General features: G+C 45.8%; 1 protein-coding gene across 1 annotated transcript; it reads right to left on the bottom strand.

Annotated features, from left to right (window-relative positions):
- Nucleotides 1–41,707: 41,707 nt before the first annotated feature.
- LOC144164102 (uncharacterized) lies at nucleotides 41,708–128,167 on the bottom strand. Its single transcript, XM_077694658.1, has 9 exons — nucleotides 127,640–128,167; nucleotides 117,162–117,224; nucleotides 78,818–78,892; nucleotides 73,514–73,562; nucleotides 70,984–71,165; nucleotides 55,873–56,196; nucleotides 54,801–55,020; nucleotides 47,537–47,692; nucleotides 41,708–44,898 (listed from the first exon to the last, which is right to left on the bottom strand). The coding sequence occupies exons 1-9, from the start codon at nucleotides 127,862–127,864 to the stop codon at nucleotides 44,717–44,719; spliced, it is 1,476 nt and encodes a 491-aa protein (XP_077550784.1). The 5' UTR covers nucleotides 127,865–128,167; the 3' UTR covers nucleotides 41,708–44,716.
- Nucleotides 128,168–144,179: the final 16,012 nt, after the last annotated feature.

Raw genomic sequence — 144,179 nt, 5'->3', positions numbered from 1 at the left:
CCTCCCGGGAGAATTCTTCTCCGACCAGACACCTTCCGCCCCAACAGCCTCCGATCACATCGAGAAGCTGCGCGCATGGCTTGCGCAACTCAGGCCTACAGCACCTCGCATCGCCCGCAACAGGAAAGTTTTCACTTTTCCTGACATGGACTCCGCTACCCATGTGTTCGTGCGACACGACGCAACGAAGCCGCCCCTTACTCCGCCGTACGATGGCCCATTCAAAGTTTTGGGACGTACTAACAAAACCATCACAATCGACGTGCGGGGGAAACGAGAAGTCGTCGCCGTTGACCGCGCCAAGCCTGCTCATATTGAGGTTTCCATTCAAGCAGCCTCTCACGTACGATTTCACTGCTAACCATTGGACTCTGACCTTTCGCTATTCAGCCCGTAACTGCTGTCCTTCTTTAAAAGCTCCGCAATCTAGGGGGGGAGCCTTTGTAGCGGAAGCTGCTCAGCACCACCGCATTCTTTTCTATCCCGTCAGCAGCCGGCCGTAGACAGCGCGCCTACTCGTGGCGCCAGCGCCTCGCCCTCCGTGTAGGGGGAACAACTTGTTGTCGGGGCCGGCTCCCGGGATTAGCCCTGGCGGCATGCTACGTCTGCTCGCTCGGGGGCCCCCCTTTTCTCTTTCTCTTTTAGAAGAACGCGGGGGTGCCTCCTTCTCTCCCTCGTCGGGGGGAACTCTCTGCACTCGGACGTAAGGAAAATAAACAGTTTGGTCTTGCAACTCCAAACCACCTCCACGTCTCCTTTCTCGCTTCATCCGGCAGCCGACATTCCCGGCTGCTACAGGGTTGTCAAGAAGAGCTGCGTTTGTAACACGCGCAAAACCATTGTTTTTTGTGCTGACGCGTTATTTTTTCTCCACAATAATACAATACAATGTAGTTGACTGGAGGAATCAATCTCACGACAATTTTACCTTAACGCCACCAGAGACTGGCTGCACTAAAATGGTGGCGTGTGCTTATATTTTTGTTTACTTACGAGGCCAGAATATAACTGCGGCTCTTTTGCTTTAAAGGGCTTAATGGCGGGATTGTAGAGGTTACTAAGGCTGGTTGGTTTTACTCGTGCAGAGATATACCCATGATGCTGGAACCGGGACAAAAAGACAGACATCAGCCGTGATCATTGCAGTTGTCACTTCTATTTTATATACGCCCTGGCGAGGAAACCCTGCTCTACTGGATTTGTATGTGAATATGAAAAAGTGCTACTCTACCATACGTTGCAGTCGCATACGAGTGAATGCACGTTTGGAAACTTTTCATGAACGCAAATATCTCCTTGCCTAATAACATTTCCTACAGCGTGGATTATTTCGAACGTGTCGCTTTCTCTGCTCATTAGTGCATTGAAAATGCTGTACTTTAATTCATGTCTTTGTTAAACTCCGGCGATCAGGGCAGTGATATGGAAGACACGTGTACCAACTCCAAGGATAACTTCAGCCTCGTTGTTTTTCAAGCTCCTATGATGCTATTTCGGTATTTTTATGCCCGTGACATTCGTACTCGCGAGAATCGCCCACAACAGGTGCCATCGCAGCAGTCGCTTAGCTGAAATGTGGCAGGGAAGGCATTCGAACAGAGGGAAGCATGGTGACAGGAAGGTTATTTATCCAGTACTCTAAGCCGACACCGCAGGCTACACGGCGCTGTAGGTTGTGGTATGAATACAAAAATATGCCCCCGAGGACATGGTTGCGCAGGGCGTGCGTCGGAAATAAAGCCGAAAAGAAAAGTGCCGCCTTTGTTTCAAACTGAGGTATAAAAACATGTTGCCCTGGCGGTGGCGTGAGAGGTGGCTGAGGTTTGTTCAAGGCTGCTATTTTGAACCTAAGTGGTACGTAGGTTTGGAATGATAGGGCGGATGGTGCGGCTTTAGGCAATATAAAGTGTTCTTCAATAGTAGGTGAATCTGCTGTAAGATTCGGAATTCTCATTACTCAGGAATATGTTTAGACTTCACCTCTATTGTATAACAAATGCACGATGGGGTAGCCCTGTGCCGGGTGACACCAAACACCATTCCTAGCAACTTAATAACAAATACGAGGAGACTTATAATTTCGTCATAGGCGGAACTGCGATTTCTGTGATGGAACTCGACGCACAGAAAAGCGGACTAGGTTACAGGGTAACTTCCTGGAGCACATATATTATCCGTCGATCATTTGTATTATTGTGGCGGGGATGAACACATGCATTTTATTTAGGATGCACCATGGATATGTTTGAAAACATACAGACGTTTAGATAAATTTCGCTCGATTCACACGCTTCACGTGTAATGTCAACTCGTGAAAAAATATAGCTAGCATAGTTTTGATGTGACGAACACTCTGCTTTTTCACGGCCGATTAATTAGAGCAATCTGGGGTGTGTAAACAGAACTAATGCATGTTTCGGCCTTAAGGGAAAGATACAAAGAAAATTGCGCGAACTTTCTAGAGAACTTTAGAGCCAAGCTTTACTACTGTAGGGCGCTCAATAAATCTGATCAGACAACACCGGTATTCTGCATTCAGCAGTACTTATAAGCGCTTTTGTGTCTAAAGTAATTACCGGATTCACTACTCACTCTCCCTCCGGAATGAGCTGAGAATAATAGTTGCTCGTTGGGCCCTGTAAATAGTTGCGATCGCACGTAAACATGACCAACGTTTTCGGGGGCGATGCATTGAAAAAGCGATCATTTAGGCAAGGAAGACATAATCCATTCAAAAGATTCCATTACTGTGGTAGTGTTATCAATTAGGCAGCTTCTTTCCGGTGTTACAAAACATTGTGCTCTTTACAGGTAGGGGCCCTATTTGCAAACGACCAGCTTATCGCAAACTTCTACGGTGGCGACCAGACGACAGCGAACACCTTTCACGCAGCCTTCTGCTTCAGTCGTGCCCTCGCTGTCTCCGGCCGCTACCTCTTCACGCTATACAACCAGCGTCACCGCACTGCGTCAGCGCTTGAAGATGCCCGCGGCGTCACCATCTCCGTGCGGAGATCGTTCCAAAAGCGCCTGCTGCGGTGGAGTGGTTACCAGGACAACGTCACTCTCATCGCTGACTGGAGGTCCCTAGACGCACCCTTCGGCCTCCTCGACACCATCAACCGAACGGTGAACGGGAAGACCGTACGAGAGGACAAAGCGTGGAGCGGCGGCGGAAGCGGAGAGTTTGATAAGATGTTCCCAGACTTGGACGAAAATGCCCTTCTTTTGAATCTGCGCAACACCACTTCGGCCGTAGCAGTAGCGAGCGGAGAATACAACACACAAAGCGACGTGGAAATTACCGCAGTTGCTGCATCCCTATCAACACTTCAGTTCGGCGCGACTTTCTACGGCCTGCCCGACTTCCAGCTCCTGCCGTACGTCCTCGCATTCCCGCTTTACGACTTCGAGCAAGTGCCTGGGGTGAACTTCGGGGGCTTCGGAGCGGAAGTCTCCAAGGCCCTGTCTGTGCTTACGCTAAAGGCATACCGCAGGTCCGGACCCTTGAAATCCAATGGAACAGTTAGGAACTGCTTTCGGTCCAGTCCGCTTGCCGGAGACACGAACGTCTCTCCTGCCCTTGTCGAGGCTCTCGCCATGGGCGCCCTGGTTGATGCTTATGACGGAAGCGCACGCAGTGACAAACGCTGCAAACTGCGGTTGCGAGATTTCAAGAACTACACCGGTACTCAGATGCTGTTTATACCGATGTGCCTGCTGAAATGCCGCGGAAGTGACGCTGGTGGTACTCTGGACTCGGCCTGCGATCTGCCTTTCTCGCAGGTTCCGGAGTTTGCACAAACTTTTCACTGCTTGCCCGGTACGCGGATGAACCCCAAAGAGAAATGCGAGTTGAGTTGAATTACCTTTAGACAATACAGTCAGTGCCTTAAAAGGGATTAGTTTTGGATTAACCATGAGTAGCCCGATGGTAGCTGGATAACGGTACTTCAGCGTTTGAGAGTTGTATTTACAGCGATGCGTTTTCACTGGCGAACTGATGAAGGAAACTGACTTTCACATTTTATTCCCTGTTATTTCCACATTGAACCCGAAGTGTTGTACTTTTCCAGTGTTACCTTAATTAGCTATGTCTGTATGAAAAGTTATATGTTTTGATATTTTATTGTAAATTTGCTGCCTAATTCAAATGTAGTGAGCAACTTTTTAAGAACATTTTAAATACAGTTCCTGTGGTGAATCGGTAGCCATTCTGCTCATTACTGGTCTAACTTCCATAAATATTGAAATCCCTTCTGATATTACCGAACGAAAATCTGTGAAAGAACATTTGATACAGGCTATCAGGGCAAGCTTGGGCCCAAATAATGAGTTGGGAGAATTGATGCGTAGCTACTGAGCGTTTTAGTGAGGCACATACAGCGTCCGAGTTTTAGGAGCTTGCCAAATGGGTACAAGCCGGCCATTCCTGCATGCGCCCAGCGCCCTGTGCAGTTTTGCATGAAAAACACTCCATATACTTTTCAGCCACTGCTAAAACAGAGACGCCGTTCGGCGTCACTTGCGTAGTGGTAGAAACGATGTTTTGTAGCGAACGGACTGTTTAAACCGTAGAACACTTTTTTTAAACGAAATTTTCTGTGCTTCCGTGTAAGCGCGTGCACTTTCTAGCGGCGCCTAACGCTGCTAAACAGATGCGCTGGCGCCTAAATGCACTCCTCCTAAAGCGGGTATTCGTGTGCGCTGGCGCTGGATTGCCCTGCAACTAGCGCGAGAATGCCCAGCTCCGGGAGCTGTGCTACTGCAACATATTTTGGAAACTCTTTAAGCAGGCAACGCTAAATTTTGCAATATTCTCTTTTAGTGCCTCTTCATAACGTTATACAGGCCACAATCTGTTGTCAACTTTCGTGATTTTATGTGGAACTGTGTTATCCGCAGACAGAGAGAAGAGAGAGAAATAAACTTTTATTGGCTGAAAAGACTAGCTAGGACTTGGTCCTTGCCGGTTCGAGGTGGTAGGTCTCCTCAGTCCTGGAAACCTCTGGCGGTGGCTGCCGTCTTCGCCCGGTCCACCAGATGCTTCTGGTACTCCGTATCCTCGTAGACGAGCAGTGCCTCCCGCTTTTCAGCGATGTCGTGGTCACCGGTGATATGGGCGCTTGCATTTTGTTGTGGTGCGGAAGTAAGTGTTGCTGAGGATGCTTGGCTATCCACAGGTGGGTCTGGATGGCGGTCTTCGCAAGGGCACTTCAGGATCATGAGGCGTCATGTTTTTTAGTAAAACCTCGTCATAATGAAGCCGCAGTGCGTGGGGGGTCATAATCACACTGTCGTAACCTCTACTTCATTATAGCCAACGTCTTTTTCCTGTGACAATTTACATGCAAGAGATGTACTCACCACGGAAACTCACAGCAGCCCCTGTAAACAAAAAACAAGCGATAAAAATAGCAAACAAACGTTACTTTATTAACGCCAAACGGCTAGTCATAACCATTCGACAGGACATGAGCTGGCGGCTTACTTCGCAGGGAAGGAGTGCTTGATAGATTTTGGCGCGTCTCCATTACGCGTATGATAGCTTTAAGCTGCAGCGGTAACGGCAATGAGTCCGTCCTCACCCGCATCGTGAACGCCAAAGCAGCAATGCAACAGGTCTTCAGTATCCCGGTAGAGTTTCTGAAGGAACATTCAAGCACCGGGAGCCCGGCAGAAGCTCACCGTCGTGCGTGTAGCTATTCGCTTTCCGCCATTTTAGCGCGCTCGAGTTGGTGTCACCTAGATAGCGCGAGTGTTGCATTACCACATTCGTGATCCGGCGCAAACCATCACGCGCAAAAGAGATTGACCTGACGGGTACCAAAATGGTTCGTAAACGCTCGTTGTGGAAAAACAGGTCCGGTACCCCCATTCCGAGGAGAATGCAGCTTGAACAGAATCGACAGCTTGGCTAGTTGGTATCCGTCCATCCGAAACAGCACTTAACTACACAACGACAAGGAAGAGGGGACACAAGACGGCGCTGACTCTCAGATAAATCTTTAATTTGAAGAAAATTCACATATATACAATCATACACCCCACGTGTGTCTAAACGTCATCACTACGCAGCGCTGCGCGAATAATCTTATCCTAGCCCCCTCGCCCCACCTTTCCCCCCCTCCCCCCGACGAAAAAAAATACCTCAAGAATATTCCATTTGCGCATACCACTCTGCACTGTAAGGCCCACGAGAAAAACAGTCATTAAAAATGCAACCCAGTGTATAAGGACACGTGTATTCTTTGGCGCCACAATGACGAGTTGACAAGAGAGTTTTTGGAAGCGTTTCATATAAGAAAAAGTGAAGGAAATTGCATTAGCCAAGCTTCTGGGACACTGTACGATGAGGAATTTGCCTACCTGTCAAAGGCGGTGCCTTAGGTTGTGTTTTTTTTTTAAATGCGAATGCATTTCTTAGTCGAGCCATGTCAGGCGCCGTGCGGCGTCCACGCGCCCGCAGGTGTTATCTCTCCGCTCTCACCCCTCTCCCATAGCAACAGCTGCGAGCGCGCGCGTTCTTCCTCTCCCCTAGCAACCGGAGCAGGTGGTGCGGGCGGATCTGCGGCGAGTGAGTGGAGAGGAGGAGCGCGCTCGGGCGTGTGAGGGCGCACGCATCGAGGGAGCTCGCCGGAGCTCCCGCGTGTGTGGGAGAGTGTAGGCGAGGGTAGGCGCGGTGCTTCGGTGCTTCTCCTCTCGACGCTCGTCCCACTCTCCCGTTCTCTCGGTCGCAAGTATATATAAATGGAATGTCTGCCGGCAATGGTACCTCGAGCAAGAAGTGTAATACAATCCAGTTCGAGCATTACACCTCTCGCTGAAGGTGACGTCACTGTAGTGGCATCAACGTCATCTTCAACCGGAGGAGAAGAAGAAGCGGAAGACAATGCTGCGAAGCGAAGAGCGCGTGATGCCGAACGCAAGCGCTTGAAGCGAGCTGCCGACGCCGACCTCCGTGCTCGGGAAGCCGCTGCGAAACGCCAACGCCGAGCCGAAGACCCAGAAATACGTGTTCGACATGTGCATTCGCATTTCCTCACGATTCCCTTCGGGGAGGTGGGGTGAGTTTTTTTTGGAGGGGGAATGGGCTACGATAAGATTGTTGGCGCACCGCTGTGTAGCGATGACGTTTAGACACACGTGTGGTGTATGATTGTATATATGTGTGTTTTCTTCAGATGAAAGGTTTAGTTGAGAGTCAGCACCGTCTTGTGTCCCCTCTTCCTCGTAGTTGTGTTGTTAAGCGCTGTTTAGGATGGAATTTACAGCTTTGTTAACAAAGGGCCATAAATTCATGGGGCTCTATGTGAATTTCATTTGCAATTGCGATTGCTTGGTTCCCCGCACGGGGCACCTTGAGCAATCTTGGTGACGGTACTGGCGATACCGCGGACCCCGAGCCCCCATACTCACGCTGTATCCTACCGTGGCTAGGAGTTTTAAGGTGAAGGGTAGAAACCACAAACGGTGGCTGTCGGAGCCGTGGTCAAGCTCCGGCGGATGGGCTCCCTGTCTGATTACCAGGCAGGGAGCTCCGGGACCTCTCTCGGCATCAGGGTAAACCAAACGAAGGAAGTACCACCGTTCCCTGCTTTTTTTCCATGCTGCATGGTTCTTTCAAAATTTTCTGAACCCACTTATCGGCCCCCCCAAAAGGGGCCGCACCAAAGCGAACATTCCCCCATTGCCTGCCCTATCGTTCCAAATACCTGACAACTTTCCCCGGTTCTTGATCATTGCATCCGAAGACAATACAAAGCCAGTGACATCTAAATCCGTTTTCTTAATAGCTAAGTGCATTGAACGTGTTGTGGGAAAAGGGAAAACACTACAAAGACAAGAAACTGACCTCTGGAGAGATCCTTGTAGAAGTAAACAACCCGGCACAATCAAAAAAGCTTCTTGAACAAACCCTCATTGGCGACCTGAAAGTCAAGGTCACTCCCCACCAAACGCTAAATACATCCCACGGTGTGATATCCGAATCTGATCTCTGCAATGAAACTGACTCTGACATCCTCGAGGGCCTGCGCGACCAGGGCGTCATTGCAGTAAGGAGGATCACTATGCGCCGAGAAAATCAGGAAATCAAAACCAAACACGTTGTCCTCACCTTTGACCGCAGTACCTTACCCGAATTTGTGAATGCAGGCTTTCTTCGATGTACCGTCCGACCATATATCCCCAACCCGGGTCGGTGCTTTAAGTGCCAACGTTATGGGCACAGTACTAACAACTGCCGTGGGCGTTTAACGTGTGCAAAGTGCTCAGAGCACGACCACGCCAAAGAGAATTGCAACAGCACTTTGATTAAGTGTCCGAACTGCAGTGGCCCGCACACAGCGTACTCAAGGACGTGTGAAACATTCAAACTTGAGAAGAAAATACTCAATCTTAAAGTCAGCGAGAACATTTCTTACCTAGAACCGCGTAAAAGGCTCAGCGCCTTTGCTTCAGCGAAGTATGCCGACGCATGTCGCCGGGGGGCGGAGCGGCGTCTTGTCACTGCGGCCACCCGGTACTGCGAAGCAGACTTGGTGCCGCCCCAGCCCCCCAAGGGGCTGCCTAAGGCAGCCCAACCAGCTGACAGAACACCTGTGGCACCCGCAAGTGTTGCGTCGGCCACGAACGCCAGGAGTGACGGCTCTGCCGTTGGTCCCCTTCTTCCGGCTACCAGACCTCAGGTGGCCATGGATGTAGATGTGGCGGGTCCTTCGACCACCTCTGCGTCCAACACGCAACAAACGATGGTGGGAGGAAATCCTTCCACCACTTCGAACATATTCCGTGTCGGAGGCCGCAAGGACTCTATCTCGTCGCTGTCCCAGCACTCAGACGAGGACATGGACATGACACCGTCTCGGCCAGCACCAAAGGCTGTGAAAGAACAGCGCTCCATGGTGGGGCGGGGAAAAAGCCAGCAGCCCCCCGTGTCACTGGCCCAGATCATACCTGAGTGTAGTAGGTGATACATCCATCCCTAGTCTTCACCAGCCAAAATCTTCTTTAAACATTTATGGTAGCACAAATAGTTACGCAGTGGAACTGTAGAGGATTAATTAAAAACCTAGATGATATATATGAAATCCTACACAAAACTCAAACAACTGTCCTGTGTTTACAAGAGACTCACTTGAACTCTAAGCATACCAACTTCCTAAACCAATACTCAGTATTTAGAAAAGACAGAGACAGCTGCTCGCACTGCTCTGGTGGCGTGGCAATAGTTATACAAAAAGCTGTCCCTTGTCAATCTATCCATTTGCGCACCGGCCTAGAAGCGGTTGCTGTTCGGGCAATTATCTTCAATAAGTTAACAACAATTTGCTCACTGTACATTCCCCCTGAATATCGTCTGTCCAGTTACGAATTTGAGTCCCTTATAGATCAACTGCCAGAACCGTTTTTACTAGTTGGTGACCTTAATGCGCACAGCCCACTATGGGGATCGGAACGCACAGATTCCCGGGGCCGGTTGATAGAAAACTTTCTCTTGTCATCCGGAGCTTGTCTCTTTAACAAAAAGCAGCCGACATACTACAATATAGCACACCACACATATTCACACATTGATCTTGCTATAGGCTCCCCCGTTCTTTTTCCATCCATCGAATGGGAAGTGGGTACAAATCCCTACGGGAGCGACCACTTCCCTGTCACCCACAGATATTTAGAAAAATGCCCCTACAGTTACACTTCACAAGAAAAGTTTAAAGAAGCTGGTGCCGACTGGGCAACGTTTAAAGAGATGTCGAAACTTACACATCAATAACACACTTAGGTATTGATGGAGCGTGCTTCTTCATCACAGCACATATACTTGATGCTGCTAGCGTTTCTATTCCCCAGACCTCCGGTACCACACGTAATCTTCAGAGGCCCTGGTGGAATGACGATTGCAAGAAGGCCAGAAATGCTCAGAATAAGGCCTGGGGGGTCCTCCGCAGGTATCCTACTACAGAAAACCGAATTTCCTTCAAGCGCGCAAAAGCCATGGTACGGCGAATCCGACGTCAGGCAAAAACAGATAGTTGGAGGTCTTTTCTATAATCAATAAATTCCTATACAAATGCGCGCAAAGTTTGGAACAGGATACGGAAACTGCAGGGGCAGAAAACATATGTCACACCTCTTGTCAGCACCACTGGCGATACACTTGAAGACCAAGCAAACACCCTGGGACAGCACTTTGAACATATTTCCAGCTCCTCCCACTACACTGAGACATTCCTGCGATACAAAGAATCTATTGAAAGAAAGCCTATTCGGGACCACAAGAAATCTAATGATGGGTATAACTCTCCTTTTTCGCTGCAGGAACTTATGGTAGCCCTCAACACATGCCGTGCTTCGGCGCCAGGAGCTGATAAAATAACATACACAATAATTCAGCACCTGCACATAGATACCCTCAATACTCTTCTCTTCTTGTGCAACAAGATATGGTGTGCTGGGTACTTTCCTCATGCTTGGAAAGAGGCAATTGTGTTGGCTATATTGAAAGAGGGGAAAGAGGCCTCTTCTGTGACAAGCTATCGCCCTATTGCTTTGACAAGCTGCTTGAGCAAGCTCTTTGAAAAGATGATCAAGGTGTCCTTGATAGCTGCCAGGCAGGCTTTCGCTTGGGCAGGTCAACAACTGACAATCTTATAGCTGTTGAACCTTATGTTAAAGAAGCTTTTGCCCATAAGCAACACTGTATATCTGTATTTTTAGACATCGAAAAGGCCTATGACACCACTTGGCGGTATGGCATCCTGCATGACCTTAAATCTTTCGGCATTTGCGGAAACATGTCAAACACACTGGAAAGCTACTTGTCAGATAGAACATTCCGGGTACGAGTTGGTGCAGCATTATCCAGGACGTATACACAAGAAAATGGCGTTCCCCAGTGTGGAGTACTTAGCTGCACACTTTTCATTGTAAAAATGAATACGTTAGGGAGAGCACTGCCACCCACCATTTTTTATTCAATCTATGTAGACGATGTTCACATCAGCTTCAGGTCATGCAACTCCTCTATCTGTGAACGGCAGATCCAAGTTGCTGTGAACAGACTAGCCAAGTGGGCAGACAAAAATGGTTTTATCCTAAATCCGCTGAAAAGCACTTGTGTTCTCTTTTCCAGGAAGCGTGGGATCCATCTGCAACCAACCATACAACTTAAGGGAGTTGACATACCCGTAAAAAGAGAACACAAGTTTCTTGGAGTAGTTTTAGATGATAAACTTACATTCATCCCACACATTAAACAACTTAAAATGAAATGTATGAAGACTATGAACATCTTAAAAGTCCTTTCCCGCCGGTCATACGGTGCAGACACAACATGCCTTTTACGTGTTTTTAACAGTCTTGTCAGGTCCCGTATAGACTATGGAAGTGTAGTGTATGGGTCTGCCTCAAAAACAGCTCTAAAAATGCTGGACGCAGTGCTGCACTTGGGGCTCCGCCTGGCGTCCGGGGCTTTCCGGACGAGTCATATTGAAAGCCTCTATGCAGAAACGGATCAGTGGTGCTTAGAGCACCAGCGTACATACATGGCACTTTTGTACTGCGTAAGGGCAACATCCTTAAATAGTCATCCGCTAAATGCTATTCTTGAAAAGAAACCGTCCGAAAGGCTGTTTTTGAGCCGTCCGTCGCTTCCTCTGCCTTTTTCTATCCGAGTGAAGGTGGATGCGGAGGAACTTGGGGTTATTTTATCAGAATCTTACAAAGCTGACTTCGTTGAGTTCAGGCCGCCTTGGCAGCTGCGCCCTGTCACCTGTGACATGTCGTTCAAGGAAATTTACAAAAAAACATTCACCCGCAGAACTCATCCGACAACACTTCCTGCACTTGCAAAACAAATTCCCGTACACTGCCTTTTACACAGATGCCTCCAAAACTGCCACTGCTGTGGCATGTGCTGCACACGGTCCCAACTTTGCCAGCACAAGGACACTAAACAGAAACACAAGTATATTTACGGCTGAGGCACATGCTATATTAATTACGCTAGAACACATAATACAAACAAAGACACAACAATCCATTATATACACAGACTCATTGAGTGTTGTGACAGCAGTGCATTATGGAAAACCTAGTATGAACATTGTGCTGAACAGGTTAGTTAAAGAGATAATGGCAGCCTACGCTTTAAAACCGGTCATAGTCGTGTGTTGGGTGCCTGGACACAGTGGCATTCCTGGTAATGAACTCGCAGACCAGAGCGCCGCTGCGGCAGCACTTCGCTGCAGCGTCGACGTTCAGCAGCTTCGCTATCTTGACTGGGAACCATTCATTCGAAGGGCAATCCGACAACGCTGGCAGCAACACTGGGACACTCAGACAGATAACAAATTCCACACTATAAAACCCCAATTAGGCAGCTACTACACAGAAAAACACAACAGAACAACGGAAGTATACATGTGCAGATTACGAATAGGTCATACATACGCTACTCACTCGCACCTTCTGCAGGGCAAACCACCGCCACAATGCGACAGGTGCGGACATCGCCTATCCGTCAGTCAGCCATGTCTTAGTTGAGTGTGGGTACTTCCACAAGGCAAGGAAAAAGCACTTCCGGGAACTTTACACTCACATGATTCCTCTTCATCCCTCGATGTTTTTAGCTGATCAACCCTTAATTCCAAGTAAACGCCTTTTTGCTTACCTGGGAGACATTGGCTTTTTAAACCGCATATCATACCACGTGTAACCTCGGGGCCCCTCAGAGTGGGAGGACGCTATGAGTTTCTATTTATTTTTTACATTCTTACCCTGCCATTCCCATTTCCCCAATTTTATTGTTGTTTTAAATGAGGGGCTGTATACACCCCCCACACTAACCTCTTTTAAAATCGTCACATTTACAGCACCATTTTATTAAAACATCATTCAAAATGATCAACCATTGCATTGGCGCTCTTTGGCCATTGTTGCCCTTGCGCCGTAAAACAAACAGATACAATACGATTGCTTGGTTATATCCATTAGTTTGTTATATTCCGTTTGGTTTAGTTACTGCCAGTTACTGGTTCCGAATGTGCTCTTAACTCGCCGCGGTGGCTCAGTGGCTAAGGCGTTGCGTTGCTGAGCACGAGGTCGCGGGTTCGATTCCCGGCCGCGACCGCCGCTTTTCCGGTGGAGGCGAAAAGCAAAAACGCCCTTTTCTGCGAAATCTCGGTGCACGTTAAAGATCTCGAAGTGGTCAAAATTATTCCGGAGCCCTCCACTAGGGCGCCCCTCATCGCCTGCGTTGCGTCGGCGCGTTAAACCGTACAATAAATCAACACGGATGTGCCCATTACGCATGCTGTGTAGCTTTGCCGAGTTTTAATGAATGCTGTAGGAAACAACTACGTTTAAATCCCGGAGTACCAACATGAGACGAGGGGAAACGCCGCTTCAGAGCACGGCCAGCTAACGCCAGAAGCGCTTGTCCAAGGAAACACCAGCGGCCAGTGTCGCCGCCTTGGGCATTTCACTGCGGAGCCCAGGAAATTATTGTGGCCGCCATCGCTCCGCCAATTAGGGGCCGCAACCCACCTCTTCGCCATCTGAGCTACAAGCATCCTAGTCCGCTTGTACTTAGTAATGTTTGTCTCTCGCCTACGCTTGCCGCAAGAGGCCGTTTCCCCTCGTATACATGGTCTTCCTCTGCGATTTAAATTCGCTCTCGTGCGCTGTCTGACGAAGCATGCGCAATCATTCCTTTGCAGAAAGTAATTTTGAAATCTAGCTATACTAAACGTATGCATAGGGGCGCAACGGAAGGATGCGCCTCACACCGTACTGCCTGGTGATCTTGTACGTACGCCCGCGTTAAAGTGGTGCGCCGGTGCTGTTTTTGCGACAGTAAGAGCAAGAGTTGAAAATTTTGATCCATTAGGCGCCTTGATTTTGCAATAACGCCATAGTAGCCGAACGTCTTTTCGGACTCCAAAAATCAATATTTCCTGGATATTTCGGACCTTCCCGAGGAACCGCCAGTTGTCCCATTGGAATAATGACTCAGATATTAGATGCGACTGCATCTCATTCACTCGCCTTGTCCCTCCATGCGGTGTTGTTCTTGTCCATGGAGGAAAGAATACTTTCCTCCATGTTGTTGTCCGTCCGCACCCCTTCCCCATTCTCTTCGCCGCGCGAGCTGCGCTCTCCGCCGCTCATCCCCTCTCCTCTCCGATAGCGAACACTCTCTCGCGAGGGGCATTGAATTGGATTGGATTGGATTGGCTTGGCTTGGCTTGGCTTGGCTTGCCTTGGATTGGATTTGGATTGAATTGGATTAAAGTGGATTTGTTGGATTGTGTTGCGTCATAGCCGCGCCACGTTGCGTCATACCCGCGGTCGTTCCAGCACCGGCGTTCCGATTTCCATCGGTGCGTTGAAAGGAGCCTAACAATTCTGCTATCGCCAGCGCAACCATAACAAGCACCGATCACTGTGATAACAGGAATGCTAGCACCACTGAAGACAAGGCTGCGAAGCGGCGTGAACGTGATGCTGAACGCAAACGATTGAAGCGAGCAGCCGATTACGAACTTCGTAAACGTGATACCGAACGCAAACGGTTGAAGCGAGCAGTCGATGCTCGCTGTGGCGTCGCATCTCCACAGGGTTCCTCTCACGGGAAGGTGGGGTAATTTTTTTCTGGCTGCTTTTTATTCGGATTGTTTTCGTTTTTCTCTAGGTACGAAAAAGTTACCAGTATCTGAGCACTGCTACGCTAGGATATACGTAGCATCACTTAAGGTTGCGTTGGTTATTCTTAGCTTTCCTCGTTGTCTAGGGTTTGCTTGATTATCACGCTTACTGCTGCTTCAATGACACACACACGGTATACGCATTATGGGACGCATGTACATTTATCAAGCGCCTCCGGCTCAGCGTCACCAATCACCCCAGGGCTAAGCTGATTCCACAGGCGCACGCCGGTGTTGCGACGCACGATCCATCGGTTCCACACCCGGCCAGCCCTCGCATGACCATCAAGTGGACAGGACAGCTACGTGCCACGCTTGCGCAGCCCGGCTCTATAGGAGCCACGCGAAAGTGCTCAACCTCGGCCAGTGTAGCTCACGCTACAAAATCAGTGGGCAAGTGGACGGAACGCCTGTCCTTGCTTCACCGCACAGCACGCGGGCGCTGCGCATGCTGCAGTGGTAGCACCCTGAGGGCAGCGTATCGCCCACCAGCGAGACGTCAAATACAGCGCGAAAATTGTTCTTTACAAGTATAATTGCAGCACCAGCAGCATATTTCAGCGCATTGAGGGCACTACAGATCACGTGACGCTGTTTACCAGCGGGAATGAAGCCATAGAGAAAAACTTTAAGAGAGCACACACGGGCAAATCCCGGCCGAATGCCTGCGTCATGGTCACGTGAACGCCTAAATTTCGGTCCTTCCCGCAGTTAGGGCCAGTAGTAAAAAAATTATTTAAAATTAGGTCAACACACAATATTATATTTCCAATTCTGTTGCTTATTAGACTAAACCCTAGTATTTATGTAACAAGTTGAATTGTTGGGAATGTACATTTTTGGGGCTTCTTTATGCACGATATGAAGCAAGCCTGGCCACGCCGCAAGCGGAATCCGCCATCTGGCTCTTTCGGCAGCGTTTGCACGTGCGTTTCTGCATCCTCTTGCTAACTTCTGTTGAGGAGGTGGAGGAATGCCTTTTTTATTAGAGGGGGTATGATGCCCTGTTGGTGAAGGCGAGTGACATGAAAGAAGGGAGGGAACAATCGAAAAAGAACACTGCTCAAGGTTCAATCACTTGAACTGGAGGATAGCATTTTAAAGTCTGTGAACATATAGTTCGCCAAGTTCGTGAAGAGATAGGTGCAACGTTTTTTACATGTATCGTTACAGGTTATTACACCAACTTGTAGAGACCACTGGTTAGTGGGTGTTCAATACCTTTCTCTAGCACTGAGGGGTCCTCTCTAACGCGTTGCGAAGTCGTTTCTTCATCTGCGGGTGGAGAACCGAGCTCCGATACTGGTTCGCGACCTGCCTTGAAGTGTGCGCAGTGCCATATCAAATGATGCAGGTTAGGGACGTAACTCTCGTCACAATACGGGCAGCGTTGGATGTGCGAGTGGCTCCGTGGGTTCATTTATGCACTACATGAGGGGTTAGGGCGGTGTTAGCATAAACCAATTCTAGTATTCACTTTTGATCTATGCTACATAAGCATCTGTTTTTGGCGCTCTTTGCCCTAGTTGGCCTTGCACCATTAAAGAAACCATCACCATCATAAAGACTGGGGCCAAATGTACACTCTTAATCTGGTTCCACGTAAGATCCACTTAGTAACTGGAACTTTTTGCAAAAACGTTCCAGTTATATATTTGGAACCGTGTTCCACATATCCTGAAAATTAAGTGGAACAGTGCACCACATATTTTTGCAACTACATTATGTGGATCGGTGTTCCAAATACAAGTATGCGGATCACTGTTCCAAATAAAAGGGTAGTTTAAGTTACTGGAACATTGATCCATGTAAAATGATTATGGAATTTATCCGGTGCGCCGTTCCAGGTACCTTCAGGCCAACTGTTTATATAAAACGGTGTTCCTATAGACATTGAGAAGCTGTCTATGGGACTCCACTTTTCCAAGTTTCTGCTTTCCTATCGGTATACACCTAGGTCATATGCCAGGCTGGCGGATGCATTGGTATCAGCAGGAAACCGCAAGCACCATTTTAACACAGCCTTGATATATGACCCGCAGTGATACCAACAATTGAAAAGCAGAAACCACCGCAGCAGTGTGGTCCCTGACAGTTCCCAATAGTTGCCTATCGGAGCACAGTTCTATATAAAAGTTGGTCTGAGGCACCTAGAGCGGCACACAGTCTTTGGCTTCACCCGCAGAATCCTGTTCTGGGTTTCAGCTGCATGTAAAAGAAACAATATACTTGCATTAAAATACGCACGCAACCAACTATTATGACTCATACACTGCTTTTCAACATACTATACAACTTTATTGGGTGTTAGTATGATACATTTCAGATTTGAATAGCTGTCTATTTTAAAATTGGACAGAAAATGGCCAACGTACAAGGAATAAATACCATAACGATAACATTAGGCTCCAAGTGGCATTTTCACATATTCACCTTTACTCAAAAACATGGTTAATAAAGACGGTATTAGGGGCAACTGCTTCACAAATAAATAGACGTGTGCGTCTACCGCGGCACTGACACAGGCATTATACAACAGTGACCATCAAATATGCTGTCTTATCAGATAAACCAAGGTAATTCAAAGGCGGAATGACTCATTGCGCTTGCCATACTATGTTTACGTATAACTGTTTGGGAAAATGCAGTTTGCTATTAAATTGTAGGGAAAGGCCTAAAAACAAGCCATACACGGTTGTATTATCACAAATCTACAACACTGCAGTGCAAGTGTTTAGGAAAACAACGCTCGAGCCAGGATTAACGATAAAACATTTTGACAGGAGCGGTCACATTTGGCAGTACGCCACCATTAAAACATGATTATTAAAGATATTTGTTTCCTGACACCAGACGTAAGTGTAACATCAAGCTATTTGTAGGCAAAATAGACTTTATGAGCGTCCTGAAAAGGCCTTTGACTTAAGGCACGTTACTTGCCCAAACAATTTGTAGTTGTTTAAAATAATTCATCCCAAGAAGTCTCACGAAAGCCAGCGTGAATCTTATATAATTTTGCAAACCAGGTAGCTGGAAGCATGTTACACATATTAAAATTTAACAAGCAGACTAATTATATACGTCATCAATTCAACCGGGAACAAGACAGACATCCTTAAGAAGCGAACAAGCCAGCGTTGTATCATACAGGTGACCAGTTTTACAAAGCAGACTTGAAAGCATTTTTTCCAGCCTCAACATTTTACCTTAGGTGAAATTCACAGTTGCGTGCCATAACCCCCTCCCCCCCCCCCCCCCCGTCTTTGTATCAGTGTAATTGTGACCAAAGCCCTGCTTCTGCCAAGCAAGAAATGCAGCTTTGTTCAAAGAAGAAAACTTGTTCAAGCCAAATACGCACATTTTCAATTCTTCTAGGTCATGGGTGTAAGCTCACATCCGGTACTAAAATTTATCAATCAAGGCGGAAGCCATCTGCGTAAATGATCACTGTCACTTTTGCATCAGCAGCAGCACTGCCATGAAAAAAAATCTCATGAGCTACACTTGAATAAGGACGTTACAATGCAGTGCCATGAACTACATTAACACCCACTATTGATTCAAAGGCAGCCTGCGCATTGTGCCAATGATGAAAAATAAGGCACGATTTCAGTGTTCAGTTGACATAAAACTTGCATGTGCCAGTAACTTAAACCTCTTCATCTGATTTCACCCCCTTCATGCCTTTCATCTCACCTCCTTCATGCCTTGTAAGAGATATTTTAACCTCTACCAATAATTTAAAATCCCAAGTAGAGCTGAACACTTCAAGTATTTCAACAGAAACTCCAACTTAAATGACACCAGGCCACTGTCAAACTTCTCATGCTTTCCGAGAACTCCCTGCAAAAGTCCCAAGAACTCTCCAAAGGCACACAACCATATGAACATGATGACACGATGAAAAAGATGACATATGCGGCGAAGAGGATGACCACATCTTGAAGTGACAATGCAGGCGGTGAATCCGTGATGTGTTTCTTGCGGGCAATATTGATGCCGCCAGTCCCTTCTCTCAGAATAACCGGGCCTCGAGAAGACTTACTGCTCACCTCATGTACCTTCAAGAAAACAAGAAAATTTTGTTACATGGTTGCTTTAAATGAGCGAGTTGCTTAGGCCCTTTCATAACACAGTAATAGACTTAAAATCAGTGATTTTTTTGGTTTTTTCTGGGAGTGCTGTTAAAGGTGAAAGTGCGCTAAACAATAACACCACAGACAATGAATGAAATTGCCCTGATTCTGGAAAGTATCCAACTTTGCTACCTCGGTATCCTGAATATAAGGTTTTTTATCCTTGAGAGGTTTCGTTTATAATCAAATAATAATTACTATAATCACCTTTCGGCATTATATTTTACACACCTTCTCTCTGCAAAAAATGTTCTCTGTACTGTATAATGTGCTTCCTAGAATGCTGTAGTGAGGCTGGCTTATTATAACTTACAGCTAAACGATGTTTCTACCACAAAGAAATAAATGGCCAGTCATAGGAAATCATAAATATCGCACTGTGGCAGAAATGTTTTGTGGAATTAGTGCCACCTAAAATATTTCCCTCTCGATATGTATTACCGCCATGGTTCGTAGTGGTATGAGGCAGAAGTTAAGTTGACTAATGCTGAACTAGGCTGTTGCACAATTTTCTTATAAATCGCAACTATAGCACATTTTCTTGCAGACGTCACTTTCTGTGCTCTAAACAATTCCCTTAAAAAATTACCCCTTATTTAACCCCCTGTCAAAATCCAATGCAAGGTATTACTCATGCTACGCCTGTATTTGGGAGTATTATTGGTGCTACGGGCGTATTAAAAGCGGGACATTTAAATCGTCAGTAGCCACCGTATTGTAGCAGCAACCACGTTGGGCGTGTTCGTGGTGCTGGCAAATCACAGCAACAAGTCTCAAGGTGTAAAAGCTAAATATTTACAAAACTAAAATATAGGCGGAATGTGAACACAATGGCCAATATTGGCGTTCACGATAACTTCTTAACAGTGAGATTTTATTAGGACGAACAGACCCAGAAATTGAGTCTTGCAAAAACAAAATGCCAGCTCACCCAACCAAAATTAAGACGCGGGTGTTTCTGCCAGGGCCGTCTCAAAGTGCACTTCCAGGAAAGTTTCGCTGACGTGTTCCGAAAAGCTCGTACTGTCACCTTGAGCCACAGGCCAAGCTGTCACTGAAAAGAAGTTTCAAACCATTAGTTATAAAGAAACTATTTAAAAACGCGCCATGAAAGACCCAAAAATGGCAGTGCGTACTTACTTGCAGAATGCAATGATTTCATCCCGTGCAAGAGCTTTAATGTGTTGCCTTCTGATGATACACTTCCAAGAAGGGGTCCAAATACAATTAAAATGGCCTTATGCATTCCTTGTACCGCTGTTTTAGGTCTATCTTCGCCCTATTGCCTAGAAAAATAACAATACAAAAATATCAGAGAATAAATTTATGCCTTGCTTTACCCAGGGAGCACGAGAAAATATCGAACAATGTCTGATTCGTTCCACGAAAGTAGAATGTCTTTTTTACAGAGGAAGCCCTGATAATCTTTTCTTGCTAAACAATTTGAGTTATGAAAATATTTGAACATACTTTAAGCTCACCTGTTCTTGGTCTATGCGAATTGGTGAATATCTGCACAATATGCACGACTTAAAGGAGTACTGACACGAAATCTTTATGTTACGTTTTTTTCGCTGCTATGCGTGCCTACCAGCCCACTAATCATAGAATGACAGATGAGAAGGTCGAGCGCAGCGTAAACATTCGTTTACGGCGTCGTTTATTCGTGCCAGTTTCGGTTTCGACAAAAAAACGCCGAGCGGCCGCCATGACAGCATGTATCACATGGCGTCACGATTCTTGCCGTATCGCTACCTCTCTGGAAGCGCGCGTGAGCGAGCGCACGCGCGCGCCCAGACCAACCGAGGTCTTCGCCGTCCCCACAGGCCCGGGCAGCATGACGTCAGTCCCAAAACCATGACGTGTACAAAAGCCCGAGCAGCGCGCGCCAACCACAGCCAGCGCGTCGGTTTCGTCACGGGAGCCCCGACGTCGACAGTTTGGGGCACGTAGCAGATGATGTCACGTCGACCTGCTCAGGCCTTTCTCGTGCGGGCAAAGATTAAAATGGATTTTAAATATGTTTCGCTGAACGGTTGCTGTTGAAACTTGCTGGGAGATATCTCCTGCTAAAAAGGAAGCGTTTTACGTAGTTATCTCACCTTTGAAATTTCGTGTCAGTACTCCTTTAAAAAGTACTCTTTTGTTGCTTATGAGCTCCCCAGGGCATTCATAATCCGCCACACTCTCCCCGACGACCCTTCAGCATGCCAAAGATGTCTTCAGCCAGTGAATGCCACAACCATGACTTCGCAGGAGCATGTAAAGAAAGGAAATAATTTGTTTTCATTTTTTTTGCAGAGGAACAAAAACATTTGTCACAACCTATCAGTGGAGGGCCAAATGTCTCCACAGTCAGCCATATACTCTTTCTGAACAGGTCATAGAGTATGAATACAGAATGTAGCAATCTGCTTTTGCAGTATAATTTCTACGTTCTAAGGAGGAAAGAAATGGATTAATGTTGGGTGCACATCATGATGCAACAGCTTTGCACCCGAGCGTTTTGAAAATTATTCCAACTCTCGAGCTTCCACTGACATTGATAGCATAAAATGGCAGGAATGGATTATTTTTAAACTTACTTTGTGACGTTAAAACTTCTAATAGTCCACACGTGAGTTTTATGGGTAATTATTCTGAGGTCTCAGGTTACCACAGCATAGAAACGGCACCACACTTTCTGCGTGTTTCCACCTGCCTTCCCCTCCACAAAAGGAACGTTTTGTTACTACGCTACTGCTCAGACAACCACTTTCCCTTGCATTTCACTACACGTCAGGGAGCGAACTAACGTTGACTAGTGTAAATAGACCATCTGAATTCATCGAAGGCATTGGAAGAAACAAGGAACAACTACACACAGAGCACAGATAAAAAGCAGTGCTGCCGCCAACACCTTGAACGCACATCAACATTAGACGGAATAGCGTGATTAGGACAGTAAATTTATGGCTCTCAGAAGACCAACACAACGCAATTAACACGGAAGTTTGAAAATACCGATAAGTCTAAAGACAGACGCTCCGGCAAACATGCTGTGTAGTGTGTGCGCGTGAGACAATAGCGTGCGACTAACCCGAGAAGATTCAGTACCGCTGACAGGTACAGCAACCGTCAATATACAACTAAGCAACACCTCACCATAAGGGGACATGCAGACTCGAGAAATGCGCGCACCAGCCACTTTCTAAATAGAACTAGCTAACCTACGCAGTCAGAAATGTCAAGCCGACTCCGACCCACAAGCACACAAGCTATAGTGAATAACGGCAGCAAACGTTCCTCGCATCGAACAGGCAGCGGAGCGGCACGTTTATCGGACGCAGTGATGAACAAGTCAAAGAACAACAACCGTTACCAGAACATAAATAAGCGGCACTGATCTTTTTTGCGCCTCCCGGCAAAACTTCACTTCGTCGAACAGTAAATACAGCCCGAGGACGTGAAGAAATCCGCAGTTTCACGCCACAACCACACTGGTAACCGTTCCCGCCAGTGTGACCGACAGTGCATCAGGCGCATGACGCGAGCAATCGAGAAAACCGCTGTAGAAGGCCACTAGTTGCGCTGCATGCGGACGAACAAAAACTAGCTTCCATAAACGTTGAGACGTAGGGGCGCTGCTGTCGTTAGAAGTGTTCACGCAGTCCCGTTTTTCCCTCATCGTCGTTGTACCCGTTGCCGTCCCACTATACCATGCATCAACGCAAGCGGCGCTGCCTTGTATTCTTTCCTCCATGCTGTCAACGCATGCGCACGGCATGCCGCACTGAAGTGGCGGTCGTTTCGTAATCGTTTCGGCCAACTTTTTCTTCCTCCGTGGCTTGGGCGATGCACGCCGTGGCCAGTGACAAGTCCGGGGAAGAGATCACAAACTCGGCACCCTTGATCGCTTTTTTTTGCTTCGGAAAATGGGAGTAGGCCTCGAAGCGGACGTCTACGTGGCTCTGAGGCTGAAACAAAGAGCTCAGATATTGGCTAATTTAACACGTTAGTTGGGCTAAAGTTGTTTATCGCCGCGGGCCATGAGCGCGTGCTGTTAGTGTGCATAAACTTTGATGACAGCTTTACTTCGTTGTTTGCAGTGAAAACAAAACGACGCTTCGTTATTGACGGCGTTCTCTTGACAACAAGCCTTTCTAATACCAATAATATATACTGCGACGCTCTTTGATACCCACGGTGTAGAAAACTACTTCCGTATAGTGAATCCACTGTGACATAGCTAATTAGCGAGTAATAATACATCTGCCCGTTTTCCAGCAGTTTTTCTTCATGGACACCAATAGTGCAGGAAAAGAGCAAGGGGACCAGCAGGAGAAGGCAGGTCATTCGGTGAACTTGAATTACTACGGCAAGTAACAACATTAGGGTAAGACTGCGAATTTTCGCGATACTGCAGTGCATAATTTGAAATAAGAATGTCATTTCAGTATAAATATATAGAATGTAAGGTAGATGCCGCTGGGTAGATTTAGTTCTTCGGGTTTTGTGTCATTCTCCTCTTGCAAAGAGGCTTTCGTTTTTGCTTGTGAAAATTACTAGCCGGGACGAGACAAAATACAAATACTAACTTCTAAGCATATAACTGCATGCGTAGCATGATGTGTGTGGTGTAAAATGTGACGCAGTCGGTTACCATTATGTATGTACCCCATCACAACATAAGTAACGTGGACTAAGTACCTTTGAGCGCGTACTACACCACAGCGAGATGATGACTGAGTGTTGAACAAAAATTTCCGTTTCTGCGAAGCTTTGTAAACCAAATGCATAAAATGTAATGGCCTCAACAAGTATTTCGTAATGAAGATGTTCACAAAAGCACCACGAATTCTTCAGCGCTATAGCAGCTATGGTTTTGCCCGAACGGCATATGGAGAAAGGGAAGACGTTTAGTCCTTCTCAAATTGAAGTCACTGGTGATTTTGTACTTGACGCCTCAAATGAGAAAAATACGATGTTCACGAAAGCGATTTGGGTGCCGCAGAACACCTGGAAATGGGTTCCTGCAATTTCTTCTTGTCCCTAAGATATCCTCCCCTCGACATTTTTAATGCTTTGTACGGCGTTGACAAAAAAGTGGGCTTTCGTTTTCTGTCAAAGGACACCACTAAAACTACATCTTAGCCGTATTATGAGAGTTAACTGCTGCAAGGCAGTTTCATAGATGTCGGCGAAGTTCATTATATTTTATGTGCGGTGTGCGCGTGTATATTAAACGCGCACGTGCATCTTGGGTCAAGAAGCACCTTATATGCGGTTCATTGTTCCAGTTTATGCATGAAAGAGTGCATACTTCACTGCCGTGCACGAGTTATGTGGAACAAGACACGAGCAAAAAATATACAAACGCATTCTCCCCAACCGTTTACTGGGACACAAGTGGAACAATAACCGGAACCGCCAACATCGCATGACCCCATTTCTTCGGTTCCAGATAAAAACCACGAACATAAAGAAAACAAGCTGACGGTTCCAGATAAGATCCACCTATATGCCTCGTTCCAGTTATTCTTTCGTTCGGATCCACATAAAATATATGGATCACCCTTTTTAACTGGAACTTATATGGAACCAGATTAAGAGTGTATATACGGATGGTAAACTGCACTAGCGAAGATAAATTCATAAAAAAACGCATGAGCCCGTGATCGAATTGCTTTCGTGCGCACCACTACGGCTTCCGGTAGAATAGTTTGGCGACGGCGACGGTGACGGTGTGTTAACCAAGCGAGCTGAGGCAGAGATAAAAATGCGGATGAAAGTGCGGTGAACGTTTGAGGGGCAGGGCGTTGCGGCCGCGCAGAAGCCCAGCACGCCTGCGTGCTGCACGTGGTCGTTCGGCATCCTCTCATCTGCTCGGCACAACCGAACCGCGTGACAGGTGCGGATTAAAACAGAGTAGGAAAGGTCGGGAAAGTGTGAGAGGGGGGGCGGCGCTGCCGAGAAGAAGCCCATGACACGCCACGTACTGCACTTTATCCTTGGAGGACGCCGGTTCGATTCCCGGCCGCTCGGCCGCTTTTCTGATGGAGGCCAAGGGCAAAATCGCTTGTGTGTACGAGATTTCGGCACACGTTTACGATCATCAGGTGGTCAAAATTAATTTAGAGCCCTCCACTGCGGCGCGCCTCATCACCTGTGTTTCGTGGGCACGTTAAACCATAAAATCAGTCATTGACGTGGTGCTTCGGCGTCCTTCTTGCTGAAATACGTGACAGTTGTTTGGGAGATTCAAACACGGTACTTGTGTGTATCGTCATGTCGGCTTTTAGTCCTGGGGTGAAAAAATGGCTTCCGAGATGCCTCGGATGAAAAAATGGCTTTCGTGCAGCGCGAACCGCACAGGATGGTCTTTCTCATAGAACACCTGCAGCGCCGGAAGTGTGAGGTTGGGCGGCTGGATGGATGAGCTTCAGAATCCAGACCGGCGTGATAAAGGCCATGGCTGACGTGTCCTAGGGCGCGATCGCAACGGGGACGTAGCGTTGGTGATACCGCTGAAATGGTTTCCATGAATGCCTTGAACTGCGGTGTGGGTTCGTTTTCCGGGTCACCAATTATGAAGGGGACCGGAGGAATTGTTTCCGCCTTCACTTATTGGTGAGTGCCGAGCGAAGAGCTGTAGACGAACAGCGGCGGAGACGGGCGAGCAGTGGTGCCGGTAATGGTACTGCGTGGCCCAGTGCCAGCGCGGTGCTGTCGGCTCGGTGTCTCCATTCCAAGAACCGGCGGCGTGACTCGTGCCTGGTGGCTCACGGCTCGTGGCGATCTGCAGTCATGAAGTGGACTGCTCCGGCGTCGCGCGCTCCCTCGGCTGCCGCGGCCGAGCATTTACATACTATTTCGGCTCTCATCATTGCCCGAACATGAACTATGAGACCCGAAAATCGTTCCTTGAGGGGCAGACTTAGTGCTCCCTTGGCCGCCATGATGCGACACTATTTTACCGTTTCACCGGCCTCAACCAATCAAGCTGCTCTGCATGTTACGTCATAGATTATAGTTGCGGGAAATCAGCTAGCGATTTCAACAGGCAGTCACTTTTTCTCCTAATGATATCATATGAGAGCGAAGCCTACTTTAAAAATGCAGTCAGCATCATTCTAAGGATGCAATCTTTAGAATTACCCAATCTTGTGTTTTGTCTGGATCACCCCTTTAATATTCTAGTTAACAGAACTACCGCAGATAAAACGCGCTTCTTTCCAATGGGCATATTTTTGGGAACTGGAGGAAATTCTTCCATATTTAAAAAACAATTTGTATTCCTAACTTGTTGCCGGAGCCATAGTGATTTTTTAAATGCGAAGCATCTCATGGTCGGGGGCTGTGTCCCTCCCTTGTCGTTCTCGTTGTTGCGCCGTCCACGCCCCCACTGCGCATGCTCGGCTTGGTGACGCCCGGTGGTGTCTTACTCTTCTATGGTTCCAGGAGCGACAGTGTTGCCGGTGTCTTCCTGGGCCGGCACGAGACGAGCACGCTTCACGAGCCTTCGACGTTTCATCGACGTCGGCAGCGGCGTGCGTCGGCCAGTCTCGGCGGGCCGTGATTACAAGCAGCCCACAACCATCCGGAGAACGTGCATCGACCTCATCCTCAGCAACTTTAGGGTTCATCCACTGCAACAGCCCTTGACTTTACATTTCACAGACCATAAGGCGGTCATAATCAAAGCGGAACGCTAACTACAGCTCAACTTCACCTACGTTGAACATGATGATGATAATGCTTAAATACAGACAAACTCATACCGCGTACAATATCTCTCTCTCTCTCTATCTCTCTCTCTTCATGCCTCTCCACTCTAGCACCTCCACCCCCCTCCAATACGATTACACCATCTACCGGTAGGGGAACCCTGAGAAGTATGCGAAACAGCCATGGGGTTAACGCAATTTCCCATTTCGTAGTTCTGGTAAGAGAAAAGTGTGGTAGTTACCATGGAAACCAAACGGTAAATATAACAGTAGCTACGTACCTCAACCTCACGGAAACGACGAACTGAAAACTAATGGGCACTTGAATCGACCCTATTCCTGATTCGCATACTACTCAGGGTTCCCCTACGGGAAGATGGTGTAATTTTTTTTTTTCACTGCTGTTTCAACTGAACCCCACTCTGGGATTAGGATATTTAGGTTGATGTTTTCATTTCCTTTATTTATACCTTGGCTTGTCGGCGCTCCTCCTACTCACAATGTACCTGTTTCCCGAGCTCATTAAAATATGGAAAATAGAATATCTTATTTTATCTTAAAAATTGCTTTTTCTTCGACAATTGATTTGGCTTCTAGGCCCGGTCTTTTTCCCATTCGCTTCAAACTGCCACTGCTTTGCTGGAGGGGGTATTGTTCGCCACTATATTTTTTTTCTTTTTTCATGAGGGGGAAGAAGTAAACTGAATTTTTTTAGACGAAAAGGGTGCCTGTTAATAATTAGTCACCAGGCAAGTCTTCGTTCCGCGGGTTGGTATATGTGCCAGTTCGCTTTGTTAACTACATCTTTTGGATTTGCTTTTGCATTATTAGCTTTGCAATGAATATTGAGTAAAGTGCAGTGCCCGCCTAACCCCATTCTCGAGCTAGCAATTCCTTACCTATGTAAGGAACAGTGACCGGCAGCTCATCACATCAGCGTGTTGGCGGGGCGCAAGTCGAATTCATCGGATGGTCCACCTGTGACTGCTAGGCTCTCGATCCCTCTCCAGCTGACTCAGCTTTCCTGCTATTAAAGCCCGTTTCAACGTATTAATTTATTATTGCCGTTTGTACATTTTACGTACATTAAATGCGTAGCTACGGTACATTCGCACATTAATGTACATTTTGTACCTACTTGCACAAATAATTTTATGCAATACGCATTTTATTGGTAGCTACTTAAACAATCGATAACGGGAGTGCGAGTGCTCACTACAGCAATCTGGATGACACAACGTCTACGTTAACTATGTCGTATATTTCATATTAAATACATTATTTTATGGACTATATTGTAACACTGTATGTGGGTAGAAGTATACTGCGAGTTGTAATAGTTATTATATATTTGTGTATTAACAGTGCAGCATTAGAACCCTGCCACGAGGCTCGAAAAGAAGTGGGAAAATTACGACAAAGGAAAGGCGACCAGGCCTTGCCGGGTTGGACTACATAGCGGAAAACCGCAGCACGCATTTCGCTTGGCCTGATAGAGGACGTCCAATTGTAGATGTGGCGTAAAGCTCTACAAAGATGTTGTAGCTTCGATTTCCCGTTTCTGCACCTGGATTTCTGATCAAGGCGAGAAACGAACCTCTTCCCTCGACGACGTTCTGGGGCAGGTTACAAAGGAGTCTAAATGGCTTTAACTCCAATCCTGCACGCCTCCTGACATAGTTTGGTTTCAGGGCACAAATACCAGATACAAAAGCTTCAGGACGCTAAACTAAGGCCAAAAGTACAGAAGAACTCAGACTGTAAACATAACAAGCCTATTGAAAGCAAATTTCATTTCTTGCATTTCCTTCAGGATGAAGAATACAATTGCAAAGTGATCAGAACGAATTACAAGAATACAATTTCTCGGACCTACACAACTCGAAACGCATGCGAAAAATTTGTCGCACCTTGTGCGAGCGGTGCAAGACTGGAGAAACAGCGAAGCTGGGTTCTACCTAGCCTATCCTTTTAACGCCCGGTCGTCCTCGAGCTGAGCCCCGCTATCTCTCTACTTTCTGTAGTCGAACTTTTTTAATGCCGCGAGTTACCCGAGTAGAGTTGACTCCCGCTGCGACGCTAGCTCTCGACAACGTTGGAAGCTGGTCGCTATTAGAGTGTAGCAATCCTGGGAAGCTAGGCCAGGAGGCTAGCTCGTTCCTTCCGCTCTTTGCTGACTTTCGCTGCTTTCGCTCTCTCCGTCCTTGCCAGGAGACGCCGCCTGCGCCTTTTTTTGTTGTTTTTTTTTCGTGGCACCGTGCCACCAGCTGACCGAGCTTAAGCTTATACAGCTCCGCTGCAAAACATCTTGTGCGCTAGATTCATTTTCAGAAACCTACAAATGCGAAGACACACTAGTATCACCGCAGTGTGTAGAACGCAGGCGTGAATCGAATCAAAAGGTACAAGTAAAATCTCGGCCTCAGACAAATACCTCCTTGCGCGCGCATACACACAAAAAGACGCACGCAAAAGAACACACCCCCCACGCACACGCAAGCACGCACACATATACACACGCACGCATACGCACACACACATATACACACGCACGCGAGCACGCACACACACCACGCACACGCACACCCACCACGCACAAACACGCACACGCGCACACACGCGTGCGCACGTGCTCACGCACTACCGCACGCACACACATGCACATATTCAATTGTCGTTAGCATGCCCATATGTTTTCGCCACACTTGTAGAGCCACCTCTTAAGTTAGACTCATTCCAAAAACAACGTCACGGAGAAAAAATCGCTCATAATATTAGGCTGTCAGTCATTTTATGCCGACTACTAAGTTAGCCGTGTGTTTTTGCTAGAAGTGGAAATGGTTGTGCCGGAAGGCTCTGGCCATAATGAGAAAGCGTCACATACGTTTTGCCACAATTAGTGCTGTATAAAAAAACCTTTGTTCATCATATTTTATCACCATGTTGAAAGTAAGGATCCCTAAAAGCAGACCCAGTCGGCGTTTCAAACCTTCTCTTACCACTTGATGTGCAACGCTCACTGCCACCCCTTCCTGGTCTGCATTTTCGCCGAATCTGCGCGCATTTTTATTACCTGAAGCGTCGTTTACCCCTTCTCCTCCTCATGACTCCGCTTCGTGATTTCGTGAATGGTTCAGTTTAAATATGGTGAGCGGGGACGAGACGTTCGTAAGGCAGCGGAGGGATGCGTTAAAGAAGCCGTGAAGACAAAATACAAGTTGGGTTTATTAGAAAGACTGCTTAGTCACGATAACAATCATACCAATATCATCGCAATCTTCGAACAAATAACGGAGATATTAAAGAAAACGTGCGTAGCAGTCCCGAATCCTAGCCAATTTCCCGCTACTTTTCTATGAAGTCACGTAACCTTGTTTGTGTGATTGGCGGCCACCTAACTGACCCGTCGCGACGACACATGACTGGACGTCTGTAATGGGGCCTTTAGTTCCATTTGACCGCATCACTTGAATGCTAACGTGCAGTTACCGCACTGAAAATTCTGTTGTATTGTTGGCCCGTATGACATCATTCTTGCTCATAACACGCCACTATGGCGCATATTTGAGTTTTATTAGTTCTTGCTTTTTTTCGTTAAAAAACATCTTTTGTGGCTGTAATGGAGCTGAGTGAGATACTGAATCTTAGTTCTTTCAAATTAAACGAAGTTGTATTTTCTCTTCACGGCTCCTTCAACCTAATTGAATTAGAGCTGCATTTATTTCACAAAGAAATAAATATTGCCTAGCAAAATAAACTTGCTGTAACCGTAACGTTGCTGCTACAAAAATAGGGACGACAGGGATTAGACTGCGAATAGTGCTTGGTATTTTAACCAATGCTCGAAACCCCGATTACCTCGTTGCAGTAGTCTATATAAAGCGTCTGTTAAATGGTCCAAGCAAAGCACCGTAAACTTACTTCAAACGGCTTTCTTGGAACTGAAAAAGATCGGTCACGTAACTTTGACGCTGCATAACAAAATAAAATACCTTCTAAAACGAAACCGAAACAGTGCCACCATACGATGATTGAGTCATAGAACTTCACTGTTTGTTTATGGTGGTTGCTGCTGACGCGGTGCACGAACGTGACCTATCACGGTCAATATAAGCCTTGTCATATGTGGACGTCATTGGGCCCCACCCGTGTGCAGGGTTAGTTACAATTGCTTCTGCCCATAAACGAAACTCAGGGAGGTGATAGTTTCGTAATGCCGGGAACTAACTCATATTTGTCGGTACTAGGTCTTCTCAGGTGTGTGGGGAAGCTGTTCGCGTAGCAGACAATCTGCACACATAATAAAGGCCACTGAAAATCCCTCTTCCCTAAAAAAATGACTCCCCCAGCTGAAACGCGCTTTCCCCCCTGAAAGCGCCCTAAAAAGCTGAACCAGATTGTCTTTTTTTTTCTCCGAACACTCTCGCGTAAGCTTCTGATAAAAATATTGTTTCAGCATTTTCAGTGCCACGTCTTCGTAAAACGGTGTTGCTGGAAACAACGGCGTGATATTCCTGCTATACACCAACAAACAATGATACTGCAGGAGTATAACACAATAGGCATGCAAACACGCCTACCAGCATGTTTCTGCCATTCGTGTTGACCGGGTGTGCATACGCGATATCTCGCTCGTCACAGTGCGCACTGGCACGTCCCTCTCTCATGGCTGCCTACAGAAGAGTCAGACGAATTGACAGTCGTCAGGTGCGAGATAAACCCAAAGGTATGCAAGCGGTGGCTGCAATAGCCTCGAATGGAGCTTACTGTGTTTCCGTACTTCTATGGCTGTGCCTTGTTAAGCAATAATTACTGCATTACCAGGAAGGTAGGAAGTTTCTTTATCTGCAACTGAATCAAGAAAGTTCCCTGAAACGATTTTATTAATCATTCATTCCTGCGCTTAAGCTCCATAAGAGGAACAGAGTTCGTCGGTCGTCGCGAAATCCTGTTCCGGAAAAACACACGAAACTTCTCATATGTGTCACTTGTGTGTTAAAGTGTCCGAGAGATAAGCCTTGCCAAGACAAGGAGAACAGAGAAAGATAAATGTTTGATTTCATAAATGTTCTGTATTTATTGTAGCAGGTTAATGCAGTTTGAACTTCAAAATTGCGCCGTAATCGTTCAGATTTTCGGGCTACAATGCCTTGCATCTCAATGCGGCCATTCATTTATTGTTATTTAATGATAGAACTGGTGCAGCAACGCTTCGAGGCGCGTGTTGCATTTGGGACTGTTGAAGTCGCCTGCATTTTCGACCCCCCCGGCTTCTGCCTTCGTCACGAAAGCCACATCCCCCTCCGGCTTCTCTTCCGCCGTTATAACCGACGCAGGGGGAGGAAAAGTGGAAGGAAAAGAGAACGCGCTTGCTTCCCCCACGGCATCGTCTTCTGTCGGTGAGTTCGTTTGTTTTTATTTCTCTGCGTAGAAATTAATTTGCAGACAAAGCAAGGGCGACACGTGTCTTTGCCAAGAGCCATGCGTGTTGGAGTCGCAGCGACAGGCGCTGTTTCAAACATACCTTTTTTTAGTGCGCAGCACATAGCGTCCTCTACTGTGGTTCGGCGGTTTCGTCGGTGACGTTCCTGAGCGTACGAAGAAAACAGCGAAGACAGAAGGAATACGGAGGAGTAAAAAGTAGCGAAGGTGTGAGGGGAAAGGTGTATGCCGAGGTGGTGCCGCAGAAGCCTAGAGCGCGCTACGGTGTGCACGTAGATAGGTCGTTCGGCGTCCTCCCCGTTTTCAGAAAAAGAATTGAAAAGCACCAAAGACGAGGGCAGATGAACAAAAGTACACTAGGGGAAGACAGATAAATAGTACTAGACTAGACGAGCGTTCCAGTTTACTTGTGTCCTGTCACCTTGTTCTTCTTGTTCTTTGCGCTCTTTTTAATTTCTTTGGAGCCATGAACCAACTCGCCAAACAAAGCATTTATTAGTTCTTCCTCGCTGCTCCTTTGTCATTCAATAAAGTCACTGTCTCTCTTCTCGTTGCGTGGGTCAGCCGAACACATGACATTTCTTCGCGACGTTCAAACACGATTTGTGACAACATGCTCGCCGGCGGCGACGCGCTGCGATATAACGGCAGAGTAGCGCGCGCCGCCCTGCTTTCGCTCATCGCGTAATGACTTCCTGAGAGAGAGAGAGAGAGAGAGAGAGAGAGAGAGAGAGAGAGTGAGAGAAAACTTTATTAAGCTGAACTTGTCTTTAGCGTGAGAAGTTGGTGGTCGTTGTTATCAGCCAAATGACGACCGAGGCGGCCCTTGCGATCAGGGAGGTCTGTACCTCCCTGTCGTGGGATGCAAGTGCTTCTCTCCACTGCTCAGCTGTGGTGATTCGGTGATAGGGGTTCTTGGGGGCAGGCTCACAGAATGTGGGGTAGGGTGGCTGGGGCTGTGCAGAGGGTGCAGTTCGGGGATGGGACTTGTGTAGGGTGGATTCGGTGCAGGCGCGTTGGGTGTGAGAATGTGTTTGTTTGTATGAGCCTCCAGTCTTGCTCTTGGGCGGTTGTGAGTTCCGGGTGCGGGGGTGCTAGCTTTCAGTGGCAGAGGCGGTAATGTTCCGTAATATCGGTATAGTTAAGGACACTGTCTCTGGATGACCTTGCCCCGTGGGATGGGTCGGGCGCCACTCCAGCTCGGAGGGTACGATCTAGAGCCTGAGACTGTGCGGTTTCGTTCCCTTCCTGTCCCGCATGGGCCGGTGTCCAGAGTATGTCTACTGGGGTGAGGGGGGGATTCTTCTGAAGACTTTTGAGTGCCAGGGATAAAATGTTGCGCTGGGCGAACTTCTGAATAGCGGTTTTGGAATCTGAGAAAATTGTGCGGGGCGTGGGGCGTTGCGTCAATGTTACGGCGATTGCTGCCTCTTCGGCGTCTACTGGGTTTTTCGTGCGGATGGTTATTGCATGCACTGGTGGTTCGTCTGTGCCTTTCGTTACGACAATGGCGAATGCTGTTTTATGTCGGTGTTCGGCGGCATCCACAAAGAGGGTGTTTCGACCCGGAGGGTGTCTTTTTTGTAGGTATTGTGCCCTCAGTTCTCGTCTGTATTGGTGATGTGCAGGGTGCATATGCTTCGTCAGTGGTTTTATGATTCGGTTGTCTCTTATTTCTAATGGAATGGGCTCTTTCTCAGCTGAGACGTAGCAGCCTTGCGCCGTGACCGAGAAGACCGCAGTTCATGCTGCCCACAAATATTTCATTAGGCAGTTTATCATTCGTCAGCGACTTTTTTTCAACCTGTCCCCAGTGGGTGCAAAATAGCGGTTGAGTTCTGTGGACCATATCTATGTGCAGTCTGCAGTCCTGCGGGTTGGAACGCCTTCGATTCCCGGTTCTCAAGTCGGTCACCATTTTGGAGGCGGCGACCGACTCGAAAACGGTGACCGACTCACTGTGACTCTGTGTCTCTCTGTGACTACTTCTAATGAGCGCAGGATGCCAATAATAATAACAGCGTGTGGATATTTGTAGCGCTAATTTGTGCTGATTACGTGTTTTCGTCCGCGCTTGGAAAATGTTTTGCGCTCCTATGTGCGATCTCCCCTTTCTGTACAACCGCGGAACTGGTGCAAGACAAATAAAATATGTTAACCGTGCAGGGCTCGTTCTGTTTTTTGAGGTATCGTATCCGGACTCTGACATTTTTGCATTTGCTCTTTTATGGTGCAGGCAACAAGCGGTCTTACTGGCAGCCTGCACCTTCCGCGACGGTTAACTCTACTGAACCTGTGAACGGTTCCAGGAGACCGGTAATAACGTAAACCGTACTCGTTCGACCGGAACGAACGGATTTGTGGATAACTGTCGCATACTTTGTTCTGAAGCGAAGAGGGCGACTCAAAATAGGAATAGGGGTGTTGTACCAGAGTCGAGTGTCTCTTTGGTGTAATTGTTTATCTTCCGGTTACCTACGCCATACCTGAAATATCTATACAGTTATTCGTGATTCCAAATGCAGGTGTGTAACTTCAAGGGAACTCTGTTCATGCAGCGTTCTTTAAAAAATGAAGGCGGACTACATAAGCTAAACGTGGATATGCAAAGCTAAAGAATGGCTTAGCTAGATTCAGCCTTGATTTCACTTGGTTAACATTTGATTTCGCTGTAATATTTATACATAGGCATGCACCCATCAGTAGGCCAGGTATGACGGCTTTGCTTTTTGTTGTGATCCCGATTTCGTGTTTTGCGAGCCGAACGGCTCGTTCTAGGTCAGACTCAGACGCTAGGTACGGGTGCTTGGCATACCGGACCCTCCCCAGTGAAGCCCCTCGCCCGGCAACATCCGCAAGGTGGTCAGGCGCCGCTGGCCGACGATGGCTCCAAGCCTCCTGTTTCTCCGAAACGCTCAGAGAAGACAGCCGGGCCTCCCTCTCATCCATGGCCAAAGGCGCGAGGCGAGTCAAGTGGTCAAGCGGCTACTCAGGTGCCGAGAGCGTGGCGGCAGTGGACATGGTTGCGGCGAGTCACTTGATGCGTTGCCAAAGCTACGGCGCTTCTGCAGTCAAATCAGCGTTCAATTGCTGGCGACGGCAGAACACATGTCGACCAGGATAGTAAAGCTTTTCTTTAAAATAGATGAAAGGCAGCCTGGTTTCCCACTCGGTAAAAGCAGTGAGTCCACTGCGACCGCTACAAAATCATGCTTTTCGGGATCTTCCGAGCTTTCTGCCGGCGATCATATTAACAGTTCCTTCTCCGTTGGAACAGCTGTTTGTTTTTCAGTCTCGGTCTTTCACAGCAAAGAATGTTTTCAAACTGTTTTTGTGGGCTGTTCGTATCCGTAGCGATATAGGAGCTTTTCTTACCTTTTCAATCCAGTATGTTGCCCGTAAAACACTCTGTGGTTAAGTGTCTACAACAGACCGAGTCATATTTGCTAACTTTCCTTAGAAACTTTAGCTTTGATATCCACCGTTTGCTTTGGGGTTTTGGCTGCGAAAACCGCTGCAGGCGTGTAGTAAATAGCGGGGTTGTAGTAGATAGAAGAATAGAGCGTCAAACAGACGAAGACGTACGAAGACAACAATGACTTGAACAAGCACCAATTGGAGCCTTTCGTATCGTCCTTCGTCTTCGTTTAGCGTCCTATTCCTCTATCTACTAAAAACACGAACTATAGTTCAGGAGTACTGTGATTTTGGCGAGTTTGTGAACGTTCATGATTGAAAATCAGCGCGGAAGATACACAGCACAAAAGTGTGGACACATACCTTGTGGAAATACCGGGAGGTGCCTAAACACCTGGTTGCCAGAGCAGGAGCGTTCACTAAAAAGGAATCCGCATGGTCACCAGGTAAAACACTATACCTCACACGGCTGTGTACCGTTTTTTGAAGAAACCACGTTGCTATCGAAACACCTAGATAAAACAGTAATTGAGACAATCGAAGCCTTCTAAAATAAGACGATCTCCCGACCGATGTGTCTGTATGCCCTCAGTAGGGCTGCATGACCGTGAATACGCTTATTTGAAAGACACTTTGGCATATCCGCGTAGGGCAATAAATTGCGCTTTTGCAAACATATGAGTGATTGTGTTTATGTTTCAGTTTCTCCATTGCAATAGTTTACCGCCCCATGGATGACTGATGTATGCATATGACCAGTGTTTTTTTTTTCTTTCAAAATAAACTAGTTCTGAGTCCAGCGTGGTGCTGTTTACTTATCGTTCCATTTTTTGTGCGTTTTTTACGCGATAATTTCCAATCTTCAAGCACGAACAAACTTACTAAAGAAGTTTTGTGAAATAGCGCGAATTTTTATGGTCATATCGCGCGGCAGCTCACCATTCCTGAAAATTTGAAAGCATATTTGTTTATGGAGCAAGCGCCGAATTCAAACCCATGTATTTTGGCCGTTTAGACCGCGACGCCACCTAGCCGAAGCCACGCCATCTATAGACCGATGTTTGAGGCGGGAAGAGGGAGGGATCAGAGCGGTTCCCCTTTTGGGTTAAAAACATGGGCAAAGTGGGATTTATTGCTAGGGTAGCACCTGGCATCAATGTAGCGTGAGCCGGACGCTCTGGGGTATTTTGTTCGGAGGGCATTAATCCTTTGGTTAGGTCGGCCTTTCTTAAACCTTCCGCGCATATTTCGCCGTATCAGAGAGATGGTCAGTTGTAATTTCTTTCTATCACATACGAGCTACCAGGCAGAGGACTCATCAGTGAGGCCACAGTAATTTCTGAGCTTGTTATGCTTGCGGATATGACAGACAGACAGGCAGACAGACAGACAGACAGACAGACAGACAGACAGACAGACAGACAAGTAAGCAAACATTGTTTTTAGCATTTCGTCAGACTAATCAAGTATGGTCTTAATAAAAATGTTAACCAATATACAAAACGATGTAACACGATTAGGAAAAACACTATGCAAGTTGAAAATACTGTTTGTGAAACGCCCAAAAAGGTTATGCTAACTTTCATTTTTTTGTTATTTCTCTCGCTACAGAATGTGCTATGACAAAGAAAGTGTGGCAGTACACCAACGGAGCCGACGTCTTCACTATATCAGTCGAGGCAGAGCGGATCACTGATAAGATCAATCAATATCAAGGGGTTTATTTCCGACCATCGGATGCTGCAGGTCCTCCTGGCGAAAAATCGGTCAGAGACCACATGAAGGGTGCCTGGCGGTCAGCATACATTGCAGATCTTTGACAACTTATACTCTTTGGCAGCTTGTACAAAAACATGAATATATGCATATGTGTAACGAAAGACTTAAGCACGGTGAAGATCTAAATACCCTGGAGAAATAGTGACCTTACGTAGGAAAAAGCACGAAGCTGCGTACTGAAACAAAAAAAAACATTTTTGCATAGCATAGCACTTGTAATAAAACCAGAGCCATTTCCAACCACTTTTGACCATGGATTCTATTTCATAACCCTTCATACTTTAACATGTTGAGAACGCTATGGTGTGTATTTATATATCTACACCTACATGCGCAACACGATGATATAAACGACTGCCACAATCCATTAAAAATGTTCGCATGCTTTAGTTTTCGCAGGTACTAGTGGAAGAAAACAATACTATACGCAGTGGCAGGAAAACATTTTGCAAGGTAAATAGCGAGAGACTGCTTCAAAGATCATTATGCAGAAAATGCAATCTAAAGCGCGGTAAGTTTATGCATAGAAGAATGGGCTTTATTATCGCTGCTTTGAAAAAAATAAATATTTCTCTTGGAACACTCAGTCACACCTAAGGCAAGTGCAATAAGTTGGAAGGCGGTGGCAGCTCTCTTTTTCTCCAGGACGAAGCGTACATTTTACAAAAGCGAACTCTCAAGGCGCACTAATTATGGCTAATATGACACGCAAAAGTAAAGTTGGAATCGATACACCTTGTGAGTTTTATTAACAGCAAATTTGTGTGTCCTCCTTCATCTGCTCGCATTACACTGTGGCCTTTACCGTTAAATATGGTTACCCAACTCTAGCAAGTAGCCACTTTAGACTAATACTGTAAGGTCAAATTTCTCGCCTAAACGTATGTACACGTGGTGAATGTGTTTTCTTCATATAGGTGTAGAGTGATATAATGCACACACTCTCCTGCACAAAGGGTACATTGAGCTGAATAATAACAATGAACTTTAAAATAGACTCTACGGACACATAAAAATTTCTTGGAAAGGCAAGGCTACGAGAAAGGCGGCTGATGTTGTTAAGTAACAGCAGGTAAGAAGTTTCACAACTCACAGCAGAAAGCGTGCCTTATTAAAGTACCTTATTCGACATTATAGGTAATATAATCCTTTACCTAAAAAAGAATCTAAGAACGAATATATCCAAATCCAGTGCTGAATCACCAAAGCACCAGCTTTTAATCATTTTATAACTTTTCGTTCGCAACAAAGTTAACATGCTTAAGTACACAAAGTGAAAAATCGAAAGTAAAATCTACCAGTAGTCATAAAAACGGGAAAACACTTTTCCGCGACAGTTGCGCTAAACCGTTATCCTCCACTAAGAGGGACACACTGAAAATGTGATCCTTAATGTTGTGTTCAGTTGGTTTTAAAAATAAACCCAACAATTGCAGGAAAACAAGGGAGATAGATATTTCAAAAAATCTAGTGTAAGCTCCTGCCTAATATAAAACGGACGAGACAAAGCACAACGTTGAGGAACTCATTTTTGATTAGCCTACATTTTAAACTATTTCCAGTGAAAACCACTGCAAAAATTCCTGCTTGTTGCCGGGCTGGCCACTTTAGTCATATAATCACACCCGCACTCCCTCTTCTTTTCTCTTCTAGAAGAGTGCAAAAAATATGTGGTAATTGTCATGACTGTAGCGCCGTTTGGACACATAATAGCCAAGCTGTGAAACTACGAAAGTTTATGCAACATTACAACTATTGACTTATTCAAGACGGAGGTCTGCTAGTTGCAATTATATGCATATAGAAAGACTCGCGGTGTAAAGAACAATGTCCGAGGTACGTGAAATCCCATTACTCTTGAAAAAAAACTTTCTACTGAAACCACTTCATTTCTCTAGAGCCTTGACGAGGCGACCAAAACAATCATTCATGCCACTCATTGGCGCTTTTAAACAGGAACATCTTGTTTAGCGAATGGAAAAGAAACTTTCTCGTCAGAAAAGGCAGCTGAAAACATTTGTTTTATGCTATAGCTTTTTCCGTAGGAATAAACCACGTACATACACATTGACATTGAACACAAGGGGACATACGCAAGCTCAGTTGCCTTAGAATGGTACAACATAAAGAAAGCGGGTACCAGTACATCCCATTTTTATTAGTGCACTTTACCCATACCCTAACATTATCTGCAGTTCTACTCTTTGTGATTATGCGAATAATAAAGCAGTTAGTAGTTTCCGTGCTTGTATGCCCTGTGTATTATAAGCCGTATTTAAATACACAGCGCAGTGAAGCACGTATACCAAGTACTCCAATTATTTTGTTGTGGGAATTTTAAACTTTTGGATTGGTACAAGTGTACTGTTTTGTCTAAATACACCATCATTTTGACGTCTTATGCACCACATCCGGTGACGGTGCGGGTTTACGCTATGGCAGGACAAATGAGGCGGACATAGGTTTATACTACAACGTTCTGTTTAAATGTTTGGCTTCGCCATGGCAGCAGGGACGTCGGCTTCAAGCGACTCATTGCTGCTTCTTCCTAGGGTACCCAATACGGCGCTATGCGACACTGTAGACTTCTTTTTTCTTGTTGCATCAATATTAACATCATGGATCTCGGCAAACGCATTCCTTTTCTAGCGATTTCACTGCTCCTACAGCGAACAGGGTGTTACCATTCTATAATTGGCTGTTAAAACTAATTTTGAGGTAGCGAAAGGTGGCACTCAGTGTCTGCGTACCTCAAATATGTTACGCTTTAATGTGGAAATGCATGGTTCCAATGCAAAATGCCGGGCGAATCATTTAGTTAGACAAAACGAGGAACGCAAATTTTAATTGGCTACGACTACACTCATAAAGGCATCACCAGAAATGAATTAATCGGAAGGTAGCCCGCAACAGGTGCCTGCACGGCTGCTGTGCTAGAAACAAAACACACGACTTCCGCTCCTTCGCCCTACGGCGCTGAAGTCACAGAAGCATCGGATTGATACTCCCTGCCTACAGCCACTCTCTTGAACGATTTTTGCTTGAAACTCCTTTCCTCAGCTCAGAACTCACAAGAGCACGTAATTACACTCTAATGCTTCCGCAATTACGACGTAATGAGAACCTCTGTGCCATCGCGGTTTGCCTTTGCAGGCATGCTAGTTTCTAAAATTCATTACAATGATTATTACCAAGTTGATCAAAGCGACCCAGTGTCAAATATATCTATTAAGCTTACAGATTTCAGTATAGTATTTCTGGTATATAGACGTCCGTATGTCTATTATCGTCGTAACAGTTTAGGTTTGATGGTTCATTTTGAGTATTGTTTGCTGTCTAAGCCACCAGTACCATTCTTACAATACCTATAAATTAGAAATATGCTTTCTTTGTATACACGTGAACTTATTCCCACCAAAAAGAATAATTTATTGCCTGAAATTAAGATATTTATAATAATACTAACAATAAAAATTATAAATGCACCATGGCTGATTAAAACAACTCCTATTGCACTTGTACCCCAGAAATTAAAGAAGTTCGGAAGATGCGCCCACTCGATAAATTACTTCTTATCATTTAGGCTCCTAAACCTTCTTTTTAACCAGTTCCTGTCGTTCTTATTTGAAATATACGTTTCTCTTTTCTGATGGAGGTGAAAAGCAAAAACGCCCTTGTGTACGAGATTTCGGCGCACGTTAAAGATCCCCAGGTGGTCAAAATTAATCCGGAGCCCTCCACTACGGCGCGCCTCATCGCCTGCGTTGCGTCGGCGCGTTAAACCCTACAATCAATCAAATCAATCAATATACGTTTCTCCGGCGAAGATTGCGGCCATCACTTATTCGGGTGAGCTTCGCGTCATGTGTTATAATGCTATTAAAATAATGAACCTCAGTGTTCTCTACACAACTCTTGGTGCGTCGTGAAGAAACCCAACCATATTTAATTCACAATGTCAAAAATTTCGGTTTTCAATCCCTTTCAGACACCGTGTCTGCATATAGAGACGTGACTTTCTTCGTTGTTTTCCTCGTAAAAACGAAAAGAGTTCATGCTGCAGAGCGGTGCGGCTGATGTTCGAAACCTACGGAAGTGAAAGGTAGCACCATGTGATGTGGAATGATGGAACTGCACTCACAAACATCGTTTCAAAATGGACGCCACCAAGTTTTGGGGAGCTCCGGTGCGTTGCCATCCTGTGGCGTAAATCATTTATACAGGCTAAAACACCCCTTTCATGTGCAGAAGTTATTATTTCCCCTCCTTGATTGTAAACTGCCTCAAGATATTAATTATTTTGATAGGGTAAAGCAGGATTGAGTAATGGTGTTTCCGCATGAGGACGCGACGCCATTTGCGTAATAGGTGTTCTAGAGAGACTGAATCTTTTTTTTCTTGCCTTTAGACACTTGACACTGCTAAACCTCCAAGTAATAAATTTTTTTGTAGTGAAAATAATAATTCATGACTGAAAGGGTCATATTCTTACCCGGCTCTACACCAGCCATCGGAGCGAACAGAAATTTTCGTCAGCGGAAAAACAGAGCTATCGGTCTTACGATACCAGCTCTGGCGAGCTATGGTGTATGAGGGAAAGGGAAGGGTAACAAAGAGCGCGGATAGAGGTACACAGGGATGAAGATGAGAGAACTCAAAGAATGTATTTACAAAACCAGCTTATAATTATACAGGTTATTTGTCACCGTTCATCTCTACACCAGTCTCATTGGCCTGGCACCACTTCGTAGGCACTGCTTTTACAACGGTGCTAATGCGGCGGTTCAACCAAAATATAGCTAGAATAACATCCATCTCTCTGCGCACAGCAAAAGCAAAACATATATTTGTTCACGGGCACTTCGACGTAACTCTAAGAAGTACTGTTTTGCCACCTGTACTAAGTGGGACATACAAAATCATGGATCGAAACGGGTAGCAACGCCGATGGTTCAACGCAAACATTTCTCGTAAGGGATTCCTTCGTGGCCGTCAGTGTTTGTACTTTGACTCGTTGAGCTTTCACTTTGACTCGCATAAAGTTTAGACTTTTGTACCACCGCGCTTTGACTTTGACCTTCGTCCATTTGATTCCGCACGCCGAAATATTCGCGTTCAACCGTAGTCTTCCTTGGACTGAGGGGTGCATCATCATTCTGTCTAATTTTGCACGTCTATGCACTCCTCTCCCCATTCTTAGTGTTTTGGTCGTGTTGAGATGGCGCAAAAGGGTAGGCGTCCACTTCATAACCAGAAGCAACAAGTTTCGGTTCCGACCACAGGAAGCGTTTTTTGTCTTTCAATTACAATAATCACCCATTGTCAGATGAAGGCGGCTTTTCTGCAGCACGTTTTCGGCGAGCCATAGAAAGATTTCATCAAGGAAAACATGGTTTGCGAAATATAGAGGTATTGATGTTGCTGAACCAAACCGTAACCTCCGAATAAGCTGTAAACGCCAATAACTGGTCCTATAAATACTATTTTAAAAGTTTTACGCAACTACTGCTACATGCGGTCATAATATTCTCTTTATCCGAATGTAAGCATAAACTTCTGCTACGCGGAGGAAATGGCCCCCCATCACAAACGAGCCGTGTTCGTGGTAGACACAGTAGTTTGTTCGTTTGTTGCCTTCCATTGCTGCGAAGCATTAGCTGCGATGGCTGGCAGGCGTCCTAGTGCGGAAGCACAGGGTGTACTCCCCACACAAAAAAAAACTGTACACACTCCAGCCAGTGTGTCTACTACAAAGCTTGGAACAGCATATTGCGCACACAGCAGTACATAACGGCATGTGTATATTCGACAATGTGAGTGCCTTGTCACAGGCATTAACTTCTGAACGGCACTCAATCGTTTTTTTTTTTCAGGGAACGAGTTTCATTCACAGATAAATCAGCCCATAAATAATTTACTAGTTACACGTACGCTTGGAGGCTTGGAAAGAAAGAAATGTGCGCGCGCGCTCTAGAACCTCGCACAATCTTACACACGCACCAATTAGCACTTCCGCCATGATGTGCATTGGACAGGGCTATAGTGAATTATAGATAGGGCTAAAATGAATGCGGCGTCTGATGCATAAACGTACGATAACAAAAAAAATTATTTGGAGCAGATTTTTCGTAAAAATTGACAAAATGCGCCCTAATGAGCGCAATAAAAACATGAAAAACACATCCAACAAATACCTAGAAGACTGCCCCATACGAACTTCTACAGTTTTACAATTTCGTACAGCGGTAATACTCTCAAAAATGCTTGTAGTGTGCAGAGTTTTTTTTTCGCCTTACGGAAACAAGAGAAAGCTACGACTTAATTTCGTGTGGCCTTTCTGTAATTAGTTCAGGCGTTAAATTGGTATCAGGTCTTTTGTCGAGAAGCGTATGATATTTAGTTTCAGATTAAAGGAGCCCTGTTGGCAAAATACGAGTTTTATTTCTAACGACACTGGTGCTTGTTAATTCACTAAGCTCCATTAAGGCCACGAATGACATTTTTAACCATAAGAATGCCATACTACGAAAAAGATTTTAAAAGTTTAATTAGAGTCACTTGTTCTGGGCAGGAGTGAAGTAAAAGGGGCCAGCATTAAACGCGCAGTTATCAGTGTGTGAACTGCAACTAAGCATTCAAGTGATTGGATCAAATGGAAATGGAAGCCTCATTAGAATTGTCTAGTCATGTTTTACGGCGGTGCCTTAGGTTATGCATTTGGAAATTGGCCTCATGAAAATTACCCGATGAAAAAATCCTCAGAAAGCGGCGGGGGAGTCGCGAATGCTCCTTCAGGTTTCATTTATATGTTGACAATTTTTATGAAGTTCGCGATGAAAATTGTTCACCTTTATCGGGCCAAAGCACCCTTTAATGAACTAAATTTGTGTGCTCTGTTCATGGCCCTTTTAGGGTAACAAACAAGGCCACGAAAAATGGTTAAAATATTGCAGTGAAAGCTGTACGAAGTCGACGTTCTTTATGCAGGTTGTGTTGCATATTTCCCGGCAGTGCATGCTCCAGAAGCTGCCTGTGGGGCTTGTGTCTCTGAGACCTGTACCGAAGGTACAATAAGACCAATAGATTTCATGGTTTCAGCAGGCAGAGGAAGCGTGTCCGCCTAACCCCGCCTCATGAAACCCGCGTTTACTTTCTGAGGAGCGGAAATTCTCCGGATATTTCAAGATTGTGGTAGCAGTATTTTTATAAAGAATAAATGGCTTTTTACTTGTTGCCCTGCCTTTATGTTTAGTGGACAAAGAGGAACGCATTCACAAGACACATATGTGGTTCCGTCTGCCCAACTTTTGTTGTTACTGATCTACACGACGTCTTAAACATGTGACCTAATAAATAAATTGGCCCTCAAGCTCTTTTCTATGAATATTTAGAAATAGTTGCAGATCTCTTATGTGGTTTGAGGCACAAAATGCGATTGAGACATGTAAGCTTTACACTAGCAAGCATTCCCAGCATACCGCGGTGTAGCATTGCTTTACACAGCTGTCAGTCACGTGTGAAACACTCACGAGGGCCGCAAATCAAAGACAAAATAAGTTCCGTCATCGGGACTGCAATCGTCGACAGAGTGGCCCACACAAGCGGTCGTTTCCCCGTGTATAGGGACAACGCGGAAAGTGGCTCCCGCCTGGTCGCATGCGTAGTGGATGCCGCCGGGAACAGCGTAGCCTTGAGCGTACCTTAATTCTGTCAAAGAAATCAAATGTAAGGTGTTAGTGGCCAAACAGTATATGCTGTTGGCTCTTTGTATTATTCCAATGGCGAAAGCGTTGCATATCTTACACTCACGAGCCACGTCCGAGCAATACGGAGTGGCACAGGCAAAGGTAAAACCAGTTAGGAGAATTATGAACAGTTGCACAAGTTGGTGTACATTGTTAGGCGTAATAGCCGCGCAAAATAACGCAGAAAAAACAACTGTGGATAATTCCATGGCCGATCCGCACCTGTTCTTCACAAGAAAAGTTAAGCGGATGAGGCCAAGGCTAGTAATTGATGAACTGATAACTATGTCAAAACTATAGCCAATGTGTGTAATATTATTTCTAAACTATCGAGGAATATCATATCGCTAAGGTGCAAAACATATACATACGTAATTGGTACTTTTAACGCCACTGGCTGAAAATAACGAAACACTTACACCTGTACCGAAATATGGCCCAAGCGCCAAAAGATAAGTTAAACTACGATACATACTGTTTAGGGCGAAAGGCCTAAATAGCTCAAGGACAAAAAAGCCGCCACCAGGCGTTCGTAGAGAATTTATGCACCACTCCTTCTTACGACAACGATATTTGACCACGAAGCTTTTGCCTGAGGTATTCCTTGGTTGTCGTTTAAGTTCGGACTAGGACTCGCCGACGGTGTGGACTTGGAATCGTCGAGCTTTAACTTTGAGCCTTCGTCATTTGATTTCGCAGGCAGAAAGCTTCGCGTTCAACAATCGCCGCCATTGTATGGAGGAAGGGGGAGAGAATTTAAGGATTTTTCTGACAAACTTTGCATATCCATGCACGCCTTTTCCGAATCCAAAATGTTCGGTGATGCAAAAATGGAGTAATTGAGTGGACATCGGCTTCGAAATGGGAGGCACTACGGTTGGATGCGAGCTACGAGAAATGTTTTTTTTTTTTCCTACACCCTTTCGGTGTTTAATATTGCTAGCCTGAACTCAGCAGTGGCAAGAAGTGGTTTTCCACGCTTGTACACCGCAGCTGAAGTATGGCCGCCGAAGAACACCGCCGAAGGAGCGAACAGACGAGCAGCAGAAATTTCTATAGTCCTTACGTCTCTCATTACAGAGCAGCAGGAACGATCAGCGCCGCAACACGCACGAAGCACATCCAATCCAAGCGAAAGCTATAAAGAATATTTAAAAGTCAAGCCTTCCAATCGCCCACATTAGAAAGTCCTCCGTCAACGCGAGGCGGAAGCGAGGCGTCTCAGGCGTTCCACTAAACCCTCACGCTGTCCCATTGAAAACAAATATGAAATGGTTAGCTGTCCTCGGACAGCCTTTGCGCGCACCTTAGAAAATCACTTCTGCTTGTTCGACTGAAAACGGAGCCTTGAAATGCAGGGATTAAAAATACAACAAATAATATTTTAAATACAATAATAACAGATACTAATAATTCCCCATAAATTCTGTTATTTCAATGCGCCATTTATTGCCCAAAATATAAATCCCAGCTATGATATAAACGATCGCTGTGGAGTAACGGTCAGGGGGCGGAACAAAGCCATGATGACAACTGTGTAAGAGATGATAGATGTGTTGCGATTTCTCCAGTGAACGTGCAATTAGTGTGTGGGAAAAGGAAGTGGAGCCCTTTGCGTCGAAAGAACCTCTTCTTTAGAACGTGCGGAATCTTACAACGCTGAAGACAATTCGGGTGAATGTATGCCTAAAATATTATATCAGCCCGACATATCTCTAAGCTTCTAGTTGTTCCCACAAGAAATTCTCCGCGAAGACAAAACTCGCGCGTTATTTTTGTAAGTGTGTGAACATACATTTCTGCCTAAACAACATGCGCGTTTCGGATTGTTCGATTTTGAAATGGCCAAAACAAATTACGTCCGTTTGGTGGTAGGCTCACTGCTGCTCGACCTCTGGGTGACTGAGACAAACAAGACGTGCTACCTTGTCTTGTTTTTTTCCTGGTTTGTATGGTTCCTATGGCGTTACCGTAGCAATACAAGGCCAATTGAGAAAAAAAGCATTTGCCTAGTGTCTGTAGAAGCAAAACGGATACATTAGCCACGCGACTGCAAAGGTTTCCATAGCGTGTATTCCGCACTAATAAAACACAAGACAATGACCTCGCTGTTTGGAAATCGTGATGCGAGGTGTAATATAGGCCCGACTTCGTATTCTTCTATAGTAGACCTATCCGTGCCCATGGGCTGCCACGTGTTGCATAGATACTGCGAGCTTCGCACCAAGAAAGCTTCCTTGCCGCTCTCTCTCAGACAGCGCGTGGAACGCAACAGAACATACCAGACAGCTATGCGATCTCAGAATGCACAACGTCGTCTGCCGCCACCCCGGCTCTTTAGGAATGTGGCAGGCCACCCGAGTTCCCCATAGATGCTTTATAGCAAAATCCTTAAATCTCAAAAGAGAACGGAGTGAAATTGAGGTGGCAAATACCGCTATTCAACTCCCAATTGAAAAAGAATGATTAAGGTTATATGTAATTTTTTGCAATATATCTACAATTTTTGTTAGTTGGCAAGATGTTTCTCGCCCTTAACATTTTAAACACACGCTATACTGTTCCGTGCATTAAATTCTGTGCTCGTTTTTTTTTTTTACCTTTCAAGCCCTGTGAAGCCGTAGTTTTCGTTTGTGGCAGCGTCGACGGAGACAAGCGTCGCGTCCTGCTGCAGACAACCGAGGCAACGCAGACGACCGTCAGGACGGAAGCAGCAGCCAGGCACCCAGCCATCACTTCGGCGCGAACGCAGCGGCCTGGAAAATAGTCTGCTCATTTTAGACGAAATGCAAAAAAAAAACATTTTTGAGTGTTACTTGCTTTAAAACATTACTGTAGTCGCTAACCAATCGATGTTTTCCGGACACAGGCAGTACAAACGTTTTTAGCTAGTATGTTGCTGGTGCTTCACATTGCCTTCCGTGAAAATATAAAGCAAGTGAATCAGTGGTGGTATGCCTGATTTCCCTTTAGCACTCACTGCACGGCAATTTTGGCATCTGCGACTGGAATGCTACTCTCAAGACTGTGCGAGACACGTGAACTCTAAGAAGAAACTGTCATTTCGGGTAAACGTGAGTGTAGTACGTATTTTTCAGTTACCCGTGGAGTGCCCTAGTTTACTGACATGGGTATAGAAAACATACTTAAGTGAAGCGCGACTTATAAGAGATGTCGCCGTGATGTTAGCAGGCAATGTGACAACTTCCCGCGAATACTTAAGAAAAATTGTATGTCCTGCCTACCGTCTGTGACTTTATTTACTCGCGTTTCCTGACATTACTGTTATGTCGTCGGCAAGTAAAGGTAGCCTGCTAATTCCTACATGAGTTCTACCGGAGTGTTGAAGAACACAAAAAAGTTGTTTAAATTCCGAAATTGATATCAACCAGGGACCATATCTTTTCTGTTGCGGACTTCTGCCATCAGCGAAAACAATAGACACACAAAAATACACCTAAGTCTTGAGTAAACCACCATCTTCGTTTTTACCTGTTCGGCCAGTCATTTACTACGCGTTGTTTTTGTCATCTTCGCTCTTGTATTTACGTAGCGCAACACTAGCTTTCAGCTTTTATCTATCAGAAAAGGTACATTTGCCGCGTTATGTTCTGTTATATTTCGAGCTGTTCTGAGCTGTCTTCCCATCGGCATTCTTCGCGGTTATGGCAGATATCTATTTTATCTGAGGGCAATGCATGCGTATCGCATATATGAACGTAGTATTGGAAATACCGTGCCGAATTCCGATACTGAACCCTTCTTAAACGTTCCGGCAAACCACTCCCTGGGTAATTGCACTCTTGATGGGTAATATAAATGTGTCCTCACAAAGTAATGACATAAGGACTGCTCTGTTGAAATATGTTTCTGCATTCATAAGCTTAGTATTGTGCTATATTGTTAACCTTATACTTGAAACAAGCCCCTTACACAAAAAGTTTAAAACAGCGTGGGCAGGATCATGTATAAGGAAACAGATAAAGTCGTGTTCACTAACTACAAGCCCATTTCTGTACGGCTGTTTGTACCAATGTGTTTTAAATTTGAATCAATCGCACGCTATAAATTATGAAAATATGTTCAACGTATATGAAATTCTCAGTTTCTGAGTACGGATTCCTTATAAAAGAAGTATTGAACAAAATCATTGGATACATCAACGGAGGTATTCCTTTAGACAAAAAATTTTAACTCTGATTAACCTATAATTACTCCATATTTTTATACATCCATTTTGTACAGTAAAGCGACAACATTAGGCCTATTTGAGTTATCCATATCTGCCTCTTTAGCAGGAGACATTTTCTTAATTTTTTGCGGCGGGAAATTCGAAACGCGTTGAAAACACTGTCGGAACCTCAAAACAAAAACAAGGAGTGCGCCCGATCCTCGCGCATATTGCTCGAACGCTGTCCCAGCAGTCGTAATTGATGGCGCAGCCATGCGAATGCGGTACGAGTAACATCAACAAACCTCCAATGGATGGACATAGAGAGGAGATAAACAGCGTGAGAGTCACGCGAATGTGGCAGAGGAGGTAGTTAGGGGGAAGTGGTTTCAGAAGACTACCGTTTTTTGATGACATTTGCAGCGGCGCGAGCAGATGCGCAGCCTGTGTGTTCCCTGAGAACAGCCCTTGCCAAAGTGTTTCCTGTATCGTTCAAGTGTAAGGTCCATCATTCAAGCTTAGGGACATGGAGGAAGAAAATGTTAGGAGGGAACATGACGTCAGGTGGCCCAGCTTTGGCAAGCCAACCTCCTCTGATGCCGCATTCTCCTCTCCTCGGGCTCCTCCCGCGCAATGCATCATGGAAGATACACCACACTCAGGCCTGCGTTAGCATTTAGTGGCTCCGGCTGGCTGCCTTCATAGAGGAAGAAAAATGTTAGGAGGGAGCATGACGTCAGGCGGCCTGGCTTCGGCAAGCCAACCTCCTCTGAAGCCGCTTTCTGCTCTCCTCGGGCTCCTCCTGAGCAATGCATTATGGAAGAGCCGCCACGCTTAGGCTGCGGTAGCATTTAGTGGCTCCGGCTGGCGGCTGCTGCAGGTGGAGGCGAGCGCCGTCGCCGAAGGCGCCGTACAAGATTGTTCGCCAGCGTTGCGCTCCAAGCTTCGTATTGTGGAAGTACTGCCGCTGTCGCTGTTCAAAGCAAGGCGAGACTTCGATCGCGTTCTTATGAAGCACTCTCACGAGCTGCAAGCCGAATTTCACTTCTGACGTTGGATCGCTCGAATGCGCCGCCGTAAACATTCACAAGCACGGCACTGCCTCCGCCTGTGCGGTGTTTGCCAGGTGGGCTGTGACGATTGCGTTTGGCATGCTGCTGAGTTATCGCGCGTAACGAGTGTCGTGTCCGCTGGGAGGTGGTGAGACTTGCTTTGGTTTCGCTCGCGCGCGCATTTGCATACGATCGCCTTTTCGGTGCTCCGGCGTGGTGGTACGTTTTTATCTTCTTCAGTGCATTGGAAAACAAAGGGTTCAGAACCCTTATGTTGAGTGTGACCACCTCGCGTCGCAAGCAGTACGCCGTCTGTTTGTCCGCTCACGACCGCTCGATCGGTGCGGATGGATGGAAAGGACTTTTATGAGTAAATCCTGCAGTAGGTCGGCCCGGTTGACGGGCCGACCTCAACGTGGCCGTGCGTTGCATCCTTTTAGGCAGCCCTACTCGACAGGGTGCCATACGCAATGAAAAAAAAACGAATGCTAGATTACGCCTGGGAGGGACGTTGCTGAATTGTGGACGGACTGCGCCTTGGAAATAAACGGTTGATTACCTAGAATGCCTGGTCTTTTCAACTTTGCCTGAGCAGCAAAGTTGAAAAGATCATCTCCACTTCTGCACGCGGCAGCAGCACACAACTCTCCGACTGCGGCGTGAACTACGACGGGTCGGAAAGCTCAATAAACAAAGATGTTTTCTGTCTCTCCCATCCGACCACTTTGCCCGCACGATCAGCCCGCTGTAAGTTTCGAGTTGCAGGCAGAGCTGCGCGCAACCACTAGTCGCCAAAACCCGAATACGCGGACGGCCCGGCAACCAGACGGATAGACGCAAGCACGCAGGGTCGGCGAAGGGCCTGGGAGTAGAAAAAATAAAATGACCAGAACCAAGAAAGTGCGGTGTGTTTTGTAAAATAAAGGATAAAGCACGGATGTCGTACTGTCACCACCCCTTTTGCACGGCGCCGGCACACAACACTTCGACTGCGGCGTGAACTTTGAAGGATCCGAAAGCTCAATAAATAAAGATGTTTCCCTCTCTAGCGTTCGACCACTGAGCCCGCACGATCAGGCCGCTGCGCGTGTCGGGTTGCAGGCAGCGCTGCGCGCAACGCCCGCGGGCGGCAACTGGTCGCCGAAACCTGATTACCCGGACGGCCCGGCAAGCGAACGGACAGACGCACGCAGCGCGGGCGGGCGGCCACATGAGGCGCGAAGAACTACCGCTTGCCTGTCACGTGATGGTGTAACGCCAACAAGTTATTCCTTTTTTAAATGCACAGCATTTCTTTAACTCGCACTGTCAGCCGTCGTCCCTCGGCTTTGTCCGCAGCCAGCCGGAGAGGCGCAGTTCCGCACCCCTCCCCCTACACTATAAAAAAAATAATAGTTATCGGCGCCTGGTTTCGATCCCACGACCCTGCGGGCGGAACGCAAGGTACATGGTGCTCTTCCCACTGCGCCACAAAGCCGACACAGAATCAAAGGCTACGAACGCGCCTTATATCCTTGACTCATTCAAACTACGTCAAGAAGCTGCTCATACAACGCATTCACTACCTGTGGGCGGAACGCGAGGTACATGGTGCTCTTCCCACTGCGCCACAAAACCGACACAGAATCAAATGCTACGAACGCGCCTTATATCCTTGACTTATTCAAACTACGTCAAGAAGCTGCTCATACAACGCATTCACTACCTGTGGGCGGAACGCGAGGTACATGGTGCTCTACCCACTGCGCCACAAAACCGACACAGAATCAAATGCTACGAACGCGCCTTATATCCTTGACTTATTCAAACTACGCCAAGAAGCTGCTGATACAACGCATTCACTACCACCAACTCCCCAAACACTAAAAGTTAACGCAATACACCCACCCCCTATGCGACGCATTTACTCGAGTCCCCCTCGCGGGGAGATGGGCCCAATTTTTTTATAACTAAGCATCACGATTGTCACGTCACGCTCCCTCCTAAACTTTTCTATCCTCCATGCTTAGGGAGGTCATTAATTTTATTGTCGGAAAGTGTATCGAGTTCCGGTACCTCGTACGGCGCTGATGATGTTTTCTCTTTTATAAAGCAACTGCTGTTGCAGCCAGCGCTCTATTTTTGCTACGACATTCTATACTGCTCTTATAGGTGGAATTCCTAGTACAATTTAGAGTCTGCGCTAATGGCGTGTATATATAGCGACACAAGTCTTGTCCTCATACACCTTATTATTCGCAGGATAGGAAAATAAAACGACACAAATGAAAAGGACCATGACGATGAAAATGTGAACGCAATACTTTCATCGGCGCTGCGTCCACTGCAATGTGCTCTCGACCCACGTCACGATTGCATAAGGATGAAAAAACTTTCCTCGCTGGTGTCTACCGTAATGGAGTGTGGACGACAGGCCCTAATTGTATTAAGTGACATTAATGTCATCCCCACTATGTTGAAACAAAATATAATGCTATGACTTTCCAACGGGTAAGAAGGTTTAGGGGTTTTTCTAATTTTTGTTCACTAGTGACACTTCTGTTGCTGCTAGCTTACCGATAGCGAACTTGTGTACTATACGCATTTTTCTCTTGTGTCAAGGCAAACTCTCGTTTCTCACTTCCAGAAATCGTTTCAAGCGGTGTATTGCATTTATAGCCTGCCTCCAGAACCGCCTATTTGCCACTTTAAAATGGGGATCAATTTGAAAATTATACTGCTATATTCGAAACTGCTAAAGTAAGGGCGCCTCACATCTCGTTTTTTTTTCTCCTCAAATAATAGCGTGCTAACACTCAATTGGTATATCCAGTCCGGGAAATGAACCGTGCAGAGGTCACACTTACCGGCCCGTTCAATTACTCGGTGCAAGCTAAGCGGCGTAATAGAAACCATAGTGTTTAATGTACAGACACTATGGCCGGCCTGCGAAGCAAGCGCCAGATCACAAATGTTCAGATGGATACCTGTACTAGAACACCTCCTTTAAGGAATGGAGGAAAGGCTCTCTCCGTCAACGGGGTTGCATATATCTAGGTTGCTGGGCGCGCTGTTTGTGCAACGGGCTCTGCCGAGAAAAATTCTGAACTTACAATCCTAATTTCCGTTAGCTTCACCATTTTGGATTTTGGAGAGGCGCTTGATATCTGTGTTTGTTATAGTGTGAACACCGCAATGGTGTCAGCCTTCTGATTATTCTAGGGGAAGCGTGAGAGGGCGATAATGGGCTGTATTTAACTTGTATCAGCTTCATTTTTTCTTCCATTTATTCAACATGCTTAATGTTGACCTTCCATTTCATTTCATTTCATTTCGTTTACTCGGTACCCTGAGGAACAGAAGGTATTACAGAGAGGAGCGGTTTTTAGACGTTAAAAAGATGCAAAATTGCAGCTGTCTAGACGCAGTTATTACAGTGATGTGGCTTACCCACAAAATCGAAGCTAATAGCGTTTTTAAAAAAATTCGTCATGGAGGATGGTTGCAAATGTTGCGGGAAGGTGATCCCACTCGATGCTCGTGCCTGGTAAGAATGACGTATAGCAGCTATTTGTTCTGCATAATGGTACTACGATCTTGCGATGATGATTAAGACGAGGTGAAACATATTGTGGTGGTGATATAAGTATGTTATGTAAATGGGTATGGTAATATGTTTTGTGAGAGAGACACTGTCAAAGAATTTGACGGCGAGATGTTAAAGATGGGAGATTCAGACTAAATCTGATTCCTGTTAGGTTGGCGGGGCGGCGCTAGTTAGAACGAACAAGGTAGTCGGAATTTTTTTTAACAATTTCGACTGGGTGTATTAGATTAGTAGGTACAGGATCCCAAACAGAGGCAGAACATTTTAATTTAGGGCGAATACGTGTTTTGTACGGGGTGTGTTTTAAAGAAGGAGATTTACCAAGCTTGCCACGTAGGTACCCAAGCATTCTGCTTGCTTTGGCGATTATATGTTCACTATGGGCAATCCATGCAAGCAATCAGTGGCAGCGGCCGCGTATAGCCGATTTTTCTTGGAGCTGATTTGTTTTTTACCATTTAGAAACGTACACCTCCCCCAAGGAAAAGGTCTGGGCATCGTCAATTATATAGCTGGGATTTATAACATTTATTAAAGCAATATTTCACTTATAACGCTATTCATAGCCCGCAGATCCTCTGAGCGCCTGCTTATTGCAGTTTCCACTGAGATATAATTTTTTTGGGAATTCTGGTCGTTTACGCACACTCCGCTTCCGTATAGATGACGCTGCAGGAACACCGCACCGATGGTATGAACAGGCTGTTACTATAGATGGGCTGCCTCTGCAACGTGTCAACGGCGCACAGGCTCCACTCCAATTCTGCTAACCATTGCAACATGTTTTCGCGGGGCCGAAAGGACTGTTCTAAAATTACAGATTGCTAAGCGTGTTGTTCAGAGCGTTACCTGAACCAAAGAAGAATTGTTCTACTTAAGGCTCGCGAAGAATGCACAGGTGGCGGTGCCAAGTTCGAATAGACCACTTCACCGTGCCCCGCTTTTTATGAGTGTCTGCATTCTCCTTGCTGTTTTAAATGTATCATTAGAGATGCTACGATGAAGACGAAAGCTAACAAGTTCACCCCGACATGTGAAATAAAATGTTGTCGTACCTGTGCGTGGTAGGGGTCGCCTTTCGGTGTCGGGGGTAGATGTGTCCACGACGAGGGGTTCGGTGATAGCTGACGACGTCCCCGTGTCTCCTGAGTGATACAATTCTCTAACGAAGACAGAATAGGCTGAAGATGGCAGAACTGGAAGCGCAGCTTGGACTTCCGACGTATATAGTCGGCCCATCACTTCTATGGCTGCGTCGATGAGCCGCCACGTCACCTGCGGCAACGTTTATCACAGATTGGTAAAGACCCCGGATGGGAACAAATTTGCTATCTCGGCATCAAAGTACTTTTAGGGGAAAGCAATACGTACACCCCACTTTAAACTCGAGATTAAGGTGAGTATCTCAAGAATGATTCGTGGTTCTGACCAGAACACCCTCGTTTTCTCTTCCGCTCCGGATTCCGAACCATCATGACTTCTTTGTTCCAATGGGAAAGTGACAGGTACTCGACGCCAACACGTCACTATAACGTCCCATATCTCTGCTTTTTTTTCGAGAGTTCGCCTTACGGCATAACAGTTATACGTACAACATCACATTGGTTTGATTGAGAAACGTCAGCAGAGACCGGTGCTGAGGGCGAAACATAGTTGTCCGCACTATAAACGAAACACTCTTCACACGTGAATAGATGACCACACAACGTACGACGACCTCACAATCTGTTTTTGAAACACCATTCCCCACGCACAATACGTAGAACACTTCCTGCCTCACAATGACGTCGCACGCGCGTATTACTCAGTGTCGTCCTCACGCGAAATATTCTTTTTGTGTAGCTCCACCTTCTGTCATTGGCAAATTTATAGTAGAACGTATTGGTGTTCTGCATTCAAGGAGCCAGGGCGTAAGCAAATTTTTGCCGCATATATCATCATCATCATCAGCAGCAGCCTGGTTTTATCCACTGCTGGACGCAGACCTCTCCTGAAGGTCTCCAGCAATGGCTATCGAGTTCTAGCTGAGTCCATCCTTCTCCCCCGCATTATACACTTAAGAAGAACACATTACACTTACAAAGAACAGACCTTACGAACAATGGTAAATAAAAAACCGTGTCCCACCTCGAACTTGACTTCATTCTTTGCGTCTTTCACCGAGCTTCGCTGCCACGCAACGAGAGCTTCCAGACCACCGGTAGCCCTCCTCCGCAGAGAAACCAGCCGTGGAGGGGGCCATGCCACTGCCGGTCGTGGTGCTCCAGCGGCATCTGACTGCAATTCGGTACCGTCCCCGCTGTCCATGTATATGGTACCGTGTCTGTCTGTGGGCGACGCTGCTCTCACTGCGCTCCACGCTCGTACTCCGCTGGGGTCGACAGCAAGAATGCGCAGCTGTGATAGTTCGGGAAGCCGACTTCTTTGTACAGTAGCGCTGTAGTTCTGTGTCTGCAAGACAGGAAGTAATAAATTTGCCACCCCGATCACCAGCTCTGCTTTGCTCCAAGCTTTCGCCCTTAGGTTCCCTCTTTATTAAAAATGTAGCGGTAGCTTCTTTTCCCTCCCCGGGTTTTTCATTACTAATTACTACAGGTTTGGCAAGAGTTCACGCGTTCAACACAAAAACTAAATTCAATACAGGAACGAATGGCTATACAAACAACCACTCGTTTCTTGAGCTAGGTTTACAATGTCAGAAAGTCGATCAAAAATATTCAGCAGCCATTCTGTACTTAAGAAGAGGAAGTCTAGTGGGGTTAGTGGGAATAGCACCGTTTTGAGGTTGTGCACTATTTACAGATGTGCAACGCTAAAGGGCAAGCTAGAGTCTTTGCAATATTTCTTGGGGCTACGTTTGCAAACATTCTTGAACTGTATCTGATAGGGCTGAGGACGATCGTCAAAACCAGAATACGTGTGGCATGCCTACTTGCTAGTTCTCTTCCTTGCACCCTTTGTTCATTATTCAAGCCGCACTGACATCTTATTGGCCACCGGTGGCGGCCACGTGATAGACGACTGGCTGTGCAAATGCTCGTTCAGTGTTGACCAGGTTGTTTTTCGGGATGCATGCTCTTGGGGATGTGCAGTCGGACCTTGAGGGACCAGTGTGCCCATGTCCTGCGTTTGTTCTCTTCGGAGCCTTTTTTTGTTTTTAGAAGTCTTGGTTTCACCTCGCTTCAACATACTTGTGTACACCTATCCACACAAAATGCAGAGCAATGTATGCTAACAGCCTCAAAGCAAACGCGATCGAAGGCGCATGTGTGCGATGTATGAACGACATTTTTAATTTATGGTATTAAACTTTCACGAACAAGTTAGTTCATTCAACTGCATCCTGGCGCTACTCGTTACTGTCACGCTCACACCAAGGTACACACCACCTACGGCTTTAAGTTCTCTGACCAGCGTACCCCTGTGCAACCATCAGCGTTCCATAGTAGTGCGCTGACGCTATTTTCATGAACATATTATCTTCGTACCAGCGAACGAGAACGCCCAAGCCTATGGCAGACAGACTCTTATGTGATCGTTTTTGATGGACCCATTTGAGATGCTGTAAGAACTTGGAATGCGAAAACACACGTTCGGTCGCACACGGGGACGCAGAAGCAACGAGAAAGTCATCGATTCGCCCAACGGTCTGTTTTTGGTTCTAGGGGGATGAAAGTTCATTGTATAGTGTTCAAAAAAGGAATGATGTTTTGATTATCGACTTAAAATAGCGCTTGGTATGCAGCAAATATTGATGGAAAGTATTTTGCCAGAATGCTCGTAATGATCATGGTGTACACCGATCGGTGGCATAGAAGCCAAAGGTTGCACACTTCGCCACCTTGCCAAAACACTCACGTTTTTCATCCGAAACCTTTCAAAGTGGGACAGCTTGCGTCCTGTCAAAAAACCAGTGCAGTTCCGTATGAAACGATTGGTCGACAGAAAAGCTCTGATATGATCTCCTGACATACAGCGCGGGCGTGATACCGGCCTTCCATTGGGGCAAAACGGTTACTTCAAAATAGCGAAAACGGAACGGTTCCAAATAAGACATTACACGCATCGATGATGAATAAAGAGTACAATTGTACACCTTTATCTCATAAACCACGTATCAGTGTAGGTTAAGGTTGTCGCACATGTGTTTACTTAGTGCGCGAAACCTTGTCACATCGGTTTGTTGGTCGTTTGAGAATTCTGTGTTTGAAGGTTTGACTATCGGTCGAACGGACCTGCACCACGGTTCAAAACACTTTAGCGAAAGTTTTGAGGCACTTTTGACGCAGTTATGATGTGAGAAAGCTTTCGCTGTTCTCTCAACTTTCCTTAGAAATGGATGAGAAAGCTTTTTGCACTTCCTTGGTACTCCCAGTCGGTGATACACGCCTTAGTCGGAGTTTCTGTCGTTGAAGCATTTAGCTGCTGCTCCCGTACAGAACGCAACTTGAAGATGTGTACATGAATCTTTCGTTAGGTTTCCGCAATGAACACAGTCATAACACTCTATAAAGGCTTATCTAGCCTAAAGAAAGACATTGCACGTGCTATGGAGCCAGCGCATTTTTAACGTAGGTGTTGTAAACATCCAAATGAAAATCTGATTTTTTGCTGACTCTCGCAGCAGTGCATGAGCTTGCCTTTCTTTCTGCAAAATGGGGGTTGTGTGAGGCCCCCACTGACGCCAAATATCACAGATAATATTGTGACGTCGGCAAGGACAATGCAGGTTTCTTCCAATAAGCAAAAATTATTGGAGAAAATGTGCGCTCGGTTACATAAAATAAGTGAACACAAGCAGCGAAGAAGCAGTCAGCAAAGTAACGCGTACTGGCCAGTGTCAACGAATGCAAAGCCGCGACGTTGCCCCGGTTAGTATTTATCGTTTCGAGCTCTACTTTCCAGCAACGTCCAATGAGATCCAGAGCACGGGCGATCACTGAAGAACGTTGCATAGTATAGAACGAAAAGGCGAAACACTCTTCCGATCCATTGAGATGCCCTGCGTGGCATATAAACGAAAGGGAAAGAAGCCGCTTTCCGCTTCGAACACACATAACAAACGCGCGCAGCTAGACGGTGGCATCAAACACATTTTTGGCAATATTTACCTATATTTATGGTGTGAAGTGAATATCCCTCGCATATACCAGCGAAAAATGGTGACAGGAAATGATACCAAAAAAGCGGGATCGCACATTTTGCGATGCATTTTTTGGCAAGTTTTATGGCTGTTGCCAACCCCTAAAAGATCACAAATATGCTTGTTAAGCCTCATATATATTATCTTTACATAATATTAGGGTAAATTATCAGTGACTCGACACTTTAGGACTAGCCAGACCGAAGCGCATTCGTAATTTAAACTAGCGGGAGTGAGCACCGATCCTCCGGGAACGTGCTTGGAATGATGTAGACTACGAGAATTGGCTTTGACTCGCACGCACTTTAAACTTTTCATCGCAGCGGCTTTGGCTTCGACCCTTCGGTATTTGATTTCGCCCAAAGAAAGCTCAGCGTTCAACTACCGTCGTCGTGAGACGGAGGGGTGCATGACTTTTCGACTACTTTTGCCCGTCTATGTACCCCTCTCCAAATCCAAACTGCTTCAACAATAGTGGAAGCGCGCAATCGGATAGACATCGGTTTCATAACGCGGGGTAGCCATACTTGATTCTACCAACGGAACCATTTTTTTTATTCAGTTCCCTTACGATCATGTTCAATGCCAGAGAATGTTGGCTTTCCTGCAGTACAATGTGTGGTGCGCACGGACGCCAGCAGTGAGACATAGAAATCTTAGCTATAATAATCAATATTTCGAGCTTGTGTGTGACAGCCTTTCGTCTATACCGTTAGACTTGCTCGGGTCATGTTGATGGGAGAATTAGCAGGAGCTACCAAGTGGTGACTGTCGACTAAATTCTTACGATATACACCAAAGGCCCTTAACGTCGGGTGCGCTAGTAAAAACATATGCCTTTCTGGGGGAAGAGAATTTTTTGTGCTCCTTATAAACGACTTCTAGCAAACTATGAAACCAATACAGCTTTTTAGTACCTCCATAAATATGTATTCGCACGAGGAACTCCAACCAGAGCCTTTGATAAACTTGGTTCACTGCTGTACAGGTATGTTCGGCAGGGGTACCATTTTAGAGGCAATATAACAGGGGTTAATACAAAATATGGAGACCGTAGGGAGATTTTGAAAGCGTCAACGATACCCTAAGCACCCTTAAAGTTCTACACAGTGATATTGTTACAGAAGGCGGTGTCGCACTCCTGCATGGAAGCCTGAAAGTAGACGACGACTTCGGGAAGGTGGCATAGCCCCGGGTTTGTTCTTGCCATCATGGCCGGCCATGAAATCGCACATAGTCTGTTCACAACCAGTACATAAATACACTGCTCAAGAGACACTTCTAATGAGAGATATGTGAAATGCGATGGCAGTGTGAAATGACTCAAGATACTTTCAATATATTCCTTCATAGGAATTTTTGTACACTGATCAAGTGCTTTACATCAAGCCCCTAGTCGTTTTCAAAAATTTAAGGGCCGTGTGGCCTTCAATTGGTAGCGCCGCGAAGGCTAAGAGCCCCACACAGCTTCGTTCTCCTCGGACGTGGGTTCTATAGCACCATGTTCTACTCGTGTCAACGTCATCTGCTTGTGCCTGTATCAATACTCTAACAAAATACAAAGAGTGGGCGTTGCTTTGATTTTAGAATAAACAAAGGCTTTCGGTTCCATAGAACTCAGCACATTACTCAAAAAGTTGTGCGATTTGACGAGGACGTTTTTTATTTTATTTATGCTTATGTGCCGATGTGCTGGTAGATTTCAGTGTGCTGGCCTAAAAGGAACATTTAGCACTTTTTGCCCCAAACACATGGAATGCCCTAGGGCAGTGCGTCAAGACAATCTCATTTTAACACTTATGTTACTGATCTCGCCCTGCTACCACCACTTTACAACTATCCCCCTTCATATGAGGACTGCGGTTATTTTAGATGTCGCCGACATTATTACAGGCTTTCAACACCTCGGGGCGATATCCTAAAATTTTTTTACTGGTGTTAGAGAATTGTTTTTCCTAAAGTAGGCCGAAAAATGGGCTGAGTCGCTTTAGAAATTCGCAAAATTACAACAACTATGAGGATTTTTGCAACGACTACATTTCTTGTGATTTCTCATTTTTTCCAATAGAAACAACCTTCAAGTATTAAGTTATATTGCTTCATAAAGGTGTTACATGGCACTCTTATGCTAAATATGTACGCATCAAGCCAACATAAATTCTTTTTATGGTATATCACCTCAGAGGTAGACCTTGTTTCAAAGTTAAGCTTAGAGTGTAAAGGCTAGACAAATTGCCTCACTGAATACCTTCTTGGAAAGCAAAAACGAAAAATTATTCGGGTACTTCGAAAATTAGTGAAGAGCATACCCTACCGTACAGCGTGAGATAGCGCTAGTACAAAGCGATAATACAACGACACGGTATACTGCCTGTGATAAAACTGTGTAAATATGGAGAGTTGAAGTGTAACTATTTTACTAAAGAATTTCGAGCGCACTAAAGAAGATTCTAGTGCAACAGAGAGGGGTTCGTGAAACTGCTGGTACGCGATAATAATGGAAAAGGACGCGGAATTGCTATATTGCGGAAAAATAAATCAGCTCAGTGATATATGATATGCCACAAACAGGGAATGAAACCTAAAGCAAAGGATCAGAAAATGATGTGTAGGTTCACTAAACACCAAGTTCGTACTGCCGCTTGATATATGTGACTTGTTTTTATTGCGCTTCGTGTTGAACTTTTGTTTACGTTCACGCTCTGCTATTTCTCCACAGTTTTGAAGTCGGCAGCTGTTGAGATAAAATTGAGTTGCTTTCCTGAAAGCCACTGTGGCAATGATGTATCGCTTTGATAACACTGTAGGATTCGAATTTGCTCCTTTTAAATAACACCCGGAAAGGTAGCTCTTTGACTAAGATGTTGTGCTTTGGAAGCCACGGACGTGGGTGCGATACCCGGCCACGCCGGCCACATTTCAGATGTACTTTAAACCGGAAACGCCAGTGTTTCCAGATTTGGGAGCGCGTTAAAGATCCCCTGCAGGTGGTCAAAGTTAATCCGGAGCCCTCCCCTACGACATGTCTCCTAGCCCAGGTGTACCTATCGGTTTGTGAAGCCCCACAATCACGGTAACATTTAAAATAGTATCGCGCAACAGTACAACTTAAATAAAAGTTAATGTAGTGTTCAAGAGTATAAGACTCTCCTTTTTAATTTTACTTACGCATAAAAACATATGTATTGAACTACGTTTTATGTAATTTCAAATACGTATGTTGTTTCACCAAGTTATTGTCATTTTCAAAGCAGTGCGTGCATAGATTGGCCAAAATATTCAGCGGTACAAAGTAGGGTTGGTAAATAAAGTACATAATCAAACGACAAATCTAATGACTAAAGCATTATAGATGGACAGGAAGGTATCCTCGGTGAGTCCACATGTCTTTAAGAATTTTAACGTGACGCCAAGGTTTCTGTTATCAATTGGCAGGTTTGCGCTCCTGCCACAGAGACCCATTGCTTCGCCATTCATTCACGTTAACAGCGATAAGTAGAGCTTAGTTTTTAAGGCAAAAATCTTATATGACCACTTTTCAAAAAGTGGTCACCGTTGTTGTTGTTGCCTCCTCAAGAAAGTAGCCGCTGCTCATAGAGTAAATAGATCCATGAACAATCCTACAGGATCTGAACCCGCGTCCCCACAGTAGCCGCCCAGTGCGTAACGGCCCAGCTATATTTTTTTTTCTTGCGTACTGCTTTCTATGGGTAAATGGCTAACAAAACACATGACATGCTCCAGCCTGTTTTGAAGGGGTAATGCGCCAGCTTCACAAAATTCCCTGAACTATGAATAGGAAACATCAACCTTGCAAAATAGTGCATACCACGTGACGCTTGAACGTGATGGCATGGTAGTAGAACAGAGTACACTATCCGCGCGAAACCCTCTTTCTAGGGACTCTCTACAGTGTGTCAGTCTGTTTGGGGACATAGCTCGCGTGGTTAGATGAAACAACAAAAGAGAAAAATTACACCCATCTCCCCGAAGGGAACCATGAGTAGGATGCGGAGCGTCATGGGGGTTCCGTTTGCGTTTCCATTATGGTAGTTAGCCAAATTTGGTGGAAATGTAGTGAACCCCGTGATGCTCATATATCCTACTCATGGTTCCCTTCGGGGAGATGGGTGTAATTTTCCTTATTGTATGCGTATATACGCGAGTGAGACGAGATTGAAGTGATCTTTATTTAGGTTTGCACGTCTTCTTAATTTGAGTATGACGGCCTTATGGTCGCTGAAGTGCACAGTCAGTGGATCTCGTAGCAGCGGTTGTATGTAGTCGTCGCCTTTGCAGTTGTTAAAGACGAGATTGATACACGTTCCGTGGATTGTAGTTGGGTGTAATTGCTGTTAGTGTTTGCGCTGATGCTCTCACTTAAATTCGTCAGCACACTAACTGACGGTGCTGTTGCTTCCATCCTACTTCATCTGAAGAATCACGGAGTCAAGCGCAAGCATAACCGGAGTTGTTGGTGTTGTTGTTGTTGTTGTTCCTCTTCTATAGCACGTACACACGTGGGGGATTGGCCAAGAAACGGTGGTGTGCGGACACCGGAACACCGCCGACGCCGCGGGACATACCCCCCATCATAAGACGCTCCGCATCTAAAAAGCAAACGCCGACACGGTGTAGCTTGAGAGAAGCCGGTGAAAGTAATTTGCGCCGAAACACCAAGAAACCAATGAGAAGAAAGAGACGCAAATTCGATGTAGCAGCAAAGAACTTGTTTGACTAATTCGAGGCTGTTGCCTTCAAAGTACATAATCAGATTGAGGCACCGCATGGATTTATTTGCCACGGCTGTTTAATGGCATAGAAGATTTCGCATCATGACAAAAGTACCGACCTCACACTAGGAAAACTGAAGACCAGTCAAGAAATCATGCACGAAATGATCCATTCTGATATCTCACTACATTAGGATCCGTGAAATAGATTGCGCTTTCTTATACTACATTAGGCCTTGCAATTGTCCCGTAAGCAGTTGCCGTGAACATGATCATTCACACGGGAAAAACAAAATTAACTTTTCAATGAACATGGTAGAGCCAAAGGAAATATTTTAGGCGGTAGCTTAGTAGGCGTGGGATAACTATATTTGCACTGGCCAGGAACAAGAGCAAAAAGCCAAAGAAATTTCTATGTACTAGTGTACTTCATAATTACATTATTCCTCGCATTCGGACTTGATTACTAAACCGAGCGATTGGAATATAGTTACCCACGTCTAGAGATTCTAACAATAAAACAATTTTCGGAATTTGTAAAAGTGCTGAAATGTGTCCCTTAGGGAATACCGAAAATTGTCTCGTTGTTAAGAACTGTAGCATAGGTTTCCTAATAAAACTCTGGCATTAGTGCTTAAATGTGTGACTTTCCTTAAAAGCATTATTTTAGATAATTAAAAAAAGATTGCGAAGTGATCCCATAGTAAAAGAAGTATTCAATTAACCTGTAGCAATCTTTTTAGTTTCTACCGAAGTGCGAACTCGTCACTTCCCGCAGCATCACCGTTTCAATGCGTTGCTATCACACGATATGCAAAACAACTTTCCGCAATACTGCACCTGGTGGCTCTGGTAGAGTGGCTTATATTATGACGTGTTTTTTATAGGCACAAAAATACGTTTAAATCTATATTTTTGTACAATATAGGTGAATATTTTTGTAGTTGGATTTGTTTCTACCATATTTCAAGGCTGTTTGGACGTGCGAATTTAGATGACTAGCGCCCCTGTACAGAACGCGGAGATGGGGGACGGTACACGTATCCATTTGTCGTACAGGGCCGCGACATTGCAGCGCGTGCTATAGAATTCTGGCAGGCACTCTGAACATTGCAGCGACAGCGTTTAGGGGTACGGTCACTGGTTTAATGTTACGTTCGGGGACTAGGGCAAGGTAGTTTACTACAGACTAAATACGGCATTAAGGTTCGGGTTAGTTTTCTGGTGAATTATGCTGTGGGGTTAAGCCTACGAATTAGTTAGGGGATGTCAGGCCAATTTAGGTTACATTTATTCCTAACCCATCTCAATCATACTGATCTGCGCTGACCACCTACATTTACCTTAGTCCACGTAAATTAACCATAATAAAAAAACATTCCCACGTAATATATAGTGTCCTTACCATTTCAAGCTTCAAATATACCTTCATTCCATTGAAATTATTGTAATCCCTAGAAGTACAGTTTAATGTCTTCATTCGGCTAAATACACCCCAATTTCAATTAGTTCCTTTCCATTCTACCAAACATATCCACCCGCATACCTTCCTTGATACTACTTAATTCATTTTATCCCGACGAAACCTATTCTAATATGTACCTTAAAAGTACTCACATTGATTTCAATCAGCTTAATTGGTCTTAGTTCTGCTTAAACGAGCTTGAGCCACATAAGTCAAGCCCAGCCCCCGTTTATCAACCTAAACCGTCTTATCCTGGAATAAGACTTGGAAGTTGTTACTAATAAAGTTTATTTCCTTACACTTTGCATCACCCAGCTTCCTGTACCATGGACCCTAATCTATCTAAACTTATTTCAATCCGCCTCAAGTTATTTTAAAGCACCCTTTTTCCCTCAACGGGTACTGACGTCGACATGAAGGTGAATTATAAAAATATTTAGCATTTTATAGCCCCATCAGTTCTTAACAACGTGTTGGTACGAGATAGTCTCTATTTTATGATAAAAGTTACAAGCGTAAAATATTTAGCCTAAGGACGTAAAGAACAGAGACATGTGTTGCTTCGGATGAAAATTTATTTTCAAGCCGACCTATAGAGGACTGTTTTCCAGATATGCCTCGTTTTAAAACGATATATGTATGGCAGTGCCTATATATCTGTCGTTTTTTTAAAAAAAAATTCAGTTGGAAGGAGCGCGTATCTTTGCTATCTACGTCTCTCGCCTTAGTATTTCACGCGCGAAAGTGAAGCCTCAGTGCTTTTGTGGCAGCAAAACTTGCTTTGTTCAGTGAGAAAGTTACCAATTTTCGCAAACGTTGCCTTTTCTCGCTGCAACGCATGTTTCGTACCGTCCCAAGCTACGAAACTAAGGGGTACGGTTCGAATGTTGAGTTACCCGCCGCGGTGGCTCAGTGGCTCGATTCCCGGCTCGATTCCCGGCCGCAGCGGCCGCTTTTCTGATGGAGGCGAAACGCAAAACCGCCCGTGTATACGAGATTCCGGCGCACGTTAAAGATCCCCAGGTGGTCAAAATTTATCCGGAGCCCTCCACTACGGCGTGCCTCATCGCCTGCGTTGCATCAGCGCGTTAAACACCACAATCAATCAATCGAATGTTGAGTTCCTTTAGTCTCACTAGGGCATGGTGTAAATGGGCAACCTAACAGGGCTAGAAAAAATTTGGCTGCGTGCGTACTCGCTTTGCTGCAAATGTCCTCGAAGTCAACGTAACTTCCAGTCCTCTCGTTCCCGCCCACCTGTCACTCTGTGCCCCTCCTGCACATGCTCTCCCGTAATAAGCACAATGAAGTTTTGTCCAGTTCAACGAAACTTTGTTGCGCTCACTCTTATCCAGGCCTTCTGTTCAGACATTTTTTACTGTTGTGAACAACGAGCACAAGGCTCCTCCAGGACCTTTTTTTAAATTTGGGGGTTAGAATATGGTTTTCCGTGTTGTTTTTGTTTGCTTTCGTAGAAACTACTTGGCGTCTTTCTTTTAAATACGAGACCACTGCTATTTGAAGTTGTATTATTGCTTTCCCACAAGTATCCGTAACGCGTTTTTGAACAATGTTGACAGTGTAAACTGTCCAAACAAAGTTAGTAGTTTCGAATTTGTTTTGCATATATAGTCGTTTTGTTCAACAGATTTAACTTTTGTACGGAAACCTGAATCAAGGGACGGCCGGAGAAACAGACCAAATTTCTTGCGTTCAAGTAGCCCGCGAAACAATATCGTCTTTAAAACTGCCACGAGGGAGCGCGGCAAGGTACTTGTTGGAGTATGCCTTCATAGATGGCGCCGAAATACTGCTAGTTTGAGAGGAAGGGTTGCCGAGCGGATCGGTGGACGCTATATTCAAATCGGTTTGGTATAGTTCCGAAGAGGTATGCGCGTGTCGTTTTAGGGACGAAAGTCTTCCTTCGGCTACCAGGACCCGAAAAATTTGTTTTTTGTATCTACACCACTCGATATGGCCAAGCGGCCAAAAGGTGATAGGGAACTGGGGAATAAAATACAGACAAGAACATTCCGAACTGCTAAAACTTGTGTCAGGCCTCTCACATGTAAAGCGCGTTAACAAGAAAGAAAACATGAGGCATGATTGACGTGCAACATGTGCGTCCTACTGAAAGTACCCCGAGTTTCCTAAATTAAAGACTGACGCCGGGTTGGTTTTGCGGGTAACTAATAAGAAAGGCCTTATAGGCCCTGTCGGTGAGAGGTGACATACCAAAAAACACTATCGAGGATGTCTCCTCCAGCTTTTTTGGAAAAACCCGGAATGAAAGGCTCCGACAGGTGACGTGCAAACAGTCGGAACACCAGAAAAATCTAGCACGAGTTAGAAACTCCAACATTCATTTATCATGAGAGGAGAAAGAGGGAAGACGAGTATGAGGAATTTGCCAGGGGGAGGGGCGGGGAAGATGAGAGGGGCACAAAGGGATGGATGCCTTATCGACATTTGAAGCGAAGAAGGCAGAAGCGCGTCAATTTTTGTTAGTGTTTATAGCAATTCTGTTGTGAAAGACGCGCCATACAGAGCCATACAGGGCAACGTAGTGGTAGTGCCACTTGTGCCTGTTGGCTAAGGTTTCAGACACGTGTGCAGTGCAGACTTCGCAGCGTTGTCCACTTGTACTTTATTATGGTTGGAACACCACGCGTTTTCCTTTCAGTTCGGAACTTGTCCTGTGTTCCGAGCATTCTAACTGGTGCACAAATATCCGCAAATTTCAAGGCATATAGATCGTTTTGCAAACCTTTATACCTGTTGGTGTACGCCAGCTTTACAAGGCGAAAGCGTAAAAAATCTCTTTCATAAAACCCGTGAGCTGAAGAATAGTTGTGAAGTACACCGAATCGCACACAAATCGCAGCACGAGCCAGGGATCACACGAGCCAGGGATCATACAATTTCATTGCACATTTTGTGACAATGACCGCACAGTGAGCACTTTGTAAATAAGACCCTACTAAGGGAACTGTGGCCACTGTGTGCTTAGTAAACTTCTCCTAACCCACAATTCTTACTTCCCACATTGTCTTATGATACTTTATATTCATGAAGTGTTCTACCCACTCACCCGCATGTCATGAAGCAGCAGTCATTCCGTTACGCACGATAAAAAGTTCCCAGGAATTCTGAAAATCTAGAATGATAACAGCTAAGCCGCGCCTTTTTTGACAAATTGTCACATTAAGGACGAAATCATCACGTCATGATTGCCGTTTTCCCATCGAAGCAAGAACGACAAGATAAATCGACATTCGGGTAGACAGAGGGCGGGGCAAATTACACGTTTTCGCGCACGTAGCCTTTACGGGTACCGGTCACTTCTTCGCAGTGTCTGGTGTCAGCATGTTTGGCGCTTTTACCCAGACAACATTCCGCTGATCGAATCATTACAGTTGTTTTCTTTGACGGCGTATTTAAGAAGCTATGTACGACAAGATCATTCCAGTTACCGGCTTTGTGAATGCGAGAATTTACAACATTCCATACGAATATTGTCGTTTGATTACTGCAAGGAGAAACGCCACGAGAAGAGACAAGGAGCTAGCCCGCTGTGAGACATGGTGTGTCAACCCGACCTCGATTGCTGAATGCATTAATGTAGGCTGAATGATGACACTGCAAAAATGTGTGTGCTCTGAAAACAGAACACTGAGAACGGAACTGTTCTCACTGTGTGATCACAAAATCGGTGAGTGAGGTCCATCCACTTAATATGCACCCCCCCACTCGCCTAGCCATCGCCCTCACGAAGAAAGAAAGAGCGCCGCGTTACCACAGTAGTGGAGTACTTATCTACGAGACCATACGCAGCAGCAAAATTCAGCTGCCGGAGCAACGCATGTAAGCAGAGTTACAACGTGGCTATGTGCACACCGAGCGCTAACGCTGAAAATCATAGCACTGAAAGTGTTCGTCACGACAATTTCAAAGCGAGCATCAATGATCCTAATGTATAAAGACGTTGGTATTTCCAGGGCCATGGCGTGTCGATGTAGCCAGCTCATACGCCTAGGGATCCGCATGATGGCAGTAAGCGTCGCGAATCAACACTCACTACACTGTGGAGGTGAAATATGAAACAAATCCCCATCCCATTGTTCACTGGAGACAGGTAACCAGATCTTCCTTATAGCTCGAATGCCTCCCGCCACGAGACATGTCGCATCTTGGGAGTGCGTGAAGTGCTTAAAGCAGTCGCTGGGCGTGCGTGAAGTAAGCCAAAGCAAAAATGTGGGCAATTTGATGAAACGACTTCGACATGGTAAAAGGCGCGGTAAACGGAGACACAAGAAGGGCCACTTGCACAGGACGAGCGTTAGGCCTGTGTAAGTGTACCTTCTTGTGTTTTGGTCTTATCGCCCCTCTTACCATGTGCAGTTAACGTTGGTTGCCATACGGCGCAAGCGTGGGGTCTAGCAGTGGTACTGATGGCCGAGAAGTAAATATTCTTGAGGAAAGTAGTTAAACCGCGGAATCTTGACCCCAGGACACATGACACAGCTTCATCTACGCTTGAAAAAAAGCAAGGGGTTGCAACAACTGTTAGTTTATTTTTGCTTTCTAACAAGATTGAACACATCAACCATGCTAAACCATCAACACTAAATCAAAACTCTAGTAAGCAACAAGTTTTCGCCATGCGGCGGACAAAAAATAAAATAATTAAAACTACACCCCTGATGATAATTAAAAACTCTAAATCATACTGACTGAGTGGGCGAGCGCTAAATGGGCTGCAACGTTTTTCTGTTTGCCATCTTCCAGCAAATTGCAATAGTTATTGAACACATAAAATGTACTAAAAATTGTGAAATTGTGTAAAAATGTAAAATGTTAAAAAATGTAAAATTGTGTTTTAGTGCTGCTGAGTCATGTCCCATCAGTATATTGTCTTCTGCACAACACCGCAACAAAATTTGTAAGGAACACCCGCTGGTAATTATTTCCAAGACAACCCGTTTGTTGGACGTGTTCTATTGTTCAAATATCCACTTGAGCTCTACGCGAGAAAACACTTCCGACGCCGAAAATAATTCACGAAGATTGGATAAATCCCAGAGGATGAGCTGTTGTGGGTATGTTGGAAGTGCCATAAGCCCCTTCCGAACGCGCTTGCACCACTACATATGCTATAGCGCTATGCGAATGGAGTCAAGCGCAGAAATCTACATAAACAACCGCAATCAGCTGCGTCAACGCGTTGTTGCTTACTGTGGTGGTCGCGCATTTGCACATACACACATCACCTGTCCACCAAAAAAACACTCCGGATGTCCACTGAGCTGCCCCACTCCGCAGGCCCTGTGCGCACTGACGTCATCTTCTGCGTCGCTGTAGTGTCGTTCGTGCCCGCCTGTTCGGCCCTCACCTAACGAAGGCTTGGGGATATAAAGACAGGTAGATTGGAATTAGATGCGGATTTCTACGACGAAAAATCAAAACGTTCCGTTGCTACAGTGTCTTCTTCTCAGACAACTTCCTCTGTCCACCTGGGATTAGAGCCGCAGTACCTCCTGAAAGCATCCCACCACGAAACGCTCAAAACTTACCCAAATGACTTCAGAACAAGTTGAAGTGCTGCTGTGATCATGTAACTACATCGAGTGGTGTAAGAAATTATAACTGCAACTGAAACCAGCAGTGACGACAAGACACAGATCCGTTTTTTATTTCAGTTTTGAAACATGTGTTTCATTTGGCTTCCGCTGGCTTTTTGTAATGCTTTGTAATGGTTGTAATACAACCATACCTTCACGACATTTTGTGTCTGATGTCATCCTACACATTTCCACAACAAACTACAGCGAAAAGACACTAACACCCTTCAGTGAAAGTATTCTCAAGAGAGGTGGAAATATTTAAACCACCCTCACCTGAACTAGATCTTCCCAAAGTGATCCCGGCAGGTGATGCTTGATTACTAGCACGTACACCAGCGGTTCTCGCACGACCCCACCGTTGTGTGCCATTGGTCTGTTCCAAGTAACCACGCAGTCCCTCTTGAGCAACTGGAACCGAGGTGGCTGACGGAATCCGTCCCGAGGAGTCCTATACACTGCACAGATGTGGTGACTCAGACAGGAGCAAGCCATTTGTAGCAATCACATTGTTTATATATCTACCATGACGCTAAAATGGTTTCTTTCCTAAATACTGAAAAATAAACGCTACAAGCAACACAATAATCACCTGCCGATCCTGCCTTGTAGAAGCAACAAGGAAAAAAATGGCAAAAAAGATTTACCCTTGCAAAAAATCCAGCAGTCCACAGTGGCTATATTTCGGAGAGTAACCAGTGCCGACTGCTCAGTGGCTAAGGTGTTGTATTCCTGATAACAGGCGGCTCCCTCGTTTGCAGGGAATTACTTGCTGAGAATAAATACAAAAAGGTAATGGCACGTATTTGGGCGCACTTTGAAGGATCAGGAGGTTTATATTATTTCCAGAGCCTAAATTACGGAATGGAATTTTAATTGAAACTCTCGTAATGAACAACGGCAGTAATAAGTGTAGCCCACGGAAAACTTTGTCAGCCTTACCGATTGCCTAAAATTAAGCAGTTGTCACATCTAAGGAAATGGAAGCCGGCAAAAGCAGCAAACATTTTACGACTTCTTTGTCGCTCTGGAAAAATGAATGATGCAATAAATGTGGGGCCGTAGGTGTCAGGGCCCGCACTCTTGTTGGGAAACGTAAAACGCACAGCTTCAGAAAGACGACCAAAGACGGCATAAAACACTCGAGGAAAGGACATTCCTCGAGTGTTTTATTACTATGTGTACATTCAATTTCTTATAAGGAATTGAAGCGTTGTGACGCGTTTGCGTACGTCCGTATAATAAGGCAGGTATTGACGCATCAAACTTAAACTTCAGTACTGTTTCCGAAAAGGGAAACGGCAATTCAATCCCTAATAAAATATCACCACCTTTGCTATGACGTTACAGCTCCAGTAATTCGTGTTCGCAACTGCCCTACATTGGTCTTGAAGGACACCATCATTCATACCATGTTGGCATGTAAAAACGATCTCTCCTCCTTAATCCGTATAACCTAGCAATGGAAGCCGGCGCTACGTAGCTCACCCCAGCAGACGCAGAAATGTCTGATGGAACGGGTTGCCTTGGTCACCGGTAAGCTGGAACTACAGGTCACCACCCCCTCCTAACTACGATTTCCAGTAATTTAGTTTTCTCTCTTTCTTTCCCTCACTTTATCTTCCTCTCTTTTTCTCCCTCGCTCTGTCTCTCTCCCTTCAGCATTGCGAAATAGCATTAGCCCGAGGACCCGTCAACTTCCTGCTTGTGGTTTTAGTTCTTGGTGCGGAATCTACAGCTCTCGTGATCAAGTTTTAAGAGCGGAGCTGTTGTGGAGCCTTTTCGTGCGTCTGCTGTAGGTCGTGCGTCACGCAAGATTGTCAGGTTCCCTGATCAACCGATAGAGGGCACCGTGGTCTCGCAAATGCGGTTTTCTCTCCCTTTTTCAAGCGGAGCGAGCCTCCCTACGCTGACGTTTATCTGCTGACTCCTTCGCTGGAACCGTAGAATTTGCACGGCGACGGCGCTGGCATTGTCAGGCGAGCGGCCGCTGACGTTTGAGTGGACACAAGAGAACCACAGCTGTACCGTTTTTGCAGATTTTGCACTGGGTGGAACGGGGTTTAATTTTTTTGCAATGTCCTGATACTCACAGCGTCAGGCTTCGCAGGTCACGCGACATAGGAGTTACAAAAAAATGGTCAACAACAAAAAAGTTTGGAAATTTGTCTACCAATTCCAAAGCATGCGTTACAGCCGCTACGCTATGAACTGAACCATCTATAGTCTGCTTCACTACTATATGTTAATGCACTACTCATGAGGCATTCCCCTAGGTCTAAGAAAAGAAATCCGGTGTTAAAGAATGGAAGCATCTTGTATTATTATGAAGGGCTATAGTTCCAGTCTCTGTGAAATCGGCCTCACAAAGGTAGCATTTTACGCACTTTTTAAACACACGATGGTCTGTCTAGGCTTAGTAAAAGTAAGCAGTTCTGCTTTTCTCCGCCTCCTTGCAAAAAATCAACCAAAACAAATTTGAACATTTAACACGAAGTGTCCGTGAACAAGGCCATTTTAAAGTCCTAACTCCGATGAATGGGTCCCGGGTAGATTGGTGATTCTGAACGCATTGGTGACTTATTTCTGTAACAATGTTTTTTTTTTTTTCTGTAGAGGAATATACAGGCTTATTTGCAAATGAAGAGAGCTTAGGATATTGCACTAACTCCAAACATTGTTTCGGTAAGCAATAGGACAGTATGACGCATAAGTAAAGAGTTAGGTACTATTATTTAATAAGGTTTACAGAAATATTACCTGGAATATGAATTTCTAGGTATTTTACGGAAGAAGCAATGCTCACCTTTGGGCTTGTTTTTATGGAATGTGCAGGCTACTTGGCACCCAGCTAGCTGCAAAAGTATTGGAAAACCGGCAAAAATTTTAACATATTTCATGGAGCAACACTGTCGCAGTGTCGTCGCAAGTATTAGTCTAAATGCATGCATCGGTATAGCGTCATTGCGCGTATCCATACTCGAAAACATTGTTTGCGCCGCTTTCTCCTTCTACATTCACACATTAACCTCATTCGCATTTGGTTACCACAGAATGACATCTACTCAGTGAAGGTTAAATATGGAATGCAGAAGCAGCCCTATAGGCATTACCCTCTATACGCATTACTAAGCAGTAGCTTCTTAGGGATGTAGGTATCGTGTTTTCACCGCGCTTCAACATGATGTGTTAAGCCTAATCTGTAAGCTCTTATATTTCACTTGAACACGAATAACGTAACATTCTATACACATATTTTGTACACGCACAAGAAATCAAATAGTGTCCAAATACACTAAAATATAAAATATTCCCAGTAATATTATTTGTGCCTTGTGAGGATACCATTACTTTGAATTTAATTTATATTTAAAAAATAAATTTTGAAGGGGACAATTTGCAACAATAAAACATAAATCCCTGTCCAAGTCGAATTCAGAAAACGTCTCAAAGTCACCGGATGCCCGTAGGATGATGTGCGCTTTCCAAAGCGCCGTAAACTACTCGAGAAACACGTACAAGATGAAGTACGCACAAGCGCCATCATTATTCTTTCCAGATTATTTGAATCAAAGGATGCACAGGCCATCACTAGAGCGGAACCGAAGGCCGCTCAGGTTCTTCTGTCGAACGTAGGTATTTCTTCCGGTGACATAGGAAATGTTACATTCGCCTTTGACGGCTATGCATACGAGAACGAGTGGTCGGCACTACTGGTTGACGCTACGACGCACTCCAGAGATCCCAATAATCCGACCTCGATTATACAAAAGGAATTGAAGAAACTACTCTACGAGATATTCAGTGGCCTTCCGCCATCGAAAAAAACCCTATACTATCATCTCTGTCCGAGCGGGTCGGTGCCTGCAATTTAAAGACTACCCAATATTCACAAGGATGGAACCCCGTCACGTCCAATTGTGGATTTTACGCGATCCCCTTTTCTCCAGTTGTCCCGCTTCCTGCACAAGGCTTCGGCCCCGCTGGTGGGAAACACATGTACACAAGTAAGAAACTCGGTAGACTTTATTTGGAAGTTGCAGGGCATAGTGCTCGAAGATGACTACGTTCTGGTTTCACTCTGTGTGTGTTTCGTGTTCACAAGGATTCCGGTCGAGCTGGCAGTCTAAACCGTCTGATAACGTTTAGAATTGAATGAAAGCTTCCTGACCGCACTCCGCTTGATGCCGCCAAGCTTTGCAGGTTCCTCCATTTCGGTCTAATGAATACGTATTTTACGTATAAAGGTAACACCTACAAGCAGACGTTTGGGACGGCGATAGGGGCATCCATCTCGATCACAACCGCAAATTTGACGATTTGACGAGATTGAAGAGCGAGCATTGGAATTATTCAAAACCCAGCCCAATCTTTGGTACGGTACGTCGACGACTACTTCCGCGTCATGGACAAGCTGCACGCTCGGCGCTTCCTCCAGCATGTCAATGATGCAGAAGCTTCGATCAACTTTATCGTGGAAGAGGGATCCAATGGATCTATTTCCTTTTTGGACAAGCTCCAAAAACGTTCCCCGAGTGTGCTGTCGTTCAGCATATACAGGAAACCTACGCACTCCGGGAGGTACCTGAGCTTTCAGTTGATGCACACCGTGTTCTATAAACGATCAGTGATGATGTGACTTGTCAACAGAGCAAAACGCACGTTCTCTGACCCGGAGAGCCCGAGGAAAGAAATGAAGATGATCGAGGCAGACCTGCAACGGAATCTCAACCGAAAGCATTTTATTGGAAAACAAGCAAAGAGGGCGACCAGCCTGAATCCACAACGAGATGAGCAGGCAGAAGCCTCCACAAGGACTGCGTGAAACGCACTGCGATTCATTACATCGCACACATCAGTAAAGCCCTCGCACGCATTTTCAAGAAACTCTGTATGCATATCGCGCATGTGCCCACAGGCAAGCTTTGTTCTGGCCATGTCAATGTAAAAGACCCCGGCTTACGCTGCAAGCTTCCAGGCGTTGTGTAAAAGATTCTGTGAGGCGAAAGTAAATTGTTGTACATTGGCGGAACAGGTACTCTGTACAGATGACTAACACAGCAACGGAACGACGTGAAAATTGGCCAAGCAAAAACAAGCGCACTGGAGGAGCCGTCTGAGAGGACGGGACACGTGGTCTACTGGAACAAGGTGAAAGCACTGATAACGGCGCGTAATCTAACTTCTCGATTGCTGTTTGAACCCCTCATCATTAAGACGACGCCGACATTCCCAACAGAATGAACGACAATAGGTACCATAACTATGCGGACTCATTACACCGCATAGTGCCCAATATATAGCTTCGTCTTCCGCGACCCATGCTCATCGTGAACACGGTACCCGTCAAACGGCTCTTTTGACTACGTCAGTGACCTATGTTTTATTCTTACAAACACGATTTTGCTTGACAGGGCGGTATTCCATCAAACTGAACTATAGAGAGGACAGTGCTTCTCAGGATACTCAAACGGGAAAATTCTGGCCTGTGTGTTTGCTTCCGCCCATGCAGCCGCGCTGCCAAATGCTAAAGAATTATTGAGCGAAACGTTTATATAGGCGAAATATTTCTATACTACTACATCTGGTACAATTGTTCATGCTCCATATTTACCCTCATGGTCGACATTGTTGAGCAAAAAAAAATACATTCGGCGTATTTGAGGCAACATAAAAGGAAAAAAAGTACCATATGGAGTTTTTTTTTAAATACATGGCTGCTCGATTTTTGCGACAAAATAAAACAATACCCGTAGAAGAGGATGTTTTGACCCCAAATTTCAAAAAGTTCACGGTGGCGCCCCATGAGGGGCGGCTTCCAACAGTCTACTCTAACAAATGGTTTCAGTAGACGGTGTGAGAAGTGCAACTCCCGAAAATGGAGCTGACTTTAGAAAACCACTACTGTGTTTATTGCGAGAGGAGCAAGACGAGAAGAGGAGAGCGTGGGAGTTGATCGGGACAGAGAAGACAGGCATTCACGTGGCACGGGCGGCAGAGACTATCGTCTTTTGACAGCGAAGTTAGTGATACGCGGCCAATTTTGTTGAGACCGTTTTCTTCGTCTCATAAGCCAGTCATCAGCCAGCGAACAACTTCACTCACCTTGAATCGAGAGTTCCGGCCTGTCAACATAAATGTATTTCTTCACATTTTGGAGCGGCCGCTTAGCAGGATGACAAGTTTGGACATCTTAGTTTGAACCAATCCTAATTCCGGCACTTGCCCTTGTCGATTTCTACGGATCAGTGTGGACCTAAGAAATGCCTGGATGTTTGCTGTGGACAGGATAGCGCAACCTTGTGCTCCAAGAATTGAGGAAGATGTACGACTGACCAAAACAGCTTGAGAAAGCCACCCTACCCAAATACTGAAGCTGCACTATGCCTCTTTAGTGGACCGGAAGCTACAAACAATGCTGTTTTTTTTTTCCATAGCGAGAACTAGCATGAGTGTCTTCGGCACATAGCTCCGAAGGACTGAAGGTACACACGGGTCTTAAACCTACAGCTGATAGCCAAGGTTTGGTCAAATGGCACCCTCTATTCGCAAAAACCTCTAACCTCTTTTCTTACACTTCAACACGTTGCTGAAACACGTTGCACGTATATTAAAAGCGAATTTTTTTTGTTCGCTAAGGTAACGAACGCGCTTCGCACACTACTGCATTCCCCGAAGTACTACACGTATTTACAAGGTGGGATGAAAAAAATGTTATGTGGTCGTACCATAGGCTCTATGTAAAACTGAATCGCACGATACACATTACAGGGGAGAAATGTCTCGCGTTAAAGTACACTGTGAAAACCAACTGTGAAAACCACTGTGGAAAGCACGTACACACAGGAGACGCATGAGCACCGAAATTTAGTAGAGGGCTACAGGGGTTGTGCTTCATTTCTACAATGCGCAAAGCAGATAAGGACTACTTAGGAAACTCAAGGAAGAGCGAAATCGTAGCCATGAATCGCTTCCGACTAGGCCGGCTCGCTGGGTTGTGCTTCCACTATTTTTCGATGTCCACCACCCAGATCCCCTACCCTTGAGCAGTGGGGTGCACGTTGCAGAGCTACTAGCTTGAAGACCAGGAGGCCCCGATCTCGGGCGAGGATGGCTACCTACCGCGGCACGCGGCCTACCGGAGTAGGATGACCACCCACAGTTCCTAACTTTTTCTCCCCTACCCCGTCCCAGCTGTTTCAATAAACGTTTCCCCCCCCCTCTCTCTCTCTCTCTCTCTCTCTCTCTCTCTCTCTCTCTCTCTCTCTCTCTCTCTCTCTCTCTCTCTCTCTCTCTCTCTCTCTCTCTCTAGCAGTCGTTGACTCCATAATGTGATTCACACAGTAGCTCACAGATGCTAATTATCCGAAAATAAAAGACGCTGCTGAAATATTGAGTTCTGATGCTCAAGGAAGCTTCAATTCTTGCCTACTTTATAAACGTAACAAGTAATATACATAAGTACGTACGTAACAAGTTTGCTGCAGGACTAAATTGTTTGAAAAAAAAAAAAACCTGTGCTGTTTTGTATCTTTCCAGTAGATCTCAGTACATGTTGGCATTTCTAAACACAAAAGGACAGATTTGCTTGAATATGACAGCGCACCCACTGGTTTTACAGCACAATGTGCATTTGAATGCAGATTTGTTTCCGCAGATCACAATTCTGGTGCTGCCTTACATTCACCAACCATTTGCCCTGCGGCCTACCACGATATGGATTCCATATTTAAAACCTAGTTTCTGCTGGCTGCGTTCTAAGAGGCTCAACTCCAAAAGGTTGGACATGCTTCACTCCGCTGTCCTCAGCGGGTCATAGTAACAAAACCATGGCACATCATGTGCAATATCCCACATTTTTAGAAAACACCAACCCCCTTTTTAGAGCGTGCAACAAAATCATCCCCTTCGAGACCTGCGATGAAATGCTTTTGCCCAGACTCACCAAATCTCACGCGAAAACGGCATTGGACAGCTTCTACTCTTCATTGATCCAATTCGCTTGCTGCATCAGTGTTATGAATTCAGCACGACCTTTCCGGACTGGACTACAGGGCTGCGTCCTAGAACACAATCAAACTTGCACTACTGGAGGTGCTAGCATACTTACACAAAAGCTGTGCAGTTGGCACATGCGACCCCACAGAGAGAAATCGGCCTCGAAAATCTCGCAGGCTCGCCAACACTGTGAAGAAAAAAAGAGCAAGAACAGTTTCTTTGAATTGTTTTAAATTGAAAGTATAAAGACAGGTTGCCAGTTACGCGCATTTCTCTCCAATTCTAAAGGCCATCATTAGGAATGATTCATGATAACCTTCTGTAAAATGATGTTGCACTAAGCAGCCCTCTTTTTAGGCGAAACATTGTGCATTCGTTTAGCCCGTTGTTGGTTGTCGGCACCGCGTTCTTGCCAAGAAAGTGCAGCGGGCATTCCCTTGCCACGAGACGGCGAGAGCTGTGATGCCGGGGAAAATATTTTGCTTCATCAAAGGCGTTTTTGTTAGCAGCGCAATTGAGCTTCTCTGACTGATCTGTGTTCTAGAACTGCGTGTTCTTCACCCATCAACTCTATGACGAAATTCTTATCTCCGCCGGTCTACTTTTGCGCCGGCTTCGGAACACCGATGCCTACGCATGAAGAAAGTGACCTGTACCCGCCTCATAATACGTTGAACGTAGTTAGCATAGCCGCTCGCATTATAACTCGCGACCCGGGTCTGTTCAACGAAAGCCAAGTTACGTAGATTGGGGCGGAAAAATTCTTTAGGCGCGTTATTCCCTATTAAAGGCGGGCCCCTGGGCGCCGTTATAAACAATAAAATGGATCACATAGGGTAGCATCGCTTGGGAAGAATGCATGCACTGTCCTGAACAGCAAAGCAAAAATTTTCGGGCTACATCGCGAAGTGACATTTCAGAAACTATTTGATGATTTTTTCGTCAGGTGCAGGGGCCTTGTTGTGTCAGCGCGTTGTCTTAATCGAGTCCTACATATTTGTTGCTTTCAGCACTTATCTTGTGACCTTATGTTAGGTTTCACACCGTCAGTTCTAGGTATAAAAGCCCGTAATTTCCGGAAATTGACAGGTGATAGCACTCTTTGCCGAAACCTTCCGGAACGGCCTTGAGATAAGGCGGCCCTTTTCACCTGTAAATTTATGTTTTAAATCATCTAATCAAGTAATATTTATGCGAAATTTTATCGACTACTAAAAAACTTTTTGATTCGTTATACACACTGTTTTGTTAGGAATTCTCAGTCATCGTGGTTTTTGTGTTACTGAATATAGCTGATCCATTGACTTCAAGTTTGTTCCCGAAGGAGTACAACCGGGAAGCATAATATGGCCCTTATTATTCTGTAGATAAAGAAATATTTGCTCAACATAGGTAACAGTGCTGGAAATATGGTGAACCTATATGGGCCTAGCTTAATCATTAGCTAGAAAAACAAATGAGAATTTTGTGTAGACAGCAAATTTCTTTAAAACCTGTTTTTGGTGCACAGTAAGCTCGCTCAGAATTCACCACCATAAAATTAGTGATGCAATATTCAAAGCAAGACAGCGTAACTTTGAGTTGTTATAAAAACCGGAATAAGAAAATTCAAACATCAAAATTACACCTGTCGTTCACGGTCGCAGTGCAATGTTTGAGCAACCTATGTTGTGTACTGTTTATAACAATTTCTTAATCCTTAGTGATTGTCGCATTTCTCTTGCTCACTCTAAACTCCTCCCTTTTCACGAGAAAGTGTGAATATTGTCATAGATCTGATCATGTTAGCGTCACATTTCAAGCACTGTCACTTCGTAAGCGTGACTACAAGCCATAGTAATATCGCTGCTAAGAGATGTGATCTAGTTCGGAAGAAGACGACATCGGGGAACGAGTCGAGCAGCCAGGCCACGGGCAGCGCGGGCGATGACATCATTATCATCCTCAGAATTACGCTAGCCGGTCGGAGGACGCAATAAACTAGTGTTCCTTAAAGCCGCTCCCGCTGCCTGGCTCTACATTCGCAAAACTGAAACAGTCATTCTTTTCACTTTCCTTGGAATATTCAATAATGTTCGCGGATTGTCAAAGTGAAATGATCCGAGCCAAAATGATGAGCTTTTCAAAAAACGATTCTCACATTACCTCACCCTAACGTAAAGAAAACGAATAAAGCAAAAACAATGTGCATTCAGTTCACGATTTCACGTATGTGTCGCCCACCATAATCCACAACAACTTACATACGTCCACTTCAGGATGAAGGCATTTCATGGGGCTGGGTTACCGGCACTATATTTATATCTTTTCTTGACTTAAATAAGGGAAGAAACAAGCGTTAGCACTGCCGAAATTTGTCAAATACGACCAAAACGAATCACCCGACAATATTCGTTGGAAGCCTCTGTTAAGGTACCAAATTCTTGGGCACACGCATTGTTTCCTGGCGTGGTCGAGTGGATTGGAGCTTAGGTGCTTGTGTTGTTTTGACAGTCTATGGTTCGAATCTTAGCGAAGTCTCACGGATTTTTTTTTTTTTTTTGCAATGAGGGTGTCATCGACTGCTTTTTAAGGCAAAAAAAGGCAGAGTACCTTGCCGTTTAACCTACAAGTGACGTTTGACGGTTAGCTCAGTATCAAGTCAGCCCCGAAGTCTGCTTTGCTCACACTTTGAATGCCTGAAGCTGCAGTCGGTACGTAACATCAAGGTTAAATCAAGTAGCAAGTAAAGTTGTGCTAATTGAGTCTTCGTTCATCATCATATCTTATTTTGTTCATATTTGACGGCAATGACCCCCGCCCCTCCTTCCCCCCCCCCCTCCACCCATCGAAAAAAACCTTACAAGGCTCGTTGGCAACGTCGCTTCTAAACGAATTCTGCCCTAAGTCCCTGCCTCTCTCCGTGAGGCTCGGTATTGGGCAAATGTTTTGAAGGTCAAAGGTTAAAAACAATAGTGGTGGATTAGAATACTTGCACAAAACCCCTCGGTACAAAACCCTTACAAAACACATTCAAAACCCCTCGGTAACTTCCGTACAGTACGGCTGCGGAAAGTTTGAAAATAAAGTGTAGCAGATGTAGCTAAAATAATTTAACTGCGATAGACATGTTCGAAGTAAAAAACGGACATACCAGAAACATCTGAACAACGTCAGCAAAATATGTCTAAATACCGTCCCCAAATGAAGCAGCAGCAACATCGAGAGTACGTCTTTAGCAAAGTTGAAAGAACGTCCGACATTAAGGTACCAGCAACGTTATGTCAACATCCAAAAATTTTCATTAAAATATTGCACGTTGTACGGATGTCTAATAGAGATACTGCTGGGACATAGACGTTCGGATCTTTTTGGGACGTCGCAGAGATGTTAGTGGTTTGCTGGGTTATTTAGAATTATCATCGTCATTTATTGTTTCGTTAAAAGCCCGTAGTGGGATATTATATACGAAGTGTGGCAATACAATATTGCAGACATTGCAAACACTGGTTATGTAAAAAAGAACTAACAATAATGACTTAAGAACATAAAAATACCCGTTGACCAAACCGGCAAAAAACAGAATATTGTATTATTACCTGAGGATGTAGGCACGTCATCATTTACCATAATTTACTTTCATTTCTTCATAGATATAGTGTTACAGTTCAAAATTAGACATCAAACGTGTGTGCGCGGATCTTTGTGTTTGATTTTATGTTATCGTCACACAAATGGCGCAAATACACGTAGTGCCGACTCATTCCTAGTCTTTAAACATATTATTTCAATGCGATAGGGCTGTATACAGAACCAAATGCGAAAAGTGAGTGCAAAAAATTTGGCTACCTTTGCAATTCACGGAATGATGAAAGGGCGCCGTCTACATCACCACTGAGCGGAGCCAATACGCAATGCATGCCTCCCAAACCGAACGTCTCAACCGCGACGCGTACTTTCCACCCCTGCTAGTCGACGCCTTGCCTTCTCGCCACTTCCCGTCACATGTCTTGGCCTAGCATTTCTCTCCTGCCCTGCTCTTTGCTGCGCCACTTTTTTTAGCGCCGCCAGGCACGTTTGTAACTCCAACTTAAACAGCTCCTCTGTTAAAAGTGGCCATCGTCATCGTGACCTTTGACATAAAGGGTACCAAAAGGGATGGAATATCGTAGATGACAGCGGTGTTGTCCTGACGGCGTTGCTCGACTGTGACATACGCTGATTGCTGTTCTGCGGGGGCAGCCATTAGTGACAGTACAGCGCAAGCACCCAACTTTGCAGTGTAATTGCGAGGTAGCGTTCTTTCACCATTCAACCGTTTTCGCATCATGTCTGACTTGTTTTTGTATTGCTAGGAGAGTGCACCACCCAGGGTGAAGGACCCATGTCACACGAAAACTGGCGTCGTCGGTGGCATTGACCGTGAGCCAAAAATCACCGTGAGCCAAAAATGGCGTACCCCTACCTACCTAGTGGCTGCCACTCATATCTTTGGGATTGTAAAGCGCTTCCTGGACAGATGGCGTGCGAACAGTACGGGACTGTTTCCACCACTCGCAAATACCGCAATAAACTTCGATGACGTCAACGCAAGGGTGTAATGTGCCGTAGCTTGCCGTGCCCTCGCACTTAATCCGGGTGGGATAAATTCGCTGCCGTATATTTGCGCCGGGCGCCCACGCGGACGTCGCTCTCACCGGAGACTACCATAACACTATCGCGTTCGGCGCATAGAGACAACGGTGAAGCGCTCTCCAATTTTAATTCTGTGGGCTCGGCACTCAATCAGTCAACCTGTTCTTAGTTTTTTTAAAGGTGCACATTTGCATTGACGGAAATTGTCAGGGGTTTTGCTTTAGATGACTTCTGAATTGTGTTTTAAGCACAGGGTCAATATTTTCTGCCACGTTTAGAAGCGTGAGTCGTGCCAGGTCTGATAGAGCTGATGCATTCCTTGACCTTGTACCAGTTTCATGGATGTAGAATATCACACCAGTCTCGTTGAGTGACCATTGCTTATGTCGTTCTCAGTTAGTCCAAAGAAAGGGGATCACATTTAACTTGATCTACTAAAACTCACTGGTTTTTAGTATTGCACCCCGTATTGCGCACTGTGCTTCAGATAACTTTGGGCATAGTTTCGCGTCTATTTATATCCGTCATGTAATTCTTTTACGGAGATCTTCCCGAATTTTCATGAAAGGATGTTCTTCGACCTAATATCTTGTTTCGAGTTTTTCTATCGAGTGGTGGAGGACAGCATCGAAAGATAAGTTTGGTAAGGATCCCATTGAAATGTTTTTTTAGTTCCTGTACTCTAATCCTTGTTTTAAATGAGCCCACGACAAAATATTTTCAAATGTTCAAAACCAGTTACTGTTCTGCCGAATGTGACAAAGTTTTTTCAGATTCACGTGGTGTGCTACCTGTTTAAACAGATATTCGAGACTTCTTTATGCCTTGTGGAGAGTGCTGTTGGTTGTTTTAGAAGCCCTAAACTGTTAAACATGTATTTTTGCGCAGTTTGGATACCGCTGGCCTGTGGGGCGTTCCTCTGATAATTTGGACGGATTTTCTCAAGTGTATGCTGTTTATGGCGGTTGAGAATGGCAGCAAATCGCCCTAAAAAGATTCTCATGTTGTCGCTATCCCAAGAAATGTGGAAACCTTTAGTTGCTCCTCCTTGTTGGAGTGTTGATTTGATTGATTAGGCGCGCCGTAGAGCACGGAGGGCTGTGGATTAATTTTGACCGCCTGGCTTTCTTTAATGTGCGCCGAAATCACATACACACGTGCGGTGTTGGCTTTCTCTCCATTAGAAAAGCGGCCACCGCGGCCGAGAATCCAACCAGCCACCTTGCGCTCAGCAGCGCAGCGCATTAGCCACTGAGCCACCGCGGCGGATCGTGTTCGTGTGTTGAAGGAAGATCTGCGAGACTGTATTTTCGTGAGTGCCCCCCACTTTCCTGTGACGCAGAAATGTAACCATGTACCACCGACCTTGTGTGTGAAGTCGTGAAGTCGTTTAGAGGTACTGTTTTCTATACGCCTTGCGCTAGCTTGGTAAAAACCGTTGCTATCTGACGTGGACAGTTTTCAGTGATTCCTGAAACTAGTAATAGACAAAAAAAGGAAGTGTTGAATTGCCTCAGGCCCTGGGTTGAATTTCATAATTCACAGGTCAATTGTATGTTCAATTTGCTGCACATGGAACATTATGAGGCCCTTGATTGAATATCGTTGTTCACAGGTCATTTTTATGCTCATTTTGTTTCACTTATAATTTTCAGCCGCGTGCAGCCAGAAACACTGGGATTTCCTACGGTTGTGGCCCATAATGCATTCGTATTAAAAACGAATGACGCTCCTTATTTTGTATATGTCCCAGATCACTGATATTGAGGTCCGTTATATGCAAGTAGGCAATCTTGAGTAGAACAAGATGCTCTGTGCCGTACCACTACACCGGAAAACCAGCAACTGCCCTGTTGCGTTAACTGTTTAGCGTTTTAGTCCTCTTGCTTTCGTCTGTCTTGTTCGCTGGCGCTGTGGTTCAGCAAGCAATTCATTAGAACGTCGCATTTTAGATTTTTTTTTGAGTGCGAATAAGCGACCCCAAACCATCCACCGCCGGCGTCGGCGGCGGCGGCGTCGGCGTCCGCAGCGCTCCTCTATATTTAAGAAAGAAACAGCATCCGGCGCCAGGTTTCGATCCGAGGACTTTGCGGGCCGCAGCCCGACGCTCTACCGAATAAGCCATGGACGCGACGCTGATATCGGTGTCAGAACGCGCCCTATATCTTTAACGCATTCAAACTACGTCGTCAGCGGCGTGCGTTGGCGACTCAGCGGCGTTATAGCGGCTTGATAACTGCGTGGTGTAAAAGTGATACTACAAACCCGATGGAAGAGATGGAAGAGAAGGCGGCGAGTCGGTGGGCTGCGGGGGCCGAGCGCAAGCGCCGCAAGCGGGCCGACAACCGTGCATTCGCACTTTCACATTCTCCCCCTCGGGAAATGCGGGGAAATTTTTCTCTTTGTGATAAAATGTTAGGCAACCGCCAGAATTCTTGCATTGAAGCGCTATATGCCTAGGTTATTATTCTAACAACATAAGGGGTCAACACATCCGTGTAGAATGAGAGCTTTCGTCATGAGGGTTTTTTTTAATGCTCTGTAGTTTTCAATGTATTGTATTATTGTATCACAGAAAATCTGCTACTGAAGTTGCCGCCATGGCGAAACCATCATTGGTTTTAATTTAGGGCTTGTTTAGTGCATGCTTTAAATTAGGTTCTTTAAGGTGAACCTGTGAAAGTTACAGAATTACCGTAGAATAAAAATACATGGGCTCCAACAGAAGGAAAACGATTGTTTTTCGAAGAATAAATATCTTGTCCTTTTAATTTCCCGTTAGCTAAAAATCTATATATTTTGTTTAATTGCATATTGAAAAAAAACGTATTGTGCAATTGCACAACTAGCGACTGCGCCCCCGGGGTTAAAAAAAAATTACCCAATGCCGTACTGTCTGCATCAATTCTTGTTACTCGTCTTGTCACTGTAGTGGCAGAGCCCCAACGTAATTTTTCAATGTGAGCACCTTTTTAATTCCGAAGTATAGCGGTAAAAATTTAGTACACAGTCACCTATTCTCTAAAAGAAATAAAATGTCTGTAATTTAAAATTCGTATTTTGTAATTAAAGACTAATTTAAAATGTTTTGTTCCTTCTGGTACTTAGAAAATCTTTTATCACATTTTTAAAACAACAAAAATGGAAGCTGAAATAAATTACAACAGTTGGACTTTGAATCATCGAACATGTACCCATTCTAGGACAAAACGCCACAACAGCTTTGCCCTTTACCTGTTGTGAGAACACAATATGGGTTCATCTGCACGGAGACGTTTGTTTGAACACATGTGAACTTTGTGTGCATTGATTTCAGAGTAGCTTAATTGTTTCATCACCACAGAGAATTGTTGTGCACAGTGTAGGCTGCCCGGAGTACTTGGAAACTGATTGTTTTTTGTGTGTGTTTTTCGGGCAGCGCTGTTACCACTAGTCGCTGCGTGCTGATATGTGGTTTCATAATAAATTCTCTTCTCACACGTTTGTTGCAACATGGTCTGGGGGTCGATCGGCCAGTCGTTTAGACAAATTTCTTTTTCCGCCCGAGTTAAGTGGCTTGGTAGAGAGTTGCGAAGTGTTGTCCTTCCCAGAGGAGGCGCCCAGAATTTCAGATCACGTGCCAGTTTCGGTTAAACTAAAATCCCATACAGGTGATCCCAACCCCAATTTGTGGCGAATGGATCAATGCTTGCTTACTGACGCCGTTAGCGTGGCAGGAATTAGGGTTTCTCTAGTGGAGGAAAGGAACACGCATCAAGGGGAAGCCGACTGGGACTGCTTGAAAGCTGGATGGCGTACACTTCTTACCCAAGCAGGGCGTGAGCGCAAGGTTCGCATCACGCGTGAACTCAACGAAACCCTCAGAAGGTTTCGAATAGTTAAGAACGCGGATACTGTAACGTTTGCTATGCGAGACTACATGGACCTGCTAAAGGCGCGATACGAGCGCCTTTTGCGCCAATCGTCACGCGCGGCAAGCAAAGCGTTCGTTTTGGGGCGCCCAGTTTCAGATCCGTCTGTCTTGAGGCACGTTAAAGCAGGCTCAATAGATCAGGCATCGCGTGTTCAAGTTCCATACGTACAGTCACCGAATGGTGAACGGAGTACGAATAATGAGGATATCTGCAGGACGTTTGCCCAGTACTTTCAAGAATTTTTCAGTTCAGAGAAGGCTTGCCTAGATGAGAACAGCTTCAAAAATCACGTAGGGAACTTTTGCGGGGCACTGCACAGCGTCCCTAGCTACTGGCACGAGCGTCTCTGTGCCCCTGTCACGGCGGAGGAGCTATGGAAAGTACTGAAAGATATGCGTGACTCCTCCGCTCCTGGTCCTGACGGAATCCCGGCGGGGTTTTACAAAGTGTTTTTCCCGGTCCTCAAAGAGCAGATGCTAAAAATGGTGAACGCATTCTTGGCCGAAGGAAGGAAACCCGACGCGTTTCGCGCGGGGAGGGTAGTTCTAATAGCTAAGCCCGGCGGTAATACTTCAGAACCGCATGCCTACCGGCCGATAACGCTGCTGAATGCGGACTACAAGCTGGTAGCGTCTGTGCTGGTTAAACGCATCGGCATGGCGCTCCCGGAAATAGTTAGCTTAGCGCAGACGTGTAGCGTCCCCGGCCGCACTATATTCTCGGCGCTGACACTAACTAGAGACCTCTTCACCTTTGCCACGCGGACGGGCATCTCCGGCTGTTTTGTCTCGGTCGATCAGGCGAAAGCCTTCGATCGGGTCGAGCACCAGTACTTGCTCGCCGTTCTGGAAAATTACGGCTTTCCTCGGGACTGCGTGGCAAGGTTGAGGGCACTGTACACGGACGTGACATCGCAGCTTTTTGTGAACGGGCAGCTCACTGAACCCTTCCCAGTCACTCGTGGAATAAGACAGGGTTGCCCGCTGTCGCCCCTCCTCTTCGCTCTATGCCTTGATCCGCTTTTGCGTCGAATTATTGACTCCCCTGCGATACGTGGCTTCCCGTTGCCTGGCCAGGGCCAGGTCAAGGTCTCGGCGTACGCGGACGACGTTTCCCTGTTCTTAAGAGACGAAGACAGTTACGCAGCGTTTTTACGGCTTTTCACAGAGTACAGCGAGCTGTCTGGTGCCCAGCTGAACAGGGGGAAAAGCAAGGCGCTCCGCTTTGGCGCGTTCGCGTCGGACGTGCCTGGCGGCATCGAATGGGTTGCCCGAGTGAAATGTTGGGGGTTGTCTTTCGCGCGTCGGGCGAGGTGGCGAATGAGACATGGAGGCAGTTGAAAGGAAAGGCGGAGGCGCGGCTAGCGGTAGCTGCATCCTTCGACCTTTGTTTGCAGGAGCGCAGCTATGTGATAAAAGCCTGTGTGTCGGCAGCCTACTACTACGTAGCGAGGGTGGCGCGGCCACCACGGCATGCACTCAGGAAACTGGGAACTATGCTCGGCTCCTTTTTCTGGGGTGGGAAAACTGAAAAAGTGGCCCGCACTTGCTTGCGACTTCCAAGCAGCATGGGCGGTTTCAGTATCCCCTGTTTAGAAACAATGAGTAGTCTCCTCGCAATAAGGAACTTGCTCAACCTAGCTAGTGATGAGGAATACCCGGGGCGAAAGCTCTGTGAGTTCTTCCTTGGCACTGACCGAGCATTGTTTTTCGATGGTATGCGGGTAGGACCCTCAGCCGAGCAGCCACCCCCGTTTTATAAGCACGTCATAAAGTCGTTCAGAAATTTGAGAACGCAACTCCCTGACATTGACGTCTTCAACACACCGCCGAGTAAAATTTGCGAAACCCTCGCAGTGACGCAGCTCACTCAGGACCAGCTCCGAAAGAGCAGGGCGGTAAGGTGGAAGCAGCTGACGGCCTCATTTTTACCGGCCGACGTCAGAGATTTCAGCTGGCAACGCGGCTGGGGGGTCCTGCCCACGGCAGACCGCATCGCAAAATGGGGTGTGGCGCCCTCCAACAGGTGCCCACAGTGCGGGCAGCGTGAAACCCTGCAGCATGCGATGTTCGATTGCCAGGTTGCAAAGACCTACTGGAAATTGTTATCTCGGATGTTTGGACACAAGCTCGACGCACGCACAAAGTCGCGCGACGCATTTGTTCTGTTTTTACTGTGCGTTGGTGCCCAGATCATCTGGAAAAGGCGCGGCTTTGCGGCTCTCAGAGCGCGGCCGCAAAAGTACATGCTTCCAATGCTTCGGAAAATGTGCTCGCGTCTGTTCGATCACCTGGAGGCTGAGCTCGCCGCGCTGGGGGAAGAGCTGTTCCTTCAGCGGTGGTCCACACGGTTTATCCGTGTGGTAAACAAACACATAGAAGTGTCTATTCTACCCTATTGACTGTTGTAATAATCTTGACTTGTTGTCGTGAACTTTCGAGGATGTGATCTACAGTGGTCTTTCAGAGTAATTGTGCTTCTAATAGTGTGAGTACTAGTGAACTGTGGAGAACTGTGGAGTGAACTGTGTGTGTAGTGAATGGTGTAGTGAGTGAAGTGATACATGTAGTGTGTACGGTTTAGGCGACCCGTGTAGTATTGAGCACAGCGGGTCTTTGTATCGGCTATTAATAAATTTTCTTGGAGAGTGAAAGTGAAACGTCGGGACGTATTGTGCATCATTCACGGGGAACTGATAGATAAAATTTACTCATGTATACACTTCTGTGTGCTATCTTCATCCATTTAGCATCCTACACCGCTAATTTACTCTACCGGAATAGCGGGGAATCGGTGTTTTGAACAATTTCTTTTAACACTCATTCATACTAAAATATTTCACGTAGATATTGGTTGCGCAGATTCCTAATTTGAAATAACCCCTCCTAGCCCCAACAACTTCAAGAATAGGCTCGGTGCTAACCGCTAAATCGGTACCTGCACTTTATAAAAATCCGCCGAGTTTTCACCAGCTAGCAAAAATGTGATGACCAAACGCACAACACTGAAGCAAAGTGTTTATACACCTACAAATTTATGTAAATGATACATATTTTGGATGTGGTAGTTACGTTGTTGTAGACAACTTCTTTGTGGAGAATGCTACAGTTGAAGCTTAGGCGAGTTGTTTCATGGCTAACGATGAAAGGAAAAGCGCCATTCCCACGCCGAAGAAATGGGGCGAGTGCTGACGTGCGACTAAATTTCATTTTCTCGGAATAAAATCTATATACGTTTAGGGATAAAAATGAAAAAAAAAAAACCGGAGTAGCACCATTGCTACACATAACCGAAGCGGTCGTCGCACTGCACCCTCGTCATGCACCGCAAACACGTAGAGAATTATCTGTGGGCCAGGAAATGAATCTCTTTTTCTGAGAAAGATAACGAAGCTTACTAATATAATTTTGTTTTTCTCGTATATCTTTGCTGGCTCAATGATTTCTCTAGTTCTATCGCTCTAAAGCAAAGCTTTAGCAACGTCGTCAAACCGAATTTCGCCGTCGCCAGCAGTTTGACCTTCATTTGGGTGCAGGTGCGGCGTAGCCTTGGCAACGCATCACGTGAGTCGCGGTGCCGGACTCCTCGCTAGGCCCCACCGCTGCCGCTGGCTTGGGGTATGCGCTCTCTACAGCTGGGTCGCCGCCTGAGAGCGAGGCCGGGCCGTCTTCTCTGATCGCTGCGTGGGAGCGAGAGGCGCGGAGGCGTCGTCGGCAAGCGGTATCTGACTACCCCGCCGATATCACCCCGCTAGCTGCTTCACTGAAGAGGGTCCGCAAGGCCAAGCTCGCGGAACTATTTGACGGGAGTGTGAAGTCGGGCGTGTTGGTTTTGCATTCTTGTAGGCTAAGCGCGATGCAGACACAGGACGAGACAAGAGAAGGGACGAGGACGAGCGCTGATCCTCGTCCCTTGTCTCGTCCCGTCCTGTCTCGGCCTCGCGCTTAGCCTACAAGATCGCGTAACTAGCGTCGGAGACTGAGGATGGGCGAAGCATTCTGCTCGCAAAAAGCCGGAAGTGGTACCAACCGTAGCAAAGGCAGAACAAGTGAAACCACGGCTTAATCAGGTTAACGCAAGCTTTCGCTTTGCACAACCAGAGTTAGCTGACTAAGCCGCAGCCATTTTTTGTGTGTTAGAGTAACCTTCGTTTCGAGAAAGATTGGGGCGCAGCCACTGCAATCATCACTGCGCAGATTTGATTTGATTGATTGATTGTAGGGTTTAACGCGCCGACGCAACGCAGGCGATGAGGCGCGCCGTAGTGGAGGGCTCCGGATTAATTTTGACCACCTGGGGATCTTTAACGTGCGCCGAAATCTCGTACACATGGGCATTTTTGCTTTTCGCCTCCATCAGAAAAGCGGCCGCCGCGGCCGGGAATCGAACCCGCGACCTCGTGCTCAGCAGCGCAACGCCTTAGCCACTGAGCCACCGCGGCGGGTATGACTGCGCAGACAAGTGGCCACTAATCGCTTTATGTAAATTGTAGCGAGGACCGTTTGGCCTAAATAATTTTTTTCCTCATGACAGTAAAAGGGACTAGACAACGCATTTAATGGTTTTTGGGTTGACTGCCCCGGTATTTCTCTTTTATTGACTCTCAAACGCATGACGCGAAGTTTTTGGGCGCTTAAAACACAACTCTCATACAAGGTTGTTATACAATCTTCTTTAAATTGTCACACTTGTCTTATCACTTTTGTTGTGTTCTAAGGCTACTTAACTCTCCTTTGCATTTCATTTTAACCGATGCAATATCGCTTCCGGTACGGATGATAGCAGGGTCTTAGGCTACCCCGTTAACTGAAGCCGGCCCACCTGTTTGCAAAAGCTATATTGAATCTAGTGAGAACATACACATACGTCACAGCATAAGAAATGCAGGTTCCGTGGCTAATATGTGTGACTGCAGAGAAAGTATTCACCTCTTGATCTCATACTTCTGTGTGTAGAATACAAAGTGACTCCTGTCTGGTTGAGCGATCACTGCTTGGTATCGCCAACGCCGGGTAGGATGGCAGAGCGGCGGAATGCATTTTGTCGGGGCTTGTGGAAAATGAAAAAACTCCCATCTCCCCTCACGGGAACCCCTGTGTAGATGCGACGCATAGGGGGTTCACGTTGCAGCGTTGGACAGCGGAGGAACGGCGCTGGAACGATGGAGCGGAGTGGCGCAGGCACCGCATTTTACAGCGCGCATAACGGTGAGGGGACGCGCCGGCGCCAGTGCGCCTGCCGCGGCTATGACGCAACATAATCCAACACAATCCACTTTAATCCAATCCAATCCAAATCCAATCCAAGCCAAGCCAATCCAATCGAATCCAATCCAATGCCCCTCGCGAGAGAGTGTTCTCTATCTGGATAGGAGAGGGGGTCAGCGGCGGAGAGCACAGCTCGCGTGGCGAGGAGAATGGGGGAGGGGTGGACGCCAACGACGACGACGCCGACGCCGGATGCAGGGACAAGGCGGGTGAATGAGATGCTTTCGCATCTAATAACAAATTACTCGAAGGCGAATTATTGGCGGAGACAGTTACGCATGCAGGCGATGGATTTTTAGCAGCTATGGCGACAAGAGCTTTCCCTTTAAAATGGGAGCGTTTCAAACAAGAAGTAAAAATGAAGGCCCTGGCAAGATCGCGCACTGAAAAATCAGGATTAATGCAAGAAAGATTTGCTACGAAATAACTATAATGTTAGTGTTAGAGAAGAAGATAAGTCACCGACAGCATTAAGGACGACGTTCCAACACTGAAGGTGCAGCTCAACGAATTAGGTATGAAGATGTATCAAGGTGCACTTGTGCGCGCTACAACTGAACGCTTCCCGCTATGTGAAGCGACGACTAAAAAAGCGTTCAGCTTTGGGAAAAGATTCGCACATAAAAATACAATAGTGGTAACAGAGCGTGATGGATTTCTGTGTAACGACCAGACGCGCATCAAACGTAGCCTCTATGACTACTTTGGGAAGTTGTTTGCTGGTCAATCAACGGATGCTGTTCAGTTCAGAAACTAGTTGATGAGTTTGTTGCCCTGCGTAGACGAAGACACAACACCTCGCCTTGAAAGCGATATCACAGTTGATGAAATTATGAGGTCTGTAGCCGCACTGAGCAAAAGGATGACGCCGAGTTCTGATATACTGAGTGCAAGCTTTTTGAAACAATTTTAAGCATAATATTTGCCTTGTTATAATTTTACTCCGCATTTAAACGAACAGAAGTTATACCAACCATTTCTTGTGTGACTCAGTTTTCAGAACCAAACGAGAGACGAAAGTAAACTAATGGCCACCTCCGTATAACCACGGTGATAGCTGAACGCGAAGTTTGCTTGACCTGGATTCTTTGGATGGCCATTCCTACACCGCGGGTATAAGCATCACTGCTCTTGAATACCCACTGCAACGTTTGGGTGTGCACTCCGTAGGCCTACTAACGTTTGGCTGTGTGGTGCCCAGACCCTATCGGCACCTGCTGCTTGGAGTTCACTTCGCCCTTGTCGAAATTGCGCAATCGTATAGACGCCGACTTCACAACGCCAGGAATCCAGTTTCGATTCCGGCCCCCGGAAGCGTTTATTTCTTTCGTTTCCCCCCCAAAATCATTAGTCATCATTGTCAGAGAAAGTTGGCTTTCGTGCAGGGCGTATCATCAGTGACGACACTGATGCTTCGTTTTAAAATTGAAACTCATCTTTGCGTATCGCTCAATCAGTTGGACGAAGGTCGATTAGTGGGTTTTAATAAAAACATTAGCTAGCCGTTCGCAGACGTTAATAAAAGAAATTATGGGACCGCACCAAAGGTGCGAAATAAAAGGACGGTCAAGAGTCACAGATATCCATTCCGCCACAAGTGTTCTCGAATATTCTTACAGTGTGCACAGTGCTTTCGCCATGCTACAAATAGACCTGGCAAAAAAGTGGTCGGCGAATGTGGATGTCCAGCAAAACTGTTGTAAACCACTACCAATGGTGGTGGAGGAGGGTGTGAAATATTTCTCGTCGTCTAGGCGGGCTTGTCGGTCGCTCTCGCCTAGTGCTACTGGGTAAAATTAGTGTATTGGCACTCTTTATCTTTATTGTTTTGTGCCGCCGCAACGATGATTGGTCAGTTCGCATCGCGTGACATTTCTTTACACAGCGGCGATTCATGGGCCCCGCCATTTTGCTGTTTATTCGTTTTAGTCGGTCAACTCTGGTAGGCTTACCTTGTAATCCCTGCTCCGCGGCTGAGCGCGGCTGCCGTAGTTCCTAACGCAAAATCAAAGATAATGGGTGTAGCAAGATTTGAGCAGCAGAAGTGTGTCAAAAGTTTAAATTTTGCTGCATCTTCCCTGGTGTAAACAAATGACACGGGCGAAGTTAACAGCGAGGCCGAAGATGCGGCAATCTCGCCACCCTGATGAACGACAAAATGGTCGCCGTCGCTGATTTCCGTGCCTTAGTTGCATTGCTCTAATATCTTACTACTGACACTACGCTCGGCTTCTCTGGCGGAAATGCTGGGTCCAGCCTAGTGTGAGGCATGCTTTGGGCGTCTGGAGCAAAAACTGCTCTACCTATGACACTAATCCTGCCTAGCCTTCAAAGATAAGCTAAACCCTCATCTGTGTCAGGAACCCATGTTGGAAGGGTGCTCCTGTCTCACAGGCGCCTTATTACCCACAATGTGGTTTTGATGCTGGTTTTGTGGTTTTCTTTAAAAAATTCTGAGCTTTATGCTGTATGTCTGTTTATAATGACGCATATGTTCAGCGTTTTAATCCTTTCGTCGTTCTTCCATTACATTTTGCGGGCGCGGGAACCAAAGTGTAACGGAAGAACGATGAGAGCAAGACCGGAGCCTTGGCTGTCCTAAACGGGGACGACCACTTTAATGACGCAATAACCGAAATGATGATGATGATGAATGGGGCGTACCCAGCGGGAGATTTAACATCCTCCCGCGCCTTAAATAATCGAAGGTGACCAATAAATCCGCAATCCTAATATCTTTTTTTCTGTTCATAACGTCAATTTTTGCGACGCGGTAGGGGAGTGCTATCCACTCTTTCGTCTCCACCGGTGCTTGCGCCGTTGTGCAGATATCACGACAGCCAAGGGCCGTCAATATAATGCGGACGACAACCAGACTGTGCGTACAGCTGCCTTAGAACGTTGCAGTCTTTTAGCCATGCCGTTATTGTGGTGAAGTCGATGTCTTGCAAGTCCCAATATTTCGGTGAGCCGATAGCTATTGCGCAGGGAGTGTAGTGGTATTCTCATGCCAGCTTTGTGCTTTCCTTCTGTTTGTTTTTCCTCTCCTGACGAGACCGCTTTCCTGCATCTTGTCAGCTCAATGTACGGTTCACATGGTTCTCCACCGGGCCTTGCTGCCCCCTCGCATATGGCAGAAGTGACTCGCTGGGCTTCTCGGCTTTTTCAACTTCGCTGAGATGGAGCACCACAGATTCGTGCCGTGGTACAGCCTGTAGGAATCCTTCATTGGTTATAGTTGGTCGGCTTTTCATTACTTCCGGTAAGCGTTCGCTCTTCCCTATGTCTGAAACGAACCCAGCAAACCATGTTACGTCGTGCAGGTATCCCGGAGTCGTCAGCAATTGAAATTGCAGATGTCCAGGAGACGTACCGTTAGGGTCAGAGTTACATATATTCAACGTTCCTACAACTGCAAAAAACCCATACAAATCACACAAAGGAATACGTACAATGGACGTCTCATGGTACTTTTATATGCTGTTTACGAGACGTTACCTTAGTGGTACGTCTTATGGATATTGTAGTGGTACGCATGCAAGACGTATATAGATGTTTGTTCTACATTGGTTTTCTGTGTTTGGCACAAGCATTAGTTTTTCATATTCATGACTTGTGTGCGTTAGTATGACATTGTTGAGATAAACCTGTATGCCTGAAATTCACATTCTTTATACATTATTTCGAAGTTTGGCCAGACCCCTTTCTAAGGTTGCGTACGTGTTGTGGGCATTTATACTTCAAATACATGTCTTACTATAGCCATTCAGCACTGTTTGCTGTTACTTGTCGCCTGGATTCTAGATTATTGTGTTTCCACTTTTGAAGTGCTGCATACTGCATGAAGTCTCATATGTGAAGTGCCAAGCTGAACACACACTCTCGCAGAAGCACACGAAACACAACTCTAAACAAGAAATGTCGCATCGAAAACAAGAGGCAGAAAGTAACAGCAACCCAGTCCTGATCAGCACAAGCGCCCTGGACACTAAAGCAACCACAGTAGCATTATCGAATTGTACCATACAACACGGCCGTGCAGGCCTTCTGCAAATAAACTATCACAGAAACAATTCAAAAATTCAAGTAATTAAAATGACAGTCCCCCATTCTATCTGTAAGTACCTGCAGCTGGGTAGTAAGAACGCTTTCAAAGTACACATTAAACACAAAAGAGTTCAGGTAAAAAAGTTTATATTGAATTCAAAATTATGTAATATTCTTTCGCAACACAAACACTTGCATTTTTATTCCTATCTGCCCTGGCCCACAGGGTACACATTCTACAATTACAAGAATAGTACAAATATTCATTACTATAAATAGTTCACACACAGCAGAAAGGTTGACAAAAATAGAAAGAAAAGCAAATATGCAAACACAGGGTACAAGCACAAGATAGTTGTGCAACTTGAAATATCACACATTAAAATAATTGGGTGAAAAACAACGCAAGAAAAGTGTGAAAACAATGAATTGATTACATAGTGGTTATAAAAAAACACATGACATATACGAAACTAAATAATTCACATGTAGTGAAAAGTTCGTGGAACAATAAAACAAAAGCACCTAGGAAACACAGAAGTGGTGTTGAGTGGTGGTTGTGAGTGCCATACAAATTTAGACTACTTTAAACAAACGAACATCTAGGGAAATGATTATGATCTATAGAAAAGGTGTGTATAAAGAAATGACTGTACGGAGGTTACAAGAGCAGTAGAAATTGACGTGATGAAATGATTCGCACTTAGTGAAATGGCGGGACAACCGTAAAACAACAAAACACTTTAGAAACAACTTATTGAATTCTGGTTAGGAAAACAAGAAGTTACACTATTTCAATATTTCAAACAAAGTGATATGATTTGGGAACAAACGAAAAAACGGGGAACACGGAAATGATTGATATTAGTTACAAGACAGATTTACATGACTACGTGATTCACACCAAGTGATACGCTCAAAGAACAATAGCCCAAAATGAAAACGCATGGAAACACCGAAATGATTTAATGGTCGTTCAATGGTGCATGCTTCCATCATCAGTTATGGTAGGGATTCTTGAACAGTTTGCGTTCTTCGTTGTGATGCCAGAAACTGCCCAAATAGTTGCAGATCAGATTGGTTGGAAAGTGAGTAAAAATTTCATGGTCCAAAGGCTGAAAGAAATTTAATACCTTTTCCAGCAATAAAAACTAAGAAGCACAGGTTGTGACTGACAATAAAAATCTTGGCCCTATACATTGTCTGGTGAAAGAATTTGGTGTCTCTAACAACACGAAGATATCTAGTTACACACAATGCAGGATGCCACTCGCAGGTGGAAAAAGCCCTGCTTCTCCTTTTCCCAAACCAGGAGAACTACTGCGCCAAGTTGACCGTCATCAGTGTCTTGAGCACGCGCCTTGTGCAGACTGTTGCAGTAGCACCTCCCTTGCAAGCCAGTTCTTCAATCTAGGCATGGGCACAGGAAAACCTGTGTTGTTGATACAGCTTTTTAAGACTGGTTTAATACAGAATGACCGCCTACCATTATCCCTGAAAAAGACAGTGCATGACAGCTGCATCTTACCGGTACTCACCTACGGGGCAGAAACTTCCAGGCTCACTAAAAGGGTTTTACTTAAATTAAGGACGACTTAGCAAACAATAGAACGCTAGAAGATGGGTGTAACATTAAGGCACAGGAAGAGAGCGGAGTGGATATAATTTAATGTCAGCATTGGCACTACTAAGGCAAACTTAACACTAACTATGACAGCTAATGTGAGGTACCACTATATATAGGAACTATACAGGGTGTCCCAGCTATCATGCACCAAGATTTAAAAAAAGAGCCATGGAGTTACTCGTAGAAAACCTAGTGCATAATGTTTGCGGTACTGTGGAGAAGTGGACAGTAATTTTTTTTCGTTAATTAGAGTTAATTAAATAATTGTAATTAATTATCTAACTCGGTAATTACTGTCCTGATCCCCAAAGTGTCAATGAGGCACTTGTAGGTACCCACGAGGGGAATCTAACTGCGGTATTTTCAGTGAAGAACTATTTGCGTACTCATTTATTCTGGCTGATAAAGAAAACCCGCGAAATATGAAAAATACCACGTGACGATGCTCCCGCGCGCGTGAGCGCGCTTCGTAAAGCAATGCCCTCAAACAGGCTGCCCCTGAGTTAGGCATAACGAAATAAACAAAAGAAAGAAAGAAGAAATTGCGACCGCGTTTGTGCCTTATCTGCACACGCGCCCCGCGAATCTTGCTGTTGCTGCTCCTTCCATGCATGCCATTATCAAGGTGATACGCTGTCTCTTCGGGCGGGTGACAGGCGAAGTAGTTGTTTTCAATCAACTTATTTGGGGGCGCTGCTTTACGATACGCGCGGGAGCGTCGTCACGTGGTATTTTTCATATTTCGCGGGTTTTCTTTATCAGCCAGAATAAATGAGTACGCAAATAGTTCTTCGCTGAAAATACCGCAGTTAGATTCCCCTCGTGGGTACCTACAAGTGCCTCATTGACACTTTTGGGATCAGGACTATAATTACCTAGTTAGATAATTAATTACAATTATTTAATTAACTTTAATTAACGAAAAAATACTGTCCACTTCTTAACAGTACCGCAAACATTATGCACTAGCGTTTTTTCGAGTAACTCCATCGCTCTTTTTTTAAATCTTGGTGCATGATAGCTGGGACACCCTGTATATCTCGTGAATGGGGACTCTGAGGACATTTTAGCCCAGCTACAGGTCCCATCTGAACTTCTGAACTTGCAAAATATTTTTCTGTGTCTATCCTAAGCGCTTGGTGGATTGGAGTGATAATATATACACGGATGAAGCCATGTCCACAAATTGTGTTTAAAGGAAACATGCACAAACCCGGACAGCGTCACTGCCACGAACGTATACTTCCTGCAGCAGAATGGCGAGGTGGGCTAGTTGGTATATATGCATAACTAAACCTTCAAAAAGCACATCACTGAAAAACTCGTCATGTTGTCCTGTTCGCTTGTCCTGCCAGGCCTACACTTTTAGTTGAAGTATACGTTGTACAGCAGGAAGCATCAAATTAGTGCAAGAAATGTTTACAGCACAATCACATCCACACATAGTCTAAGTTGCACCAGTCAGCAGCCTGTAACAGGTAAGTTATTAGCAAACGACAGGCCAGACACCAGAATCATACTCTGCCTTAAACCTGAGAAATACCAAATGATGTGTTACTCTGATCACCAAGGTGTGTTACACACTAAATTCACTAAGCTGAAAATTCCATAAGTGACAGAAATTTAACAGCCATTTTTGAATATTTTTACTAGGTTCTGAATGGTTAATTTACGTTTGCGATGCTGCAGCAAGAGTACGAAGCACAAATAGCGCTGCTAATACTACTGTACCAGTTACGACATGCGTGTAGTTCTGACGTTACAAATAAATTCGGGTTGCATACACGTTGTACATTCCAACATTTCACGACCAAACTGAGCGTTCGAAAAGGTTGAACACTCAATCGAAACGCGAAAAAAGCATCCAGATGTCATTTTAACCTAATGCTGTACTCTCGGAATTCACTCGATTTATTATTTTATTTTAATGGTACCCGCACGGCAATCATTCAATTTATTGTGCACGTTTTTTAACCGAAAACTATTATGACGAAAAAAAACGGCATCTGCGTAAACGAAACAAAAACCAATATCACGCTAAAACTACACGATGTGCGTGTAGCGTATACACGCTTATATTCGCACACGCACTTATCTTCGCATTCTCAAGCTTCCCGTATTTCATATCAAATCAAAACATTCGCCTAGCAAAAGAGGACAGAACACCAACACTTCACCAAGCACAGGGCTAGAAATTGCGCGAAAAGTGATTCTGTTTACAAACGCAGCAGCCAGGTACAAAGGTCTACCGACAAATCTCCGCAACGCACAAAGCGAGTCCCTCAAATCGTTAGGGCTAACCGCTTACGCGTACCGAAGTTCGAGAGCAACTCTGCTACGTTAAATACATATGACAAGAAAACAAGGTTCACTGGTACTCACTTACCTCCACTACTTGGCAGTATTTCTTCGTCCGGTAGATAAATCCATGGTAGTCAAATCACCGAAATAACGAAAGTTGAAGGCACGCACACCTGTGCCGTCAACGGCCTGTAGCAGGCGTATCGATACGGACTGCAGTTAATAAACTGTCGGAATATCGGACCTGCCGCGCAGCGACTTCCTGTCTCGTGTTCGTCCGAGGAAAAAACTAGTTCCTGAAAGACAGCCACCTTGATAAAACGCGTTTCGAAATAGATGCCCAAGTTATTGGTAAATACAGATATTAGTTTCCAATTATATAGAAGAAAAGCTTGAGCGGGGGTATTTTTTAAAGAAAACAGTAATTGTACCGATAATCTAGATTACGGAACTTAGGGCGATTTCAGGGTCTGCGTTGGAAATACAGCTACCGTGGGGTTTTGGGCGCCGTAATTTTACGGTTTGTTCTGAGGCCGCAACCATTTGCTGCGTAGTTGCAGCTGACGCTGGAGGAGGAGGGGGAGGAGAAAACTTTACTGAACTGGTAGATCGAGCTTCGAATTGGGCGGGGTCCTCAGTCCAGGACTCCGTTGGTGCGGCCCGCCGTCTTCGCCGTTTCAGCGAGCAAAAGCTGCTTACTTTTTTCCGAGCTGAGAAGTTCACTCTCCCACTAGTTGCTCCTATGTAGCTAGACCGATGTCTATGCTGCTCGACAGATATCAGCGTCGACGCAGCGCCAGAAAGCATGCCAAAGCAGGCGACATTGTTCGGATTCCATGTCTATCTCCTGGTTTGGGGTCATTACGTTCGGAGAAAACAATCATTTTTTTAACTTGTGGTAATTTGGTGCCTTGAGGCATATTACAAGCTAATTCTGTTCGAAAGTGCGCATTCCTCCGTGGCTAGTTTGGCTTTCATCGGGGAGATCGGGGGTTTGGGAAAGCTTTTTGCGAGTAAAATACGGGAGCTCTGGCTACATCGCTTGTATGTTAGCATGATGTGCTTGTCTGCACGATCAGTGGGTAACGAACAAAGTTTATCAACGCCAGAAATCTAGCGGTGCATGCAATTTCATTCGCGGCTACCGTAGCGTGCATAGGGGGAACGATGAAGCGGGATAGCTTTTCTTGGCCTAAGTAAGGGAGCTTTGGTAACATCACTTGCGGTATTAGCCTCGCCTCCAAGATCGGTGCGGAAGAAACAAGCGTTAGCACTGCCGAAATTTGTCAAATATGACCGAAACGAATCACCCCACAATATTCCTTGGCAGCCTCTGTTAGGTTACGAAATTCTTGGGTCCACGCATTGTTTTCCGGCGTGGTCGAGTGGATTTTAGCTTAGGTGCTCGTGTTGTGTTTTGAAAGTCTGTGGTTCGAATCTTGGCAAAACCTGGCGGATTTTTTTAGTTTTTTTTCTAATGAGGGTGATATCGACTTTTTTTCTCAAGGCAAAAAAAGGCAGAGTACCTTGCCGTTTAACCTACAAGTGACGTTTGACGGTAACCTCAGTATCAAGGCAGCCCCGAAATATGCTTTGCTCACACTTTGAATTCATGAAGCTGCAGTCGGTACGTAGCATCAAGGTTAAATCGAGCAGCAAGTAAAGTTGTGCTAATTTCATCTTCGTTCATCATCCTATCTTCTTTTGTTCAGATTTGACGGCAATGACCCCCAGCCCCCCTCCCCGGCCCCACCGAAAAAAAAAAACCTTACAAGGCTCGTTGGCAACGTCGCTTGTAAATGAATTCTGCACTAAGACCCTGCCTCTTTCCGTGAGGTTCGGTATTGGGCTACTGTTTTGAAGGTCAAAGGCTCAAAGCAATAGTGGTGGATTACAATACTTGTACAAAACCCCTCGGTACAAAACCCTTACAAAACACATACAAAACCCGTCGGTAACTTCAATACAGTACGCCTGCGGAGAGTTTGAAAATGAACTATAGCAGATATAGCTAAAATGAATGTAACTGCGATGGACATGTTCGAAGTAAAAAACGGACATACCAGCAACATCTGAACAACGTCAGCAAAATATGTCTAAATACTGTCCCCAAATGAAGCATCAGCGACATCGAGAGTACGTCTTTAGCAAAGTTCAAAGAACGTCTGACATTAAGGTACCAGCAAGGTTATCTCAACATCCAAACATTTTCATTAAAATATTGCACGTTGCACGGATGTCTAATATAGATACTGCTGGGACATAGACGTTCGGATCTTTTTGGGACGTCGCAGAGATGTTAGTGGTTTGCTGGGAAGATACACTCGATCTCACACAGTGGTGGCTCTGTCTTCTCTTTCACGTCGTTGGCATCTCAGGTGTTTTCGTCATGTGTTTGGACGGGAGCCTCTAAGTCGTCCTTGTTTGTGGGAAGCGTAGCCTCGGGTTCAGCACCCCCTTCTTCCGTTGGGATGTTCGACGCTCCCTCGTAGCAAGCTCCCACTTGCAGGTGCTTTCGTTCAGCCTCGACTTCGGTCTTGGATGTTGAAGCCTGGGCAGCAGAGGCAATTTGTTCTTTACGGAAAATTTGGAGACGTATGCGGGAAAATTGGTTCCCATTGTATTCTCCTTGTCTGGTGTTGGAGAGAAACGCTTCCTAGCGTCGCGCGTCGCTTTAAACGAAACGGTTTCCTGCATCACCACCTGGAGCAGTTGTACTCTGACGGACCTGCTGGGCTCGATGTTCCATACGTCATCATGTGCACAACGCGGTGTGCGCTCCCCTTCCGTTTTCTCGGCGTGATGGACGTGAAAAACCACGTATCTGTGTGCTTCCTATCGAAAAAGTCCTGTGTTCGCGCGTAGTTACCACGAAATAATTCCTTAGCACTTGCAGTTCAGATAGTGACCCCTTAATTGTGGGAACCTGCACAGTTGGTAGGGTAACTTTCGAGGTCGATGCACGTGAGCGAACGTTAAAGGGGTTGCCTCGCTGTTTTGCCGGCCGGACGTTTCTGCACACAAAAGTCAATGCACGAGGAAAAAAGTGGCTTGCCTCATGTGCCGTTGGTAGTCATTCTCAGGTCGACCGCCTTCCAAGAGTTCAAGGCAGAGAGCAGGCGGTTTCGAAATAGTCACATTCCACTTCATCACTATCACGGAGATGGATGATTTTATTATCTACCTCATGAAATGCGGTGTCCATGCTCTCCAACTGGTCAGGCCTCTTGCAGGTCATGCGGAGACGCTTAGGTGGCATCCAGAAGATTCGTCGCGGGCTTCAGGAAAAAGCATGTGGGCCAGACGGGCAGGTGTCTGAACACAAGGCTCAGAGAACACAGCAACAACGTCCACAAAAGTGTGAGAGGGCACGTAGGCATACACTGCCGTGATTGCAAGGGCCCCACCGAAAAATGCACTCCAAAATTTGATGAACGCCAGGTCATTCAGCATCATTGTGATCAGTTGACAAGGGAAATTGTAGAAGCTGCGCAAATCAGTAGGCTAGGCAAAGATTGTCAGCGCTCAGTCTATAGCCCTGCCCACTAAGGAACTTGGATTTCTACACGTGCGAAAAGGAGCAACCTAACTTTCTGCATCAATGTACACACACGTGCTGAGTGCTTGTGGCTTGTTAATCATATATGCATCTGTTTTGAATGTAATGTTTCCGGCACACTTGTTATAGATTACCTATCGTGTCGAATTGCTTCATTGTAGGTGTGTGCATGCGTGTTTTTATTCATATGGCTTGTTTCTGTAATAAAAATGCAGTTGGAAGTCAGCGCTCGTCCTGTGTGCCTCGCTTAAGTCTTTGTTTCTGTCGCGCTGTATTGTTAAGATGAATCACCAACCAGCCCAATACCACACTTTGCTGGACTTCAGGAGTCTCGACACTGCGCCATGAAGGATACGTTGCTGTCAGTGCAGCTTACGCATTGCACACGTTCCGTCGGTCGTCGCTAGGTCGTCAGGGCCTGAAATGCTGACCTCCGGGTGAGGGCTGGCTTAGCAGACAAAATATCGGGGAATACATCGGGCTTCTTCGCGCCTTATGCCTGAGAGGACGTCGGGAGTCTCTTTCGTCTCGCGCGGTCATGACCCCGGGTTTCGTCACCAAAATGTAAAGGAAGAACGATGAAAGCAAGACCGGAGCAATGGCTGCCCCAAACGGGGAAGGCCGCTTTAATGACACTGTAACCTACATGATGATGATGATGATGAATGGTCCGTACCCAGCGAGATATAACACAGGGTGTTCTGCGAGTCTTAAAAATACCCTTATCCACCATACTTTGGTAAGGAACACATAGCTGAGTCCCCTCTTATACTACGCCTTCAAAACGTCTGTGACGGAAACACATGGAACACGATAACGCGCACCGACATTGATTACGAAGCTTTGGAAATTTTTGATTAATAATCTACAGAGAGTAAATAAAACTACGCTGTGCCCAATCACCCTTGTAAAATAAAGGGAATAAGCAGATTGAATAACAAAAAAACTCCCCCCACCTCCCCGAAGGGAATCGTGCGGAAATGCGAATGCATTGGGTGCACCGATGAGTGCGCTGCGGCAAGCAGTAACGGAGAGAGGCGTTTGCTCCACTGCATTTATATACATTTTCCGAGCGCAGCGAGCGGAGAAAGGGTACGCGGAGAGGAGATAGAGACCCGCGCAACACGCCCGCCCCTCGCGCGAGCTCTCTCTCCCGCCGAGCTCCGCGATGCGAGCGCCCTCACACGCCCGAGCGCGCTCCTCCTCTCCACTCACTCACTGCTACTCCGCCCGAGCTCCGCGATGCGAGCGCCCTCACACGCCCGAGCGCGCTCCTCCCCTACCCTTGCCCTCCGCTACTCCCGCCCGAGCTACAACCTGCTCCGGTTGCTGGGCGCGCCACAGCTGTTGCTAGGGGCGAAGAGGAGTGCGGAGAGATAACACCTGCGGGCGCACGCCGACGGAGCACGACAACCCCCGACTAAAGGCCGACCTCCATGCAGCGAAATGTAGGCGAAAAGGCGGCGAACGTCGCCCGGCGGCGGCCGCTCCGCCGCAGGCGTCGAAAATACGGCTGTTCGTCGGCGATCTACGCGAGCTAGATGTCGAACGCGCGGCGACGAACGCGACCGGAAGCGGCAAACTGCATTTTGAGGCCGCAGCCAATCACAGCCTCGTACTTCGTTGTACTTCCTGTCCTGTCTTCCATCGGCGGCGTTCGCCGGGTCACGTTGCATGGAGGTTGGGGTGGACGAAAACTGAGCGGCGCGTCAAACCACGGCGTCCGCCGCGCCAAGTTCGCCGAGAAACTTCGCTGCATGGAGGTCGGCCTTAAGAAATGCATTCGCATTTACGACGACGACGAAGACGAAGGCAGAACTACGAGGCGCGCGCTCACGTGCGCTCGCGCTGGAGGATGCAGACCAGCCGAAAGAGCTGCCCAAGGAGACACGTCAGCTACAGTCGCTGCTTGATCGGAGTTGGGTTTGGCCAAGTATCGGGTGTCTGATTTATTGGGTTTACGTTTACGTTCATCTGTGTGAACGCATAGGCTTTTGCCATGTCTATTTTTTCTCCCGGCCAGGGGTCTTCTCCCTGGTCGGCTAGTCTCTCGGCGCAGGACTTACCCCTGGACGCCTTCCTGAGGAATGGTGTGACGGCCGTTCCTGTGGCTATGGCCCCTACGAATGGCGGAGCGATCCGGCTTAAAAATTTCAAAACTATTCAGAGGGACCTGCAAGGGGCGAGTGAGCACTTCATGAACGTGAAGGAGGTGAGACCATACGGGAAGGGCGGAATCGTCTGCAAATCTTCGGATAAGGCCTGCTTAATCGATCTTCTGAAGTGCTCGACCTTCGCATCGTTCCCGGTGAGTCCTTTTGTCCCCTCCCACCTTGCCTGCACAAAAGGAATAGTCCGAGGTGTATACACGGAGATTTCGCCCAGCGAGCTCCTTGAGCAGTTTCGGGATGCCGGGGTAATCTCGGTGTACCGTTGCTCCCGTGTAGTGGAGAGCACCACTATTCCAACAGAATCGGTGATCGCAACCTTCGCGGGTACATCGTGCCCATCGGAAATCAAAGTCTGGCCTCTCATATACAGGGAAGAACCGTTGTCCCCCCGACCTCGTCAATGCCGGAACTGCTGGCGCTTCGGACACAGCGCAGGGTCATGCAAGTCAGCATCGCGCTGCTGCAATTGCGGGGGCGAGCATTTGGCTAGCCAATGTACCGCAGACGACTTCTCCTGTTGCCTTTGTGGAGCGTCTCACACGGCTGATTATTCCAACTGCCCGGCCCGCTCTTCTGAAATCAGTATCCTTGAAGTTCTTGAAAAGCGCCGTTGCTCTCGTAAGGAGGCGGTAGCGATAGTTAAAGAGAGAACGCATGGATATGCAGGTGCTGCTGCCCGCCAGGCACCATCCAACGAGGCTTCCCTTGCAAAAGCGGAGCAGGTGTCCAATCTTTTGGCAGCGCAAACACATGAAATTGCGCAGGCACTCTCTCTGCCCGTGGCTCCCTTCCGGCAGCAGGGTTGCTTGCAATCCTCATCTTCGCCTCCCAGGGATCAAGAGCCCCAGGATTCATCGGTGCGAGCTGTCGATCTGGCAAGGAATCCTTCCTCAGCGAGCGCTCTCCAGAATGTGACTTCGAGGGAGACAGTAGGCCCAAACTCTACTCCGATGGTAACTGTCCAGGTTTCTGCACCTTCTATTTCTGAAACTTCCCAAGGTCAGCCTTCCTCTTCAGATCTTTGCCCATTCAATGAGACCGAAATGGAACTTGACATTTCCACTGAGTCGCCAAGGCGTCCTGACGTTAAGCGAGCTACTCCATCCACTTCGCAACAACCAACTTCTTCCCCAGAGTCGCGATCCAAGAAACCTAAAAAGGTCCAAGGGAACATTAAACTGAAAGAAAGCATCTTGGAGGCAGCCATGGCTGCCATTAACTCTCCATAATGTCGATCCGAGTACTCCAGTGGAACTGCCGTTCGATAGCTGCGGCACTGACAGATCTCAAATGTCTTATAAATAATCACTGCCCAGATATTATTCTCCTTCAAGAATCCTGGCTGTCTAGAGGCAAACCATTTACTTTACCAAATTTTCGCGTGTTTCGCTTAGATAGGGACACGCGAGGAGGGGGTCTACTTATTCTAATAGCTACAAAGCTGTGCCACAAAGCCAAGCTGTCCTTCCAGTTTTTGTCACCGGTTAGTGAACTCATGGTGGTAGATATATGTCTGCCAGGTTGCTTTTCCTTCTCTGTTCTGAATGCCTATTTCCCCAATGGAGTGTCCACCACAGAACCGCTGGATATTGCCCTTTCCTCCTGTAATCAAAACGTCATAGTTGCCGGAGATTTTAATTCACACCATGTGAGCTGGGGCTTCAAGACCGACACTTCTGGTTGGCGTTTATTAGACTGGACAGAGGAAAATAATTTAGTCTGTCTTAACTCGGGTAGTGCGACTTTTTTTCGGAATCAAACGCGCTCAGTCTTAGACTTAACATTCGTAAAGGGTGGGTTGGTTTCTAGTTGGTGTACAGTAGATGGTCCTACAAGTAGCGACCACGTTCCGATAATTTTTGATATTGCGGTCTCCCCAAGCACACCTAACCGTGTAGTGCGGACCTTGGTTAACTATGAACTCATGAAAAAGAAGTTGAGTTCGTCCCTTGCGTCTCTGCCCAGTGATTCTATGGAGCTTAGGGCCCTAAACGTCACAGCATTAATGAAAAGTACACTGAAAAATTCAGAGTTTGTGGTTTCGTCAACCAAGAGAGACGGTATAAGCCCGTGGTGGAATAATGATTGCACGAGAGATTATCGGCGCAGGAAAGCAGCGTGGAAAAAATTTATCCATAATCAGAGCCCCAATAATTGGACCAATTTCAAGTATTATTCCGCAATCTTTCGCCGAACCATCTCAACGGCTAAGCAAGACTATTACTCGCAACGGTTCTCCGCGCTTTCCAAAACGAAAAACCGGCGTATTCTTTTTGCTTTTTTGCGTAACCGCAAGAGCACTGACGACAGAAGCAACGGTGTATCCATTGTGGAAACGCCGGAAGAAAGCTCAGAGTCGCTCGAAAAAGTCGCCCGGGCCTTGCAAACAAGGTTTACGGCTACTCTCCGACTCATGATAATTGAAAATACCCCAGTTTTAGACTTTACCCCTGTCACGATGGAGGAAATGGCGGATATAGTTATGCGCCTCCCGCCAGCTTCCCCGGGACCCGATGGCATCTCGACTACAGCGATAAAGCTTCTCTTTGAGGAATCTCCTCACGATCTATTAAACATTATCAACACGTCATTGGAGAAAGCATGGGTGCCCGAAGATTGGAAAATTGCAAAAATTGTACCCCTACTAAAAATCTCAGTCTTGGCCTTCTCCCGGACAACATTCGCCCCATTGCTTTGACCAGTAACTTAGTCAAATTGATCGAAAGAATTGTATACGGCCGTTTACTTCGATTCCTATCGAGGGAAAATTTACTGAGTGCACATCAGATTGGCTTCCGTCCAGGCTGCTCCATTTGGTCCGCCCATGTGGACCTGGAGAGTCGTATCCAGTTTGCCCGTAGAAACAAACTAATCTGCACGCTTGTCACACTGGACATTACGAAAGCATATGACAGTGTAGAATACAGCGTCCTTATGGCAAAACTTAAAGAATGCGGGATACCCAATTACATTATTTCATGGATTCAGCAGTTTCTATCTGGCCGCAAATTCTTTTGCTCGAAAAATGGTTTTAAGACTTCCACACTACATCAGACAAGGGGCGTTCCACAAGGGTTAGTGCTTTCTCCGGTTTTGTTTAACACACTGATGAGATCCATTCCTACCAGCAATGAAGTCTGCAGTTACGTTTATGCGGATGATATAGCCTTTTTCGCAGCAGCACGGGACATACATGAGCTTTATCAGGCGTCACAAAATTATTTGGATTCTCTCGAAAGGTGGCTGTCAAATGTGAATTTATCGATGAACGTTGCCAAGTGCGCGGTCCTGGTATTCCCCGTATCAGTGCCTGTTACCCTCTGCCTTAGATACCGGGAGGATTTTATTCCGCAAGTGACAACTCTAAAATACTTGGGTATTATTTATGAGAGTAAGCTTGATTGGCGGCATCATATAAAGCACATTTCGACGAAGGGGGAACGGGCACTTGGCCTGTTGCGAAGAATTAGCAACCGGAATTTTGGGATGAGAAGAGACACCTTAATATTCATTTACCGCGGGTACATGCGCCCTATCTTAGAATTTGGCTGTGCTCTCTTTTCAGGATCTCCAATGTACAAACTCAATCCGCTTATACTGCTAGAGCGACGTGCCCTGAGATTGTGTCTCGGCCTTCCGAAATACACAGCTAATAACATCCTGTACTTAGAGTCCCGGCTGCCTGCACTAGAATCTCAGTTTAAGCTTTTAACTGCTTTGACCATGATTAGGATTTTCGAATCGCCCCTCAGCAGAGATCTGTCGCTGATGGTGGCTCGACCGGCTTTATTTTTTAACTCGTGGTGGCCCCACCAATACCGCCCTCAATGTGTGTATGCCCAGACTTTACTTTCACCTCTTAATATTAACATTCCGTCCGTTATACAGATGTCCTGGGAAGCTCTCCCTGTTCCCCTAACCTTTAATAACATTTTTCCTAACAATGCGAAAAGGCTACCTACACGTCTACTAACCGGTTTGTTGAACGACTATCTGTCTAGCTTGGATACATACGTGGTCGTAGCGACTGATGCGTCTCAACTTGAGGAGAGAGCGGGTGTGGGGATTTTCAGTCCACAACTCAACTGGTCGTTTTCGATTCGCCTACCGGACTTCACCCCAATATTCTATGCTGAGTTTATGGCACTAGTCATAGCATTAGAAAAACTACCTCCCCAGATATTAAATGTCGTAATTGTGTCTGATTCATTATCTGTTTGCTCCTCTTTGATATCCCCCAAAAATTCTGCTCTTCTTCGCACATTTGGTTATTTAGTTCCTTTCCACTTAAGAGAAATCCGCTTGATATGGGTGCCTGGGCACAAGGGTTTATATCTGAATGAAGAAGCAGACTCTTTAGCGAGGTCAGCACTAGACGGCCCTCCGTTCGACATCTGTCCATTTCCCTTTATATTGGCCGGAGCACGGATCCGACGGCATCAACATCTGGCGAGGAGGCAGGAGGATGCCATCACCTCCCTCGATGATTACGCCCATTTGGCATATGCGTGGGACTCCCGATGTTGCGAATCTCGCCAATGCGAGGTTACTTTAACTAGCTTACGTTGTAGAGTTCCGCAGCTCAACTTCTACATGCAGCGCGCTGGGCTCACCTCCTCTCGTCATTGTGCTCTTTGTGATGAACCCGAAACCCTAGAGCATTTTTTCTTACATTGCCGCGGCTTCTCTTCAATGAGAAGAAAATACCTGGTGGAGCCAATTCACCACCTTGGACTTACCCTTTCAATGCCGGTCTTACTGTCATTCGGTGCCATTTCGCTTGGGTCTCCCCACAGGAATTTGGTTACGGCCGTCCACACCTACGTCTCAGAGACTAGGCGCCTACCCTGTTAGCCGCTCTTCTTGTACACAGACGAAATAAGAGCCTATTGCAAAATCCCGCTTAGTCTTCTCTTGCAAATTCCTGCATAGTGCACACTTTCATTCTACAAATTCCTGTATTTGTTGTGCAATTATTATGATCAACAATTTTTATTTTTTTTCTTTTCTTTTTCTGCAAAATTTAGTCTCCTAAATTGGGCACATTAGCCCCAATATATCGCCCGATCCTGGCCAATCCCCCAAGTGGGTACGCGCCACAATCAGAAAGGAACAACAACAACAACAACAGCAGGCGCACGCCGGCCAACGGAGCAAGACAACCCCCGGCTAATAAATGCATTCGCATTTAAAACGCCGCAAGCAGCATTCTCAAGTGTTGCGATGCTGATTCTTAATGCCACGATTCGACCTAAGAAGGCTTTCGATCACCTATCCTACCCCATGAATTTTTCAGTTCGAAAACACTCTAAGGTTGGAAGTGTGTTGGCACCCTGGCAATAGAATTTAAACCATCTAGATGTGCGCATAGACGCGGAGTTGATGAACATTGCAATAACGAGCGTTGTACTTTTGTTGCTAGCAGCATGATACGGCAGCGGCCATCACAAAAAAATGAGTTCCCTTCAACTCTGTGAAGGATGACCTGCAACGCTGGACGCAGACCATGGTGTGCCCGGAACAAAACACGTTTGTCTGTAGTTCGCGAATGAGCCTACTTTCTAGCCAAGTGACGGAATGAAACTTGGAATGACCCGTACTTCTTCCTAGATTACAAACATGGAGCTCTCTGTTTCCTTCAAGTGTCGTCTGTGTAACACACCAACCCGATCCGCTCGACCACTGAGGGCAACAAACAGGCCACTTTGAGCGGTTTGACGCCCACGTTTAAATGTGCCGCATCACAATGTACATACATGTTATCAGTAAGGGCATGGAACTTAGAGCACCGCGTGCATGCCTCCACCCCTCTTTCTTCTCCCAACCCATGCACGCGTAAACCGGCACGTGTTGATGAGTGTGCTTAGAAGTGCAAGACACCATGAAAATGTCGCTCTATAAGCTCTTTACGCCGAACAAGCCACGGTGCTCACTTCGGCGTTCCAAGCGGACAAGTTGGTCTACATCCGGCATAGGATTCTCAGTTACTGGACAAGCTCGAACCTGAGGCGGCAGCGGCGGCGCCAGAGGCACAGCCGCTCAATGGCTTTCATTGATTCTCGCTTTTGGGCGGGCCGAAGCTTGTTTAAATCCCGCTCTTCCACCTCCAAGCGAACGACATGCATTCGGCCCATCGCGAGTTAAAACCTGGCAGGCCAAGAACTTTATTCTAACAACAAACATGTGGTTCTCAGTTTTCCTCCCCCCGTTCTAGGCATATTACTGTCTGCGTAATTACTACCCCAGGCACAAACCGCTCGATTACGGACGCCAGCGGACACGCCGCTTTGAGCCATGAGACTTCCTCGTTTAAATCTCCAACCAGCACAACGGGCATGTTATCGGTGGCGGCATGAAGCCCAGCGAGGCGCGCACTCCCCCCTCCTCCGGCTTCGTCTTGGGGACGCATAAACCGGCAACCAGCTAGTAATATGCGCTTACTTAGGCTCAGTGAAATACAACGGCGAGAACGTCGCTCGGTCAGGCGTTCAAGCAAAAGAACATTTATAAGGTCGTGCCAGCGTTCATACCGGACAAGTTGCTCTTCAACCGGGTGAACTCGAGCTACTCGGCGATGTGAAATTTGAGGCGGCTCTGGCAGCGGCTACTTGCTCGGCGGTTTCCGGACGTTTAACACCCATTCGCTCTTATGTTGATTCTCCGCAATCTTCTGATAAAGGCGCTACCGCCGTTGTCAGCCGATTGCGGAACTTGAGTAAAGCCATCGGTTGTGGCGAGGGGAATAACCGTTGTTAAATATGCGACGGAAGTGGCGAGGAGGAGCACCGGAGCGGCACTAAGTAAATTGGCTTCACCGGAATGAGAACATGGGGGGTTATACTCATGCTGCTTCGCGCGTAAAACACACAGATCCAAACGGCACGGCCACTATATGCGAACGCGATCGCTCCCGTTGAAGCACGTATTCGTGAATATGCACGGTATCGGTTTTGAAGCTTAATACAGCGGTCACGCCCTCCTCACTCGTCTTATTAAAAATATGCCAGGGTTGAAGTCGACATTTAGTGCCGATACGCAAATAGAACATAGCACAAACTTGGATGCCACCCGCTTCAGACGACTTCCCCAATGCGCGAGTCTTTTGCCTGCTCGGCAGCATGCCAACGGAAACACTCCACCTAGAAACTGGGGTCAAGCTTTCTATAATCGTAATATTGGCCACTAGGGTGCAATGAGGGGTCATCCATTTATTAGCGCCACACATAGGGAGCACATTGTTCCCAATTGGGAGTATTTTGGGCCCATACATTGTAAAATTATTTCCGGGTAGGTTTTGTTTGCACTTTAGTACCATAGCGAACATTTGCTTGATAGGTGATACATATATTAAAGAGAGTGGAGACAACACAACTCCGATGTCACGTCTTACTCTTCGTGGCTTTGTTCTCAACGGCAAGGAGGATGAAAGGGCACATAAATGTGGAATGTGAATAATTATGCACCTTAGTTTTCTCGTAATCATGGGTGCACTCTGCAACATTCAATTGATTTAAATATTGTCACGGAACACCTACGTGGTCAACTCCCCATAGCGCCATAACCCGTCACCGAAGACGACGAAGAGGATGCGGCTCGCCCGAGCGATCATGGCCGCTTGTAAATAGATTGCATCGCTCTGCGGCAACATCTTGTAAATACATCACTTCATCGTCGCCCATGGTTCGCCTCATCATTGTCCTGCCGCCACGTAACATTTTGGTGGATGGTGCGGGTTTCAGTCCCATCCCGGCCCCGAGCTTTACCCCGTCTCGGCTCATGAAGCAGTCTCATCCTGGCTCCTGGAAGGCGTCGGCCCGCCCCAGCCCCGGTGAGCCACGGACGCGACATTCCCCAGCCCCGTGTCCCCTGCCCATGCCCCGCCGAGACCAGACGAACTGACCAGCCACGACCAGACGTATAGCCGACGACGTACCCCGCCCAGATCTCCGGCGCTTCTCCGAAAGCTTTGGACGCTGCTTCGTGGGGTCGGCGGTGGTCACAGCTGTTCCGGAGCGGTGCTCATCGCGACCATCACCATCATCAGTGGTGGCAAGGACATCATTGTACATGTTCTCATCGCTTTGCTCATCCGCTTCGCCACTGTCTTTACCCTGGCTTCGACCGGGACGGTCGTCCTCCGCCGGGGGGGTGATGTCACGGAACACCTATGTGGTCAACGCCCCATAGCGCCATAACCCGTCACCGAAGACGACGAAGAGGATGCGGCTCGCCCGAGCGATCATGGCCGCTTGTAAATAGATTGCATCGCTCTCCGGCAGCATCTTGTAAATACATCACTTCATCGTCGCCCATGTTTCGCCTCATCATTGTCCTGCCGCCACGTAACAATATGTCAGGCCTTTCGGGAACTGTTGAGTGCCATCGAACACCCTCCGCGCTGGCTCGGGATGAGCCCAAGACGCGGTTTTGATCCCTGCTCCGGCGGTTGCCTCTCTGATGGCGGCCAAAAGTTACACGCCAGTGGGTCGATATTTCGGTGCACAATAAAGAACACCAGGTGGTCAAAATAATACGGAGCCATTCAATACGTGGCAGCTCGTAGCCCAGGTATTCCTTCGACGCGTAAAACACAACAATCATTCGAGGTGCCATTAAAGTTTCAAAATTTCACGCATAACGAATGGTTTGAGAACAAAATTTAGCCTGAGTGCGACGGTCCATGCCAGAAACAATGTCTTAAAGGTGTTTTACAAACCAGTTTTCTGAATTTAATGGTATTTTAAAGAATAATCCATTCGAATAATAAACCTTAAAAGCTATTCAGTACTTTTTTTTTTGTCGCAGCCTGGGCGCCGTATCTGTGACCATGCTATCTCGTTTTCCAAGAGTGAACATGGTAAAAAGTCATATAAACATTTTCGCATCCTTTTAGTCAAAAACGTATGTAGCATAAGTGTAAAAAGGGTGTTGGGAAGCCTCTACAAACCCTTTGTTGAATCTCAACATCCTTTTCGTAGCTCTACACCCTTTCTGCGTGAAAAAAAGGTGTTGATCAACTTAAACATCATTGCTTTTTCTTATGGTGTTAAAATGGTGTGGAAAAGGTGTTCGGCTGTTCATTGAATAAGGTCATGCTTGCAGCATAATAGCACTGTAAATAACAGGACATCCCCTCATATACTTCTCCCCTCGCAAGAAATTTTCAAACGCAAAAAATAATAATTGCTCGTATGCAATGATTGCTCGTTTCTCTATGCGCTGCACCTCATGCCCAAAGTTTAGCTTTGGCGCATAAAACACCCATTTGAACGTTCACAATTAAAAAGACTACATTCGTGCGGTGGAACGGGTGTTTACCGAGTGCAACAGGCTTGGCTTTCTGTAGGCAGATGAAACGGTGTGAAATAGGTGTTCAGTTTCAAAAAAAGACGGCAGAGCTGGGGGTCGCCCTTGTTTCTTCCGGTGTTGCTAAGTTTTGTGCTGTTTGCTAGCTTTGAATTGTTCTTGCTAAGCTAGAATGACCGCTGAGGGGTCAGGCCAAGTTTAACCGGATTTTACAAGGCAGTTCCAGCGGGTCCCCCCCACACTGCCAGGGGATCCAACGGAGAAACAATGCTAGGCAGAGCCCCAGCTAAGCTGTTTCTCCATCTTTGCACCACTCTTGCAAGTTACGCCAATTTTTATGCATTTTAGAATCCAAAAGCTACTGATACCTTTGAAATGTTATAGTAAGAGGTGCTCGTACGCATACGCCCCTTGTGCTCACACTCTCACAAGCTCGAAAGCCGACTACAGTATTATAGTACCCTATCTGCGGTGGTGCACCCTTTGCAGGTGCCGCAGTTTTTCTTTGTAACTTTTTTGCCAATGCCACCAAAACTACCTCAAGCTTGAACAGCTTCACTGGTAATGAATTATGCCAATTCATATTGCTTCAAACATCGTGAGGTACAAACCCCCTCTTTCCTCTGCCCCCCCCCCCCCCCCGCTTGTAAAAAACGTTCACTCCAACCATGTAAAGAGGTACAAAATGCCTCCAAAGCTGCAGGTCTCTTCACCTTTTTTCTTAGTTGGCGGTCTTTTCTTACACCCTGTTTCTTTACGCCGTTTTCGTAGTTCCGAACACCCTAATTTGAAGCTTTACACCCCTCTGGGATAAAAGGTGTTGAAATAATGAACACCCTTTCTGTAGGGTGTTGAGGTGGCGGGAAAGATTTGTTTGGCTTTTAATGAAATTCTATAAGTTAGGGAACTAAAAAACTACCGCGTGATTAAAAAGTTTTTGCAAATCCGCTTGTTGATTTCTTTACTCTCATACAAAAATCCATAGTTCAGAAATTCACGCTAAAATATCCGTTTTTTGCGACTGCGACAAGTCCACCGACTCGATCTAGGGGCTTTGCTCTACTGGATAAAAAAGCAAGAAGAGCACATGGATTACTAAGTAAGTATGCACTCCCGGTACCGCTTGCATCCCGTTGCTTTTCTTGTTCAATTGATTTGTGTTCCAAGTGTGACTTGTGCCTATTGAGTGTTTCTGTTGAATGCTGCGCACTCCGCCGATTCACATTGCCACGCGTAGCTGCTGCCGTGGCCATACCCGTAATTTAGAGTGTTGAGCAACCTTACACCCTTTTTTAGGGTGTTCACACAACGCCCTTTTTTCATCCGTACAGCTTTTTTTCGCCAAAACACCTTCTAAAGGGGTTCGCCATGAGACAAGATTCTTACACCCTTTCGGCCAAAAGGGGTGTAAGAAATTTTATTGTGTACTGGAACACCCAAGCTTCCAGTATATTGAGATTAGGGGCTTGCTGATGGGGCTCTGCAAATACTGTGATTCGGTTTGCAAACTTTTTTGTCAGCAACGCCTACAGAACAATAGTGCAAGGACCAGACATTTCACTGTTTTCAACCTTTTTCTTCACTGCGGAACAACTATGAAGAAACAGGCACGCGGGATAAAACAAAATAATTCTGCTGGCACTTGCGTACCATGTCGCAGTCTGCAGATTTTGTGCAGTCGCTGTACTCCCCGCTGGCCGTGAGGTTCGTTAGCTGTAAAAGGAGAGAAAAGAAAAACGTAAATCCTAGTGTGCCAGGAGAACTTTGACGTCTTACGTACAGATTTATTTTCTGCCCTTAATTTATGCCGCTGATGGTAGAGGGACACATATTATAAGAAACACGAAGTGTAGGCGCCTTGACCGCTGACTCTGAACTGTCTTTCATGCAGAGATACACAAATGCGTGATTCGTGAGTCAATTAATTTATCAGGTGCAAAAATTGTACACACACTGTAACCGCAACAGGTTCTCTGATGCCCGTAGAGCACCATGAAAACACACGGAAGTCAACTTCAATTCCTGAAAAGGACAGACCAACACTAGGCACCGATTTGGGTGCAGTGAGACCTGTCATCTCTATGTCCTCATAAAATGACAATCAATACCAAACTATCCCGCATTTGTTACAAACTATGCGCATACGTACCCCTAACCTGTACCGCAGCCCCACGTACCTGTACCGGTACGTGTAACCTGTACCGCAGCCCCACGAGAAAATACCAAGAAATAAGCCGCACGAATAGAGGCTCTTTCTAAAAATTGTGCACCTGCAGTGGCGTTGGTGAAGACAAAGGGCGCCATACGTCTCCGGGCAGGCTACAAAGGCAACACATGATCAGTTAGCGACCGTCCCAATATCCCTTCCATAAAGCGCGAAGTGTAATTCAGTTGGGAATAGTGTACTTGGTCAGGCTGGTCCACCTCGGTAACATGTATGTACGTAAGTATGTATGTATGTATGTATGTATGTATGTATGTATGTATGTATGTATGTATGTATGTATGTATGTATGTATGTATGTATGTATGTATGTATGTATGTATGTATGTATGTAGGTATGTATGTATGTATGTATGTATGTATGTATGTAATACATATATACAATACATACCTACGTAGTTAGTCTGGCGTGCAGAATTAACATTAAAAACATTTAAAGCCACAGTACACCCTTTCCCGAGCACGCATTGCGGTATGGACTTTTTCCGGCGACTGAAAAACATTTAAGGCTATTAGCAACAATTTTAAATCAGATAAAAAAACCTGACACTTAGCATGGTGAGGTTTATTGCACCTCTAAACGAGGTGTTGTAAAAATAAAAAAGCCGCAAATAAATGAAGCATTCACTTTTCGTTTTTTTTTCTGTTTCCATTATTTCGATTGCCAATTAGGATGTCTGATCATCGTATTTCCGACTTAAAGAGTAATGCTTTATTCCAGTTCATTCTTTTAACAAGTGTTAAGGAAAACTTCTCTGTCTGAAACTCTACCCTGAATTATATCCCTCGCTTACAAGAACAGTACCGAAAGTTGGGTGTATTTTGCGGTGGTAATACAAGGCAACAACGACAAACACGGCGACATGATATTTAATAAAAAATGCTCCGACGGATTCATGGTGAAAATATGGCGGAGTTTGAATCTTACAAAGCATGTGATTGTCTATTGTTGCAAAACAAAACCTAAATTACCACAAACAAGTAAACCTTATAGGTAATAAGAAAGCTCAAATTATTTCGCAACCACGATGAGAAATCGAAGAGGAATCTTCAAATCTGAGAACAAATAAAATTTACCAATTAAGTTTCAATACTACAGCTGATTCCGGCCTCTGTATAATAGTGGCATTTTGTAGGAAGGAATATAGAAAGATTCGGCTATGTTTCAGACATCTTTTAATATAACTCTAGGAGTGCGGTGGCCTGAAGAATGGGAGGCTTCCTTCCGCCGGGCCATCAGCCAAGTGGTATGCCCGGTGGTAAAAACGCTTTATTAAAAGGCCTTTACTGTCCAAGTGGTTCTCGAAATGCGCTACTGGTCCTTGCACTATTCAACCGCGCGCAAAGACAAAAGCAGGAGTTTCAGGTGCCCCTCATAACGTTGCTGGCAAACTTTATCTTACTTTTGTCTGTATCACTCATTCCGAGTCAGTCTGTCCAGTGCCACTTAGTCTTGCTTCATGGTCGTGTGGCACCGTCGTTATCCTCGCTCCCAGCCTGCCACTGTAGCGAATGTGAACTCGCCTTTCGGAGGTGCTTTTGGACATGTCGGGACGCCCCAGCCCAGATATAAATACAACAATTACGTACCCCAATGTCGAGAGTCAGATACTTTGTCGGTAGTCAGCTGATGCAGGCGAAACAACGCCAGATCACTCCAGCAGTAATGAAAGTCGAGCTATCTGGTATGGTTGCATTCTTCTAACAATCTTTGTTTGTCTTTCCTTCGTCTTTGTTGTCTTAGCACTGTTGGAAGAATGGAGATCAATTTGCCATTCTTTGCTCCATCTTGTCCAACTGGGATCGAAGCTCCTAATCATGGTTGTGTGTTTAATGGTGCAAAACCAGCGAATGGGAAAAAGCGCCAAAAACGAGATTTATATCAGAGTGGTACTAACTTTACTACTAAAATCGGGGTATTAAAATTTGAACGTTTTTAATAGAATGACTGGTGCATACTGCCAGGATGATTATGAATGATATGCAGGTAGTAGTAAAAGTTTGATGTGTGTTCAAATTGAAAAACGCGCTAAAGAGAAAACATTGGGTTGTCGGCGATAAGTAAGATGGGTGTAGTGGGTGGGATGTGTTATCTGTATAGTTATGAAAATGTTTGCGTCGTGTGAGGAATTGAGGGTCATTGAACGTTTCTTAGTTGTCTTGATGGACAGCGCTGTGATGGAGCCAGTGTTCAGACGTTGTATATATATTATTGAGGCAGCGATGATTTTTTTCGTGAATTTTCATCCCTTCGGTCAGCACCCATACTGTCCTCTATTTGTCGTGTCAACTACCAGTCAGGTCACGCCTAGCTTCGGGATGAAATGCAGCATAAAAACTGGCCTTACCCAATTATTCCACGTCCGCCTTCATCATGAGGCGAAGAAAGAGAGAGTGGTGCATAGTAGCGCACATGCTAGTCAGATCTACCAAAATGCATCGCATTTTCAGCAGTCATGTTCTCACTCAACCTGCGACGGCGTAACAGTAGGCCTTATGGTAGTGCCTAAGACTTGCGAAAATTTGTGACCTCAAAACAACAGCACAAGGGTTAGGCAGTTGTGAACGTCTTTCTCGTCTGAATGGCTCGTCTTGGTGCCATTCGTGTTAAGGTTACCATACTCCCCCTAGTCAGCTGGGGTTACCGGAATGCCAACTATCTATCAATAGACAAAATGCAATGTCTATCAAAGAGTCCGATGTAGTATTGCTTTCGGTAGTCACATGGCTCTGCTCCTATCTCAAACATTTTTCATTCGTTGTGTGCCACGGATTCGTATCGTCAAGATGTGTCATCACGAAACGTACGTATAGATGCGTAAGAATTAGTACGACTCACAATAAGACACTGCCACGGTTCATCATTACCAATACCAGCAAGCGTTCGCTTTGTTCATCGGCTTTCAGATCGCCTGGCGTCTGTGGGGGGAAATCAACATATTTTCCAAGATGTGAATCGGGATTCTTTTTTCATAATTTCGGTTTGTCCTTGTTCTTCGCATACCTTACTCTGCTTGCAACTTTGAAACACAAGATTTTCCCCTAGCACAAGTTGGTTAATCAGGCTGCGCTTTAGTCTGCAGTCACTGATTTCATACGCGTCACATATACACACATGCATTAACACGGTAAACGTAGAATGAAAACAAACCGGAAGCTTGAGAAAAAAATCTAAGTCGGATTTTCGAAAGCTGGGTAATCTCTAGCGGCAGACGACAGACGATCTCAAAGCAGATAAAAAAAAAACTAGCGTAATTCATTTGCATTGGTAACGATGAACCGCGGAGGTTTTTTTTGGTGGTTGGTGTGGACCTTCGTGCAACCATTCCAATCATGTTTAACTACCGGTAAAAAGGTTTTTTTACCTGTCGTAAGTGGCCGTTTGTCTCGTTTACATCGCCTTCTGGCATCGCGCGAGTCGTTCTGCACAGCACAGGTGGCGCCACCGTTCCAAGTGCGGAATAACCATCGAAATGACCACCACTCTCCGATAGACGAAATCGTGTTTATTTGTTGTATTTAAACAGCTGCCGTAACCATTCTTGTGAAAAAATCAAAACAAATAGCGGCCTCTGTGTGAAGCTCGAGCCCGAACGGAGAAGCGGTTTGCTGGTTTTGAAAATTTTAAATGCGACCATTTATTATTATAACACCCTCTAGACTGGAGGTCGCCTCCAAGATAACATTGAAGCATTAGTTTGCTGAACGGGGTCTCGAAATCACACTTGTAAAACCGGTAAACGACTATCCCCACTTCGAGGACAATAATCTGAACATTACAATGTGACACACGTTCTAGTGTGTACTGTTAGAAAGGAGAACAACCCCGCTTCCGTATGACGTATAAGTGTTGAAGCTGCTTCAGAGATTTATGGCTGGTTCAATGTACCATGCGGTCAGTCTGCAGCGACTGAGTCTACCATTCCAAACTGATCGTTTACTATCAATCATGTTCATTAGCGAAGTGCTGCTTTTCCTGTCGGAGAAACAGACGAGTTTCATGGTGAAAGGGACTAAAAAGCTGAAATAACCCAAACACAGATCAAGAGGAGTACCTTTCTGCGACGTATTCATAACCTGTTCTTAAGGTAAAGAAGTAGGGTCCAAAGAAAGTAGGGTAGTTGTAGCTTTTCAGCACCACCAAAACTGAAATGTTTTTGTGCGAAATGGTGGATCATAAACGCAAAGGCAGAAAAAAATAATGCGCAGTTAGGCACGCCAGAAAATTTGTTGGCTCTTGCTTAGGCATAGTAGTGTACATAAGACCTCTGTCAACGATCAAGTGTACGTAAACCAATGGAAACATTGCGTGTATGAAACGCAACGAGACGACAGCAGTCTATGCAAGCAGCCATTTTGCTACAAACCGCACAAGGTGCCGTTGTTCGGCTCAATTTTATTGCACTATTGTTTTTATGTTTACAGCTATTACTTACTCTGCCGACCATTATTGCGAGGTTTGCAATTCGTAAAAAACAGTAGCATTTGTGCGCCTTTATTTGAGTTGTGTACAACTGAGATGATGCTGCCGGACAGCACTTAAGCCGTTGTCCATCGAATGATGAATGGTCATGGGCTGGAATGTTTGCCCTTACGCGGCATGCATCTGAATATTTTCGCATATGCTATGTCATTGTAACACCAGAATATAATGATCTCTTCAATGGTGCTGCGTCTAACTCTCCGCTGTGTTAATTTGGCGTTACCAACGTTAGCTATTACTGGAATACTATTTCTTATTACGGAAAGAAGGTATTTTAATGGAAGCTGGAATGACAGGGCACTAATGCATCTATGACACGCCAACGAAATTCTTATTGTCCGACATGCAGTCTATACGAAACAGCTGTATTCAAAAAGCCGCGCAGTAGGATTGAGAATTGGTAATTAAGAGAAATACGTTAGTCATAATTTAAATTCTTATACATCCCAACGTTTATTTTCTTCGAATACGCTAAAATGTACTACCATATCTCTACCACGAGCACTTAAATTTTGCTTTTGTTCCAGTGACACCTATCACTTGTTAGTGGGATCGCCAGTCTCGGTGCTCCAGAGAATAAACAGGCCAGCGCGGAATTGATAAACGAAACGCTTGGTAAGTTTTGAACGCTTACGATTCTGAACCAACGCTCTGTAATTTTCAAGAAGTAATCATTGCCACTCGCGCAGGAGTGTATTTGTAATCCTTTATGGAAGCAAATCAAACAAAAACGACCCAGCAACACCCGAACAGGAATGAAATTAGTTTCACGTGAAAGGGTTATTTACACAAAATTTGAAAGCTGTGATAACTAGTTAAATTTTTTTCTTTATATCGGAAGATACCTCCAGAAAGTTTCAACCGCAAGCGTTCATTGTAACTTATATTAAATCAAATTTAATCTTTCGACGCACCAGAGATCTCGGATAGGGTACCCTAACCACGATACAAGAGCAACTGCCGTCGACGCTCCAGCAATATTATATAAAAAATCGGCAGCTATACCTTCCTGGTAGAAAGAATAATTTAAGAATGCAAAAGAACAAGTTTTAAGGTACACAGTGGTCATTTATGAACGTAGGATGTGGTAGGGCCACTGTTATCAAGCCCACAATATTCCTTATTTGCTATTCAACGCATAAAACCCATTTCCGCCGGGTATAAAACAACGCTCACTAGTACGAGCCTTTCAACTCTCCTCTATGTAAAGCATGGCCAAAAGACACAATTTTTATTGCGAAGGTTTGACTGTTGCGTCGAATATGGAGTTCAAAGGAAAAGGCGGTTTGTGCCCGGAGGCACCCCCCTACGCTTGTTCAGACTAAGTAATAAATAGGCTGATTTTTCGTGAAGACCAAGCAAGAAATTGAGATGTAGTAGCAGATATATACAGCAAATATCATGCGTCTTTTCGGGATCACAATAATGTTATAGACAGTATAAACCTGCTCTTGCAGAACCCTTACAGTATGTACAAGTGACTCTTGAAATCAAAATTTGGAATCCTCATTGGAGAAGAGACAATTAAAAGGCTCATGACGTCACTTTTGTGCACCACTTTTCTGGTAGGTTGCAATACCTAGGATGAGAAAGAAAAAATTACCGAGGCTTGTACATTTCACCACAACTAAAAAGGCCGCTACCACAAATACACAAGGGTTCTGCTAAAGATACTGCCTACGGGCACAAAGGTGATTGCACATATCCGCAAAGAGATTTCAAAAATGCAAAGCCAATGTACACACGTAGGGTCATTTTAACTTATGCAATGGCCACTCATGCGCACGGGGAACCTGCCCCCACAACACCCTCGGGTTTTTTTTTTCTCGTTTAAAACCACAGCTTCAGGATATACTGCCTCATAAAATATTGTTCACCGTGAATCACCATAATTGCAGATCCGTGGTGTGTTCATTTCCCGGCCGCGACGGCCGCTTTGCAAATGGAGACAAAAAGTGAAAACGCCCATGTCGAGACTTTCGCGCACGTTTAAGATCCCCAGGCGATAAGAAAATGCGGGGACCTCCACTACGGCGAGCCTTATAGCACTGGTAACGAGAGCGACTTAGAATCCTTCATCGCTCCATCGATCAACTGCCTAACCGTCCGTTATGCTCGTGACATATTTAAGGCGATCACCTGAAATCTTGTTTTTTAAATCAAAAAGGTATACATGACTGATACATCGAGAAGCAGCGTTTAAAACTGCAGAGGAACAAATAGGATCCGGGCTATTTATTATTGATCATATAACTGCACAGGTCAAAGTCAAAGCAAAACTGCGGACACAATACCACAGGGCTTGTAATGGTGGCTCCGCAGCCCCGTATAGGTTGTTTTCTCTTTTGTTTTATCATTGTGTGCAATTTCTATGGCCAGTGCTTTACGTTCAGCTTTAAATTAGCTTTTTTAGGCAACGATGCGCATATAACGTGAAGTCAGCAGCCCTTAGTCGCCAACAATGCAACCTATCCCCATTGTCCCTCCAGAACTTTGCGTTAGCGCTGCGTTAGGTAAAAAAACCAGAGGCAAACTTCACGGTCGGAACTCTCATTCGGCCCAAGAAAAGTCTCTTCGAGTACACTACGGCCGCCATACAAGGAACAAACTTATTTTAGGGCTGCATGTCGCATTTTCAAACTCACGCAAACCGAAAAAATTGGCTAGTTTTATACATTGATTCTGGATGCCTTCACGTTTGCTTTGGTGCACCGAGATACATTTTCTGACAACAAAGCACGTCTAGTTACCCAAGCGGCTCCAAAGGAAGACCTCCGATGATTAATAGATTGATTGTCAGTTTTAACGCGCCGACGCAACATGGGCGATGAGGTGCGCCGTAGTGGAGAGCTCCGGGTTAATTTTGACCAGCTTGGGGATCCTTAATGTGCGCCAAAATCTCTACCACACAGGCGTTTTTGCTTCTCTTCTCCACCAGAAAAGCGGCCGCCGATGTTGGCTATTGAACCAGCTTCCTTATGCTCAGCACCACAACGCCATAGCCACTGAGCCACCACAGCGGGTCCCCTATGATAACCTCCATGAGGAGTTATACCACGTGGATGGCTTGGTTGGCTAAATCAGAGTGGAAAGCCGGGCTAGTAAAAATGGTTCCTGACTGAAACTGCGCAAAAAAAGGGGACTAGGGAAGAGAACACACACAACGCAGATTTGAACTGAATTTATTATAAGAGAAAAGGCACATAAATAGGCTCTCTCGCGTAACTTTTAGAGACACACATCCGAACACGGACTCCGCATACACGTGATACGTGCGGCGCTAGCAGGTTAATGTTTTCATCTAGTAAGACCAGCGATATGTTACTTACACAGTCATCTTTCTGAAAAGAAATGTGGAAGGCTTCTATAAGCTCTCTTGGCACCTGTTGGCATCACAGCGTTGTGTGTGTTCTCTTCCCTAGTCCCGTTTTTTGTGCGCAGTTCCAGTCAACAAACTTGATTCGTAAAGCATCATAAAAGAGTTTGGCTTTCCACTTGGACAAACAGAACCCAGAAAGGATGGACAAAGCATTTTCTCTCCTCTTTCTTATCCTTGTCTAAGTGCGCCTTTAACCCGTTTAGATCGTTACGCCCTTGTGGTCCGCCACTCTCCCAAAGCCTCGAAAGAGCAGACGAGGATTTCCTACCTGGAGATGACATAGGGGCCGCATGCATAGGTGAAAAAGGACCATGGCAGATAAGTTTAGTACCAAAGGGTCACCACCGCCACGGGTATCACACTCATTTGCCATTCGACATGGGCATGCCACGGTATCCATAACCTGCGACGGAAACAAATTACTGTGGTAGGCCTCTATTTTTGGACAGGCGTACATCATGAGTGGCCCTGTTATCCTGCCGTTCGTGCCCAAAAGGACAGTACCCGAAACGCGAATTCAGCTTTCTGGATATATCCCAACTTCTTCATCCACTCAGCCTTGCTGCATGGGGATAAATGAAAAAACAAACTATTTCCCTGTATTCCTGGTGTACACGCTGATATAACAAAGAGTACTTTGTTAAGGTGCCGCCCCTTTTTCTCCGTGAAATGTCATCAAGATCGTTCACACATTATAATAAAAAAACGCGTCTCAACGCGCGTGCGTCCTAAAATTTCACGTACCCCCCAGGCCGAGTCAACCTAAAGGTCCACTTGTCCATCTTAAAGCCGCAAATGACTTATTGACGCAATACCTGGAATCCCGTCGCTAACAGGAATGGACAAAAAATAAATACTGCGGAAAATTCTTGATCCTCGTCTTTTGCGCAGTATAGGATTTATTTGTCTGTCATGAACCAAATGGCCCGCGACCAAGTCCTATTAAGTAGCAGGAGGCGGTCCCTCGCCATTATTTCAAACCACGTGGCATTATACAACGGGAGCTTAAGCTTACAGAGTTGCACCTTAAAGTTAAGAGCTGCTGTAAATGTATTGTTTTCGATACACGCACGAACCAGTTCGTGGTGATAGCTTGAAAGTGCGACACAGGCCACCAGAACAGCATTGTTTGCAATAACTTGCGGTGATTTACAACGCTAGAAAAATTGATGCAATGGCAACTAGTCACGCTCCTATTATCTATACTCGCTCATTTGGGAACGGCGTACTAAATTGCTCAGAAAAATTAGATTCACCCGTTAAAAATACTTCACCGACGTTTACTCATGCCCTTAAGCTATATACGTTCGGGGGACGCGTTCCGGGACATTTGTTTCGCTTTTGTAAAACCATAAAATAGCGTGGTTAGCGTGGATAATCTTCAATGAAATGAACGAAGCAACGGCAATTGGAGGGTCCCTTTCATATACGCCCAGCAAATAGAACAATTCTGATGTTAGCTATATACATGACAATAAAAGTACTTTACATCAGTATAGTATTGGGGAAACAGGTATGCCTGTCAGCTACGGCTGCAGTTAGATTAGGCGCGTTCACTAGAAGAGGTAGCCACTACAACATCAACAAGCCGGGGCGGTTTCCTCACCCGTATATCTTAAAGAGCGCACTAGGATGTGTTGCAGTGGGAAACACCACAACAAGAAAAGATTGGACAGGACTGCATTTATGTTTGGCACTAGGGAACTTTGATCATAAGCTGCACATTAGGTCCCCTTCGCTAACATGCTCACTGGGGGCTGCTACGTCAAAGATAATACGTTCACACCTACAAGTAAACTCAATGACAGTTATTTTATACCGGCCATCCCTGAATGGTAGCTGCCCGTAAAAAAGATTCCACAACCATACAATTTGCACTACGAACAAAGAGATAACGGATGTTCTGTTTGGCTACGAGATAAAATGTAACTTCGAGAGTTGCGAGGCTACAGAGGATGCCTACATCATGAACGAACGATGAATTCCTGCCGTCCATCCCTTATTTCGTTGTAAAGTGCTTCATTAAATGAAGGATAACCAACCTGGAGAAGACAGCCAGCCCTGCACCGCGCGGCCTCCACTCGGGCGGGATCCGAGAGGAGCAGCTCCGCATCCTCCGGGCGCCCACCGTCGATCGCTGTCTGGCCGGCGCCGGACCACTCGTCGCTCTGCGCCTGCAGAGCAGAAGTCTCCTGTAGCCACAGCAGCAACAGAATCCCCGCAACGGCCACGCAGCGTTGTGGCGTCGACGCATGATTGGCGTTCATGGCGAGGATAACGATTCAGCTTGTTCTGTTGCGACTGCCTTCAGTTCCCTAACGGATGCTGCAGCGTCGGCGCTTCCTGCGGCAAAACTGACGGGGCATCCTCCAACGGGACGCAGAGGCGCGCGTTGTTTTCCACCCACCCCCCACGATCACGACTCGCGGGAGCCTCTTCCCCGACGAAAGTTCATTTCCCCAAAGTTGGCGCCTCTTGTGTCCGCTCTCAACTCCGCTGTGTACGCCGCGCACCCTACATTCCCTCCCGGTGTCTTCCCTTTAGACTTTCCCTCGTTCTTCGCCTTCTCTCCTGGGAGCGCTCCGTGTCATTGGAGATGGTCGGAGTTTCGGCTTTTGCCCCGATGAACGGCGTGGGGAGAGCCCTGCCGAGCTCTGCCAGCCACAATTACTCTCCACTCTCCTGGAGAATATAAAGGAGCTGAGGGACGTCGCCCTCTCCCCGACGCCACGCGTCCGGCGCCAGGGAGACGGCGATTCGAAAATCGATGTTAGTCGTCAACAGCGGACACCTCGCAAACGCTCCGCGTTCGCCGCCGCTTTCTGTGGCCCCAGCGCCGCATCCACACCGCCGCCACTAAGCGGCCGGGGCGCGCTCCACTTTGCCTATATCGCGCGGCGTTTAAAACGGAAAACTGCGGGGCCCGCTTGGTACTTACCTCGCCGTATTGCCTCCGAGAAAACGGTGGCTCCCATGCCGGCTACCTTAGCTCTGTTGGTTATATTTGCGAAAAAAATGTTCTCTTCGTGGAATTGGCCAGGTAAGAACTGAAGCGATTCGTCAGGAGACTTTTGAGAATCAGTCTCGCTCGATCAATTTTACTCACTCGCTTCGCCGGTTCTCTGGAAATGTGCGTGAGTCCGCAACGCAAATTCGCAGAAGCAACAGCATCCGCACGGGCAAGTGCTCTGTACGGGAATACTGGCGGTTAAGAAATCTGGTCAAAGTGAGGGCTTCCCAGGATTTCAGCCCTCGAGATACTACAATGTTCAAAGCTATTTGAATGACCAAAACTTGTGTCACCGATTCGACTGGAACGAAGTCATTCAGTGTGCGGAGTATTTTTTTCCCCAAAGCTCACTTCAAAGCATGTATTGGAAAGGAAGCTAACTTTAGCATTCTTATCCTGAGAACCCGCTCCCGTTATTGCAGTAATTTATTATTGCGCAAAATTTAAACAATTCAGGGTTCAATACGTTTCAATTGAGCAACACGCTGAGCAAAAGTATTTTGCATGTCTAATTGAAGCCCTGCTCTGCTGCAATTGGGTGCCACATCGCTGCGTAGATAATGGTGCCGAAATAAATTTGAGCAAACGGGCTTATTTCAACACGTAGGCCTACATTTTCGCGTTGCTCCGTTCAGAAAGCCAGGACGATTGCACGAAGTGAAAAATGCAAGCACTGATTACCAATGTGCCTACTTTTTTTAGTACTGGAAAACACCGTAGGGCACCGAATCGGTCAAATATATATATATACATGGGTGTGCTGGCTTCCCGTCAGCGAATCTATTAGCAACACAGATTAGGTTTGCCTATGGAACAGAAATACGCCTAGGTTGCTCCAGTTTCGTACACTGCAACACTTTTTTTTTAATTACTGTACATATGCGTGTTTTGAATAAAATAATGACTAGTGCTATCTGTCTTCATCATTTCCTTGACCCTCTCATCTTGCTCAGTTGTGCAAGATTAAGTGAATTGTTATAATGCGATGACGATAATTTTAAGAACTGGAAGACGTCGGCCAATGCAGGTGCGCTGCAGAAAGAGCGGCAGTAACAAATATCTGTGTATTGATGCATATTGCATAATTTTGCTCCCTTCGGGAGGTGAGCCGTCTCCTACAATTGGGAGAGTATAGGAATGGCGCCATTACGGGGCTCTTCTGAGAAAACATCAAGTCAAGATGCTCGTTTTCCTATATTAATTAGTTCCGTCAAAGGCTGCATCTACATCTGTCCGTTCAGGACTGCATTCGACTCATTCGTATTTACCTGTTACCCTCCCGCCGACGTTACTGGTTACCATTTATGCGACATTCTTCTTGTGCTTCTACAGCCCACGGCGTAAGTGAAATATTTGCTCTAACCCGACTGAGCAGAACGATGCCATCCACGAATATCAAGTTGATCAGTTGCCCATTACTAGCATACTTGATTTTGCTATCAAGCCAAACATTCCGCTTGTTCTTTCGTTTATACAGGGTAGAATTTAGCCGCGAAACTGACCTCTCCTGGCCGACGGTTAAAGCTTAAAAAATTTGATGACAATTCTATTGATTTATCCGCAGCATCTCCAAGCAGCGCACTCTTTTGATTAAGTAATGTAATACTAGCGTACCCTACGTATGCCAGTAATACTTGTAATAGCCCTATGAAAAGTCGCAGAGAAGAATAATTCCATTTCTCTTGCAGATCCTGCTTAATTACGCTATCTATCTCTAAAGACAATTTACAAAAGTGCAATATTCCACGGAATTTTCCATCACATGTTTCAGGGCATAAAGGTGATACACTGTTCAGCACCATTGCCCGAAAGACGTAATGTTCGCAGCGCAAAAAGCAGACAACAGACGGAGTAAACGGCAACAAACAAGCGCTCACCGCACAAACAGCGCGGGGCAAATTCTTATAATTGCTGAGCTTCATGATGTTGCAGAAAGCCTATTTTATTGGCTTTCAAATTCTCCACAGTAGCTGAAGCTGAGTCATCCCAGCGATGCTCGCCTGGCTGGCGACAAAACCTTCCAGCAGGAAGACATTCTTGAAAGAAATGCTCAGAGTTTTGTCAGCGATACTATTTTGGACCAGACTAGATTATCTGCGTATCCGGCGGTTCCACGAAAAGTGTAAGGTAACGCGTCTGTTATGTTTATTTTGAAATTTTACAATATTAGCTGAAGTACCAAGCCATGTTTAATGACAGAGACCTCTCCTGCTTCCTGAGTATATTAACTCACTCACTCGCTCACTCGCTCACTCGCTCACTCACTCACTCACTCACTCACTCACTCACTCACTCACTCACTCACTCACTCACTCACTCACTCACTCACTCACTCACTCACTCACTCACTCACTCACTCACTCACTCACTCACTCACTCACTCACTCACTCACTCACTCACTCACTCGGAGGCATACACACGTTCATTTGTACATCAGTTATTTATATTCACTTTTGAGTGAGAGTTTAAAAGGCTAAAAACTTCGTTATAACTCCTTCAAGGCAGTGAGGCAATTTTAATGATGATATCTGTTATTTTACATTGGGGATCTTCCGGAGTGTACTGTCCCAAAAGCTATCATGGCGGTCTGGGAGTGCTACAAGTTCGCGACGCGGACGGAGCTAATCCCCAGACGTGCGTAAGGGCCAGGATCTCGGATTTACAGGCGGGTGGAGGAGATTTCCGCGCTTAGCCATAGCAATGGTGTTTGTGCTCAGATTACGGCTTTTTATTACACAAACATAACACTGTGCCTGGGGCTTTCCGAAACAATAAAAATAACCGTATTTTTCTGCGTACAGTGTTTACCGATTACTAAAGACTCCCGTGTTTACAGGGAGTGTTAGGTGGCTGGTTGCTCTTGCGCCAGGAGGGGTGGTTGCTGCCACTTGGCCAAATCTGCCAAAAAATAAGAAATTAGTTCTTAAGTAAAACGAAAAAAATAGGATGGGCGAAAATTGCCATGCCTCATAGGCTGCAAACCAATTCTATTATGCATACCACAAAAATAAAAAAAATGCTCACGTCCGGAGACATGTGTGTCAGCTCTGGAAATATTTGTAAGTGCCAACAAAGCTTGATCACCCAATTTGGACGTATAGAAGGTTCGCTTTACGCACTAAGTATTATTTTGGGAATCGCTCGCGAGTGAGTCTGCCGTCAATGACCCCACATATGCAATGTTTCTGCCCCTTGTATAGGGAATATGGCAGTTCAACATGTGTGTTTCCATAGCCGCAAGTTTGCACATACCAAACAGGCAACAGCTGAAAATAAGGAACCGGTACAATAAGAAATTACATAACCAGTACCAACATACATAACCAGTACCAGTACATAACCAGTACCAACTCGCCCAAATGTTGATCCTTCTACCGGTACAAAAAGAGAACCACGGTAGCTGTAAGACAGGCTACAATCATAAGGCTGTGGGCTACATCTTTTTCAGCGAACCCCGAAACATGAATAAAGAGTAACTAGTAACGTACGACAGTCACGCCCATGCAGGACATCCTTTCATATTCATAATATATTGTGTCTATAGCCAACCATTTTACAGTAGGCTGAAAAGGAACGATTTCAAAACAAGCTTTAGAACGAAATAATTCCATGCAGAAATGGGTTATAATACACGGCGCAGAATTATCTTTTAATACGGTGTTGCAGCCCTTAGGCTTATGTTTTTGTTCCTGTAAGAGAGTGTCTCGAAATAGAAAAGAACTAAAGCCGTCGGCGAGCTTTTCGTGCGGCCATACGCGCGAACAGGAAACTGGTACACAGACGCGAATTAAAACACCGCTCAAGCTACGTTTTATGGGGGAGTTTTTTCTGGTAAGTAATTTCTGAACGTTCGCGCACGCCACGTAGTTGGAGAACAACCCCCCTTTTAATTGCAAAACTGACAAAAAATTGCCAAATTTGTCAGCAGAACCGCGCTGGCGCTCGCCTATGCCCACGAGCAGCAGTGGAGGTGAAAGCGAGAAGCGCGCCTCGGAAAGTCAGCCATGGCGAATTACGTCACGTCCGCCAACATGGCCTCTCCCAGGGCGGCTCGCTGTAAAAGGCCTTTAAAACCGCCTCTAATAAGAGTGTAATAAAACATTCATTCAACTTAGGATTGAACTGTGCAGACATTCGAGCGATTTATAGAAGGCTCGGGAAGCGATTCTATACTAAAATACCCATGAAGTAAGCTGTAGACTCATTAGAGTTTGTTCTGGCTTTCGGTAGCAAAATATTGTTAGTTCCGAAGACTGCGTGTTATTGTAGTTAGATCGGGCAGGGCTGTCAGGCTGTCAATAAACGTTTTCTTGGCACAAGTGCAGCAGCTCATTGTGATTATATTTTGCTGAAAAGTGTATATCATTAAGGGACAAGAAGAAGGCGGAGTTGGGCAGGGAACAAACGCGTATTAGGAACATATTAGTAGAAATCAAGAAGACGAAAGGGGCGTGGGCAAGGCATGTAATGCGAAGGCAAGATAGCCGTTGGTTATTAAAGGAGCCATAAGGAGAAAATACAAGTTCGTGTAATTTGAAATAACTAGGATTCAGTATCTCACTCAGCTTCATTACAGCCCCAAAAGATGTTTTTTAATGAAAAAAAGCAAAACGTATTTAAACAATTCCAAATTTTGCGCACATTGACGTGTTATGAGCAAGAATTACGTCATGCGGGCCAACAATAAAACATAATTTACAGTGCGTTAACAGCACGTTTGCATTCAAGTGATGCGGTCAAATGGAACTAGAGGCCCCATTACAGACGTCCAGTCATGTGTCGTCGGGGCAGGTCAGTTAGGCGGCCGCCAATCGTACAAACAAGATTCCGTGACGTCATACAAAAGTTGGGGGAAATTGGCCAGGGGGTAGCGACTGCTTCACACGTTTTCTTTAATATCTCCGTTATTTTTCGAAGATGGCGATGATATTGATATTGTCACGAAGACAAGGACGATGCAGTTGTGTTGAATGAGAAACACGTTTATTGGAGCGAACTTGTGCTCCCCTAACAACTCAAAAGAATACAGAGGCGGCGAAGCAGCGGTCAACAAAGTGACTTGCACAGGCGAGTGTCGTCGAATCGAATGCCCCGGCGTCCGCACTGCAGGCTTTTTATCTTTTGGTGCGCGTGGTTCTCGAACCGTCGATTCGCATCGAGAACATTGTAGATCCAAGAAGATTATTCCAGGCTGTTCACGTTAGATCGGAATGCTCTCCCTATCAGAACAGATAACACATGCGGCAAAGAAAGAAAGAATGGAATACGCGCTTCCCTTGGCGCAGAGATAACACAGACCGTCGCAGCCGGGCGGTAAAAGCAAAACACAAATAAACAAACCCAATGTATGGTTCGCGGCAATATCATTGTTATCGGGACTAAGCAGTCTTTCTAATCAACCCAACTCGTATTTTGTCTTGATGGCTCCTTTAAGGGTAACAGAGCGGACACCTAGAGAAGGTAAGCGTGGCAGGCGGCAGCAGAAAGTTAGATGGGCAGATGGGATCAAGAAGTTGACGGGGATAAATTGGCCGCAGTTAGCACAGGACCGGGATGCTTGGAGATTAATGGGAGAGGCGTTTGCCCTGCTTTGGGCGTAGATAGACTGGTCATGATGATGATGACGATGATGATGTATATCAATGCAAAATGTTTAAGCTGTAAAACATGGGTTTCACGTGAGCCGTGAAAGGACTAAACGTAGTGAGCCTCTACGCTTGAGTGTTGTAAAGGCTGTACCTGCGCGATATAAGCGGCGCAGGTGTTACCCCATGTATACACGCAATATTGCTAGTGCCGATGAAAGAAAGCGCGATAAAGATAGATTATTAAGTAAAGCGGAACTTAGAGGCATGATTTGATAAGTATCCTTACCACTAAGTCATTTTTTGTAAAAAAATTGAAGTGCGCAAGTGAAATTTAGGTGTTGGTCCGGTAGCACGCCCAGGAAAATGATATCTGGAAAGGGAGGAATGGTATGGTTTTGTAAACAATGACGGCGATATTAGTTTAAATTACGCAGCTGCGTGTGAAGATCATAAATCGCTAATTTGTAGGGTCGCTAGTTGTTTGCGCAGCAGAAGAATTGATTGTTTAAATTATGATTTATTAGGTTAACTACCTCATTTGCCGATTTACTGTGAGCATACTAAAAAATTGTGGTATCATTAGCGTTAAACACTTTTTTTACTAATACGCCTACGTCTTACTAAACATTGTTTAACGCCGGTGAAAGACGTAGACGTTTCGGCAGATCGTTTATATATACTTAAAATCATATTGGATCCTGAACTGAGTCCTGCGGGACAATTTTATTGGTACTTAGCGGTTGCGAAAATTAATAAATAATTCTGACGCCCTGAGATCGGTTAGTTGGGTAGCTGCGGAGATATGACAGGGCAGGACCGCAGATTCCAATGTATTCAGGTTGCTTGCATTGTTACGACTAATGGTATCAAACACTTGTGAAATAAACAAAATTTGTCTCCAATCCACGCTGTACAGGTGGTTAGACTGCGAAGCTGTAAACGACAACTACGAGGATTACCCATGTGACGTCGCTTCAATTCTCACACGTGCCTCTACAAAGAGTGAAATTACAAACAAGTGAATTGTACTTTACCACACTTTCTATTACAGCACAACGACATTGACTATTGCGTTATGCTTTCCTTGTTTAGGCTATTCTTCTTGCTTGTTTACTTTCCGTGGTTTACAGAAGGTAGCCTGGAATGAACTGAAGGAAATGCTATACCGGTCTGCCTTTGTATATCTATGAAATCATGGTGACGTCACTGCGTGACTTCTATGCTGTTCGCTACTTTTGCGCTCGGAGTATCTTACGCAACCGTAATCTTCACCGGTGAGGCCAGTTCTTCTGGGTAGGCATCCGTCCGCTGACAGTGTATATGTTGACGCCTTCTTAATGATGACAGTTTTATGGTGTCTTCGCTACGAAAATTTGCTTGGGCGGTAAAAGTGAGCTATACTGGTCTCCCTTTTTGTATATAAAAACGCGGTGACGTCACTACGTGATTTCATGCTGTTGGGTAGGTTTGCACTCGTAGTAGCGTACGCAACCATGATCTTTACCGGTATGGCCAGTCTAACCTGGTTTGGTATGGGCCTGTTCTGAGTAAGCAAGCCTGCTGACGTCACTGCTTAATTTGTGCTATCGGGCTCTTTTGCACTCGGGTAGCTCACGCAACGGTAACCTTCACCAGTACGGCCAGTTCCTCTTGGTAGGTATGTGCCTGATTTCTTAATGATGATAGTTTTCTGTTGACATCACCATGACATATGCTTGAACGGTAGAGGTTTACTACTTGGCAGTAAAACTGGTCCGACATAGTCACCTGCGTCAAATCGGCCCTTTTTAGTTTAGGTACGAGATATTAGAGCGAGTTCAGTACAGTGTCTTGGGTAGAAGCCTCACTGATGCCGTGTTAGAATGTTCAATTTAGCGAAATACTTTAACAATAAAGTTGCAATGATTTCTTTTTTTCGATTATCTTGCCAAGCAGGATAATTCAAGTTTTCTCATTACGTATTATGATATCAGCAGCTGTAGTTTTTGGGACTGGCAGTGGAATGCCTAGCAGCACGTGAAAAGGAGCCTGTACAGGAACATTTAAAAGGATCTACCATACCTCTTTGCGGTGACACCCAGTAGACTCGTTCCTACAGGAGACGTGCAATATGACGCGCTCAGGTGGTGTGAGGCACCACTGTGGAGGGGGATTTCCGATTAAAGAGACCCTGCAACACTTCCCTTAATTTTTGTGAATAGGTGTATGCTTTCATAACATCGTCAACAAACACATCCAGTACTTATAATCCAGTACTTATAACTTATAACTTATAAGGCAACTTAGAAGCTCTCCGGAAAGACATTTTTCTGTTTCCCGTGGGTGGCGTTCTGTCAGCGCTGAAATGACGTCATTGAAGCAATGCGGAAACTATTGGCCGGCTTTCTTTTCAGTTACAGCAGTAAACGCGTTCAATAGCAACTTAAAAATAAATCCACGAAATCAAAGCAAAAACGGCAGGCGTGTTTACTGCGACGAGCAAAGTACCCACTGCAGCTTGGTGCTTGCAATAACTGTAGCTTCCACAATGGTTACAGAGCGCAAAGGAAAGAGGAAACGCAAAGGAAAGAGGATCGGAAGTGTTGCAGACTCCGTTTAACACTCGCGGCCCTTCTCAAGTCCGCAAAGTGATATCGGAGATGGCGAATTGTCTCGCATTGCATTGTCCATTGAGAAAAATTCGATCACCTTGCGCTAGTGTTGCAAGTGTGGCGATGAAGCAGAGTTGTCGGCCCCTCTCCGTTCGTCGGTGACCCAGCTGTTGCACCTCACACGTAACTCCTGGCCCGGAACGTTTTGTCCGCTGCCTCTCACAGATGACCGAAAATGGATGGCGTAAGCACGCGCTGGAACCCACGGCGACCGGCTACGCACATTCGGCGTCTGGAGCGCGGACTCTATGTCTGTCGTCCCCACTTCGGGCACGAACGCACATGAACTGGCGAGGAGAGGCGAAACATTATGCCATGAACGCTTTGCAGAGTGTTGTCGAAGGTCTAGCTGGCCGACGCCAGGAGGTCCTCATAAAGCGCACGCTCAAGTGAGTTCGGTATTTTTTCTTAGTATTTTTTGCCGTCTCGGTATGTGTTTACCTTGGAAACAGTCCACTTTCTTTACATGCGAGTGGACGGGGACAACGAGGCACTGAGAACACTGAGAAGTGTTTTAAAGGATGATGAGACCACCGCCTTTCCAAAAAAAATTCAAGCTTGAGATTGAGGGGAATGTACAAAGCATTTAAGCGTACATATACCTGAAACGGGATATAAATAATTATGTTTCCTTTTCAAGCTAACACTAGCTTACGCAGCCTCGATGACGGCTCTCATCACGATGTTTAGCCTTTTTATTTTGGCCATGTAGAGGAACAGGAAGGAGAAAATTTTCGGAATATGATGAGAGTACACTCACGACCTACCATAGTTCTTTCAGGGTGCAGCCCTCTAGCACAGTTACCTTGCCTGGGTTTCGCGGCGTCGGCGGTTATGGCCGCGTAACCGAGTGAGCGAACGCTGCATCGGCGACATGAAGAAAAGAGAGAGGAACGTCCGTCGAAGGGTGAGGAAGAGGGAGGGCTGCACCGGCGGCTATGGCGTCACCTCTTTCATTGCGTCTCCCTCACTCGTGTTTCATGAGTCACCGCCAAGGCCCTGACAGTTTCCCCGAACGCTGTTCCGTTCGCCGCTAATCGAAAAACAAGGTGACATTTCCGCGGTACGTTCGAACACGATTTGCAACAGCATTCTCGCAGCTCCCCCTGTGTGGCTAATCATAAACACGTGACTTTCCGCGGGAGGCTCAAACCCGATTTCCAACAACCCGCTGGCCGGGGGGGCGACTCGCTGCCAGAGTAGAGTGCGCCGGCGCGCGTTCGCTGATAACCCGTTCACTTCCTGAGACGCAGCAGATATGCGCCGTGACCGGAAATATTGCAGCTCGCGTAGCACCCAAATTTCGTGTTTGGGAGTAAAGTAATCGTCAGTGCATTTTTGTTCTAAAATTCTGTATCGATGCTTTGTTAAGATTTTTTTTCACCGTTTCTGTTTTCTTTTGATTTTCTCGTGTATTCACGTTCTTACTCTTTATTTTCTTTTTGTTTAAAACGCCTTCCTTTGATCAAAATAAAGTTATTGCGTGCGCCACCCTGACAAGACAATCGCGCTTGCTGGGCTGGAAATCTCGCTAAAGGCAATACAGTAAAAGCTCGTAATCCAAACCTGAATTGGAAGCTATCTTAGTTCGAGTTAACGGAAGTTCAAAGTAATGAAAGTGAGAATAACAACTGTATACTGCCATTGGGAAGCAGTAGCGCATGTGCAATTTTATGCTTTGAAAAGGTTCATGGTTGCAGCCTGCGTTTTGATTTGGTCTATGGAGACGACTGCCAGCGCTTTTGCCCCAACGACGGAATACAGGGGAAACGCTTCACCTTGCTTTCTCCACAACTGAAGAGACGGGCAGCATTCAATTCGGGCATTACCTGTGCAGCAAACAATTCTAATAGTCTTTCGTTCCTATCTTCTCCTCATCGCCCCTGGCAGCGACAGGTGATGCGCGTGCGGTCAGTGCTGTCGTCAGCTGTCAGCGCACCACATGCCACTTTCCTGGCACCGACCTCAAGGTAGCGAGCAAGTAATACCAGCTTACAAGCGTCGGCCTGGGGGGTGTTAGACTGGTTTTACTCAATTTTCCTAGTTCTTTGGTCGTTCTCTTTAATTCGGGAGGCGACGCAACCTCTCAAGTAGGCGGCCGGTACTTTTTTCTGGCCCTGTACCAGCCGCGAGACGCCGTGGCGTTGGCGCATAGTTAGAATTATCTGGGTCCGAACCTACTCGCGCTAGAATTAATGAGCATTTTTCTATATACACTTCCGTATAGCTGGCCGGGACAAAATTGGAAGGCTAAATTGATCCTTATCTTCTAAATATTAGAGTTCGACTTAGCGGGCTTTCGGTGTAAGATCTTCCTTTGTAGGTCCAGCTTGAGGGGGGGGGGGGGGGGCAGTAAAATCCATACATTGATAATGCGTGTCGAGCACGCCAAAGAGCATTGAGTATTTCTTTTTTTTTCGTTTCTCGCCAGTGATCCTTGCAGCTATAAACAGCACACTTCTGTTTCCAAAGACGCTAAACTGCAGCAAACGCTGGCCGACGGAACAATTCATTGTTTTTGCTGGCAGCGTGCCGACCTCGTTTAAGAATCAACACATAACCGAAATGCTCGCAACACCCACCCCTCATGTGCGACTGCTGTACGCTGTCAGCGCCAGGCAAGCCAACCCTCCATCATCGGCGCTCTCAGAAGAAAGTAATATTCCTATCGCAGACACTTGTAACTGCAGCGCTGATAAAATTTGCTACAAAACGGACACCGTTATGGACGTGGTTTCTTGGCCTAATAATGGGTAAGATTAGAGTTGATAGTTTCATTTGACTGGTATTTGTGGCAACGTGGATCATAAGAAGTTTGAGCGATACACTTTGATCTAATGCTCGAACTGTACCTGAATTTTGGTTTGAATAACCAGGAATGCTGCTCTATTTAAGGGGCTGCTCAAACATAATTACACAAAGATTCTTAAAGTCTTGCCAAGAACTGAAAGTTGGGCTCAGCGCCGCGCCGTCGTGATACCTTTTTTTTTTTTGTTATTGCCTGTCTTGCGCTCTTTTGAAAACCATCTGTTTGCCAAAACTTTCTCTCGACATCTTAGACACGTTGCACGTCTAGCCATTGTTGTAAGCAGTAAAAACATATGAGTTTAACGTTTACTTATATTACATCTCCTACCTTATTTGCAACTGTGGCGGAACATTAAGATGTGTACGCGCAGAAAGTGATAAAAATATTGCCAAATACGTTACCCGTTTTCGACCAAAGTTTTTGTGTGCATGGCCAGAACAAGGGGAAAGCCCTATCAATAAATTCCAACTGCCTCTTACCACACGTCTCGCTTGGAACGTGTTATCTTTCTGTACCCAAATACATTTTTGCTTCCGAATCTTCTTAACGCATACGTTCAGCGACCCATTTATTAAATGCAGAGCATTTCAGTAACTCACGATGTCACCCGCGTTGACTTCCGTAGTCGTAGTCCGCACCCCTCCCCCATCACTATATAAAAAAAATACTTCCCGGCGCCTGGTTTCGATCCCTCGACCCTTCGGGCGGAACGCAATGTACATGGTGCTCTACCCACTGCGCCACAAAGCCGACACAGGATGGGAGGCTACGAAGGCGCCTTATATCCTTGACTCATTCAAACTACGTCAAGAAGCTGCTGATACAACGCATTCACTACCACCAACTCCCCAAACACTAAACGTTAACGCAATACACCCACCCCCTATGCGACGCATTTACTCGAGTCCTCCTCGCGGGGAGATGGGCCCGATTTTTTTTCCCTGCTTCTAGTGCGTTCATCGGGAGCCATTACCCCTACCTGGTTTATTTATTTATTTATTATACCCCAAATGCCCCAGTACGGGGTGTTACATGAGGGGTGTGCTGTGGTACAAGTTTCTTTCGGTGTGGGTTTTGAACACAACCGGGCTTGAGTGGTGCACGACGTCGGGTGGAAGATCATTCCAATCCTTTGCTGTTTGAACAAAAATCTAGCGAGGGTCCATCTGTTGCCACTGCTTTGCATTGCATGACCGGCCCAAATTCACTCCTTCCACTTCACTTGAACGAGGATGTCCTCCACCGAAGTTTGTTACCAAATCTCAATCTAAGGTTCCCCAACACAAACTTTTTGAGTGAATGGTTCGGCTTACGTAATTGTTAATGCGGTATACACGAACAGTTTTTTTGAAATACTGTTTGAACAAAAAGTTAAGTATTCCTTGCATTCCTGTGACAGAACTTCATGAACATGATTGTTTTCTTTTGGATTGGACACGAACACGATATGGGGATTGTGTTCGCGCTTCTTATGTTCCGCGTACAATGGATCGATTACCTGATGAATTTTGCTCCCTTAACAGCCTAAGTGTAAGTATGGAATGTTTGTTCGAATGTTTCTACCGGCCCACATTTTTTCACTCACTTATTTTCTCCTTTTTGCCATAAAACAACAATAACAATAAAATAAATTTTTTGTTTTATTGCAACGGCAAAGCGATAGGACTGGGTTGTACCAGCCACCGGGCAGTTCCCTCAAGCCTATGGTTTCTGTAGGTCCGCAAATGTACATTGTGGTTGAGAAATTACGATAATAGTTTTATTATTATTATTATTGTTAATGTTTTTATTCTTTCTTTTATTTCTAGTTTTTGATTGGTTTTCACTCACCTATGTTTTTTACTGGCTGTTTATGTGTCAGCCGCTGATGCATTTCAGTGCTGCCTTTTTTGTTCCCTCTCAGTGCGCCAGCACGAAGGCTTCGGCAGTTCCTGGGCACTTAAATAAAGATTGATTGATTGATTGATTGATTGATTGATTGATTGATTGATTGATTGATTGATTGATTGATTGATTGATTGATTGATTGATTGATTGATTGATTGATTGATTGTGGTGCCGTCGACATCCCAGGCTCGTCCGGAGATGCCGAGTTCCGAAAACGCGCTTCGGGGCTGACGCGCTCTTAATTCACTGCGTCCGTTCGTCGTGGGCGCCTCCGAAGAAATTCCACTGGTGGCGGTCCAAAAGAGCAGTGTTTGTGACTAAGTTGTTCCCGACGACCACCTCGGTCCACGTTTTTGCGCACCTGTGGGCTGCAGGAGTAGTGCCACTTCTGTGCAAACGGCTGAAAACTCGACACGACTCGTATGCCTTTTTTTACGTTGCCGTTGACGACGCTGGTTTCGAGCAGCCTAACGACCCTGCGCTCTGGCCTAGGCACTGTTTGTTCAAACATTTCGTGGAGAGCTGCATGCCAAAATGATCCATGCAGAGAAGCTTCCTGAAGGCAAGTAATTACAGCTTTGATTTTTCTTACCAATATTCCCACGGGCTTTGCCCTGAATAAGCTGAGTTTTTTGCTAACGTTGTTTCATCATGTTTTGCTGTTAAAATTGTGACAGAGACTTGGCTGTGCCCTGAAATTAGTTCGCGTTCCCTTTTCCTTCCGAATTATCAAGTTTTCCGCCGTGATCGTGATCCTCCACACGGAAAACAAAATGTTGGTGGTATGCTTATTGCCCTTCATGATTGGATAAAGTCTGAGCGCCGCATCGACTCTGAAGAATACGCTGAGTCAATTTGGTTATAGATACTATGTTCTCGAGGCGAACGCCTCTTGCTATGTACGCATTACATATCACCCGAGATTCATCCGTCTTACTTTAAACAAAATCTAAATTGTATTGAAACTATTGTAACATCCCACAGTAATCACAAATTCGTGATCACTGTGGATTTTAACGTCCCCGGGATATCATGGGACACTCAGGTGGCTAACCAGTCGTCTTCAGAAGTGCGTCAACATACTCGATTTGGTTTCCTTTACCTCATTACAGCAATGTAACATAATTAAGAATTCATGTTGGAATGTTTTAGACTTAGAAGCCACAGATGTTTCACAAAGCTCCACTGAACTGGTATAGCCTGATCAATTTCATCCTCCTCTAGTCATTTCTGTGTGTAACGTACCTCTTCTTCATCACTGTCATCCTGTTCGCACACCAATAAGGGATGGTTGAAGCCTCTCTCGTCGGGACTACATTGTTTTATTTCATTTTGTCGGTAACACTGACTGGTCGCCAGTAGCCAACCTCAATGACACTTACGAGCAGGCTGATTTTTTCACGGAAGTTTTACACGACGGCTTCAGCAGATTTGTGCCTAAAGTAACAGAAAAGAATGGCAATTTTCCCTACTGATTTTCTGCTGCTCAAAAAGGGCCCTTGGAAGGAAAGATAGAGTTTACAGGGAGGCTAAGATTACGGGGAAGGAAAAGTGGACGAGTGCGTTTCGTCAACTCATGTCTCACTGCAAACGTGATAGGTGTAATTACATTTCCGCAGTTGAAGCTGATGCAACACGGGACGCTAAAGACTTCAGGGGGCATGTCAATTCACAAACATCTAAAAATTATTTAGGATGTATACATTGAAAGGTAACACAAAATAAAAAACATCAAAAAGAAAGAACGACAAAGGTTTGCGTTGCAAGCACTTCACGCGGAAATAACAGCATAAAAGTCAGTCGTACATCATGATGATACGAATATAAAAGCGCGAAGTTATGGCATGACAAGCTCACAGACATGCTTGCGAAAGAGGGTCGGGGAGTTAATAAATGCATCTAGGTATTCCGCAAACCGGGTGTACAAACACTGCATTTGGAACAGAGGGCACAAGCTACGGAGATTGAAAACAACCAGCGCACGAAAGACGAGGACGAGGAAGGTAACAGAGACAATGCTGCACTCACAACTGAATTTTTATTGGAAAAGAAAAACATGTACACAAAAAAAACACCGCGCATGTTCAATTCAAGAATAAATCACTAGGCAAGACTGGAACTCGACAAGTCACACGTCCTGCAAGATAACAAATTTCGCTTTCGTGAAAGGTCACAGAAGGTTGGCTTACGCAAGTTTCGTTATTTTTTATAGGAAAATCGCCTCAGACACTTCCATGAACGAATACCACCTCGACCAGCTTGCCATCTTGGTGAAGCCACGGAGACAGTTCGGATTATGACTGTTCGCACTGGTGCGCTTGAAACAAAACTGTGATAAATGTACCTGAAACTTAGGTAATTAATGACATACGCAAGAAAAAAAGTTCCCGCGCCTTCCCGCGAGGGGAACACGAGTAAATGCAGAGCATTGGGGCCTCAGTACTGATTGAAGGCAGTGTTGCTTCCATCGCTTCTTCCGTGATGCTGGAGTAGCAGACACGAGTAAACGTGGGCACGAGCGTCAACCAAGGAAGGAAGGAGCAACGCAGTGACTGAAGCACGAGCGACCGCTAGCCGCTATATTTGCAGCGCGAGCAGTAGAGGGAGAGCAGTACGGGGGGGAGAGCGCGAATGCT

This window comes from Haemaphysalis longicornis, unplaced genomic scaffold (genome assembly GCF_048455015.1).
Source record: "Haemaphysalis longicornis isolate Haplotype H1 unplaced genomic scaffold, Haemaphysalis longicornis Haplotype H1 scaffold_13, whole genome shotgun sequence".
Lineage (NCBI taxonomy): Eukaryota > Metazoa > Arthropoda > Arachnida > Ixodida > Ixodidae > Haemaphysalis > Haemaphysalis longicornis.
The sequence above is the reverse complement of the archived record's forward strand: the minus strand, read 5'-3'. Positions and strand labels throughout refer to the sequence as shown.

Bases quoted from the DNA above. Each gene is read 5' to 3' on its own strand.
- LOC144164102 (XM_077694658.1), bottom strand. From the start codon at position 127,864: ATGAACGCCAATCATGCGTCGACGCCACAACGCTGCGTGGCCGTTGCG. The intron at 117,225-127,639 runs GTTGGTTATCCT...CTCCTTTTACAG, and splicing joins GGGCTGGCTGTCTTCTCCAG to CTAACGAACCTCACGGCCAG. The intron at 73,563-78,817 runs GTAAGTATGCTA...ATACTTTTGCAG, and splicing joins GCCAACTGCACAGCTTTTGT to CTAGCTGGGTGCCAAGTAGC.